This window comes from Tiliqua scincoides, chromosome 5, assembly GCF_035046505.1.
Source record: "Tiliqua scincoides isolate rTilSci1 chromosome 5, rTilSci1.hap2, whole genome shotgun sequence".
NCBI lineage: Eukaryota > Metazoa > Chordata > Lepidosauria > Squamata > Scincidae > Tiliqua > Tiliqua scincoides.
The window spans coordinates 11,416,431-11,534,730 of record NC_089825.1 but is presented as its reverse complement, the minus strand read 5'-3'; the positions used below and the strand labels follow the sequence as shown (position 1 = coordinate 11,534,730).

The window sequence follows — 118,300 nt, the reverse complement described above, 5'->3', positions numbered from 1 at the left end:
ACACACATTAGCATGCATACATGAGGGAGGAACCATCTTGTGTGCTGGGTCCCCACATAGTGGCCAGTGGCGCAGTGCAATGGTGCAGTGGGGAACGAACAGGGAGACAAGGGTGGAAGGTGCGACAATCTTACTTCTATTGTGGGGGGCTGGAGTAACAAAAGTAGAGAAGGGGATTCAAAATAAAGCAATTCAGTGTTCCTTATCCATTTGTTCACAGCTAGGTACCCTGCACATGCCCGATCTCATCTGATCTCGGAAGCTAAGCAGGGTCAGGCCTGGTTAGTACTTGGATGGGAGACCACCTGGGAATACCGGGTGCTGTAGGCTTATACCATAGTCTTTCGAGACTGAAGGTTGCCAACCAGGTACTAAACGTAAGCAGTTGCTGCAGAGAGCAGAAGAGGGGAGGAGAAAGGAAATCCTTGAAGGGGAAAGGGGAGTGCAATGGTGCAAGCACGGAGGCAGAGACAAAAGCAGGAGACACAAGACCTAAATGGGCACATTGTTTGTTCTTGCTCCTGGCTGAGGGGGCAGGTAGCCAGCTCAGGGTGCCAGCTGTGCCACTACCAGGCCTCCTTGATTGAGTCTAGTGATGGAGTTGGTGGGAACATCTGAGAATGGGAATCTTTATTTTGGTTTTGCTAACAACAGGCTTTTCCCAAGTTGGGATGCTCCTGGGAGGTGGCTGTTGCCACAAGGTCAAACTTTCTGTGCCAGCAAGGTGTATTTGCCCATGGAATTTTCTTTGGAGCAGCCAAGGCTCCATCCAAGCCAGACTGACTGGTCAAGGAGTTTTTACCCTGGTCAAAAATAGGACCTTCCTCTTAACCTGTGGAATGGAGGCCACTTGCCATCAGTCCTAAATCTTGTTACTGCCCTGGGCTTCAGGTACCCAGCTCTAGAGGCATATCTAATGGCCCAAGCGCTCAGGGCAATGACATCATGTGATGTCATGACATCACTTCTGCGTTCACCCAGAGGACATGGTGGCATTGGCAGCAGTTGCTTCATGATCAAACTGCCGCCCCCATGCCTTCTCCTGTGGGGGCTCTCCCATGAAAGTGCACCTCCTTCAAATGGGAACCTCCACAGGAGAAGGAACAGGGGTGGAGATCAGTTTGCGAAGCAGCTGCCATCAGCACCTCTTCCTTCTCTGTAGAACCCAGAAGTTATAGAGGAGGTACCAATGGTGGAAAAGGTACCAAAGGAAAAAATTGCACCCCGTGACCTTGCGCCCAGGGCTGGTGTCCCTCAGGCTCTGCCTTTGCTACACCTCTGCCCAGCACCATGTACATATGCATGTACCTGTACAACCTATGCATGTTTACTTGGAAGTAAGCCCCACTGTCTTCAACTGGGTTGACTCCCAGCTAAGTGTGCACAGGATTGCAGCCTGAGTGAACTAGAGTATTGGCAAGCATAACTTACCATAGATACTCGCCTCTAAGTCGATCTCACAGATAAGACGAGGGCAGGTTTTGAGCCCAAAATCATGGAATTTGCTATGACCCTCTGATAAGACAGGGGTTTAACTTAGGGAGGTGTCCGACTATAATTTTGTCTGATTTTACCAGAGGCCAGATTCTGAAAAATAACCTCCCAGTAATTGTTACCTAAGTACTGTACAGTCACTAATTTATTAAAAACACAGTATATATAAATAGTATGTATACATTTATACATACATGTATACATACATAGTATGTATACATACATACATACACTATTTTTAATACTGTTTTTGTTATACTATGTATACATAGTATAGCAAAAACAGTATTTAAAATAGTCTCTAATTTATTAAAAACTATGATCTATCTCATAGATCATAAGATACATTTTTATTCACTAATTTTTTAAATTGTTCTCTCAACAACCATTTGTAAACACTATCAGAGTAAGGCCACAATCCCATCCACACTTTCCTGGGAGTAAGCCTCATTGACTTTAATGGGACTTACTTCTGAGTAGACAAGCCTAGGATTGGGCTCTAAGTACACTGGAAACAGCATACCAGTAGAACCATTAATGAAATCCTCCTTTAAAATGCCTAGTGCCTTAAGCCAAAAGCTCTACATAGAACACACAACAGGGAGTGTGCAATTCAGTTCCCAGTAGAGAGACAAGCAACAAGGAGTGACTGAGCAAGTGCAGCTGCACATAGTTGCACCTGATTTACTTGGAAGTAGACCCTCTGTGGAGGAAGGGCAGCGCACTGGTGTGGAGGTCCTGGCAGGGGGATACTGCAGAAGCAAGCATGCTCTCCTAAAAGCTTACTACATAAGCAGCTGTTGCAAGTGCTTCCTAGCTCTTGCCAGCATGCAGCTAAGATCTCTGGCTAAAATACCTGTTGCTGCAGAATAATTCTACTTTAAATTCTACTCTCTGCTTTTCCTGTGTTTTACATCTTTGCAAGGTCTCCAGGACTCTTCCAGTGAAAAGGACACACACACAGGAAGATTGCTTCTCTCTCACACACACACAGATGCTTCCCACACACACACACACACACACACAAATGCAGGGACTTTTCCCCTCCAGTCCAACTTCATTGGTGAGGATAGGGGGAAATGAGGTTAGCAAGGAGGTTTGCAAAAAGTTTTGCAAAGGAGAGACTGAAGTGTGACTGTATACAGTAGGGGGAGAGGAAAGCAAGAGGAGCGAATAGACTAGGAGCCCAATCCTAGGCATGCCTACTCAGAAGCAAGTCCCTTAATAGTCAGTGGGGCTTACTTCCATGAAAGTGAGGCTAGGATTGTAGCCTTAACTGTTTTAAGTGCTCTCTCTCACACACACTCACACAAACCTTTCCTTTTATAAAAGTTAACTCTTCCTCTCCCCCCCCCAGTACAACTTCATCAGTGGTGAATGATTATGGGGAGAGGGGCTAGCAAGCCTCAGCTTAGCAACAGAGAGTTTAAAGTTTGGATTCAATAAGGGGGAGGGGGCAAAAACAAGAAGGAAAGAGGAGATGGACTTAACCCTTTCAATGGCTTGAGAAACAAAGGTACAGCCTTCTGCAGGCTGCCTCTCTCTCTCTCTCTCTCTCTCTCTTTAAAAAGATCACTCTCCCCCCTTCCCCACCCTGTCCAGCTTCATCTGTGGGGAGATGGGAAGGGGGTTAGCAAGTTGAGCTTTCCAATGGAGTGCTTGAAGTTTAAATGCAGTAGGAAGGGGGAACAAGAAGGAAAGAGGAGATGGACTCAGCTGTTTCAAATGACTGCTTCTCCCTTGCTCAGATGTCCCCTCCGACACACAGCTCATTGTCTCCTGCTCTGTCTTGGGTGCTGCTCCAAAGATGCCTCCGTGGGTGCTGGTGCTGAGCGAGGGGGGCTGCTGATGGCTGCGGTGGCAATTGCCCTGCCCTGCGCTTGGAGCTTCTGCAGCTGGGCAACAGCCTGAAGGAGCACATGGAACACACCTGCACCACAGGCAGCTGCGAACGCTCAGCAGCACCCCAGCCTGCACAGCCTCCTCTCAGCAGATCACTTGCTCCCTCCCTTCCACAATAGTGCTTGGCTGGCTCACTCACCTCCCCCCCCCCCACCCTCGCTGCTTGCCTGCCCCAGAGATAAGGTGGGGCAATGATTCAGGCTGCTTTTCTGGGAAGAAATTTTTTGCCTTATAGGTGAGTATCTACATCCCATCCATGAACTGTGCAACATGGCCAGAGAAGGCTTGAGAAGTGGGTGGTTTCCACAGAATGGAGCTGGATTAGAATCAAAAGGCACTAAAATTAAGACTCAAGATCAAGTTAGTTTGGCATCAAGGAATTGTAAGGTGCCATTCCAATATTTTAGGATAAATTAATAAACATGCTCTGTTTGAAAAGTGAGTCAGTAGGCTTCCTAGCCTCCAATCTGTGAGCAATGATCTTTGAAACAGGATGCTTAGGAAGGCCATCCTTTTATTCATTGACATAACTGATAAAGGAATTATGGGGTGACCCATTTGATCATGAATGGCTCATAAGGCTTGGAGGGTTTTCCATTTTAATTTCATTTTGGGTCACTATATTAAGACATGAATATCAGAGGGCAGTGAAGCAACTGTGAATAGCACCTTTAAGTGAATATTATTATACTTCATCCTAATTTTGTGCAAATGCCCATCTCAAACAGAACAATGCATGCAAGTGTTTTCCACCTACTGAACCAAGACAAGGCCAGAGGACTTGTGAGTCAAACCTGCTGCTTCACAACACAGCCTTTCATTTTTGTGGCAACCAGCCTGGGTTGAGGCAAGAGTTCAAGCTTTTAGAGTGCATTGCAAAATACAATATCTTTGCTGAAACTAAAAATATCCCTGCTGGAACAGATGAAGGTTCAACTCATACTGCTTTTGCGTTCCAACAATGGCCCGGCAGATGGTTCTCAAGGAATGAAAACAATAAACAAAGCCCCTCTGTTGATGCAAGAGTGGCATCCACAGGTATACAGTGTCAGAACACCGAAAACAAATTCTAGAGAGATGCTCCCCTTTCCTTTTGGAGTGTGAGAAAGTCCAAGAATTTAACTTGGGACCTATTACACCCAAAGGGAGTTACAGAGAAACCTGAAGGGCGCAAATCTACCACTGAGCCAGGCACAAACATAGATCCAGCACATGCCTCCAAAGTTTTATGGAAGTGCCCAGATTCATGAGTCATGCTTACAGCGGAGTACCTACTCCTCTACTTATGGATGTTTGAGTTATGGGCATTCAAGTGATTAACATTGGTCAGGGTGTCCAAAATTGTTCCCAGTCTGGGAGCAGAATCCCAGCCTCATAAGTTTTGACAAGGTCAGCAAAACGTATTTGTTCTCTACAGTATTTTTCTTCAATAGCCTGCGGTGGGGGCAGTCACAGCAAAGTAACCAAAGCTAAGCTGCTCAAAGCAATGGACCTGTTACTGTGCCAACGGCGATGCTGAACTCAGGGATTGCTGTCGGTGGAAGAGAAGGGGAGTCTGAAGGAAGTTGTTGGCAGGAAAAAGCTGAGATATCAAGAGGGCCAGCAGATTTCAAGGTAAGACCACAGAATATAGAGCACTTCACCTGCAGGTGTACTGTAAATATATATTTTTTTATATTTCACAAGAAGTTCACTACAAATAATTATGTTGGACTTATGTAAATACAAAACAAGTTCAGACCATCAGAATATCACATGTTCTTAAGTAAGGGTTCAGTTGACCCTTCTACTTGGACACATTTATCACCTAGGAGTGTCATAAGAACATAAGAAGAGCCCCACTGGATCAGGCCAAAGGCCCATCTAGCCCAGCTTCCTGTATCTCACAGTGGCCCATCAGATGCCTCAGGGGGCACACAGAAGACCACAAACCCGTTTCATACAGCAGGCTGAATAGCATTCATGTTGCCTGCTGAGGGCTGAACAATCAAATGGGCTACCCTTTCAGCAGAGCCGCTTCACAGCTCAGCAGCCGAGAGAAGCTGATAGTGGTGCTGGGAGAGCCCAAATATTCACAAGGGCTGAACAAAGAGCTTCCATAGGCCAGATCCAGCCTGTGGGCCTCACGTTTGGCAACATAATCTAGAATTTGTTAGCTTTATTAACAGTATTTATTATTAACAGTATTTATATACCGCTTTTCAACTAAAAGTTCACAAAGCGGTTTGCAGAGAAAAATCAAATAACTAAATGGCTCCCTGTCCCAAAAGGGCTCACAATCTAAAAAGATGCAAATGAATACCAGCAGACAGCCACTAGAACAGACAGTGCTGGGGTGAGGTGGGCCAGTTACTCTCCCCCTGCTAAAAAAAGGAGCACCCACTTGAAAAAGTGCCTCTTACCCAATTAGCAGGGGTCTTTACTTGTGCCTGCCATTCTTTTTGCAGATTCTCTCTCTCCTTCCTCTTGTTGTCTGACAAAATGAAGTATGGCAACCCAACAGCAGTTTATCACAGAATAAAAGAATTATTGAGTACTTTTCTGTAATGGCATTTCTAAGTAAGCAAAAACAACTGTCCAGATCTTTGGCTCATGTCTTTGGCTCATGTCCAGATCTTTGGCTCAAGCAGCATGACTGTTCCTCCTGGAGACCTTGATCCTAGGAACTTATTGCCACCATTAGCTTGGTACATACTGCATTTCTCTACTTGCAAAACAGAGCCCCTTAATATAGCAGCACTGTGAGGCTAACCATAGAAGAGGCCTGACTGTATAGGAAGAGACAGGAAAAAGTTGCATCACATTAGCCCAGTTTCATGACCTCCTGGGTTACACAGTACAAGTCTCACATTTATTTTCCTTGCAGGATTAACAGTGGGGCTGTATTGTACTTCTAAGCCTTCATCTGAGATTGGGTCCATTAAAAATCCTTTGTTTTCTGTGGATTGTGATAAGCCATGCTGCGAAGATGCAGATAACAGTTTGACAAAGTGAGATAAATTAAAATCAGATTAAAGCTTATTCTGTTTAATTCCATTTAACCTTATTTCACTTTTAAATAGTGAATGCACCTTCTCTGGCAATGTTACCTTCGCCTGCAAGAAATCCAAACTTTACACAATCTAGTTCATATTAAGATCGCTCCTGAGTGACGCCTGCCATCTCAAAGCAGCTCCTTGGTTTAACTTGGTAAAGCCTTGGTTTACCAAGGAGCTGCAAATGATGAAGCAGGAGGGTAAACTTAAGGGAGGGCATCAGGATGCAGGTCTCTTGTTATCTGCTGTGCTCCCTGGGGCATTTGGTGGGCCGCTGTGAGATACAGGAAGCTGGACTAGATGGGCCTATGGCCTGATCCAGTAGGGCTGTTCTTATGTTCTTAAACTTCTTGAGCGATTGCAGCGGAAGACTCATGATGGGTCTGACCGAACATAGGCCGTAGCTCACTTTCAGACCTATTCTGTGATGGTGATGGCAACAAAGCGTACTTTCTTTTTTGCCACCATCAGGTCTGTGAAGCGGAATTAATTGATGTTAATTAATTCCAGCGGAATTGATGTTGTGCGAGGTCTACTCCACCAGGCCCCTCTAGAAGATTGGGAGGAACACACAAGGGCCTGCCGTGACATGTTTGCAAGGTACTCTGTCGATAAAATAGTTCAAATCTGCCATGACTTGGATGCCATACTGGCAATGTCTGGTGATGTTCCCATAGTATCTGTCAGTCCAGATACTTTTCGGTTATTCTTTTCAGTTTGTGGAGCCTGACAATGTGGATAGGATCCTTTGGAGTGCAAGGCCGTCTGCTTGCTCACTGGATCCCTGCCCAGCATGGCTTAGATCTGCCTGGAAGGGCCAGCTGAGTGGACAGAGGATAGTAAATTTGTCTTTGAGGGAAGAGGTACTGCTGTTGGCACTAAAATGGGTGGTGATTTGCTCCCTCCTGAAAAAGCCCTCTTTGGATTCCACTGTGTTGAATAACACAGGCCAACACACATTTTGCTTCCTTAAACGTTACACCAATTCCTGGGTATATTTGGGGTGCCGATTCCAAAAATGGCATCCGTTTTGCCCTATCACGTCTAGTTTTGGAGATATAGTATAGCCTCTTTAGTGAATGGTTCAAGCAGCTTCCTCATGAGGAAGCCATGGTGTAGGCTTCCTCATGAGGAAGCTGCTTGAACCATTCACTAAAGAGGCTATACTATATCTCCAAAACTAGACATGATAGGGCAAAACGGATGCCATTTTTGGAATCAGCACCCCAAATTCATATTAAACCCACCATAAAGTTTGGGAAAAACTTTTCTGACCCTCAATTTTGTAGGCATGTGTAATTACTGGCCAGACTTGAACCTCCCATTTCTGGGCAAGGTGGTAGAGTGGGTGGTGCTGTCTCAGCTCCAGAGGATTCTGGATAAAGCAGATTATCAGTATCCCTTTCAGTTTGACTGCAGGCCGGGCTTTGAGACAGACACACTCTTTTTAGGGCATGGCTGCTGGCTATACATTGGTGCTTGGTTAACTATCACATATTTTAAGACCAATGGTTTGTTTTTTTAAGTTGCTGCTTGCTGCGTGTTGGCTTTTAACATTGTGTTCTGTATGTATTTTATTTCCTATATTTTAATCGGTTTCATACCTTATACATGTGTTTTTAATATTTTTTGTAAGTCACCTTGGGTGCCCTTAGGGGAGGAAGTCAGGATATAAATTGAATAAATAATTCACTTCCCCACCTACTGGAATTTCTTTTGTTTGCAAAAGCTCACCGAATTGCACAAAGTGGAATCTGAATATCAGTGACCTCTTGGCGATATAATCTCATTCAGTAATACGGATCACAGTCACAAACCCTGTGTAAAATTAGGGCCGAGTATATTTTTGACATATTTTGTTCAAATAAAAGCAGTATTCTGCAGCTTGTATAAACTAGGCAAATAAAGCAAATTTGAAGTTTTTTTTAAATCTTGTTCTGCATCATCACTGCATTATCATCAGGGAAGAGCAACAATCTATTTTGCTGGACATGTTTTGGTATCCCAGACTTCAGCATGCGTTCTCCACACACACTTCCAAGCTTATCTTCAGTCACTAAACCTAGGAATTTGCTGTTTAAAAGTGAGAGCACAGATTCTGCTCTGACCATACACGCAGAGCCTCGATTGCACTAGAGCTGGGATACTTGATGTTCATTGCTTAACCTGTAAAGCACTTCTTAGCTAGCCCCTTTCAGCACTAAAGGAATGCAGACACCCTTCAAAGGATTATTTTCTACGCTCAGGTTTGAGACTTTGCAACATGAGTTAGCTGACCATTTTCCCCATTGTGAGCTACCACTGAAATGCTACATGCAGTCTCTCCACAATATTTTCTGAAAATATCTATCAGCTGATGACATAACTGGAACTTTTTTACTGTGCACTTTTTACTTTTGCTTGTTGGTAGAACGCAGCCTGGCATTTGTAATGCATTCATGATCATATCTGCTTAATACATAGCATTTGTCTAACACTATTCAGTGCTCAAGTTTTTCACAGATCCATTTCGTTACATCCACTATCCACCTCTGGGTAGGTACGGTCACAGATATGTACCTTCAAATCAGTCCTAACGTGTAGGCATTGATGTGGTACAACCTTCGCACACCACATGCCGTACAGCCCTCACAAATCACAGAAATCATGTGGTATGTTCACCTGTATGAAAGCTCCCCATATGCAATGCTAGACTTGTGCCACGTGAGGAACTTCTATATCTGAAGGAGCACCAACTAACATACAAATCAACCTAAAGGCTACGTTCATCAATAAAGACCCTCCTCTGAGTTTTCCCACCATCTGAGGTTAGAGCAAGTGGTCACCAGAGGACTTTTTTTTAAATCATGGTACCCCCCCAAAAGGTCACCTGGTGCCAACACTGATCTCTTTTCAACTTCAGGAAAGACCTTATTTGTGTCGGCTTTCCCCTATTGATTTCAATGGGGCTTAGACATAACTAAACCAAAACAAAGGAGCAACATGGTGTCATTTGCTAAAATTCCCAGCTTGATACTCTTATATTGGATTCTTTGGAGAGAAACATTTAACTCCAGTAACTAAACGTGCTTGGCCTTTGTTGCGTGACAAACCCAAATCATAAGGCCTGCAAGATACCTTTGATGTAAATTCTGCAAGAATGTTTTAGGATGGAGTTAAACTATGCAAGATGTTTCTATAGCAATCACAACCCTTCATTTTTATATGCATGCGACAATCTTTGGATCACTTGTCGGTCTTGACTTGAGGTTATTGTAAGCTTTATCCGTTATTTCTGTTCAGTTTGTAAAGTGCTTCATGATACTCCAAGGGCTGTTGTATCAAAATAAATGGCACTGAATTTATGTTTTGACTTGTTTCTTTAAGCAAGAAAATCAATTTAGTGTAACACTGGGGAAACAAGCCACATGGAGGATGTTCATAACCTGTGTAGCAAGATGCAATTAAAGATTTGCTTGCACAGAATATGGGGGGAAATGAAAACATACAAAAATGCTGTCACAGCCACTTTTATATTATAGATTTCACAATGTCAGGTACATTTTGTTATGCAGACAAGTTGTATTCTCAAGAGCTAGCTTGGTCATCTACCTGCCAGCCTTGACTTAGGATGGAATTAGATATTACAAATGACATGGGGCAGTTACTAAAAAAGGCAATCCTGTGTCTTTCTTCCACTCTGCTCTGTAATAGCTAGGGAAGCAATTTTCAATTTTTTTTTCCTCTCATGGCACACTAAGATGCTAAATTATCAAGGCACACCTTCAGTTTTTGGACAACTGACAAGGCACACCACACTGCCAGCTCACATCCCCTAATAAATCACCCTCCCCCAAACTATCATGACACACCAATGTGCTGTGGCATAGTGCTTCAAAATTGCTGATCTAGAGAATATTCTGCACATGATTTGACCTCAAGCTGCAAGCTTAGCTACTGTTCAATAGTTGCTGCCTGGTGGAGGGACAGGGAAGTGTGTGATATGTGTGATATGTCATGCCAGCAGGAGATGTCATGACACCTTGTTCCACCCATATAAAACAAGGTAAGAACAGGAAAAAAATTGGTAGAAGGTTTCATAGACTGGGAAAACTCCACTTTTTTGCATTCGTTGAGATAGAATGTGGGGAGAGTGGAAAGAAACCTGAAAGTAATTCATTTAAAGTTGATTAAACACACACATCAATTACTCAGGTATTCTTTTAAAATGATATATTGTATATCTTGATTAATTAAAAGACACAACCTCTGAAAACTTCGGTATGCTGAATGATTTAATGGCATTTTCAAATTGCAATAGAGACAAACACTGAACAGCAAAAAAAAAACACAATCATAACCACCAGTAAATAAAAAACAAGTGGTTTCACAATGACATACAAATACAGGATTTTCTTCCTGTGAGGAAGCTGGTTTGCAAAGACTTAGGCATGAAAGAATAATGTTCGATTCTGAGATAGTGACAGATTATTTTCATTTGCAAAAAAATGATGTGCATTGTTTGAGGAACATATATACACAGATAGACAGACAGACATCTTTGTGATTTGCCAGTGATAACAGCCATCTTTTGCAAAACTAAGCCTCAATACTGAAAATACGTAACAGTCAAATTCCTTCCTTCTATGTGAAATGCAGGACATAATTAGATCAATACTTACAGTAGTTGCTAAAACAAATCCATTTTAATGTGCAGACCAGAAAATGTGACATGTATAACCAGTGTAACTGTTTTCATTCTACCATTCATCTATCATTGGGATGGGCACCTCTTGCCTCAATATAACATGTTAAGATATTGCAGTAGTTAAGTAGGTTGCTCCTTTACAAAGAAGCCATAAAACATGGCTTATGAGAACGAGCAGGTAGAGATCTCCACTATGAGATGCACGTCTTTTGGTGGTATAAAGCTCACCAACAGTGGGCAGTGTCATTCTTATGGTATTGTATATGAATTCTGAAGACAGTTAAGACTCCTATGAAAGGTCCATGAATTGGGGTCCATTGTCTTACACTGAAGGAGATAAACCACAGACCACACTTAATGAGAGCCTCGAAGGGAACCTACCCAAGCTAGCTCTGCAAAGTATATGTAGCTTAAGGGTTTATTGCTCTCAACATGCACCTGAACTCAGCTGAAGTGCCTTCAACTGCTTTAGCCAAAGAGTGCATATAGGAGAACAAGATCTTTTATAGGGAAAGCTACACTGCAGAGTTCACCTTCGCTCTGGCTTCTCTTGCTGCCCAATAAAGTGGTCAAGGATTCAACTGGCTTAACTGCTTCTTTCCAACCTCCATGGTTTTCATCTCTCCTTCAGTCACTCTGTGGCAAGATCTACAGAAAGAAGGTTGTTGCAAAAGGATACAAAACATGCAATAAAGCCAACCACTACTCATTTGCACCTTGCCATGGAGTATTGGGGGTAGAGGGGAAGGCATACACTGTGAGAGCCTTTTTAAAAACCAGCAAAAAAGGGAAGGAGAAGAGAGATATCAGATGGAATCTTTGAAATCAAATGGAATAGTTTGAAATCAAGTAATCACCTTGGTATCCACACATATGGTAACCATTATCCACTTCAAGCATTTACTCTACCCCCTTAAAGGTTTTAATTCTACACACCCTACCTAAGTTCTTGGAACACACCCTCTATTGCTCTGAACAAACCAAAACACTATATGCTTCTTGCATAAACTTTCTTCTAGATTCTTCATTAATCTTAAATCCTATTTATCCTACCTATTGTTTCATGCTTCAACTTTCTTCTGGGTTTGTAACTCTCTGATAAATGGCACTTCGATTCCCAACTCATTCTCTCATCTATGTACAAAAAACAAATGAATGGCCCAACCTCTCAAATTCATCTGTAAAAGATGCTAGCCTTGGAATTGATCAAGGAATTATAATTGCAGTGTACTTTTATTATTTTGTCCCCAGCCCTGAGATTCAGATGGACACGTAGGAAAGCCATTTTTGACCTTCAACTGAAAATGTAACATCTATGAGGAAACCTTAAGCGAGCCTTAAGCCTCTTTACCTTTCTTCACAACTATCAAAGGAACATGCAAATATGCACCAAGCAAGCCAAACTCAATACATAGGATCAAGACATAGGATGATCAAAAGCCATCTAGAATCTCTTGAGGGAAAACAGAACACAGGGACATTTGCCTGTGTTTGAAGGTTGTTTCTCATTGTGGTAAAGTTCTAGCAAGCTCCATAAAGCTTGAAATTTGGTGCAATTGTCTTCTACTCTTTAAGAGAGCACACTGGAATGAAATCCAATGTTTGACCTTGATAAACAGCAAGATTCGAAGTAGCCACACATTCATTTTTGAGGTAGCACTCAGTTACAGTGGTCAGGATCCAAAGAACTGAGTTTGGCAGGCCCAAAGGCTTGGGCATGCCCAGGAGGATTTGCTTTAGTTTTTGTTTTGTCTTTGAACAGCACATCTGCCTCCAGACCCAAAGTATCACTAACTGCATTTGAAAGATCCCTCCATTTCAAAAGTGGCTTGTCTGGGGGAGGAGGAATACACGCCCAAAATCTCCTTGGGCATACAGAACTCAAGTGGTTGTCTGGATCTTGGTCTTTGTGTTTTGGCTCAAACAGAACAACAAGAGAGTTCCCATTTAAAAATACATCATTAAATACAGGTGTGTTTTTAAAAACCCAAACAAGATTTATTCTCTGGTTTTAAAATAATTCACAGAAATGCAGCTATGTAAATCCTTCTAAATGCAGCTCTCACATTCTCCAGGAAAGTCATCTTGACGTTTGCAGAAATGGTTTATAACAACTGCTATAAACTAAAGTGCTTAAAACTCTTGTTCAGATTGCCATGATGCTACTATTTTGTAGTTTACCGTTCTGAGACATTCCAAAACACAAAGTGGTGCTCAGATCAACGAGTTAAAAAGAACAGGTTAGTTCTTGAAATGCACAGGGACATTCTCAGTGTGACAATTCTATGCCCACTGTTTAAAAGTCAATTATTGTCTCCTTCGCTAACCTTTGTTTCTATTCCAGAAACTAAACTAAACTGGAGTTGAAATTAACACTACATCGGAGTGCTCAAGTCAGACTTCATATAGACACAAGAAAAACTCATCATCACACTTCTATGTGACATTTACCCTTCATCTTAAAAGTTTAGCCCTGTCCTCTCTTTATTCACAAGGCAGATATGTAAAATGTGGGGGAAGGGAGACTCTATATTCTTCACAATAAGTACACAGAATTCACATTTAGGTCAAACGTAATGCCCTACTATTCACCTAGGCTGAATAACTTAAACACTTATATGCTCCTTAGGAAAGCCAAACATCCTGCTACTCAGTGGATGCCAAGATATAAAAGTTCATATGCAAGAACTTAACTTCTTCAGAAAGGTCACATTTTTTCTGTACATTTCATGCAAACTGTGCACGATGTGATAACATTTGCAACACACCCCCTTTCAAGGCGCACCTTTTACAATGATAGCAGACTAGCGCACAGGAAAGTCTGCAAAAAAGGTGGAAGTCTATGGCAACCAAACTGAAGGAAAAAAACACACACAGACACACAACAAATTTTTCCAGCATCTCATTTCTCCTGTAGCAAAGCAGGGATGTTGATGTTCCATCCAATAGCCTGGCGATCAAATCCACAAGTGAACAGATTACATGTTGGGTGGTCTTCGCTCCATGCAGAACAACAGACCATTCTTCTGTGGCCCTATAACAGCAGAAAGGATCGCATTAGAATTCAAGGGTTTTTCCTCACTAGACTTCCATGCACTCCTGAAGGTTGTTGGTCTCAAAACATGGAGTACTGGGAAACTTTATCATTCACATCAGGTTTAACTTCCTCAAGCTCCAGGTTCTCATTATACCAATGCAAGCCATTCTCTGTTGAGAATAATCAAGTTGTACTATGCACATAGCCAGCAGCCAAAAATGATCCTCAAAGTCAAGAACACTTGACGTGCAAAATAAAAATCCAGGGAACAAAATCCAGGCAAAGTAGACACTTTCATGGCCCATTATTTTCAAAAGAAAAGCATAAGCTTGAACATCTCCCACCAAAATCAACAACACTATGGACGGTCTGTACAAATAAGGGAACCCTGATTTTTGTTAGTTCCAAAGAGATAGCCTTATGGTGCTCAATACCACCTAAGCAAGTGTAAAGACCAATGCAAAGAGTGGAATTTGATTGTTCAGCTCCACCACACTCAACTATCCAAAGGTCTCCTCTAAAATGATTCTTTCCTTATGCCTGGAACTGAACCCTATAATGGTAGGAAGATGTATTCTGCCAATTTGTATGCCAGGAGGCTCAGATGCAAAGGACAGCTCTTTAAGACAGCTTTGACTCAGTGTACAGAGATATTGCCAAATAATGGACTAGAACCTGCATTCAAAATCTGTAAACTCTTGAGCCAAGGCCTGTAGAATTATCATATGGTAAAATCTGAAGACATTCAACCTGCTGCTGCTAGACATCTAATTTTTCTTCCATCAGAATTTGTGAAGACTGGAATGTCATTCTGAGGCTATGACAAAATGCTAAGAATACTTATCTGTGTTCTAGCTATTTAAACATGGTTAAATTCTATGGGAATGGATGGGAGTTTATTTCCTGAAAAATGTGATTATGGCAAGGAGGCAGAAATCCAGATCCTGCCTTATTTCAATGAGGATTGCAATGAAGAGGCCTGATCTGTTTTTGAAATCAAGAACTTGAGAGATAACAATTCACTGACACAAAATAGTGGAACGAAGTTGAGACTGCACTGGCTGATTTAGGACTGGATGTTTATCTCCAAAATTCTGGACTAGATATGTTTTCTTTAGCAAGCCTTAACAACAAACTCTGAAAACAACATGGCCACCACTAGGATGCTGGGAGGGGGGAGGCAAGGCAAAGCCCTTCACTGGGCCCCCATGCCCATCTTTAAGACATTCTGGGTGCTGCCACCAGCTACTAATACTGAGGTTTCAGCTGGTGAGGTTTCTCCAATACTGAGGTTTCAGCTCAAATTGGTGGGCCATTGGTCCTAATATCCTAGCTGGGCGACCCTTGTTTTTAAGTAAACATCAAAAAGAGTCCATAATAGCAGTAGAGGTTGTAGTCTTTTTACATAACAATGAGGTGGATGGAAGGTAATTGTGAAAGTAGAAAGGCACTTTCATTCACTTTTGGGCGGTGAGAGCACTTTCCAACAACTCCCTCCTCCATCAGCAGCCTCTATTATCACATCACAAACTGTTCCCATAGGTCCCCTTATCCTTGAGATCAGCTTTCTGGGGGACCAAGAGGTCTGCAGCAGAGAGGAGGGAGCAAGGAAGTCCCATTACACAAGCAGTGTTCCACTCACAGTACTCTGCAACCAACCCCACACACCAAACATATACTGCAAAAAAGAGGTCCATATATGGTTCAACACATACATGCATCTGGCTGCTTCTGGATTTTGAAAAGGTCATCTATGGATCAGACACTCCCCCCCCCTCAAAAATTATTTGACCTCTTACTAACGACACTGAATCACAGGGGTGGGAGGAGGCATGCACATTCAATTAAAAATCCTGGTACCTGTCTGTTGCTGCGAGGGAGCCTTGCTAATCGCACTCCAGACATGTCAAACAATCTAACCTGCCGGTTGTCATGTGGAAGGGCAATGATTCTTTGGCCGACGCAGACATTAATCCTGCCCAGAAGAGATTTAAAAAAGTAGCTCAGGTTCACTGAAAATTAATTTAATTGAAAGTTTAGGTTGAACATTCAAGAATATATAAATTTTTTCTGTTAGAACGTATCTTCAATCAAATTCACATTGGTGAATGTGAACCATTCACCAGATGTGCCCATGTAGTCCTTTTACTCAGGTCAAAGAGCTGTCTGCACACAAGGATCTTCCCTGAGCCCCCACCTAGGGTTACAGGATTACCTGCAGAAAGAAATTTCAGCTGGAAGTCAATAAAGATGAGGACTTCCAAATCAGCAGGATTCAAATGAAATACGAAATTTCATATCATGTAGGACTCTGAACGCCAAGTTTCATTCTTGAGAATTTAACATACCCCTAATTTAACTACATGAACTGCTTTGCCTTACCTGTTTACTGCAGAATCTGTACGGATAGTTGCAATGGGTGATCTCATGTTTTTCAAGTCCCAAACTTTTACAGTACGGTCGTCGCTTCCTGAGACAACATTGTCCCCCACGGTGAAGACAGCTGAAGTCACAGTGCTTGGGGGGGGGGGGAAGGGAATAAAATCAGAGCTGTACTTAGCATTACTACTTAAAATATACTTGCTGATTCTTCATTATTGTTTTCAAGCAACAGTCTTTAAAAGGAAAAAAGCAACTTTAAACCAAACTACAGAAGACTTGAACAATGGGTTGCTTTGCAGTACCCATGGACACCCCAAGACTGTCAATGTGGATACAGTCTCCAGAAGATTTGGTTCTCTCTGAATGCCACATCTGAATTATAATGAAGAAGTCAAGGAGACTAGAAAATGAAGGTATTTAACCTGTGTAACCAAGAGCATGTTAACTGTTGCATCGGAAGATAGGAAGAGTTCTAAGCTATTCTTTTCATCTTGGTTTACAAAGCTTTAAGGCGGTTTTCACTTACAGAGCATGCTAACAAAGCTCTCCCCCCCCCCAGTTCATTATGGTGTGCATCTCAGCTCAATTTATATGGATTGCATTTAATGACCTAGCCCGTATAGCTCAGGGGTCACACATTCAATTGCTTGAAATTCAGCAATTTTAATTTAAGGTGTCAAGTTACTCCTGTCACTTCTATTGTACTTCGAGAATTTGATTTCATGTCCTATTCGGCCTACTGATTGATATTCGTATTACCTAAGACACAGTGGGCCAGTATGTGCAAGCCCTCTTAATTTAAATTGACATCAAATTAAACTCTAATTAGATCCAAACACCACTGTATCAGTGGCCCAAAGTTTTATAATGCCGTATCAGAGAGCCACTGAGCTGCCCAGGGTAATTACATGGCATGATCTAAAGGTCTTCACTGGAGCCTTCCAAGTTTCATGTTCCCAATGCTGAATCACGTATGCCTCTGCGCCTGAACTATTGTGGGGGCTCAAGCAATTAAGAACAGCCACTGAATTATGAAAGGGCTCCAAAACTGCCACACATTCATTGCCCTGAGAACAGGTAGCCTCCTAGAATATATGCATCGCAGAGCATTACGTACTGAAATATTCACGCAAACAGAATTTCACTGTTCCATAACACAGGACAACAGATTTGATTCTTTCATCATGCATTAAAATTATTCATTAGTTAAGATTTAAAAGCTTGTATTTTCAAACAACTGTTCAAAGCTCTCTGCTTTTCAACTTCTACTCATAAACGTGAACACTTTTTCACTTATCTATTTACATCCCAGGCTATATCCCAAAGGTACAGTACAAGGTGCATGTTTTATTCAGGAGGAGTGAAACAATAAACAGTTAACTCTTTACTGGCTGAAACTTCAGTGTTTAAATGCCACATTAAACTCAAAAAAAGGTCTAACACAACATATGTAAAATTGACACACTGGCCTAGGGAGATTTATGAACATACAAAGCTGCCTTCCGAGGAGCCAGACCACTGATCCATCTACAAAGTATCTCAAGAAAATGTATACACACTTCCTAGTGTCAAATTTATTATACTTTCAGTCACACATACACTGCATAAGGTGTACACAGAAGCAGTTGTAGACCCAATTAACTATTTAAAGAATTTTTAGACCAAGTGCTCCGAATGTTCCCCATTTGGGTGTCTACACACCGCTGACATTGTTGACCCAGGGATCTACAGAGATCCGCCAACGTGCATGCTGGGATGGTTCCATGTATCTTTTCAATCGCTTTCCTTAGATTTTTGAGTGTTGCAGGTTTTCAATAACGATGTATGCATGAATTGAAGCTCGTTAAAATGTGTGCACATTATTTGGAGACGCCCTGTAGTCTAGCACTGTGACTAGTCTACAGTCTAGTCCGACTGGCACAAGTGATTATCTCAGCTCTGATGTGCGAGGCCCATTCTAACTAGAGATATCGGGGACCAAAACTGGGGCCTTGCACATGCCAAGGCAGAGCTCTGCCAATGAGCTAAGGCCCCTCTTCTCTCAGCAGATCATACCCACTCTGGATTATTTCTTCTTCCCTATGGTTCTTCGTACCATACCACATCTATGCAAATCTCAGCTGAAATCAGTCTCATTATTGCCCTTTCTACTTTCTTCCATGTTAGTACAACTTATTTCTCACACATCAGTCAAAGTGCAACCTGCGCATCCTGCCTTCCTGTTTTGAGGGCAAGGAAGGCTACCTTACTCACTGCTACACCGCTGAATGCCACGTATGTAAACTATAGGTATGCACATTTCAATGGACAAGATAAGATCTGTAAGGATTGTTCACTTACTAATGAAATAAACATGTTTAAAGTCATCTTTTAAGGGCCGTGCTCCCTGAAAAGTCTGTGACGTCCTCCAGAAATGGCAGCTCTCAGTACAGCATTACATCACGGAAGTATACTAGGAAAGAAATTTTTTCCCAAGTCTAACGCATCTTTCCACTACTCTGATTTGTAGCTTCTTCCATCATCACACACTACCAGATAATTGCTGCTGTGATAGACATAGGAGCAAGAAAAAGTCAACTTTCTAACTAATGAACCAAAGAGTTGTGAACACAAAGTTAATGGAAAGTGGAGGGGTGGCCCTAAGTAGAACATTTGGTTAATGTGCTGGTCTCTTGTTTAGAAGCTTAATCACAACACATATACTGCCCATAGCTCAATCTGTGATGAATCTGGAAAGTTTAAATAAGTAACTGGGGAAGAGAGTAGATTAACATTTCCCTGACTTTTTTTCTCTCTGTGCTGGGTCTTCTGGCAGCCATATCCAAGTTAAAACTGTGGTTAATATCCCCTCGGCTAAATTAATGAAAAATGTCAACAAAAGATCATTAGGCTCCATGTTAATGGAACGCTAAAAAGCATTAGGCTTTTAATAACTCAGAGTGGATGACAGGTATCTTTGGGCACAGAAAAAAAAGTTGGCAAAGAGACAGTAGTCTTATGACACCCTTAAACTGTGGGTCCCCCATCGGGAGTTTGGTGTGCTACTACCATTCTCCAGGAAAAAAAAAACTTCAGACTCTGCCAAGCCCCAGCAAAACTCATTTATCTTGTCGTAGCGAGCAGCCGAGCATGTACTTCCAGCTGACAGAGTGGCACTTTCTCACCACACACCACTGCCTGATCTGGAACATTCTGCTCCCTCCGTGGGTCTCAATCAACAGAAATACTGTAATGCTAGCACTCCTCATTAGGACTAACAGCTGTCTCCCCAGTCACACAGAGACAAAACTGTTTTGCATAACAATCTGCTGAAATTTCACACTCACAGGGGAAAAAAAATATGATGCAGAAAATGCTGGACCATGAAATGCTGATGCGGTGTGCTGCTTAGAGCCACTTCAAAAAAATTAACACTATCATTTCCGTTTTGCTCACATGGTATGGTGAAAGCGTTGGGAGAAAAAACAAACAAAGCATTCCTTGCATTCTGTAATGTGGCAAGCTTGCTACCCAATACTAAAATGCAGAGGCAGAAATAGTGACCCATTTTTAAAGTGTTAGTTGGATGAACACACACAATTCTCCTTAAAATGAGATGGGTCTTTGCATGATGTTATCTTTATTCAATGGCATAAGGATTTAATCATGCACCATACAAATGGTACAGAAGAAAAAATACCTGTGCCAGTGTAAAAACAAACAAGGAAGCCTTATGAGAAGGTATGTAAGATCCTGAGCAGCCTGGCTTTCTAGCCAAAACACTCTCAAAAGGTAAAAATGGCTGGGCTTCCTTTGGGTGGGAAAAGGGGGAGCTCACAATAAGATAACTTGCACTGGAATCAGAACCAATGCGGGAGAGTCAGCTTGCCCCAGCAAGATATTCCCGCCTACAGTTGCCAATCAACAGAACAAGTCCCCCCCCCCCAAGAACACACTATCATGGGGAATGCGGATAATTTTCTGAATGAGAAACTCCTTTGTAATTGAAGACTTAGAGCAGCACTTCCCAATCTTCTGGGACCCGCATCGCACATACCCCAGTGCACTGCATATGCAACACACAGCTCCTGGAAGCGACTGGTGAGGACATCATCACCATTTACTTCCACGTTCCTAGACCTCGATGTGTCACTTCAAAAGCGGGCAAGAGGCTCAGGACAGGTGAGAGAACCATCCCCAGAGCAAAAACTGTGGGCAGGAGCTTGACCAGCCAAGCCATGCCTCTTACTGGCCTTTGAAGCCTTGTGGTTTTGCTGCCCGTTACACCTCGCAGAGTATCTCAGAAACCCCCAGAGTGTCACAAAACACAGCTTGGGAAACCCTGGTTTAAAGGTATCTGTTGGCATCCTTTAGTCTCGGAAGACTATGGTATCGCGCTCTGAATGGTGGCTCTGGAACAGTGTCCTCTCCAGTATGCGAAGCCTGGGTAAAGTAGGTATGGAGGAGAGGCTGTTACCCATGCAGCAAATCCCCCCCTCTCCACGTCACTGAAATGGTCCAATGGAAAGGCAGAAGCCAATACGGTTGGTTCCAGCGGCGTTGCACAAAGAAATCAGGGGATTTAAAGGTATCAAATTATTGAGAAGTGGCGGCAAATGCAAAGCACTATCCCTGCCACTGATGAAGTAGCCTAGATCGTTTGCCCCAGATGGGAACTCGAAGCTCTGCATCTGACAGTTTTTTCTTATTTTAGCAGTGACTGGAGCCAACAGCCCCTGGCCAGCACTGTGTCATGTATTCTGTGAAAGTAAAATCAAATTGAGAAAAGATGTGGGGCCATTGCCTAGCAACCATGCTAGCTTCTTCAGTATCACATTAGATCAAATACATACCAATTGCTTTACTTCTAATCCACAGCAGTTTTAACTACTGAACACAAAGAGGACTTACTTCGCAAGAATTGCTTTAAACCACAAAAATCTAGAAAATGCCAAGGTGCCCAAAGTCTCACTAGGACTCTACTAACAATACTACAACACTATCCGCTGGAAAGTATACAAACTATTCAGCAGAGGAACCCAAACATCAAAATCACCTGAAAAGGAAAAAAAATGATTTCCAAGATGTAACAGCTACAAAATTATAAAACGTTTTCCTTCTCCACAGTGCAAAGACTTAGTTGGTGGGGGGGAGGGGGTTGCAGCTCACTATTTCTCGGTCATAATTCCAATTCTGGAGACCAGATGCTTGTATACAGATAACAGTATGCAGGATAAGAGATGCTCACTGCCATTTCAGTGAGACGTTATATTCTATTTTAATTCTCCAGATAGTTTTTTGTCATCAGCAAAAATAATTATTTTTCAAAAGTAAGCAGATGTTGAGTCCTTTCACTTGCAAGGTAAGCCTCTTCTTCAAGTACTTTTTTGTGGGCAAACAGACAACAAATGGCTACTCCTTTACTTAAAAGTTCCATTTTTTCAACAGCACCTCTATTCCATGTTAACACAAGGCAATCAGTAGGTACATTTGTAATCTTAGGTATGCAAAATTTACAAGTCAGAGCATCATTTCAAGTTAACAGTACAAGATCAGAGTGTCAGTCTAACTTCTCTACAAATGTACAAACTTTGTAGACCAGCTACAGGCCTGCTCCTTATAAGTGAAATTCTCACATGCTCTTCAAATCTAAGCTTTCCTTGTTCTTGTGCAACTTTACAGTATGTAAGGTGCTCAGTGCAAGGGACAATTTTAATTCTGAAACACCACATATACTGACAGAACATGATGCCAAGATTCACTAAGCCACAGGTACAAATGTTTCACACTGGTGCTATCCCTCCATTCTCAGTTCTATAATTTTAAACTAAGATACTTGCAAATTCCTACCAACACACACCCATAAATTTTTCATTCTTAAAAAAAACAAAACCACCCACATTGGCTATGTATTATAGTATGGATGGCTAAGCTTAGAATCCTTTATGGAAAACATATATTTCTGAATTTTAGAGAGCAAATTTCTAGGAGTAACAAAGAATTAAAGCGCCATCTACTGGAAAACACCCAGGTTATGCTATGCCAAAACAGTTACCTAAAACTGATTATTTTCATCAGCTGTAAAAGTACAGCCTGCACCTGTAAAAATGGATTACTGTCCATTTGTAAGGTGCAAGTAACCTGCCAACCCTATCATTCAAAACAAAGAAAGTTTTATCAATTTGCAGAAGCAAGGGGAAAACTCAAAAGGCACAGCAGAGGACTGGCTCTTAAACATGTACTCAGTACAAAAATGGAAGAAATATTTACAGTATCACGGTATATAAATATATGAAATGTATATAAAATTGACTAAACTATCCATTTAATTTACATTTTAAAAATGTACCCCTGGATATTAAAGTGTGCACCTTAATTTGAAAAGGGTAGTTTTACAGCAACCAATTTATGCAGTTTAGTTAGGCTCCCCTTAGAGAGAAGACAGGATAAAAATGCTGTAAATAAAATAATAAAATTAATATATAGACATATTGATTTAGCATATATTGTATATATTTATCTTAATGCAGGTGCATGCATTTCTGTAAGAAAGCAACAAGTTCAAAATGCACTGGATAAACTGAAAAATAAGCCAACCTTCTACAGCAGGCCTTCTATTATTCTACTGTTCAGCTGCATGTAAGTACAGGACTACTCAATGGTTACATGATCCTGGATTCTACTGAAGATGCAAATAGGAGCGGTCCTCAAATTCAAGCACTCTCTTCGCTGTGGGGAAAGTTAACAACTGAACTATCATTATTCAAGCTCCCAACATCTCCCTGACCAGGGCTGTCGTGTACTGTTGTGCATCTAAGGAAGTGGCCATTCACATAGGAAGAATGCGAGTGGAAAGTTACTTACAAGATACAGGGATCTTGTTGTCTGTGCGCTCCCTGAGGCATCTGGTGGGCCACTGTGAGATACAGGAAGTTAGATCTTTGGCCTGATCCAGCAGGGCTCTTACATTCTTACTTCTAGCAAGTAGGAAGGGGTGCATTCTTCTACTGTGCACATAGGAGCCATATGAGCTTGGGGCAGCCCAGGACCAGGGCTGTCTTTGACTCTGTGAGGGCAATGGTGTCCATTCACACAATCAACCAGCAAGGGCAGACTGACACCCATTTGACTCACCTTTAATCTTTAAAGGAGTCACAGGATGGTTTCTGCAATATACTAATCTATTTCTCAAAGTTCATTCCCAATTACATTTTGCTTCCTTAATATATTTGGGGTGCTGATTAGAAAAATAGCATCTGTTTTGCCTTATCATATCTCATTCTGGAGACACAGCATAGCCTCTTTAGTGAATGGTTCAAGCAGCTTCCTCATGAGGAAGCCTACACCATGAATTCTTCATGAGGAAGCTGCTTGAACCATTCACTAAAGAGGCTATACTATATCTCCAAAACTAGACATGATAGGGCAAAACAACAACAACAACAACAACAGTATTTATATACCGCTTTTCAACAAAAAGTTCACAAAGTGGTTTACAGAGAAAATCAAAACGGATGTCATTTTTAGAATCAGCACCCCAAATTCATATCAAACCACCATAAAGTTTGGGAAGAACTTTTCTGACCCTCAATTTTGTAAGCCTGTGTTATTTTAGGTTTTATTTTTTTTTAATTTCATTTACTGTTTTTATATACTGTAAATTTTACTGTTGGGTCTTTGTAAAGCCACCTTGGGAATGTGCTCTGGCACAGCAAAGGCAAGATACACATTTTAAATAAATACATTCTTAAGCGCAGTGCTCCTCAGATAAAGAAGCAGACATCTATTAAAAATGGAAACTGAAAACAAAAACAAGAGTAATGGACACAAATAAGCAACTGACTGAAACTTAAGGGGAAATGATTCTCACAGAAATTTTCTTCAACCAACTCCTTCAAATTTTAAACTACGACATATATTGCCCTGTGCTTGCACTAAATACAAATAAAAAAATCTATCATATATGTGCAATAGATTGTTTTTATTTGTCAGTAGCACCCACTTCAACAGCAACACAATGAAGTGGTTGCCTGGCTGTTACTAGATGCATTTTTTCAGCCATATGTTTCAAGTGGGAATTTCATCTGATCAGAAAAGGAATGGGGGGGGGGGTTAAGGACACTACCAGTGTTGCAGCAACTCAAGCGGTCAAGAACAGTGCCACCTCTGCATACCTGACCTCTGTTTTAATTTGTCGGCTTGAGGACCTAGAGTATGTGAATGATTACCATTATAGTTCACAGAGAGGTCTGCATGTATTTGGATTTGGTATATCTATTAGTAACATGACATTTCTCCCAACGCCAAGCACACATCAATGACTCTTGGCAGGAGGTTTGCAGATGTCAAAATCACCGGCTTTTAAAGCGTTGTAGTAAGCTAGGTACATAATGATGAACTAAACAACACACATCTGCAAGAAAACCTGGCAGCTCCAGCAGCTTCAAAATTAAGCCAAGGACATTCTTTGGCACCATCACTCCACTTTTACTAACAGAAATCCTCCACGTCACTGTCACCCCTTGAGATGATAATCCTCTGCCACTTCTTTTTCTGGAATATCTCCAAAGTCTTGTTGCCAATAAGTCACAACAAATGAGACATCTCCAATCTCTTTGAGCTGAAGCAGGGTTTATAGTGCTTGCCAACTGAGGCTTCCACAGGATAAACTCTCTAACCATAATCTTTGGTGCTAAATTTTAGGCGAGTCTGCTATGACTTTAGAATAGACATGTTTCCTAAAATACTGCCAGAGGTATAAGACGGTCAGAAGAGGAAACACATACTTGAAGGTCAGGTATTGAGTTAAGGGCCATTTGCCAGTTCAAAGGTATTATCTATAACAGTGATTCTCAAGTTTTTTAGTACCAGGACCCAATTTTTAAAATGACTATCTGTCAGGACCCACCAGAAGTGATGTCATTAACCTGAAGTGATGTCATGGCCAGAAGTGGCATCATCAAGCAGGAACATTTTTAACACCGCCCCCCCCCCCCCCCACATAACAAAATCAAATCAACACAATTAAGTAAATTAAAAGTTTACAATAAGTTAAAAAAATTATTAAAAAAAGAAGAACCCTCCTAAATCCCCCCAAACACTTGCTGATCTGTTTTTAAAAAATTCCCCAAACATTCCAAAGACTGCAATCCTAGCCACACTTGCCTGGGAGTAAGCCCCATTGATTATCAGTGTTAAAAGCACATATATAATAGACTTTTAAAAGTACAGTTCTGTAACATTTCCCCAAATGCGGTTACATATCATGGTAACATCAATTCTAACATATTAAAAATAAAATACACATTGAAATGACCCACCTGAAATTGACTTGTGACCCACCTAGTGGGTCCCAACACACAGCTTGAAGAACACTGATCTATAAAATTTGGGGCTGCCTTGGGACCCTTCTGGGGGTTGAAGGGCAGAGTGTAAGTGCTTAGAGAAAGAGTCAGATAGACACAGGGGGACAACACAATTTGATATCCAAGTTGCCCACCCATGTCATAGCACAACAAAAGGACACTACGCTATTGCCAGGGAGTTTGTTTATCTCTGACATGTTGAAATAGTTGGATGCTGACCTCCCTGTGCAACAGTATGGGAGCATCCACTGCAGCAATACTGTTGAAGCAGGCTGAATCTGTTCAGTGCCCATGCAAGAGAGACCTTATGTATTCCACAAGTTTCTACTGTTTCAGTACAAAGATATAGTTGTCTCTATATGAGAGAGCCCGAGAGATCCATTCAAGTCTATCCTGGGAAGTCATCTTAGGGGGTCTTATGGAGGGCAGCATTACCTCCCGACATTCAGCTGATGACTACCAGCAACAGAGCCTTCTCTGTGGTAGCACCTGCCCTTGGGAATTCTTTTCCCCTGGAGGTCAGACCTGCTTCCTCCCCACTGACCTTCTTGCAAGATGCTTTTGGTTAGTGTGCCTTATCTGGCACTGTCTGTTTCTTACTGGGTACTGTTATTGGTTTTTATTTTATGTTGACTATTTTATTATTTTATTTAGCTCAGGCAAACGTGGAAGAGGAAGAGTTACTCTAATCCAGAATTCCTCCCTCCCACAAAATTCTGTATTTCCAAAATCAATACTGCAGAGGGACCCCTAGCTTCTAACCATCCATAAGACCCTCTTGCTGAAACAGGCTTAAGACCTTGGTGGTCAGGGATGCTCTAATGGCCACTGGGACGCAAAGGAGGTTGCTCCTGGGAAAAATTCTAATCCTTTCCATGTTAGAGCACAGGGGCAGGACTTTAAGAGCTGTCATTTAAAATGCAGTCAACCTCCCTATGTTCCAGTTTGACAGGAGACCTAACAGGAGTGCCACTATCTTCCTTTTTTAAGCATTTATCAGGTTTTTCATTGGGACGGGTGGAAGAAAAGGATTTCTGAGGAAAGTCACCAAATAAAGATGATTAGCGGCAAACACTGAAGAGGACAGAAAGCCTTCAGCACAACATAATTCCCCCTTAAGAACCCTGGGAAACAGCAGTCACTTACTCTGTATGGCCCTGAAAGACATTCACAGAATGGATAGAAGGGTCTCTGAAATCCCACAGACGGAAGGTTGTGTCGCGTGATGAGGTCACCACAAGACGCTGGGTGGGATGCGTGCAACAATGTGTAAGTTCTTGGTCATGTCCTACAACCACAGATGCAAACATTAAGGCACTGAGAATGCAAGACATATCATTTTCACAAATGTCAGAAACAAATAAACAAACACGTCAGACAATCATTGTGTCTGATGGCACATGTAGCGGGACTGAGCAAAAGTTTAAGTTGCCAACTGCAGCACCAGAGTACCCCTGGCTCCTTAGCCAATGGTTGTTTCTGCATGGTTAGCACATGCATAGTCACAACCACCTCCTCCAGCTTCATCCTCCCCATACACCACTTACTGGATCTGGAAAAAGAGTGAGGCAGCGGTGAGAAGGGTGGAAAGCTCACTGCCACCAAATTTGACCCAATCCAGGGTAAGCAACATGGGACTAAGAATGGGGCAGCAAGAGCAATCTGACTGGTTCTAGTGATCCAATGGGGGGGGGCAGACACTTCCTCTTCTCCCCCTGCCGCCAGAACCAGTCAAATTACATATTTTGAAACTAGAGTCGTGATTTGCATACAGAGTTATGAAAATCCAGATTCAAAACAACTCTAGATATTTGGACTTGGAGTCATTGGAGGTCCGCTGTTGGCCCCCAACCAGTCAATCTGGTCAATCCCCAATGCCACCTATGTTAATGTCCCTAAGGTGAATGCAAGTTTTTTGCCATCCCCTTTGTTTGCATCTTACTACATACACTCCAGGCACCATCACCAACAGATTGTACTTCCCATTTTACATATAAGCATTCATCTAAGAGTAGATAAATCAAAACTTATCATTCTTTAACCATTCCTCTGGACCTATGAATTCAACTTACTCTACCAGTTGAGCACCAAAAAGGAAAACAGTCCATTAAATAGTTAAGGATGGCGATGACTAGAGATGCCCTGAATACAGGCAATACCGCTTAGACAACAAGCTGCTGAACTACTTTTTTGCAACTCCTTCAAAGGCATAGCCTTTGGATGGATCTCCAAGGCAGCTGCACTGTGCATTTTAGCAGTCAAAGTAGCTGCTGCTTTCTCTCAACAATCCCACTCCACCTTCAATAATGCAAACCAAGGCCTCCAAAGCTCATGGCTCTACTATTCTAACTTTCAACATGGAGCTGCCTTTAGAGGTGGTTTGGAAACCTCCCCGGGTGCAGAACACAGTCCAAAGAACACTGGTAGGTATTAGGAGGCATGACCATGCAACAACAATTTTGCATCAGTTGCACTGGTTACTAATTCATTTCCAGGTCTAATTTAAAGTGCTGGTGTGAACCTTGAAAGTTCTACATCAGCAGTCTTCAACCTTTTTCTTAAATAAATAAGTGTGTGTGTGTGTGTGTGTGTGTGTGTGTGTGTGTGTGTGTGTGTGTGTGTGTGTGTGTGTTTATTTATTTATTTATTTATTTATTTATTAATAATAAAGAATGAGACTGGAGACCAACCATTGGTCCCGCCCTCTCCCAAGACCCTATCCACTCACTCCCTGCCTCCTGTTATGCCTTTGATTACTGTTCACTGTAACCAAATATTCTTCTTAAGTTGCCACAAAGGCTGGCACTAGTGAAAGCTGATTATGATGCTTCTCATGCTCTTAAAATTCTTTACATGTCTTGGGAAAACATTGTCTCAAAACTGCAAAGGGTGGGTGGTGGTGTTTTCAAAAAAACTGAACCAAGGTTTATAAAACAACTTTTACACAGAGTACTCGAAAGGGCACTGTTTAAAGGTGCCACAGGATATCAAGAGAAACCTAGCTAGGGGCAGTGTGAAAAAAATTACAATTGGCCTAGGGGCATCATGAAAAAAGGAAGTTTGGGAACCACTGCCTTAGGCTGACTGAAACCACAGGTCGACACATGGCAAACACTGGGAACATACATTCTTAATTGTGGGATTTACTATTCCTCACCTATCCCAGTAAAAAATGTGGATTTCTGAACTCCACATAACTGTGGTGCCTGGAAGCAGCCATCAGCATAAGAAACAAACCATCAAATATTAAACTTTCTTAAGAAGAGATACCTGTCAAAGAGTGGACAAGTTCAGAGGTTTCCACATCATATAGGTTTGCTGTTCTATCCCACGAAGCTGTCACAGCTTGCTTCCCTCCAACGAGCCAATCAGCTGCTATGACAACACCTTGATGGCTTTTTAGGGTGGTTAAGGGAGTTCGGATGGTTGGACAATCACTAGAACCATCCCCATCTCCATCAGGTTCATCTTTATCAGAAAACTCAACTTCATCTTCCCCAGACATTTGCTGTAAATTTTGAAAATATTTAACACGCATTAAGAAGCTGCCAAGCTGAGCATGATTTATAGCGCACTCAGTATTGATTCTTTACATGGAGATTATCTACTGCAAACTCACAAGCTGTTGGCTATGTGAATTCCTGCTGTGAATATAATGTCCAAGTTAAATAGCTTCAGAAACAGAGAAGAGCTGGAGCGGGGGGAATATCGTGAGCCATTGAGGGGTTCAGCTGTGTTTAGAATTTGCACTGATACAAAATAGGAGAGTACATAGGAAAGAGAAGTAGACTGGGGATGGAAGGTTAATACTGGCTAATTTCTGCAGGGGCTTTATTGGCTTATCTTTTAAGCATTAATATCTGCGTTCTCGGACTTTTATTTTCAAGATTATAAACTGCCCAGCGTGTTTGGTATAAAACAGACCAATGGTGGTTTAATTCCTTGCAAAAAGGACAGCCAACACATTTTCTTCAAAGAAAAGAAAGACAGTTGTCACGAATGCTAACGTAGCAAATTTCACAGCTTCTGCTTTTGATATTTGTTAGCGCCACAATGAGCAACAGTTGCACCCTTACTACCTTCCTCTGATGTTAGCATGAGAAGCCACGTTAGCAGGATCACAAATCCTGCCGATGCACTTTGTGGCACAGCTACATCTGAGTCATACTGTGCTAAACACATGGCAGTAGTAATGAAAAAAGTCTTGTCAATAAACAAGATAGTATATGTTAAAAATTAAATACAGGGGGACTGTGTTATCCACGGGCTCAGCATCCATGGATTTAATCATCCATGGGTGCCGAACAGGGACCCCAAAGCCCAAATCTGGAGGCTTTCCAAAGCCTGCAGAGACCATGCACATCTGCCTGTGGCCTCTTTGGACTTCAGAATGAAGCCCGGAGGCTTTTAAATGTAACTTCGGGTTTATCACGTTTCAATGGGTCCGGGCAGCTTCTTGAGGCCTGCAGAGGCCGTGGGTCTCTGTGGGCTTCAGAAAGCCTTCAGAGGTGACCAGAGCACTGCTCCTGTTACTTTTGGAGACTTGGGGTCGGTCAGATAACTGCACTTTCAAACATCCACGGTTTGCCTTATCCATGGGGGTTCCTGGAACGGAATTGTAATTAAAAATAAACATTTTCTCAAATGCATATACCTATTTCCACAAAGGTTTAAAAAAGCATAAGCTATCTTCAGCATTCAGAATCACACTCTGAAATTCATCACTTACATTGCAATCTGCAGTAGGCTGAGGTGCAGGCAACTGTACCAAATACCGCCAGATATGAGCTGTCTGGTCTCCAGATGCTGCAGAACAAATTAAGAGACAAATATTTATGAATAATGGCAGCCACTGCATTTTTTGTTTTACTACACTTCATAAGCTGACTAAACAATATTACTGACCAGAGTGTTAAAAGTTAATTAAAACTTCAATTAAATGGCTCATTATTGTTAAGGTTAAAGTTTTTTTGTATAAATTATGAGATGATTGTTGTAGGATCCCAGTCTTGTCCCAATGTAAGCAGGTTGCAAGAAAACACTTCAACTACAGCAGAGTACTTTCAGCAGTTGTATTGAGCAAGGGATATCACATTCAGAGTAGTCATTCAACAGTCCAAGAGTCAGCACGGAGAGCAGTCAGTTCCAGTATAACAAATCCAAATCAGTTCCAATAATACACAGTCAAAGGTTCAGTCCATAAGTCAGTAATATCATATGCATACAGTATCCAGCCTCCTCAGTCACTGGCAGCAGTTTCACAGTTACTCCATCAACTCCCCTACTGCTGCACTGGAGGCTCCAGCAAACTAACCTTACATAGTTAGCTCAGCCAATCAGTGCTGGCTTGGTCACACCCAGGGTGTGCCTGTCCCAGGTGCTTGCTGATTCTGCTGAATCATCTCTCCACACCTGCTCCCTGAACCAACATGTAAGCTGTGGTTCTGCATCACTCAGAACACAAGCTGACAATTATTTGGGGACTCTACAATGATTAATTAGCTGAAGTGAATAAAGCCACCCATTTCAATTATTCAACAGATATTAAAAGATGAATTTCTACGGCAAATCCAAGTACTACACACCCCTGAAGAAATATTTCCTACATATGATGTGCACGTGGTTGATGACCTCAACATTCAACAATAATCCTCCAGAAACACACAGGCCAGTGATGAGAAACAACAGAAAGAACTGCATCCTTTAACCAAAAAGGTTACTTATCCTTGAGTCAACTGATAAAGGTGTAACCTAACCACCTGCTTCCAGTCTCCCATGCCATCACATCTTGAACTAGAACATGGCCAAGACAGAGAGGAAAAAGGGTTCTGCCATCAGTTTGGTGATGCAAGACAGGAGGCAAACAACAAAATTATCAAATTACTAAGCAGGCACATACATGAAACATCTAAAAAAGAAACTGTAGAATTTGTTTCCAACTGTCTTGTGACTAACTTCAAGGAGCTCAAAATATTTACAAACCTGTAAGACCGACTTGTTCCGTTGGATGAAACTTTATGGAATTTACTGCATTGAAAAAAAAAACACAGAGCACAATTTTTAGGTTAATCAAACCACAGAAAGGCCTTATTGCAGTACACCTGCAACTAAAATGTGTGTGGGGTACACCTAGACTTGATACTTTAGGGCAGTACTTTAGTTCTTTTCAGCTCTATGAATTTAAATATGTATTTCTAGTCCAAATGGTCAAATTATCATTAAATATACCCTGATCTGAAAAAAAAGATTCATTAAAAATTACAGTTCCAAAACTGGATACATGTTTTCAAAGTTCTCCTTGGAAGAACCGCAGAAACAATACTGCAAAGTGGTTCAGTGTACCTGGCAGAAAGGTAAGTCAAGTGATTCTAGCATCAGCTCAGAAGCAGGGCTTTAAAAAGAAAAAGAAAACTGCTGTAGGATATCCCCAAATCTGAGCCTGATGGGAAATGCTTGTTTGATTCAACGAATGTCATTCTACAAATTATAGACTGACGTGGCACAATTCATACTGTACAACTTCAGACTGTAGGTGAGAGGGGGTGGAATTCTACCGACACACAAAAACCAACACACAAAATTCTTGAATAGTGGCACAACTGGAGCATAAGCTACTATAAGCAGCAGGCATTTTATACAGGAGAGCATTCAAAAACATGACACCTCCACCTGCAGTTTGAAGTGGTCCAGAATTCCATCATTTCAGATTGTCTGCCATGTACATCAGGCCTGATAACCAAGAGAACTGAAAGACAGTTGTTTCTTCTTAACACTACACTTTTCAATGTTGAAATCAGAAAGCCCATGTAGGAAGCAAACTGTTAATTCTGGGTTTTTTTTCTGCTCAGCAAATGCATCTTATGGAAATTCACACTTGACAGCTGTCATACGTAAGTCCAACAATATACTCTCCCTAGACCGAAACCCTTGTAGAAAAGCATGTTTGGCACACTTAAAGGAACGTTTTTTACAGTTTGCCCAAGGATTGAGCATACATAGTAAAGCTATCACAGAAAGACAAACATATGCTTCTGATACATTTAGCAACATAGATGTATTCTCACCTGATCCAGCATGCCCAGTGTATTTGACAAGGCACTTCCCAGTTTCTATGCTCCATAGCAAAGCAGTGTGATCTGTGAAGGTTAAACGGGTAGAGAAACAAAGAAAATTTCAAGAGATAAATGTTCACTCGCAAATCATAATTACACAATGAAAAATAGTACCTTCAGGTAGACCAAGGGTCTAACTCTGCCTCCACCCGTAGGCTTGCCACCACAACAGCCATATCCCACCTTTATAAAGATCACAGAAAATAGTTGTCACACAACTCTAGTTCTTGTGGCTCTCAACAGGAAACAAACTTCAACACAGTATGGGGTTCAATAATCAGGACTGCATATAAACAGGCATGCAGATCACTTGGTTTCTCATCACTCTTTTACTTGAACATGGACAAGTGAATTGAGTCTCTTCATTTAACTTGCATTTAATTTTCGGGGACCCAAATTTTCTATGCTGCTAAATCTGCAATGGCACATTCAGGCATGAAAGTCTCCACTTGATAGCAGACATCAAGCATAAAGTGCTTGTCTGAACCAGTATTAGTGGATTCTGACAATCAGTCTGAAGTGTTGGTGAGGAACATGGTTTATTTATTTCCTGCCATTCCCTCCAAATAGTTGGAGCATTGAAGGCAGCACACATCATAACCAAAAATCAGTAAAATGCAAAATAAGAACAAAATATAAAGTGCAATGATCAAAGAATAATGCAATAAAACGAAAATTAAAACGAAAACTAAAAATTAAAACATTAAAGTTAAAACAAAATACACACTACAACCACAAAATGCAAAACTAACTAAGAAGGGAAGGCCAAGCAGAATAGGGAAGTCTTCAGCCCTTGCCAGAAGGCTAACAGAAGGGGCAGTTCTTAATTCCAACGGGAGGCAGTTCCGTAATAAAGAAGACATTGCTCCATGATGCCATCAATACGGCATCCTCTAGAGGCAACATGAGCAGAAGGGACCCCTCCACTGACTCAGGGGACTAGTTGATTTGTATTGGAGAAGGTGGTTCCTCAGGTATCCTGGCCCCAAGTGGTACAGGGCTCTAAAGGTCAAAATCAGCACCTTGGACTGGGCGTGGAAACAGATCGGCAGCCAGTTTTGTTTCCTATTTCACTACAGGATTGTTTCCTATTTCACTACACCATGCCTGTTTGCTCTTCTTGACAACCAGAAGATGGCACTAATGTTCCTCAGACACCTACGTCCTTTCAGTCAGAAAGGAAATCTTCTCTTCCACAGATTATTACACATAAAAGTTTAGGGCCCCCTATTTTAAACAGTTGCCAACATATTTCAGGCTCTGTGGGACTACTGTCAGGTCAAATGCAAGAAGTGTCCTTAGAAGGTAAGCTTTTAGCAGTGGAAATAGCTGAATGTAAGACTTAGATCTGTTTGTAATATGGATTTGTGCATATTTCTAAATTTGATTTTTTTTTTTTTTAGGTCATTAGGCAGACCTAAGATTTTTTTTTTTTCAAAAGCAGACCAAAAAGGGGGGAGGGATAAACTTGAAACAATACATCAGGAAAAGAATGCAAGAGAAACTTAGGATTTGAGTTAGGTCCGAACTACTACAATGCATCCGATACCACTTTCCCATTTAACTGCTAAGATACCAACTTTTTGAAAATGTATCTTAACTATTACAAGGGAAACTGGTATTTAAACCAGCAATAGAGAAAGCCGCTAACTTGAATAAAAGGAGCTATGAATATTTAAGGAGATAACAGACAACTCCAGTTAAATAAATATCTAGACTTTAAACAATAAGAGTTTGAGATTAAAGTATATTTAACCGACAGACAAAATGACAGGATGCTGCCAAGGTCTCTGGAGCATCCTTCTTGTTTTCTGGAAGCAAACTCTATCCTATCTGGTGTGGACAGGGCTAGGAATCAAAAAACTAGGACGGGTTCCAATGCCACCATATCTAGTCCAGTGAGATCACTAAAAACTAACATAATACATAGCAGTGGAGACAAGAAAGAATCATATTACCAGCAGATGCAGTTCCCAGCACCACCGGCTGAGTTTTTGTAACGCTAACATCCCAAATTCCATCCCGATGACCAATATACTCTTTCACCAACTGGCAGATTGCTCTGGATGTTGTAGTTTTGAAACTGGACACAATCTGAAGAGAGCAAGAGATAGCCTTGAGATACACATATATACACAATTGCTTACCACCGCCCCAAATATATAATATTAATATGTTTTAACTGTAGCACAGTCTATGGATGCATAAGCTCTAAGATGTTTTCTCCTAAAAACAATGGAACCAAATTTGTCCTGTGTCAAGTCAGGAAACTGTATTGTGTACCCCAGAGCAGAATTTGGCCCCACATATGCATTTTAGGAGGTCATAATGCAACAAACTCTCAGATTTTCCCTTCCCTTTTCCTGATAAACAGGTGGGCATAATCTGAGGAATGCTTTACATTTTTCTCTCCAAAATATATGTGCCATACAACTTTGTTTATTATACACAGCTAGCCAAAAATGGCTGGGATGGGGGAAGGGGAAGGAAAGAAGTGCATAAAACTCCAAAGCTTGAAGCCATTTGAAATGGCAAAAAAAAAAAAAAATTCAGCTAGCTCTAACAGGAAATGACAATTAACCTGGAAGCACAGGACAATTCCTTTTGCATGATAATGAAACATTCTTCCCAAGATATAGTTAAAAAAAAAAGAGGAAGAAAAAGTATAAGAAAAATTAAAGCCAATAATGAATGCTTATTATTATGGATTACTTTACTTCCTGCTCTTATTAAATGCCTTTTTTTAACTGAGGCACAATTTGAGTTCCAACTGCTATGTTTTTCTTTAAAAGTGCAATTGATGCTTCCTTTTTCCCATTAAAATTTTCAAAAACCTCTCTTATGGACAGCAGTTCTCAGTTCTAATAAGAACAACAAGCTCTAAAACAGTTACTCCCTCTTCCTAGCAGTAGACTGATTTGGGTAAATGTTGGGGCATCAGGTCAAAGAGAAGAATGGAGGGAAAGGAAGTCGGGTAAACAATTGCAGCTGTTGTACCTGCAGCATGACTATCAATTGCTGAGCCATCTTCATGCCTAGAAAGTAATACTCTTGGAGTGAAAAGGCTGCCTTGTAGGGCGGCTACTACAGCTTCTCCAGAATTTCACTGGCATTTCGAAGAGCAAGTGTCAAGGACTAAGGAAAGTGTGGCGTTTTCAATTTGCTAGCGTTTGTAGACAAAGGAGAGGGTGTGGAATGGACTGTTGTAGTTAGTGGGGGGAGAAACTTGGACAACAGGTATGTTTTGATACGAAGTGGCAATTGATCTGGCACAAGTAGAGTTTGGAGGTCACAGTAACAGATGAGAAAGAAGCTTAGGTGGAGGGGAAGTTGGGGAGCGAATACGGTGCTCAGGTCAGGGATGGGAGCCGGTAGTTGGGGGACAGTGGTTGTTCTAATGAAGACGTTTTGGGGCAGACCATTTATTGGCACATTCGAGTTTGATGGAGAGGGACATTTATAGTGGCTAATTACTACTGCCGGTCCCTCAACCATCAAAACTAGTAATTTTGTGAGAATCATGCATATGACCAGAGTTTGTGTTGGATATGGAGTATGACCAGCCCCAAAAGAAGGATAAAAAATGATGCGGACTGGAGCTAAAGGTGATAGAGAATGAACAAGTTGAGGAATGCTGGCTTAACAGCAGTATTCTACACATGTTTACTCTGAAGTAAGTTCCACTGTGTTTAATGGGGTTTGCTCCCAGGAAAGTGCTACAGGATTCCATCCTAATAATGCTCCTATATACCGTTCCCATTTCTTAATGGGAAATTTTTATATACATACATTAACTTCTAATTATGGCACAGGTATACTAAGTCACTTCCAGACTCTCTGTACAAACAGATCTTCAAAGCAGATGTTCACATTTCATGCCCGTTCCAGAGAGAGATTAAATTGCTCAGCTTTTTGTTTTAAGGCACTGCAGTAATTTGCAAGATCATTCTCATAATTAAAAAATCCTGATGCAAGAAGCAGTCCCAAGAGGCAGTCTAAAGACAGTGAGAAAAAGGCTAAGGATGCTCCACAAAATACTTGTTCAGGTGCATTTGTAAAATTCTTTTCTTTTTAGGTAAAGAGCAAAAGTGAAGAAACAAGTATTTTTTAAGCATCTTTTATTCAAGTGCACTCATCGGGTTTCTCCCTGCTTATATAACTCTGTGGTTAACCTAGGTTTGTTACTGCATGATAAATCAACTGACCCTGAGCCACAATGTTTGTGTATTTCCCCAACAGGAAATCTGGGCACTATTTTAACAATTGCAGTGTATATATATTTTATATTTATATTTTGTATATTGTGGATTTTATATAATGATGCTGCATTTTTTCATACGATTAAAAAAAGTGTAAAAAAGGAAGCGTTCAGTGTTGCCACAAAGAAATTAGACAGCATGAAGGGAGACTTGGGAATATACTCAACTTTTAATTTAAAAAAATTGGGAATTTTTGAAGCACGCTTAGAAGTAGAACCAGTTATATGAAGTGTTTGATAATTTGCGCACAGTTAAGACAAAATTCTGTATGCAACATGTACTGTGTTGTAAGCAAACATAAGAAAAGGTTTAAATTTTATTCAATTCTGTTACTGCAAATAAAGTCCAAGGAATGTTTGATGAGAGAGATAGAGCTGGTGTTCGAACAGTGAATTGTGTTAAATTTCAAGGGGGAAAAATTTAAAAACTGGAAGACTGTAATACAAAGTGAAAGTATTCCATTCTTTTTCCTCTTTGTTAATCTTTATAATGATGAAATGAGACCTAGATGGAATCATAATTAGGTGGTTAATGAGCAGAATTGTTTCAAAGCAAGTAGAAGCAGTAATTACTATGGATGCATTGAAAAGGAAACAGGTTAATTCTTGCAGAAATAGGTAGAGATTAGTACCTGAACCACAGTGTGGAGTTAATCAAAAAATTTCAACGCAATATTAAAATGCAGTTGTCAGATTTAATAAATGTCTTCAAACAAAATGGAGTTATGTATGAGAAGTGGAACAGTAGAATAAATTGCAGCAACAGGACTAGCATACCTCTCAACTGTTAATAAGAAGTGCAGGAAAGTCCAACTAGCCTCTCGGGCCCCACACATCACCTCAAGGAGGCTAATGAATTATGAGAAGATCTCCTCTGTTTCCTGAGAAATTTGAATTCTATGTTGTGTGAAAAAAAATTGATGCTCTAACTGTTTTAAATTTGATGAAGGAATGGTTCTCAAGCAGGGAATGTTATAAAATTTCTGTTCTTGGAAACAGCTATCATTCTTCCAGGTGTTTTGGTTACCATCTTTCAGTTGCAGAATCCCAATGTCTAGTCTACAGAGTTCTGCAATGCCGTTTTACTGAAGCAGAAATTACTATTTTGTCTTGCTACAGACAAAGCACTTTGAAATCTCATTCACTGCCAAAAAGAAGTTCAAAGAAAGTAATGAACATGAATTGCAACACAGCCTTGGTGTTACTGCACATTGTTGCTTAGAGAGCATGGCTCCCATCCTATAACTGCTTCTTTTCTGGTGAAAACCCTGGCTGTGCTTCTTGCTTCCCTGTCCTACACTGGACCTACACTGTCCCTCAACAGTAAGTCCAGTTAGTAGTTGTTCTAAAGCCTGTTGGCCTCTGTGCTCATTTTCATGCCTAGTCATTTGCTAAGCTGCTGTAACAGAGTGGCTAAAAGACTGTACATACTATGAATCAGAAACTCTCCAGCTTCAAAAGCGTTTCTACCACAAACCCACCAGGTGGCCTTAAGTAAACCACTTCTCAACCTTTCATCTGCATTATGGGAAACAATAATTTACAGGGATGTTACGTACTGTTCTTTGTTCTACAGATGTAGCCTCCAAACTGTGGCCTGCGGGCCAGATCCGGCACAAAGAAAAAGCTGTCTGGGTGTGGCACTTCCCATTCCATGACACAGCCTTCAGTTAATCTTCTCAGAAACTTGAACCAGGCAGCCACTTCCATTGCCCATCACCCCAGCAGGCTCTGTGTCCTTGACTTCCAGGCAGAGGAGGCTGCCCAGTGTGAGTTTCTGAGATTGGCTAGAAAGATAGGAGGCTGTGGCATGGAACAGAAAGTGCCATACTGTGCCCTGACAGTTTTTTCCTTATGCAGAGGGCTACAGTTTGGAGGCTGCTGCTCTACAGGAAAAAGGTAATATATATATAACCCCTGCTAATTGGGTAAGAGGCACTTTTTCAAGTGGGTGCTCCTCTTTTTAGCAGGGGGAGAGTAACTGGCCCACCTCACCCCAGCACTGTCTGTTCTAGTGGCTGTCTGCTGGTATTCATTTGCATCTTTTTAGATTGTGAACCCTTTTGGGACAGGGAGCCATTTAGTTATTTGATTTTTCTCTGTAAACCGCTTTGTGAACTTTTAGTTGAAAAGCGGTATATAAATACTGTTGATTGTTGATTGATTGATATGAAGTACTTTGAACATTTAGAAGAAGCAAACAAATGCTAAGCACTATTATAGTTGTTGTTCCCATGACCACTACGCATGGCAAGTGTTGTGCTGTGCTTAAAGCCTCTCCAATCATGGATGCGAGTTTCCGTTTCCTTCTCACAGTATGCTGATTAGCTGCCATTTGTTATCGGTACAGTATATTTTTAATGCTTTTGTGACGTCACCTCCAAACGTCAGTAAAGCAGAACTCTCACAGCCCATGCCTTAGACTAAGGCAAGAGCCAATCAGGTGCTGGGCAGCCTTTCAAACAGCAGCATGAGATGCATAGCAGCTGCTTGTCAGTTAGCATGGGGGTTTAAAATCATGCACATCAATTGAGAAAAAAGGAAGGGAAATGGTTTAAGGGTGCATATGTCATCAAGGCATTGAAGTCTACATATGCAGGCAAACTTGCTGCATTCTTCCTCTTTTGTAGGAATTCTGGGGAAGCATTTGGAAGAATTTCTCTTGGTGGAAGGTCGCACACTGACCAGTCTTAGCTGTTAACATCTCCCACCTGCAATTTCTGAAGACACTGCCTGCGACCCTAACCAATGAAGTATTTCCAAGGGCAAAACAACCAGACTTTGTGGACTATTATAGGAAATGGAATCTGTAAGTAAAGTTTCAAAAAATTCAATTCCTAGGCTTTAAGGGATCATACTCAAGTTTAAAGCTTTCTGTATTTTTTTAAGTGGAGTTGGCTTCAACATAAATATTTAGCTCATTGACCCATTTAGAAAAAACAACCAAGCACACCAGAAATGACATCCTTGACATAATGTCATAATGTCATCTGTGCGATGACAAGCTGTACCAACTGAAATTCCCTCCTCTATACAATTGTTAAAAGTCCAGGATCCCTAAAGTTGAAAGTTTGCCCACCCCTGGCTTGGATGAAAGGAATGCACACACCTAGCTAAATTTAGTGTCCAGATCATTTGGACACATTACCGAAAGTGAAAATTCAAGGAGGAATGTCTCAGCTGTCTTCTCTGGACTGAGAAAGGAGGATGGTTAAGACAGAGAAGCGGTGGCAGGCTACTGACCTGCACAAGAATCCATTCTATTGAAAGAAAGGGGATTTTGGACTTAAGCCTCCCAGAAGGTATAGCATGTTAAGCAGTGAAGCCGGGGGCTCACCAGAGCTTTGGCATATAACCCTAACCCTGAATACGCAAGCATGAGTATGCAGACAGCAGACCACACTGCTCTGCAGAAATGAAAGATCTGCACATATATTTCACATCCCCAACTAACGTGCTCCCTCAGAGCTTTCATTTCTTGACCAAGTGGTACAGGACTGAACAAAAATATGAGGCAGATGCACAGATTTTGTACTACCCCTAATAGCATGTCTGCATGCTGGAAGGAGGAAGAATATGACCTTTCCTCTACTGGGATTCCTTAATGCTGTTGTGCCTATGTGAAAAAAAAATTTGTGCCCCAAGTATCCCACCTGCCTGCAAGAGAAGAAAATGGAATATCTTCAATACTCTAACAAGCAATGAAGTCATGCAGTACTTAGAAGAAATCAGAAAAGCAGGGGGGTAAGACACTTCTCTAGCCATTTGCTCTCTTACATTCTAACTTTAGTCATTAGTATCTAAAGCAGAAACAGGTGGTGACTAACAAGGGACAGCACAAGGTCCTCCAAGAGGGCACAGTTGACAGATACGATATCCATAGAAAATAATTGGTTAAGATGAGATTCTGCATGTTCCACGCTCGCTACCATTTAGCTGTGCATGCATACTGGCACACTGGGAAGCAAAGCAGTTACCCAGGAGTCTCCACCCCATATTTCCCAGCTTCCCACGTTGAAGTTGCGAGGTCCACCTGATTTGCCTGGGAAAGAATTTGAGCGCTACATAGCAAGTAAGAAGAGATAAGTGTTCAGCACTTGCTTTTAAAGAACAGCAATTTTAAAACGCACATTTAAAAGTAAACTTCCTTATTTAACCACTATGTAGAAAGTGACCACTAGCTAAACATATTTAACGGATATCAGACATATTAATCAGACATATTAATATACAATGAGAGAGGATAAACCGCTATCCCACAAGAGGCATAGTGCACAATGGGACAGACAAAAGGGAAGGATTTCTAAAGCAACAACCATTATAAACACAGTCCATTATCAAATTAAAGCATCTCAGTTCATTAAAATCATCATGAAAATTGCACATACAGTACTAAGTATTTGTACTATACATCATTTATCTATCACTACTATATTATACCTAAGTGCATATTAGACTTTCATAATATAAATTGTAAGGTGAGGATCGCTAGATCAAAAATGGCAGGAAAAAGAAAATTGTCAAAAAAATGGGATTGATAATTGTACTCTTGCTGAAGTGGAGGCTGTTTCTAAATTCCAAATGGAGTATCTATACACAACTTCTGAGTGAGCCCTGCTACTATTCCAAGTACCACAGGAGGGCAGACAGCCTGAGCTTGAAAATCCCTTCTAAATTCTCACCGCTTGCCTAACCAGGTAGGAATGGCTTTGGCGGTATTCAGTCCAGTATAAGGGAGACGGATTTAGCACATGACCAGAATTTAAAGCCCTCCTGAGGAATGCTACCCACAACCTGTCCATACACTTTTAAAAGTAAAGTGGACAGCATCACTTTAAACACTTCACCCTGGATGAGCTAGGGAGATCATAACAGAGCCAGGGAGGAAGTAGGCTGGAGGGTATGAAGGCAGGTTCAAACTGTGAAGGCCAAAACCCATACAGTAAAAATACATTTACAGTGGTGTCTCGCAAGACGAATGCCTCGCACACCGAAAAACTCGCAAGACGAAAGCGTTTTTGCGATTTTTTCTGGTGACTCGCAAGACGAATTTTTCTATGCCGTGCTTCGCAAGATGAATTTTTAAAATTAAAAAGTTGAAGTTTTGTGCTTGAAATTTTTGAAATCCTCTGTACAGTATGTATGCCTTTAAAGAGCACTTAATAAACACTTTGTAAACCAAATTTGACTTTGTTCTAACTTTTTTTGCCCATAGGAACGCATTAATTAAATTTCAATGCATTCCTATGGGAAACCGCGCTTCGCAAGACGAAATTTTCGCAATACGAAACGACTTGCAGAACAAATTAATTTCGTCTTGCGAGGCACCACTGTATTTTTTTTAATGGGGGGAATATGCCAGCAGCTTTCAGACAGAAAGAAAAAAAATGGGATAGGCCCTTTTAAACTCCCATCAACTGGCAATGCTACCTTCATGTAATGATCAGGGCTAGAAAAACATCAGCTGCCCACTCCTAGAACTTTAATGCTAGCAATAAGTATGCCATTGAATTCGGCATACAGCAAACACCTAAATATGGACATTTGCATGTAAACATATGATTCTGAAAGCCCTGTGGAAGACATCACGAAAGTGACCTTCTCTGCTCATGAATGAGTGTTTGCTTGTGTCATGACTTCCTACAACTAGCATGTGACTGATACTTCAAAGCATCTATCAGGTTATTGGTAATTGCATTCAACGAGCAAAACCCAGTCCTACAGAAGTCCCAATAATCAAAATGTTACTAGTAAGCTAAAATTGACAGCATCTCAACAAAAGGAGTCCTTTTGTGGCTTCCTCTCATTGCACGCACTTTTTTTTTTAGTGCCACAATCCTACGCATGCTTACTCAGAAATAAGTCCCACTGTGTGCAATGGGGCTTATTCCCACGTAAGTTGTTTAGGATTTCAGTAAGTACTCATCAAGTCAAACCAAAACATTCCTTAACAGCTAGATAAACACCAACACCAATTGTTTTGCTCACCTTCACAAAGCATGCTTGCAAGTAGGCAGATCTCAACATAAAACTGCCAAATTAGACTGCTAAGTAAGATACTGAAGGTCAAGGAAAGATTCAATGTGTTTCATACCTTACTAGTAGATGCCTTGTAAGTAGTCTTTAATTTCTGAGAGAGCTGACTGGTACTATGACTGGCTGTTGAGACAAATAAATTTAAAGGAAGGTTTTGTTGTTTTTAAAGAGAAAGTTTCATTAACTTACTTGAACATTGGCATCAATATCCTTCCATTAGATCTCAAACTTAAGTTTGAAAAGCCATCTAAGAGAGGCTCCTTGGTCAACTCTCTTCTTACCTTTTGTTTTCAGCTGTCCCTTGCTCAGCTCAGCTCCGTCAACGGTTTGGCCTTCTGCAGTTAAGCGCTCATTAAGTGTATCAATCTCTCTACGTACTAGCAGTAGCATAAAAATTCATGTTAATGCAAACAATAAAGCAAGTAATATCACAATGTTTAAATCATCTATCATAATTTATATTCTCTTTTCTAAAGCCTTGACTCTGCAGGCTAACAATCTCCAGTTTGCCTCAAGTAGGAACTTTGGGGGGGTAGTCACCACACTCTGAAAAACATTTGGCACTGAACTTTCCCATCAGGTTCACTTTTGTTTAAAAATCGGGTTTCCTAAGAGGGATAGCGCTGATGCTGCAAAACAGATGTCAGGAGGATTTGCATCAGATAGTACTGATGCAAAGCAGATTCAGGAATGCAAGATAGCTATCTCTCTTCCATAAGTAGCTAGTCATGGCTTGCCAAAGAATTTGTTCCTGAACATAATTCCAACACTAAAAGACAATGAACCAAGCATCAGAGCTTGCCAGGTTATCGATATTCAAATCAGATATACTTGGGAACGACAAAACTTAGATAGGTACTGTTGAAGACTAACCAGTAACTGCCATTTCAAAATTCACCCCCTAAGCCAGTGATATTCAAACTGTGAGGCGTGGCTCTTTAGGGTGGCGCCAGGAACTCAAAAGAGAGGGGTGGGATGTCCTCTCGCAGCGATACCATCACACCCCTGGGCAGAATACGAGCCTGTCTTCTGCCCATCGTCTGCGCTTTTTTTTTTTAAAGCAGAAGAAATGGGAGTTGCTCAGCTGCGCAAGTGGCTGCTGCCGCCCCGCTCCGCCCCCTTCTCCTTCCACTCCGAGGCTGCCACCTTCTGTGTTCGCTGCATGTTGTTTCCAAAGCTCTTCGACTCCAACCCCCATCTGGCAAGCACTGAGCATGCTCAGCTTGCAGTCCTTAACCCTTGCTGATCCTTGTCTGGTTGGTTCCTAGTTCCCAGCCTGGGATAGCTTCTCATCAAAGTGAAATCTCTCTTTTCAACCCCCTCCCTCTTCCACTCCTCCCTTTCAATCTCCAAACCTTTCCACTTTCCTCCCCCTCCCCAAATAAAACGCTTCCTATTTTACCAGTTATCAGGACTCTTAAAGTTGCTTCCATGCAGTTGGCAAAGGAGGAGGGGAGAGACAAGCACACACTTTACTTGGCCAGGAGCAGAAAAAGGGTACTGTTTTTAAAGTGATTTATTAATCTTGTTGTTTGACTGAAGAGGAAAGGCTGTACTTTTAAAGTGATGAATCTTGCTATTTGAAGGGAATACTTATCAGCCATTGATGAAGTGATTGCCAGCCCAGTCCTATCCACACTTTCCTGGGAGTAAGCCCCATTGACTCTAATGGGACTTACTTCGGAGTAGACATACAAAGGCTTGAGCTCTGCATCTCCTAGTATAGGAGACAAATCAGCTTCCTAACCAAACCCTTATCAGCACTGATATCTTTTCATGGTCTATTTTTGTTTTCCCCACCAGCTGCTGGAAAAATTTAATTTCATTAAATTAACAAAGGGTTCAATCCTATCCAAGGAGAATGGGAGAAATGACTAGTTGGATTGGGGTCCGCAGGGGTGTGTGTGTGTAATGTTGGTCAGACTGGTTGTTCACAAAGTTCATTTGATAAAACAATTCTATTGGTATGCTTACAAAGTTTAAAAAAATGAGTCCTCCTGGACCAGACAAAATCTACCTGCTCCAGCATCCTGTCTCCAACAGTGATCAGCAGCTGATCATTTATAAAGCATGTATATTGCTGTGTATTGATAATATATTTTAAGATCTGCATTTAATTAATGATATGATTAATATGATTAATATTAATATAGTTAATATATATTTAATATTTATTATATTATAATAAATATAATATTGTTAATATTATATTTAATATATTTAATATTTCTGGCCACTTCCTGTTTAATGATGTCACTTCCAGCCCTCAGGAACATGATGGGGATTCATACCCAACAGCCATGGGGGTCAAGGGAGCCACTGGCCGGAAACGTTTGAGTACCACTGCCCTAAACTCTTAACTGGAGCCTGGGAAGCATCTCTCAACTGTCTCAGAGGCCATCTTCCCATGGCCCCTGGGTGGCAACAAGAGAAGGACCTTTTCAATGATGAAATCCTCTCCCAAGAGAGGTGCACCTGGTTTTGACTACATATTTTTGGCACCAAGTGTAACCTATTTTCTCCAACCTTTCAAGACTGATGCAAATCTGCTGAATTTTATTTTGCTGACTTAATTGGTTTTTTGGTTGTTTTTAATTTTTGTTTAAGATTAAAAATACAACCAATAAAACATAATTTGGTGTGTGCTAACTTCCCTGGGGAAAAATTATTTTGATGTTTATAAAGACATACATTTTTAAATTAAAGGTTGTTTGCAATTTATAAACATGTACTAAACAGCTTGACAAAAAGCACTGGATTAGAGTCCAATCCTATTCAGCCTTCCAGCACCGATGCGGCTGCAATGCTACCCCAAGGTAAGGGAATGTTCCCTGACCTTGAGGAGGCCTCAATGACCACTCCACCACAACAGGATGAAGTGCACATACCATTGGCATGGCTGCATCAGCGCTGGATAGGATTGGGCCCTTAGAAACATACAGTATTTTAATATTCTGACACTAATAATAAATAATAATAATAAAACTTTATTTTTATCCCGCCCTTCTCCCAAAAAGGGACCCAGGGCACTAGATCTTAAACACTTAGGGATTAGATAAAATTGGTGCAGGGACACATTATATGGCATGTGGACATTAATGTCTTGAAATTTAACTGTCCATTCTGAGTATATCTTGAGAAGATGACTCATCATGGTTTAAAGGGGCTGAGGTCTAGAATAACAAACTGAAACAGAATGCCCTTAAAAACCACTCCTCCCTTACTATATTTTCTCTGCACCTCCTTTCATCAGCATATTTTTTCCAATAAATTGTATAAAGAAACTCACATTCAAGATTTTCAATGTAGAGGTTCTCAAACTCTCTTTCTATTTGACCAAAAAGATCCAGAAGCGTATTTCTAACAGATGATGGCAGCTTGGAATCCTACAGAGAATGAAAAACATGACCCATATGAAAGTTATAGATTTGGGGGAGGCAAGTTGCTATAGCACTTTATGAAAAGTCTAAAGCTAATCTTCAAATTCTAGTCATAGTTCTTACACTTTTAAATCTTTTAATCTTTTGATCTAATCTATTAATCTATAAATCTATTAAATTCAATCTATTACCATAGCATATCAGAAATTTTACCTGCATTCAAAAAAAATCAGAAGCATAAAAATTTTCAACACACACATGACTGAAAAGATCAAAAAGAAATTCTGGAAGTTTGTGTCAGACAGACTGGATGCCATTCCAATTAACAGTGCTGATTAAGTAAGAAGAAAAAATGTCCTTCGAATTTCAAAGTTGGTATTTATCTCAATCACTAAAAGGAACCTACACTCCAGGGCACATAGTTCTAAATAACCCTACCTCCATATACAAGTTTTCTAGAAAATCATGAGACCAATAAAACACACTTGAAGTTTTAGAAGACAAAGTATAAAATAAAGTGCAAAGTCCATTTAGAGTAGCCATTTTCAACCACTGTGCCGTTGCACACTGGTGTGCTGCAAATGATCTGAAGGTGTGCCGCAGGACTTTGGGAAAGGGTCATTTATTAGCAGAGCCATTGGGGGATGTGAGCCCCCCACCAACAGTATCTTGTATCTTGTCAATTGTCAAAAAACTGATGGTGTGACTAGTACCTTGTCAGTGTGCAGAGAGATGAAAAAGGTTGAAAATCACTTTTTCTACTAGCTTCATGGTAAAGACAACCTTAGACACTAACATTTTCACAGCAGCCCCCCAAAAAATAATCGAAAAAGATGCTTAGATGCTGAGTCAGCTTCAGGAAGCAGCTTCTCAACTCTCTTCAGGTAAGCCCTAGTGCGCAAGATGTGCACATAATATTCTCCACTAAAGTGGATGAAAAAGCCTGAACATATGGATGCCCTAAACATGTGTGCTCCCTCCAATAAAAAAAATAGTCTGGGATCACTACTGAGGTATTTACTCTTTGGCTTGCCATACACAACAAGCAGAGATTTTTTTTTTTGTTAGAGCTTTTCATTACTTATTTATTAATATAGTGAAGGCTGATTGGAAAGAACAAAAGGGAGCAAGGCAAAAAGATTAGTAATGAGATCCACTAAAAAAGCAGCAGGACACACACAGGAACTCAAACCAGTAGTAATCTTAGGGGTAAGAGAGTCAAGGTTTAATATTCTCTGAAATGCTACCATTCTGAGGGCAGAAGAGAAATGGGAAACACATATTTAACAGAGCTCAGTCAAAACTTCCATTTTAGTCAGGAGATGTATACTTCACCCATGATGCTATATAACGGTAACTTAATAGTTAAAAAAACAAGGGCATAATGTTCCCTATACAAACACAAAACAGCAGTGATTTGATCTTTGCATGGCCTTCAGCACTATTTCCAAATCAGCATTGGAAAAGAACTGTACACAGCAAGATTAGTCAAAGGTCATCTGTCTCAAGCTTTTCAAGGAAGTATTTTCATGAAGACAAGCAAGACCGGTTAAGAGAATGCAATGAATACGATTACTTCATAAGTTAAAAACAAGCACTTTGTGAAATGGGTCACAATGCAAAACTGTTTTGAGACTTTGTGAAGATTTCAGATGCAGGCAAGATACCAACCCTAAATCCTGTGTCACCTTCTTGTAGTGGCTAATATGCATCAAAAATATTTTATTTCTGGGCACTGAGCAATTTCTATATTGAAACTAATGTTCCCTGCAGTAGGCTGGATGGAAATACCTGTAGAGACTCAAACAGCATTTTTTCTAAAAAGGTGAGAAAGATTTTGCCTGCCATTTAACTACAAGCAATCACTTTGAAATGTAGTTCAACAGAGAAGTAATTAGCAATTTTATTGCAAAATTGATTTCATCTATAATGATGAGATTAGAAGATCCCAGGAAGGTCCCAAAACAGAAACAGCTTGAACCCTAAGACCTCCTCAAATCTGTACATGCAGTTTGTGCAACCAGCCCAGTTAAATTGTTGATCCCCTCTCTTTGCACAGTCAACCCCAAACTCTTATAAGTTTCAAAAGCTGATTGCTGTTCAGCACTGGCAAGAAAGGGCTAATGTTGGAGAAAACTATTTAAAACTCTCTTCACTCTTCTCTGTTCCTGGCCAATATTTCAATAAATGTAAAGTAGACATGATTCACCACAGAGATACACTGAACACTTTTCTTTGTTTTCATGCTAAACTGAAGATGCTGCACTCAAAAGCAGAATCCTTGCTGCCTTTGCAACTGCAAAGGCAAAGGGGGCAGCAAGCTAAATTTAGATAAAACACAGTTTGACTCATTCATGAATTTCAAAGAGTGGTTTACTCAAAGTCAATCTTTCAAGTTGTAATGATGGTGATGAACCAGACAAGGGCTGTTTAAACACATTCCCTGTATAGACTTTGGGCCAGATTAAATTGAACAGATGCCCTCCACACTGTCTCAGCACATCCATAATCACTGTCGTTGTCCCGTCCTCCCCAGCTAGTGATATGGAGGTACTATAGCTGCAATGCTCAGTGGATTGTTAACAAACTATTATAACCTACCTTGATAGGATAGAAGAAATATACAAACAGTCCAGTCTCATTTACCTGGCCTTCCAGCATCTCTCTCTGCAATCCTGATCGCTCTTGCTCAGAACTGTTGGTTCTTCGTATAGAAAGACTGTGAGATTTGCGCTTTTGCTTTGCTTGACGAGCAGTGGCACAACTTCCACTTTCTGTGGGCATTACTTCAAAAAAGTAACTTCCCAGAAGCTCCTAAGATAAACTAAAAATCAAGCATCAAATTTCACAATTTGCCTTATATAACAAGCTGCTCTTAGAATTATTAACTGGAATGGAAACATTTAGGCTTGCAGAATTCTTGGAATGATTTTAGGTATGTTTCTTGTTAAATCTGCTGCTTTTAAAATTTAAATTAAAAGGTGATGTGATTTAAGATTACACAAATACATACCAGTTTTTATTTTTAAATTGCAAATACATTACTATTAGAAGAGTAAAATGGTCAAACCACATTTTTCACCATGAACTGCAAACTGGCAAGATTACTTCACAAAGCAAACAATTTAAGGCCTTTTAAAGTTACAATCCTATATACATTTACCTGGGAAGTAAGTTCCATTTAACTCAATAAGACAATGAGACTTACTACAGAGTAGACATACATACGATTGTGCTGTAAATGTTTTCCAAATGTAACCTAGTAAGTATAGCAAAATGCTTCCAGGAAAACAAGCAACCTGCTATTGCAGTTCAATTAAATACATGCGAAGTCATAAACCTAGCTGGAAATACAGAAAGATGATGTTTGAAGGACAGTGTCAGGTGAAAGGGACAAGCCACTAAGGGTTATGCAGTTGAATAATGCAGCAGTTTACTAAAACATGTCTGTTCTTAAAGAGTGAGTTTCTTCAGCTACTGACTATCAACACAGTGAAAACAGAGTGGCTAGTTTAAAATCACTATGAGGCATTTCAAAATTTATTTCCAAAAAAACTGAATTACAATATGTCTAATAAGACCTGACAGTGCCCTTCAACCAGAGCCATCATGCATATATAATTTTGCTCTCCAAATTAAGAAAAGCACGTTGCATTGCATTATTGTAAAGCATTCAAGAAACTGCCCAGCGACAAGTCTACCACCAATAAAAAGACCCCATTATGCAAGCAGCATTCCCAAATATTTTTTCCCAAACTCCATTTTAACAAGGGCAGCAACTTCTAGCCAATTAAAATGTTTTAATTGATTAAAAAGACAATTGCAAATCATTAGGCAGGTGAATTTTAAACAATTCATGTTTAAAATAAACATTTTAAAATTTTTATGTAAGTACTTGCAAATCCAAAGGTGGCAGGCACTCCCTTAGAAGAGGGATTCCTCCTCTCTCACATCAGAATGCCTCTTCTAAGAAATGGTGGGCCATAACATGCTTGCATCATCTAAAAAACAAGGAATGCTTTTTGATTCAGAATTTTATTTTTTGCAAATTTTTGCAGATTAAAGTGGCTAAAACTTCTACAACTAAGATTACTTTAATTGAGTGACAACTCTAGTTTAAGAATGCAAGTCTAGTTTCAATTTAGACAAATTACTGTTGCTTTGAAACCACAGTTAACAGGCTAGCAACTTAATCTGAGATAAGCAATAGTGTACTCATTTCCAGAAAGTTTCCAAAACAGTAAAGACAGTAAAAGAAGCAGATTCAGAACTCTGCAGAACAAAAAACCAAGAGAGGCTGAATAAGTACTATATTTTAATTCCTAATTCTCTGTCTTCATTTACCAGTTAGTCATAATTTTCATGAGCTTAGCAAGCACCACAAAACATATCAGCATTTTGGGAAAAGGCCCCTTACTTAATGTCATCTTACATAAAGTTAAGGCAGGGGTGTCCTGCCATAAAGTTTTTGGCAGGAGGGCCACATCAGCTCTCTGAAACTATGTTGGGGGTCGGGGGGGGGGGGGGAAGAATTAATTTACATTTAAAATTTGAATAAGTTTACATAAGTTTACATAAGTGGATATATTAAAGATAAACTTATATGAATGAATGAATGAATGGTCTTGCAATAGCTCAAGGCCTATACAAGGCCTTGCACAAAGCAAGGCTGGTCTTTTCTTTGCTGCCGCTACTGCATCACAGACATGAAAAAGCAAGCAGTGGAGGGAGCCCTCATCCCACAGCTCACGCGAGAGGTCAAACAGTCGCCCTCACTCTGAGAGTAGTTGCAGAGCTGGAGCAGGGCGGGCTCCAACAAATCTCCGGAGGGAGGGCCAGAGGCTCGTTGGAGACTGGGGGTTCCCTGAGGGCTGCATTGAGTAGCTTCGAGGGCCGCAAGTGGCCCCAGGGACGGGGTTTGGGCACCCCTGAGTTAAGGTATGAATAATGCTAGTTTCCAATAACCAAATTCAAACTAACATAGGGCTTCTTATCACCACCCCAACTATCAAACCTCTTCCACTTTACTCAGAACTGGTTTTTACTTTCCTTCTTGAACTATCAGAGAAATGCAGTTCTGTCATCTTGCAGTATCTTTGCGAGTGGCACAAACCTAAGCCTCTGCTGTGTTCACAAAATTGTTGAATACAGGCTGTATCTATTAAAGTAATAGTTCCCAAACCGTGCACCAGATTGTGAGTGATTCAAGACAGCAGCATCCGGGATTGCTGGGCAGTGGCTCCACAGTGACAGAGCACCATGACTGCAGGTCGCTGTAAGTTTGGGAACCACTGTATTAATCCAATTGTGCTATTTAAACTTTTCCCTTTAACACACAGGCAACGTGCTTTACCAAGGGAGCATTTTTCTTAATTTAGCAAATACACTCAATCTCACGTACTGTACTTAGTAAAACGTTCCCCAACTACACTGTGCTGACCATACAATAATCTACACTTGCATTGTTTAGTTATTTCATATTTCTCAGCATCAAGGGTGTAAAATAATCTAGTTATGGGTCTTCTTCCATACTTTCTAGAGAAAAACTACAGGCCACAGTGAAAGTCAGTACAAGCCAAATCTGAAAGGAAGGAATCACAGAGTTCTTTTTCAAAATCTCTCATCAAATCTTTCCATCTGCTAATAGTATATTTTAAAATAATATTTTTATTATTCTTTTATTTCTAAAAGAACTATGCACAGTAAAAAAAACACACATACATGTTTTCAAAGACAGGTCCTGCACAATGAGCTCATAACCTAGTTTAGACTAAAACAGGAAAGCTAAAAATATTAGAGATGGAAAAGGTAAAAAATTAAGCATTTCAATGAAAGATTGATACAATGAGAGCAAGATAAAAGTTATTCACCAGCAAAATACTATCAGGTTAGTTAGCTAAGCATCATCATTCTGTGTTTCATTGTACTAATGATCTGTTGCACATATTCATGCACAAAAGGGACTGAAAAAGTTCATGCAGTATTCAGTAGAAACCCATCACATGCAAGCCCTTCCTCAAATCTTGCCAGAAGATATGCCTAAAACTGAGGAGGCAGCAAGCATATGCAAAAGAGGGAGGGAGAAACTTAACAGGCAGAATCAATCTCCAAGGGCCAATTGACATGTGTTGTTTCTCCAACATTGAGAATTTCCATGTACCAAAAACCCACACACCACTGCATGTGAAGGCAGATGAAATGTATACAGAAGTTTGTCAGGCGTATTCACATCAGAAAGTCAGTGTTAAGAAAAACATCACATGAGAAGCAGCTCTGTGTGGTGTGGCTTTAAGTATGGCCATGTTATTCACTAGAAAGACAAAATAGCCTTTTTATTAATGGGGAAAAAAGCAAGAGGTACTACTTAAATTATAAAGCAAAGGAAAAAATACCACCATTCTTTTTTGCTTTAGTAACAAATCAGTTCTCCAAACTGCAAAAGTGATTTGCATCGGAATCTACATCTTGCCACAGGGAAAAAAATCTTCACAACTTTAAAGTAAGGTGTGGAATGAACTGAACAAGTCCTTGGCAAATATGATGCTGTAAGGATATACAGAGGTGCTCATTTCTGACAGTTACCTGGATTCACCCTCTTAGATTAGGTTTTCAAAACAATGGAAAATTACCTGTCCAGTATATCAGTGTCATGTTAAATATCCTATGAAAACCATATTAAATATTAATTAGTGAAACAGTACAAAAACCAGTCAAAAAAACTTCCACATTTTAACAGTGATTATATCTGAAGCATGCAAGACTCCCCATATTTTAATCCTTTTGTTATCATGCAAGATAAGGGCCACAATGAGTGAATAAGTGAGACATTAAGACAGTGCACATTTCATATTTTCTTGTGTTTCGAATTTAATACAGTCTGACTCGTTATACACATTCAGGGTTGTGCTATCTACAGACTCCCTTAGATAAGATGGGTACCCTTACAGCACCATCATAAGTCTCCTTAAGTATGCCCCATTTATTTCAATTGGTTTAATACTGAAACCATGTCATCAATACCAGCGGAATTATTCCACAGTAAAGTCAGAGGAAGAATGCTCATTTGCAAGTAAGAACAGTGAAGATGGCTTCTGTACAGGCTTTTAACACACCACTAGACCTTAATAAACCAAATGCATTGTCAAAAAATATAATTTAAGCGTTTAATCAAAACATGGTTAAATAAAATACAAAACCACACCACCTAGGATCTGCAGGAGCACCTCTAGCAAGGCAATACTCACAAACAAAACTACTCTGAACTACTTCCCTCCATCACACCCCTAAAGAGGCAGAAGCCATTCGGGGTTTGGAGTGCAACTGCAGCAGCTGTTGCCTGTCCCATGGCAACACAAAACACAAGCAAGTTGCATAACATAGGACGGGCTTCTGAAAATTTCACCAGCTGTTGTGGGTGGAGTTCCCACAATAATTTTTAATAGCACTTTTAAATATTGTCTACATACATTGCAATAACACCAAGCAAGGTTGAGGGGATTTCTGCCAAAGAAGTGGCAAATTACCAGGGGTGCCCAGGGCATCTTAACCAGTGGACATCTATTGTGACCTTGTGTATGGACATGCACACCACCTGACAGGGAATTTGTCCTAAGGGAGGGAGCAGGCAAGCGAAGATGCAACTTCCTTATTTTTATTGTGCTAGTGCACCTAGCTGGAGGTTGAGGTGACTTAGGGACTTGCACCGATTCTGTTGGTGTGTACCCACTAACCCCGCAACGTTTCTTCACCTCACTTCTCACCCACTTGCCTGCCATGCCAAAGACAGTGCAGGGAAACTGGGAACTCCGTCCACTTTCTCCTCCTCCCCCATGCCTTGACCCCTTCAATGAAGGTGATAGTGCCTTTCCAGCCAAGCCATTATCCCCACAGATGCTGGAGGTTAAATAGGCTTGCCTTGTCTTATCGAGACCACCACAGCGCACCTAGGCAGTCACCTCATTCACCTGAACTCAAGGGATGGGTCTGCAGGTTATGCATGCTGAGAAGGCACTACCCATCTAAGCAACAGTTCTAGCCACATAATACGATGAGTTGCATCACACACTGAAAAGCGGGTGGCTACATTTATGATGTCAGTCTTGCAGCCAGAGTTCATCTTTCTCCCCATTTTCCCTGCTCTCTATACCCCTTCTAATGTAAGCCATGGTTACTGCCAACTGACCCTCAGCACCTCTCTACCTGAACTATGGTCACAAAAAAAGATGTTCAAAGTTATTTGCTAGAAGATAGAACAATGGGTTACAACTGATAAACCAAAGTCAAAGCTGCGTTTTTAATTTGTACCCTGAAATTCTATTCGAGCCTGCTCTCCCTCCTCCCATTTTGAAAATGCAGACATCTTCCCCTGTGGAAGAAGATGCTGGTATGCAAGACTTCAGCTGCTGAGGATGATCACTGTTCTTTATCATATCTATGGCACCTTCTAATCTTGAATGTTCTTTAGAATTCTTGAGAAAAGATTCTGTTTTGAAGCAGAACAGCACAAACTAACAAGGCAACATTAAATGCCTCAGCACACACTGCCAAAAATATTACTGTGACAGCAATAACACACTTGTGTATCTAGTACTAATCTGCTAATAAGCAAATGATTCCCCCTCTGGACATGTACAAGACTAATGGGTGACCTTGGGCCAGTCAATATCTCTTAGCCTCACCTAGCTCACAGGGTTGTTGTGTGGACAAAAGGAAGGAACCATGTATGACAGCCTGAGCTCCTTGACAGAGGGGCGGTATAAAATGTGAAAAAATAAATGTGAAATAGTTCTCCTATAATGGACTGTCAGGTCTATGACAGAAGTATGACTTATCTCAAATTACCCACATACTCGTAAGTTTACATACAGAAGGTAAAAAAGAAATGACACATCCCACACAATTTTAAAGCAAAGAAATGCAATGATGGTATTCAAAAAGAATACCATTATTGTAATTATCCTTTTCTGCCAGGCATGCTTTATATTTTGTAAATAAAATACTGATGTTATAAAATCTTCCCAATCGTCACCTATTGTATGCACTCTTACCCTGTAGCTTCTTTGATGCTTAATAATCATGATGAATTGTGTAACACATGGAGAAAAAATCTTCAGGCATATGCGATTCTGAAAGCCAAGAGATTATTTCTGTGTTTCAAGAAGTGTCCAAATGTGTAAGGACTGACGAAAGGAGTGCGCTTCCTTGGTTGTTCATTTCAGGTGACTTAAAGATGGAGGGAGGGAGGAATAAGAGGGAGGACAGATGACTGAACACTCCAGAAAAGCCTCCACTTCTACCCATTTCACTGCTTAACACCCTGGTCACCTTTGGGTCCAAATTTCAAAACACAGTTAAGCACCATTATTATTATTCAATTTTACACTCCACCCTTACACCCACATAGGAGCCACCAGGCAGCTTACAACAAAACCCATATGACCCCATTAAAGAAAAAAATCAACCATGACAAGTAATGAGAGACAAAGGCTTCATTAACAGAAGGTTTGTTGGAAACAAATGAGTCTTGAGAACACAAAACCATTTAGTGACTGTACCATTCAGAAAAGGAAATTCCACAACCTCAGTGCCGCTCCTAAAAAAGTGCTATCCCTCATCCTGCCAACCATATCTCAACAGACAGCAGGACCCAAAGAAGAATCTACAAGTGCACTGCATTTGATTCACAAAAGAGAAGAAGTGTCCTTCAAGCATCCAAACCCCAAACCACACAGGGTTTTAAAGGTAATGACCAGCCCCTTGAATTGAGCCCAGATGCATACTGGCAACCAATGCAGATGGAAAAGCATGCTCTGCCCCAGGGACCCCAGAGGGAACCCACCGCGGCATTTTAAGTCAGCTAAAGCTTCCAGCCTATTTTCAAGAGAAGTCTGAAGTAGATTGCATTACAATAATCCAAGTGCAATGTGACTAAGGCACAAAGTGCTATCACCAGATCAGCTTTTGTCAAAAATGGTTGTGCCTGGCACGGCAGCCAAAACTGGGTAAACGAACTTCTTATCACAACCAGCATCTGGTTATCCAGCATCAATGATCCAGAAGCACTCCCAAGCTGAGAACCTCTTCCTTCAGAAGGGAACTGCAACCCCATCCAGAGCCACGGTGGTGTAGTGGTTTGGGAGGTGGACTTAAGACCTGGATGATCCAGGTTCAAATCCCCCCTCAGTCACAAACCTTCCTGGGTGACCTTAGGCCAGTCACTTTCTCTCAGCCTCACCTATCTCACAGGGTTGTTGTGAGGACAAGAAGGAAGGGAGGAGCAGCTGTGTAAAACCGCCCTGAGCTCTTTGGAGGAAGGGCGGTATAAAAATGTGAATAAATAAAATCAATAAATAAACATACTTTCACAAGATACTCAGAATGAAGGAATGTAATTTAAAGGCAAGTTCAGCAATTTAAACGGTGTTTGCCTTAAATAGTTTGCAGTTAAGGGTACCTATATAGAAAATGATTACGTTCCACAAAGCCCAGCAGTGGCTTTCCAATTGTGTTTCAGAGAAACCAAGGATTCTTGAGAAGCACACCAGAGGATTCTACAATCAGTAATGACCTTTCCTGAATGACAGCTTGCTTATCTTCTCATTGAGGCAGGAAAACTATAGCTAGATTGTATGACTTCAGATGGTATTCCATGACTTTCATCTCCTCAAATCAAATACATTCTAACACTTAGATAACAAAAATGTCAATAATAAGGATAGGTGAGAACATTTCTCCCCAATATCTAGTTTTCTAAATTCAGTGGGCCTTTTTTGTACAAAGAATGGTTTAACCACCTCTCAGTGGTACAGTTCAGACAGTTCTACCATTCATTGAAAACTAATCCTAAGTTTCTATTCAGCTCGTTTCTATTGAGCAGTCAAGTCTTTTTAGTTCCCAAGGTATTGCTACATATGAGAAGAAAGTTGATTAGATCTGCTGCAAAACAAAAACAACTGCAGGAACTAGTGGCCAAAAAAAAAATTGCTGAAACAAAAATTACAGATGTAAGTATGGGGTATATACCTGTCAAAATGTATACTAGTCAAATACTGTTAATACATTATGCTTCATAACAGTTTCTGGTAGTGGTAGCTCCTACCAACTTTCAAAACACACATGACATAATGCAACTGCATAACAAGACACAGTAAATAAAGTTACAGAGGATAAAAACATGATGCAGGATGAGCTTTACTTCAGTCACACAACATTCTGCAGACAAGGACAGGACCATGATGTTTTAGCATAAACTACAGTAATACTTCCAATAATGTCACTTCCTTTAGTGCTGTTCTGCTACAGTGCTCTTTGACCTGGGCTGACTGACAGCTACTGAAACCAATGAGACCAGTGTATTCTGACCAATCAGCCCCACTTTCCTGTCTAGTCTCCTAAATCATCTGGCTTTCAATGAATTGATTTCTGCATTGTTGGAAGTATTACTGTATATCAGGGGTGTCCAAAGTTTTTGGCAGGAGGGCCACATCATCTCTCTGACACAGTGTTAGGGGCCGGGGGAAAAGGAATTAATTTACATTTAAAATTTGAATACATTTACATAAGTTTACATATATTAATATATTAAAGATGAACTTATATGAATGAATGAAGGTCTTTCAATAGCTCAAGGCCTATAAAAGGCCTTGTACAAAGCAAGGCTGGCCTTTCCTTTGCTGCTGCTACTGAATCATAGATGTGAAACAGCAAGCAGTGGAGGAAGCCCTCATCCCACAGCTCACGGGAAAGGTCAAACAGTTGCCCTGACGCTGAGAGCAGTTGTGTAGGGCAAGTGCGGGCTCCAACAAATCTCTCGAGGGCCAGAGGCTCATTGGAAACTGGGGTCTCCCTGAGGGCCACACTGAGAGGCCTCGAGGGTTGCATGTGGCCCCAGGGCCGGGGTTTGGGCACCCCTGCTGTATGTTATTATTTCAACAATGTCATTAAGGTACATGGCACTTGGTTTCACATACAGCAAGAAGACAGGTTCCTGCCCGGAAGACTCCCAATCCAGACAGAGACTTCAGACTAACAACACAAAAAGGGCAGAAAAGTGCATGCAAAGAAAAACTATGTTATTATGGACACCTATTTACGCTTAGCTAACATACAATAGGAACTAGGCAGTTGGGTCAAGGACATTACAGAAAAGGTAGCACTTGAGGGAGAATTTATGAGCAATTACCTCTATTTCACCTTAACAACAGTTCAGATAGTTCAGCAGAGTTCAAAAAGCCTATTTTGCCGGCTCACATCAAGGAGTAGGAACTAATCAGACTGCCCACATACTAAACGTGATTACTAGTTGCAGATCAGCCTCTCTCAACTAGTGGTACTTGAGTGGTGTCCAGTAGAACCCATGGGACCTCCAAACCCATGCCTCCTGTAAGCATGGCCAGCAATGCATCACAACAAGCAACAGAAGTCTCAATTCAGCAGGCAGAGCTTCAGCATGTGCTTTTGGGACATTCAAAAAAGCCCTACCGTCCCCCCGAGCTTCTTACTGGTGTATGTCATGTTGCATCAGGCCTCTCAATCCAGAATTAACCATCATCAGTTACTTCCAGTGGTACTTCCAACAGGTAGACCATGCAAAGTGGTAGGCAGGGGACTAACACTGAGAAACACTGGTGTAGGTAAAGCATAACATATTCCAGAACGCTGTGCCTCAAGATTACAATAAAAATGAGGGGAGCTGGTGTTGTCTAACCAGAATATTACTAGAATATTACTACAATAATATGCAATGCCATAGCATATTAATATTAAGGCAAGGAGAATCAAAATCGTTCTGCTACTTCCATCAAAATTCAGTGTGGCTTGGGCCAGGGGTTCCCTTGGAGAGCCTGAGCCTGCCACTCATTCAGACTAATCTAAGTAACAGACTTCTTATGAAGATAAGATGGGAAAATCTCCTCCCGTTTACTGCCCCAAGTTCCTTGGATGGGGATGGGAAGGATGGGGAAACAAACCCAAAGCAAAACTTGCATTTGATTTTCTTCTTCAGAAAACATCTAATGGGTAAACAAAACCTACAACGTTTGATTGCAAGCTTAATTATTAACAACACTGACACAATCCAGAAAAGTGGATGGCTCTGTGCATGCGGTAACTCTCCTCCACTATCCTTACCGAGAGGCCCAAGTATAGTCTTTTCAGACCTTTCTTAAATTTGGCAAGTCAGATTGTGCTAAAAACAAGAGTGGAAGGTCAGCACCAGAGCATAAGGATGAAACAAGCTCATAACTAAGGAGATTAATCCAGGCTTTGAGCCAAGAAGTCAGCAGATTAAGTTAAAGGGCTAGGAGAAGCAGGCTGCATATAAAGGGAAGGAAAATGGCTTCAGGAAACCCAAGTCTGATATGCATAGCAGAGCAATTAGATGCTGAGCCAGGAAGGAAGAGGACTGAAAGCAAGTGCAATGTAGAAAGACCAGTGGATACATGTTATCCAACTTCAGGCAATGAGGTCTCAAATCTACAGCAGAAGGTACAGGAAGCCTCCACCCAACACTGTACAGATGGCGGCACCTACTTGTTCAGGCTATTAGGAAAGGGTGATGCAGAGTATCAGGCTTTTATCGCCTCAAAATCATGAGTTTAAGCCTCAGGGTGACACCTGGACAACCAAGTTCCTCTCATACTTCCTCCACAATGCAAATTTGCCATGACTTCTACAAGTAATCTGTAACACAAAATGGGTAGCTGCTGATCAGGGAGATCTGCTAGATGGACCAAGACTAACAGACATGAACAATATCTGAGATAACAGCTAGTTTGCCCAGAAAAAAAAATTGTAATGTAGTGCATTTTTCAGTCACTACTTTTCTGCACTGAATGTTCACTTCCTGCCAGAATTAACCTAGCCATCTAGTTCTTTCTCTGCTTCCAAAGCCATTGCAATTTTCATTAACAGAACTGGCTATTTCATTGTGTCATAGCATTGGTTTGACCCTTACCTTATCATTGCACACACATGGCCAAGGTGCATTAAAGCCACATTTAATCTTTATCTACTCAACATAAACCCAACTATTTATCTGCAGACTTGTTCCTATTATATTAACAACTTTATCTTGTTCCAATACAGGTTTCTTATTAACCTGAGTTTACCCAATGTTTTTAACAGCCACAACCCAAAATAGATTTATAAAATGCAATGTATCATTCACGTGATGCTGGTATGCAATCAGCTTTATAAAACAGCAGAGATGCATAGTTTTGGTTCCTCACAATGAAAATAAAGTACTTTTAACCTATTCGCAATACAATTATTTTGTGAAATCTTTAGTCCAACCTCCAATCTCTTGGTTCAAGTCTAAGAGTACATGACAAATGGTATTCACGTCCTCAGTCTTTTCCTGCGCCTAGTTCTCTCCCTTTTCTGTTGTCTTCCTTATATCTCTTTTAGATTGTGAGCCATTCAGATACAAATTTGGTTTTTTCACTCTATGTAAAGCATGGTGTAGATAGATGGCACTAAAATATAATAACTGGCACTAATAATAATGATAACAATTACCTACATGTTTTGGCACAGTTTAATTGTGATTAATACTAATTTAATTTTGACTGGCACATTGAATCTGCTTCAATAAAAGATAAGCCATCAAGTAATAAAAATCTTTTATCATTACTATGAACATAATGTGATTTGTACTAGAAGACTTTGAAAGTACTTTGTGGCTCACCTGATAACAGCTAGAGCCAAAAATGCACTTCAGTAACTGGTTGACAGCTACTGATATGGATACACATTTACATTTTCCTTCATCTCTACTGGAATTTGGTAGCTTGAATCCTAATGGGACTGCCTGTGCCACGATACAGCGGCGCTGAAATGGCCACTGCCAAATCCAGTACAGGCAAAGAGGCAGCTAGATGTCCAGCCCCAGCAGCTGCTATGGGTCTACTCAGATCCACGCCTGCGAATTCACTGGCACAGAACCAAGGAGCCCCATGTAGTGCTTTCAGGCCCAGCAAGGGAATAAAATCTGGTGGCAGCCTCTGCTGCTGTCTCCACCTCCTTCCTGAGCTCAATCCGCCTCCTCCCGCCTCCCACCCTGTTTCATCCAGCCTTTCCCCACCTTGGAATGCCTCCATACTACTCAGCAGGAGACTGTTAACAGCTCCCAGGGCCTCTCCAACTGGTATGGAGGCCCAGCAGCCGCCTGCACTGGCCCCCATGCCAGCACCTCTCTCTTTACAGCACTTTCATGACAGCTGCAGCATCTCTCCTGGCAGCATGAACAAGACCAGCACGGTGGAACAGTAGGATTGGGTCCCAAGACTGTGCCACAAACTGACCAATAAGAAATAAATAACTTTAAGCCAACTCAGTTACATTGTAATAGTTAATAAGTGAAATACTACACCCAATAAAGGTTCTTCCAGTATACCATAATATTAAACAGTAGATTTTATCAATTAAAGAATGGCAACAATCACCAAGTAACAGAGAATTCCAAGTTGTTGAACTACCGTATTTATCGGCGTATAACACGCACAGGCGTATAACACGCATCTTCATTTTAAGAGGGAAATTTCAGGAAAAAAATAAGGGTAGCTGCATTCTGTACAACGCCAATCATAAGTAGTGAGGCATTTCCCAAACGTCAGTATTTCTTTGCCCCCACCCCACCTCACCTCCATCTCTTCCCCCACCCCACCTCACCTCACCCCCTCCCCCTCCCCTCCCCAAAGAAAGGGTCTCCACTTACCATATTCATCAGCTGCCAGCGGCTGTGATAATATGCGGCGGGCGCAGCGCTGACATCACGTCACGACGCTGCGCCGCCGCTAGGCACTATTGGGAACGGGATCCCTTAAAGAGGATTCCGTTCCCTGGACATCGGCGTATAACACACATACATCATTTGCCCCCTATTTTCAGGGGGAAAAAGTGCGTGTTATACGCCGATAAATACGGTAGTTTGTCTAATTCAAGCACTATTTCAGGGATGTAGCAGAGTTTGCTACTTTAACCTAGTGGCACTTAAACAACCTGAATATTTTCACCACATTCTCAAGATTGAGAATATACGAGAAAGGACGTGAACACTTAGAAAGAGAGAAAACACTCTGAGAGTTAACAATAACAATATATGTTTATTATGAGAAATACAAAGATGCTGCAAAGGCAACACCACTTCATTTCACTATTGGATGAGAAAAACATCAGCAAAGACTATAAGACACAGCCCAAAATACTCCCAAGCTATGGGAAGAAAGATGTTATTTATGCAGCTGCTGGTGAGAAGGTCACAGAAACAATACAGGCTCTCTGAAACTACTTGGCAGTCCTCCCAAGCTAGTTTCCTCCCAAGCTCCTAGTCCTTCCAAGTCCTTCCAAGCTAATTAGCCTAGCTATTGTACTTGTCCACAAAACATACACCTGGCAGCAACCGTTCAGTTCACACCACTGTAGCTAGACACTAGTGTAGGCTACGGATATTTTAAAGGGAAAGAACAGACCCCATTCAACTCATCCCATATCATATCAAATCAGCTCATCTGATTTCATGGTTGCATGCAAGGATGGCCAAACTGCAGCTCCTGAGCTACATGTGGCTCTATGACATAATGTGTGGCACTCGGAAATATGTTGGTTGAGCTCCTTTTTGTATCACAATTAATATAAAAAGTCAATAAGAAATTTTGGAGCTTTATAGTTATTTACCGGGTGTAAACTGAGAGTCCACTGGATTAAAATGCAATTTTAATATTCAGAGTAATTATAATTTAAGAATTTAATATTTCTTAAAAACTGCAGCTCTTAAACATCTCAAGTTTATTGTATGTGGCTCTTACATTCAGCAAGTTTGGCCACCCCTGCAATATACAGTACCTGGAAACACTATAGGCTACAGACACTTTTCTTGTCATCTTTCTTATCCTCAAGGACCCACATAGTCTATCTCAATACAAGATAAACAGTGGGCATAAATGTAAAATTATTCCATTGATAAGGCTTATTTTTGCCCACACTCACTCAAGGCAATGTATATTATCACCGACACCTTGTTTTAGAAGTGATATAAAATCTTAGTATAAACACATACTGTCTTTTTAAAAAACTATATCAAGAAAAGCAAACCAGAAGTTACTAAACATAACCACTGTTATTACTATGTACCCCACATTGCACAATGTCTGCAGCCTCCCAAGCTAGTCCCCCTGGGGAAATCTCTCCTCTCTTCACCCCCCATGGCACCCTTCGCAACCCCACCTGGGTCCCCTTCCAGTACAGGCTCTAGAATATTTTAAAAGGAAAGAAGAAACCTTAAGCAGCAAACCTTAATCAGCTCAATCTTAAACAGCAATGGTTACATGCAATACACATTGAAACACTAGACCAGGGGTGCTTACACTTTTTTGGCTCAAGAGCTACTTTGAAACCCAGCAAGGCCCGGAGATCTACCAGGGGGGAAGGAAGCGTCTGACAGACACCCCCTTTAATGTATGGAGCCCCTGCTGGAGTCTAGTCAGTTTCGTCAGTTTTGTTGCTGCATGCCTGAAGAGCAGCTAAAGTGTCAGTTTCAGTTTTGTGTCAGCTAAATATGTCAGTTTCATCTAGTCACTAGACGAACCTGACATATTAACAGTTTGGAGAGACAGGGCTCCGCGATCTACTCATTTTGCCTCGCGATCTACCGGTAGATCGCGATCCACCTATTGAGCAACCCTGCACTAGACAGACAGACTTTTTTGTCACTTTTCTTCTCCTCAAAAATACAGCCTATCGCCATACAAGAAAAGAGTGGACATAAGTGTAAAATTATTCCACTTATGAGGTGTAGTTTTGCCCACACTCACTCAAGGGAGTGTATAATATCATCAACACCTCATTTTAAAAGTGATATAAGATCTGGAATATAGACACATACACACACAAAAGGTCAGGAAATCCTCAGTGCAGGTACTCAAACATCTACCCACTTTAAACGGGGCTACGCACCTCCTACAAGAACAGAAGCACAGCTTGGGAGTTCTCCTAGAGGACCTAGACTCTCAGCTCTCTCTGGAGAACCAGGTGGCAGCAGTACATTTACCCAGCTTTGGCTGGTGCGCCAATCGAGACATTTCGTCAACTTGAGCCATTCAGACCTGGTCATATTGATTCAGGCTTTAATAACTTCAACACTGGACTACAGTAATGCATTCTACATGGGGCTACCCTATAAGATGGTTCGAAAACTACAATAAGTACAGAATGCTGCAGCTCGGATGGTTTCGGGGGTTAGATGATATGACTCTGCTAGGCCACCACTTCAACAGCTACACTTGCTTTCCATCTGCTTTTGATCCCAATTCAAGGTGCTCCTTCTAACCTTTAAGGCCTTCCATGATTTGGGTTCAGGCTATATGAAAGAGCACCTCCTTCCATACATTACAGCCCAACCTCTTAGGTCATCTGAAGGGCAAGGTGACCAGATGGCCTCTTTTTCCAGGACATATCCTCTTTTCTCAAGTCCTGGAAAGAACTTAAATGCCCTCCTCTTCCTGTGAATGGGGCCCTGCAGACAACACAGAGCCTTCTTGTCATTAATTACATGTAATAAATTATATGTAATTTAGTTTTAAATTTAATAAGTAATATGGTGTTTAAATCAACCACATAAAATCAATATACGAGTGTTTTTAGCTTTTATTTTGTCACACCCTTCATTTTTCTTGGCTGTCCTACATTTTGGTGTGCCTGGTCCACTTTTCCAGTTATGACATCTGGTCACCCTGCTGAAGGGGCTCTCCTTCAAGTGCAGCCTCTGTCCCAAGTGAGACAGGCTGGCAAGCCTTGTCTGTAGATGTGCTAGAGCTATGAAATTCCCTTCCTCAGGAGAACTACTTAAAACACACACACACATACACACCCCACCCTAAAAACCATATCAAGGAACTCAAAACATAAGTTACTAAACATCAAGGACATGTGGTGGGTGGGGAGACAGGTGAGGCAGAGCTTCCCCATCCGAGTCCTTCAAAAAGCAGCACTGCCATGTGAGGTGAGACTGAGCCTCCCCACTGAAGTCCTCTGCAAAGTGCTGCCGCTGTGTGAGGTGAGACAGGGAAGGCAGAACCTTCGAAAAGCAATGCTGCTGTGTGATTTATGAGGTGGTGAGGCAGAGCTTCCCCACCAGAGTCCTTCGAAAAGCAGTGCTGCTGTGTGAGGCATGAGGTAGGGAAGCAGGTGAAGCAGAGCCTCTGCACCAGAGTCCTTTGAAAAGCAGTGCTGCTGTGTAAGGCGTGAGGTGGGTAGGCAGATGAGGCAGAGCCTTCCCACTGGAGTCCTTTGAAAAGCACCACTGCTGCTAGGTGAGGTGAGGCTGAGCATCTGCACTGAAGTCCTTTGAAAAATGCTGCTGCTGTGTGAATGAGGTAGGGGAGGCAGAGCCTCAGGAGTCCTTCAAAAAGCACCACCACCGTGGAAGGTGCTCAAGCACACACAGGCCTACGCGCTGTGTGTGGTGTGCACATGGACTGTGTGTGCCTGAGCACCTCCCACAGCAGCGGTGCTTTTCAAGGGGCTCCAGAGGGGAGGCTCTGCCCTCACCTGCCTCACCCGTCTCCCCACCTTCTGCAAGTGCCTGCTAAACAGGACCATCGCTCTCACAGGGCACAACGACAGCAGACGCCCCCAACACTCCCCCACAGGGGATCCTTCCCCATGACACTCCCCACAGCCCCCCAGGGCCCCTGCCATGCCTGCCCCCCTCCCAGCCCAAGGCAGGGGGTGGGGGCCCCAGTCTTGGCCCCAGGGAGTCCCTCCCAGCCCCCCGTCCCCTACCTGCTCCCCACGAGACTGCTGTGCGGGGGGCCGTCCCTGAGCCCCAGGCTCACCTCAGAGTCCAGCTGAGCGCGGGGGGGCGGCTGGGGGGGGCCGAGGAGGGCGGGGGGGCCGGTGCGGGACGGCGCTCGCTCCACGCCGCTGCTGCAGCTGCAGGTCTCGCGGTGAGACCCGGACCCGGAGTGCGCCCAAACGCTCGCCCCGAAGCGCCAGAGCCCACTTCCGGTTGCTGGCCGGAAGCAGCCATAGAGACAGGCCGCCATGACTGGGTGGGAAACAGAGCGGCCGGGAGGGGTGGGGGCAAGCGAGCGAGGGGGCAGTGCCTGTCACGTGGTCTGGAGCCGGCGTTCCAAGCTGCTGAGCTGCGGCTGGGAGGGTGTTGGGAGGCTGCAGTGCTCTCTTCGCTTTCCTGGGAGTAAGTCCCATTGACTGCAATGAACTTACTTCTGAGTAGACATGCAGAGGATTGGGCTGAGACTGCACTCCTGTGCACACTTTCCTGGGAGGAAGCCCCGTTGACTACAATGGGACTGACGTCCGAGTAGACATGCAGAGGGTTGGGTTTTGAGATTGCAGTCCACACTTTACCTGGGAGTAAGCCCAATTGACTGTAATGGAACTTACTTCTGAGTAGACATGCAGAGGATTGGGCTCTGAGGCTGCCATCCTATCTACACTTTCCTGGGAGGAAACCCCACTGGAGGCTGTAGAACTTCCAGAAGGCATCATGAGTCCTGCATAGAGACTTATGAGTCCTGCATTGAGATCCTGCATAGAGATCTTGCAACCCAGTCCTGCGCATGGTGGGTCCGGCCATTCAGTGTGCCATGGAATTCCACTGGTCTTCTGGTCCTGTCCCTGGGATGTGCACTGAGGGTTTTGGTGGGCCTCTTTAGAAGTGTGCAGCCCTTCACTTGAAAAATAGCAGAGCAGCGTGGAAATGGAAAAGATGCAAAAGAGAGCAACTAAGATGATTGCTGGGCTGGGGCACCTTCCTTATGAGGAAAGGATATGGCGTTTGGGCCTCTTCAGCCTAGAAAAGAGGCGCCTGAGGGGGGACATGACTGAGACATACAAAATTATGCAGGGTGGACAGAGTGGATAGAGAGATGCTCTTTAGACTCTCACATAATACCAGAACCAGGGGACATCCACTAAAATTGAGAGTTGGGAGGGTTAGGACAGACAAAAGAAAATATTTCTTTACTCAGCATGTGGTTGGTCTGTGGAACTCCTTGCCGCAGGACGTGGTGACAGCATCTGGCCTGGATGCCTTTAAAAGGGGATTGGACAAGTTTCTGGAGGAAAAATCCGTGTGTGTATGTGCAACCTCCTGATTTTAGAAATGGGCTATGTCAGAATGCCAATGCAAGGGAAGGCACCAGGATGCAGGTATCTTGTTATCTGGTGTGCTCCCTGGGGCATTTGGTGGGCCATGTGAGAAACAGGAAGCTGGACTAGATGGGCCTATGGCCTGATCCAGTGGGGCTGTTCTTATGTTCTTAAGACTGTGGTCTTCAAGCTTTTTCGTGTCAGGACCCCAATACATACATACATACATTATGAGACTGGGGACCCACTGTTGATTCACCCCCTTCCCAGCATCCTATCTGCCCACTCCTTGCCCCTGTAATGCCCTCCCACCACTGTTCACTGTAGCCAATTATTCTTATTAGAGAGCAGAAAAAGTTACCATGAAGCCTGGCATTAGTGGAAGCTATTTTGACACCATTGATGAGAACCTCAGCAGGACTGGGACACAGTCTTCTGGTACCTGAAGGGGTACTGCAGGTGCCTCTCCCTTTACTACTGATGCTCTGGTCCAGTGGTCCAGAGGCTTTGCAACCCCCCATTGGAGTCCTGACCCAAGGTTGAAGAACACTGGCATAGGATATGATGTAAGCTCTCAGGTGGCTTCTGGCTGCAGCCCTGCTAGCAGCAGTACCTGCTAGCTAGCAGTACCCTGCTAGTGGGAGCAGCCAAATGGGAGACATTGGGTGGGACCGCTAGATGCCATATCCTAAATCTCCAGCAGAGGACAGACTTGTCCTAAACATAGGCAGAACCCTAAGACAGGGTTGGGGTTGGTGTCCATTGAGAAGCACACAAGGACAGCACAAGTTAGGGTAAAGGACAGAAATATTTTATATAGATTTAATATAGATAGATGAGGAAGACAATAGTGGAAATAAGAGCAAATGTCAGAGAATAATTGAAGATATGGATAAGAAATATAAGTAATTTAGAACTTATGACTTCACTATTGCTGTAATTTAAGGATGCATTTTTATGTGTTTAACTGTTTTTGTTTTGTCTTGTTCTAAAAAAAATTTTTTTTTAAAAAGAGAAGCACACACGGTAGCAATCAAAGGAGTCCAATACCAGAGCAGAGTATCCCTATTCCTCATCCCCGTCTTGACAGAACATAGGATACAGTGCAATCCTATCCTTAAAAAGAAATCATTCTAAGAGCCTAGGATATGGAGTAACTTGTACATTGGTGGAACATAATTCTAACTACACAATATCATGATTTCAGCCCAATACTGGCAGATATTTTCATCTACTGCTATGTCCTATTTCCACATAATGTTGAAGGTATTGTTCCCACATTGTTCTCAGCCACCTCTGTTGATCCACCTTTATTTTATCAGTCACAGGGCGCAATTCTAACCAACTTTCCAATACTGGCATAGCTGTGCCAGTGGGGCATATGCTGCATCCTGCAGTTGGGGGGCGGTCATGGAGGTAAGGTAAGGTAAGACAAGGTTTGTTTCCTTACATCAGAGTTGCATTGCCCTTATGTCAGTGCTGGAAAGTTGGTTAGGATTGGGCCCATAGTCTGTTAATTATGATCTGTTTGTTTGTTCATAATATATTCTTGACATTTACTCATGATTAATTACATGATTTTACAATTACAATTTTACAGTTCCAGTTACTTGATTACAGGTTGAGCCTCATTATTCATGTGGGTTCCATTCCAAGCACTCATGTGGATGGCAAAAAAACCCACTATAGCAAATCAATTAAAAAAATTGCAAAGCAAAAAAAGCAAAGTTTCTTTGCTCCCATGAAAAATAGCCTTGCTGACCTTTGTGATGTAAGATAAGGGTCATTAAGAAGACAATCCATCAATCGGTCCTCCTCCAATCAGCCCCTTCACTCTCCTCCTTCACTCAGCCCCTCCCTTCCCCAATGCAAAGCAATCACCCTCTTTCACAGTGCTCAGGGGGAAGGGAGGGGTCACTTGGAGAGAGAAGGATTGATGGATTGTGAGCCAGCCTCTCTCTCTCTCTCTCTCTCTCCCTACCTACCTCTCCTTAATGAGAATTAAGGAGGCTATTGTTAAAGGACTGTTCAGTTTTTTAAACTGATTTTAAAGGAATGCATTTTTCCCCTTCTCCAGGTATCAGCACATTCCTTCTCATTTGCAGGGGCTATTTGTGTTGAGTCAAATCCGTGTAAAAAAAAATCCATGTATAAATATGCTGGACCTGTAATTACAGTTCCATTCAGATTTGTTACAGACTGATTCCATTATTATATTTCCCTTGCGTTTTATATCTCCTCTGATGCTGTCAGTGACTGAGGGTGAGAGCAGGGTTGTAGAAGTCTTGAAAATCTTTGGAACCAGCTATGTTTTTTGAAGTTAGAAGGGAAGCTGCCTAAAAGCCATTTGGGTTTTTCAGATGCTGAAAAATGCTTTTAAGGTTTTTGGGACATTCCAAGGGCACTTACAGCACAAGCCTAGTCGTGTTCATAAGAATATAAGAAGAGCCCTGCTGGATCAGGCCAAAGGCCCATCTAGTCCAGCTTCCTGTATCACACAGTGGCCCACCAAGTGTTTCGGGGAGCACACAAGACAACAAGACACAACCTGCATTCTGGTGCCCTCCTCTGCATGTGTCTACTCAGACATAAGCCCCCATTAAATTGAACAAATTGCACTAATGGGAGCAATTGGTACAATTGGCTTAAAGCTGGCACTGATCATCAGGTAAGGAGGACACCTGGCATGCCTCTTTAGGCATCAGGAAGTCTTGGGCCGGCCCTAGTTGGGGTTCCTAGATGGTCACTGTTCTTGACCTTTTCCTGGCTCTACCAGTTGCTCCTGCAGTGGGAGGCACAGTGGCATTCTTGTGTCAGGAATGATGTACAGAAATCATAATAACATTTGTCACCATGTGCTAATTGACTCCTTCTATACATTGTCCATGTGAGCGTGTTGTTGGCATGTTGCCCCATAATTGGTCTATGCTAAAGGTGTTGCCATAGGGGTTGGGACGGTTTGCTTCCTGCTACCTTTGTTCTTACCTCAGTTGGTCACAGGACTGCACCTTTACAAGGATTTTTAAACTATTGTTGCAAGAGAAAGGGATGATTAGATGACACAGTTTCAGGGCCAGCCCATCCATTAAGCCAACTGAACCAGCAGCTTCACACAGCAGACTGGTGGGGGTGGGGGGCTGTGATGTCCCTGGTCTCCTTGGGGTCTTCCCACAGGAGCAGGTCAGTGTTGACATGGTTGAGATATGACTTTGGGATTGACATATTTGTAGGTCCTACCCACAATAATACACTGGAGGCAAACCAGGCTCAAGCCTTGCTCATCCTTTCCTGGTCACATTGATCTTCACCAAACCCCTGGGACATGTGTGGTCTTACCTGCCTGGCAGACCTTGATTTCTTCTGGCCATCCACATCCAGAAGGCATGAGGTGAGCACTGTAGTCCTTGAAAGTCCTCTGTACTGTAGCGTAGCTAAGAGAGAGCTGGGGGGATACAGGGTCCCAGGATACCATACCTGACTGGGTGTCAGGGATGCCTCACCCCCTCAAAGGCCCAGCTGCAGGCCCTCAAGGGGGTGAGACTTTGTGAAGAGTGGTGCAGGAGAACATACTGTGGCAGTGAGGAGGCTTCCTCACCACCACAGTACTTTCTCCTGCACCCCCTCATGGCCACTCGGAGAGGTTGTGCGTGTCTCCAAGTGGCCAACTACTTCTTTCACTTCTTTTCCCAAGCAGAAAAATGTGAATGAAGTCGGCAGCTGCTCAGAGAAGCTGACAACTACTCTGAGTACCTGCAAAAGGGGGGGGGGAGTGCAGGAGAAAGTATTTGGCAGTGAGGAGGCCTTGCCAGTACCTTCTTCCACGCACTCCTTGCAGCCACTCAGATTGGTTGCACAATGCTCTGAGCAGCTGACCATGTTTTTCTAAGTGAAAAAGTGGTTGGATGTCCATGTCAGGATGAGAGGATCCCTCATTTGTCCCTCAAACACTATCTAGCTGCCTCACAGGGTTTAGACCCCCTTTCTTGTCTGGGTTGCCCCTTCTCTGGTGTTATATTTACCTGCCTCCATTCCCTGTTCTCACAAGGCTTCCCCCCATTTTTCCCCCTCTCTTCCTCTCCCTGGTACCGCTCTGCCTGTCTTCCAAGCTGCTATTTCTCTCTACACCTCTGCCTCACTACTGTGCAGGGCAGTGGCGTTCCTCAGCACTGTGCCACCCAGAGGCACACCTCCAAGGGTGCTGCCCCCCCTACCTGGAGGTGCCTCCCCACCTGCTTCCTCCTCCCAGGCATTCTAAGGGCCAAGGAGGCCACATGCAACCTCCTGGCCTTCAGAAGGCCTTCTAAGGCCTTATGGAGGCCGGAAAACTGGAAGTGACAACTGGGGGGGGTGCCCTCAGGGGTTGGCACCTCTGATCAGTGAGTCAATACTATCAGCAATCAACTGAGTGCCACAGGGTGGCACTGCAGGGAGACAGGATGGCAGCACAGCACCACCCCCCAAGCATGGTACCCAGGGCATTTGTCCCCCTTGCTCCCCCTCAGATATGCTACTGGCCCAGGTATGGCTTGCTTTCCTCTTCTCGCACCAACCACCAGAGCAGTCTCTCTTTCCTCCTTTCTCCTTTCCCCTCAAGTGTGGTTAGCTTCTCCAAGGCTCAGTCCCCTACCTCTTTCTCTTCTTGCCTCTGACACTTCCCCTCTCCCTGATCTGCTGTTTGATCCAATTGCTCTCCTTGCTCTCCATCTCTATCTCTCTCTTCCACTTGTGGTTTGCTCTCCCCTTGCTCAGCTTTTGTTTCCATTTTTCCCCCTCTCCCTTCCCCTACTCTGTCCCATGCTGCCTTATATTCTTCCCCCTGATTACCTTCCTCTGGTCCCAGTCACCTCAGCTGACCCTCTAGCCATCTGTCTCAGCATGCTGGTCATGAGTATTGACAACTTTGTCTTGTGGCTAGCCTTACAAAAGCAAGCTGCTCACTCCCCCTCCCCTGCTTCTAAGCCAACTCTGTACAGTTTATAGCAAAGACACAGATGACATTACTGTTGTTGTTGGGGGGGGGGGTAGAAACATATAAGATATATGCAGCATTCATACTTTGGGGTTTGGAGTTTTCCTCTTCCCTTACCTATGTGGGATACATTGTTCTTGCACATCCAGTTGGAGTGGAAGTTCCAGTTAGGTGTTTGTTGTGGAGTCCTTCTGGGGCAGGGTATCTGCAATGCGAATTTTGAGAAGATGTGTAGCAAATGACTCGTCCCACATACAGGTAGGCGTCCACTGTTCATCATCACACATATCCTGGGAGTGCCCAGGCTGCTCTTGCTGGTGCTATTGCGTTTGCAACAGCTGTAAATCTGTTTACACCACCAGAGCACTCGTCCTGGTGGCATAAACTGCCTGTAGGGTTGGGCTGTTAGTTTTGCGGTTATATTTTTATCTTGCTCTGCCTCCAAGGAACTCCACACCGCATACCTCACCACCTCACTGCTGTTTTCACTTTATTGGTTCCCTGCGAGAAGGATTCATATGAGACATAAGGACTCACCCAGTACATTTCTTGGCTGCACAAGGATCTGAACCTCAGTCTCTCTAGTTGGGCAGCCCAATCCTACCTAACTTCCCCCATTGCAATATTACTCTGCCAACACAGAGTCCACTGAAGCCTACAGGGCAGTTTCAGCCTCGGGAGGCCTCTTTGGGGTAAAGGAATATTTATTCCCTTGCCCAGGGTAAGCTCCTGCCGGCCTGGTGGGTCAACTCTGACATGTGCCAACAGTATTGCTGGAGCAAATCTACACTGACCCATGAAGGCATGTCAGGTCTCCCCCTTTCTGGGCCCAATTTGCCCTCTTCCCTGCCTCATCTCCTTCCCATTCCACCCACCCCTACTCATTCCAGCCCCTCCCCACCTCCTCAAACCCTTACACAATCTTACCTGCAGTACATAGGCTGACTGGAATGATTGATGAGTTAAGCCAACACTCAGAACCTGCCCAACCAGGTCCATTGTCCCATGCTGCCACTTACTTGCAGGTTGGAAAAGGATGGTGCAGAGTTAAGGAGAGACACAAAGTGCTTTATAAGTATCAGCAGCACTTTCAATTATGTTTAATGATGGACCATCAGCTAGAAAAGGGCAGAAAAAACATGGAAGTTGAAATCATATGAGCCCAGCTACTTCCTCATGTGGCCCACATGGAAGCAAGCAAAGGCAGGCTTGGCATGACAAGATGCACACTTGTATGTGCAGCTCAACACATGGTAAGGCAGAGAGCTAGCCAAGACAAGGAGTCTGTCATCTTTTGGTCTCAAGCAGTGAAGATGAAAGCTTGAGCCTACCCACATAAAGGACAAAGGAGCGGAAGCTCTGGTTTCCGCATATTGTTCCAAATGAGCAGATCTACTGTCTGTAATTTGATACAGTTATAATTATTGCTTAAAGAAACCTTTCATAATAGTGTGGGTTTTTATCTCACCAGTATCTGATGGTACTTCTATTACAAGCCAGCCTTCATCAGAGATTACAAATGATACAATAGTTTGGGAAAATAAGGAGAACATGGCAGGACTACATGTGTTCTTAGTATGTTTTAAGAAGGTAATGGACTGAAAATAAAGCACTTTTTTCTTTTTTCTATACATAAGAAAACAGAAATGTTTGATGATAATTCATACAATGGATTTGTTCTGGCTTCAATCCTGTATAGCAGTGTTTCTAAATGTATGCTGCTAGGAGCCCTAGGGCTCTCTGAGACCCTTTGGGGGCTCCACAAGCCCCCTGTCCAGTTTGCTTGTCCATTCCCCCATCTCCCTTATTTTGGCTCTCATTCCTCTTCTGTTCCAGCTCTTTGATGGTATTTGGCATTGGGCTCAGCTCTGTGCCACCCTGTGCATGTGCTGGCACTCTGGGGCTCCCCAAGTCTCTACGCATGTGCCAGCAGTGCTCCCTGAGACTCATTTTTAGGAGTTTAAAGGTCTTCAGAGACCAAAAAGTTTTAGAACCTCTGCTGTACAGGTTTACTGTTCTTCTTATCATATTTTTTCTTTATTCTCTTTTTTTTCCTGTTTTTTTTCCCCAGGAGATCTTGCCGACAGACAACATCAACCTCTACCAACACCAGAGATGTGCCAATCCACCATGGCAAGACTCAAGTCAAGTTCCGAGTCCCTGCCCTCTTTGACTTGACTCATGCATGAGTCTTAATGAGCAGGTTTCAGAACTTGGCCAGAGCCTTTTTGGGACTCTGATTGACTCGAGTCAGTCTTTTTGATAAACAAGTCAGGCACAGCTGAAAATAACAGAGTTATTGGTGGTGGTGGGTGTGTGTGTGTGTGTGTGTGAGAAAGAGAATTCTCATTTAACACCCCCCTGATGTCCCCATCCCATCTGTAAACAAAACTCTGCTGTTCTTCGACTGAGTGCAGCAGTGCAGCAGTGCAGAAAGCACCGAATGGTTCCTTACAAACCCCCACAACCACTTGTTCCTGAGAAATCTCCCAAGTCCCAAGTCACTTCTGGTTTCAAAACAGCATGTCTCAAGTTTGCAGAAGTCCAGGAAACATGTGTTTGGCGACTTGAGTCTGAGTCTTACGAGTCGAGTCACCCAGCCCTGACCAATACCAACTCATTTTGTGGTATAAAAGGTTTCACTGGGAGCCTCTAAATGGTAAATGGGCAATATGTCATGCTTCTCTTGAAGCAAAGATGAAGCCTCTGAAACTTAGGCCAAGCCTTAAATTCCCTTGAAAGTGCTTTCCTTTCAAGTCACATACCCCGGAAAGAAGAAGATGCAGTAATTTCATTAATGGAACCTTCTGTCCACTGACTGCAATTATGTAGCACTTCCAATGCAGCTCCTGTCATGTCTCCATTAAATGCAACCATAATCTCTGCCTGCCTGCATCTCTGTATCTTGATCTGCTTCAGATGCCTCAGTCTTTCAGTGCAATTACTGTATCTGGCTTGCACCTTTGTACCTATTCACCCCAGCAGTGTCTTTTCTAGTGGCTGTCTGCTGGTGTTCTTTTGCTTCCTTTTAGATTGTGAACCCTTTTGGGACAGGGAGCTGCTTGTTATTTGATTTTCTCTGTAAACTGCTTTGTGAACTTTCCGTTGAAAAGCTGTATATAAAAACTGTTCATCATCATCATATTGAGAAATGTGCTTTGTGCATCTACGTGTTTGAAAGCATGCCTGCATTTCACCCATTTTCAGGGTCAGACTTGCCCAGGAAGCAGCATGGTGGGCACTGGGACGGGTATAGGCTGAGAGAGGGCGGAGTGGACAAGGAGCAGCAAGGGATGGCATGTGGTTGCAGGAACCTCGCTGCCTTTCCAGGGGGAGGCTTAGTACCCAGAGGGTGACCAGGCCAGGCTGACCAGGCATCCTCTTTTTCCAGAATATGTCCTCTTTTTTTAGCCTCGTGTCCTGGAAAAGAACTTAAATGTCCTCCTCCTCCATGCTCTCTATGAGCAGGCAACTCATAGCTTGTAATTAATGTAAATTATTCTTGTAATTAATGTAAATTATATGTAATATAATTTTAAATTATTATTAAATTTAAAACTATATTACATAAATTTATTAATTACAAGAATTAATATTACTTATTATTAGTGTTTAAATTAACCACATGAAATCAATATACGAGTGTTTTTAGCTTTTATTTTATCAAGTCCTGCATTTTTCTTGCATGTCCTAAATCTTGGGATGCCTTGTCCTCTTTGGGGTTTCGATATCTGGTCACCCTGCCCCAGGCCAGGTGGGGGGAACAAGAAAGGAGGGACCAGCCAGAGGAATATAAGGAAAAGGCCAGGATTGAGATAGGGCTGGCTGAGGGTTGGAAGGAAGCCTCCAGAACCTTGGAAGATTGGAGTGTCTCCCAGTGTCTGTGGAACCAGTGACTGTGGAACACCTTGCCACAGGACATGCTCATGGAGAGAAGGAGGCTCTTTTCCCTCACACAACACCAGAGCCAGGGGGCAGCCGCCAAAGCTGAGCGTCTGTTGAACGCCCTGCCACAGGACGTGGTGGTGGAGGGAGGCTCTTCTCCCTCTCACACGTCCTGTGGCAGGGAGTTCAACAGACGCTCAGCTTTGGTGGCTGTCCCCTGGCTCTGGGGTTGTGTGAGGGCAAAGAGCCTCCCTCTCTCCACCTCCACGTCCTGTGGCAGGGAGTTCCGCAGACTAAGCGCGCTAGGTAAGGAAGTGCTTTCTGTGGGCTGTCCTCAGTGGCGTCCCCTCATGCTTGAGTGCCTGACTGACTGAGCGTGTTGCGAGGAGGCTGGAGGAGCGCAGACTGGGGCAGGACACCACAGAGCGGCTGTACCTGCACATAACGCTCTCAGCCGCCCTCCTCGCAGAGACTGTGCAGTTAGTGGCTCCGTGTCCTTTTTCCAGTCTCCGGACAACCGCACGACCGAGCGCCCATTGGTCAGCACTCCACCCGAGCCCTCCTCCCATTGGCTCGCTCTCTCTGTTAGCCCGCCCCCCGGTGTGTCGTTAGAACCGTTAGGACGGTTAGAATTTAATCTCGCGCCTCCCCCCACTCCCCTCGGGATCTTGTTGCCCCGCCCCCTTCCTTCCGCCTCTCCCCCGCCCCCTCCCTCCGGCTCCTCGTCGCCTTCCCTCAGGCTCGGTCCTGACAGCGCCCATTGGGCGAGAGGCCGGCCAATGGGCGCTCCCCGTGCGCGACAGGCCGCGGTCTGGTGGCGGTGGGGCGATCGGTCCACGCGTGACGCAGGGGCCGAGCGGCGCCGCCATTGGCTGGCCCGAGAGGGGCGGGGCGAGCGGCGATGTGGCGCGCGGCGCGCCGGCTGGCAGCTGGCGCCGTCTGGGGAGTCGGAGACAGGCGCTTGGCAGTGGCATTGGGCGGCGCGCCTTCGCCCTGTCGGGAGCTACCGTGTCTGTGCGCGCGGGCCGGGCCTCCATCGCTGCTCGGCTTGGTGAGGGGAAGGGCGTCGCGGCCTGGAAACGCAGTGGGGTAAGAGCCCCGGGTGGGCGCCTCGGAGACCCGGCGGGGCTGTCCTTTCCTCCCACCGTCGCCAGAGCCCCGTCTCTCAAACCGAGGAAAGGTCCGTCTACAGGCAATTGAGGCTGCCATCCAATCCACGCTTACCTGGGAGTAAGCCTCATTGACTGTAATGGGGCTGACTTCCGAGTAGGCATGCATAGGATTGGGCTCTCAGGCTGCCCTCCTACCCACACTTACCTGGGAGTAAGCTTCATTGACTACAGTGGGACTTACTTCTAAGTAGACATGTATAGGAGTGGGCTCTCAGAGACTGCAGTCCCATCCACTTTCCTGGGAGGAAGCCCCATTTACTGTAATGGGTCTTGCTTCTGAGTAGACATGCATAGGGTTGGGCTCTCAGGCTAAGACAGCTACTAGTATTCCACATGTCAAAAGAATTCTTAAAACCTCAAACTGATTGAAACAGTGAGCAGAGCAATCAAATGAACAGCAGTACTTGGTGAGCAGAATCAAGGCATTCAGCCCAGGCATTATTAAGGGGCAGTGTCTTCAGCTGGTATATGAAAGCAGTTGTGGGGGATTGGCAGATACTCTCAGAAAGACAGTTTCAGAATTATGGGCTGCCTCCAAGAAAGCCCTGTTGCTGGTACCTGCCACATGTTAAGGGCAGGCCTGACCTGCAGCATTTAGGAAGCAGTTCTTTCTGGTAGTTAGATATGGGTGAAGGCAGTCCTTAAGGTAACCTGATTCCAGGCCAGTAAGTCAACACCAGCACTTTGAATTGAGCCCAGATGCCAGTTGATGCCAGTGCAGCTGGTGCAGTATACGTAATGCATGCCATCCATGGGAAGCCACTAACATGCTTGCAGCTGCATTGTGGAGCAAGTGAAGTTTCTGAACTGTCTTCAGAGCAGTTAGTGGTTTTTTCAGTTGGCAAAAGGAACTTGAGAAGGACTCGTAGCAGCAATGGAGAGATGAAGAAAAAGGATGAGAGCCATTCGTACCTAGGGTTATATAGGGTATTGAAAGGAGCCCTCTGAAACAATCCATAAGCAAAGAAAGTGAATTGCACTTGATTGATAATATTCTCAACAAAGACCTATTCTTAAAACTGTAAAGTCTATCTTGTCTTAAAGAGTTGAAATAGTACAACCTAAAACTAGTAGTATTGCACCCAACAACTGTGAAACTGAAAAATTTAGGGAGGACCACAGTTGACCTTAGTCAGCCATCACAAGTAATACGCAAACTTTCAGTGAAAATTATCTTGAAGAATGAGAAACTTGCATAACTTTCTAGTGTAGAAGGTATTATACAATATTGCTGACTTACCCTGGCAAAACCCATGTTCAGTTTATTCTTGTGTTGGAAAGTTTATTTTGTAAATGCCACTGGTAAATCTTAAGCAAGGTACAGTTCATTAAACCTCTGAAGTAATTGTTTTTTGAATGACTGGTTCTGTTTTTGTTAGAAAGATCAGTACTGCAACCATGCCTGAAATAAACACACAAGATCTGGATGAGCAGCAGGTACAACTGCTGAAAGAGATGTGCATTGTCATTGATGAAAATGACAACCGAATTGGTGCGGATACAAAGAAGAACTGCCACCTGAATGAAAACATTGATAAAGGTATTCTTTTACAAAAATAGTTCAGATCTGTTGCATGCAAAGGAATTCTGCCCCCAAGGTCCATTTGGATTGAGAACTTCCACCTTGTGCTACCAAGTAAACTAGGAGTTGGATAAACAGGTTAGACTTGTGCAATCATGTACAAGATCAGTTTAAGTGAGCTGAGCTCAGATAAGAGTAAACATATCCAGGTGGGACAGGTGAAATGCAGTGTAGTCTTTTGCAGTTGCCAGTTGATTCAGCACACATTGTCCACAAAGCAACTTGCTAGACCTGTCACTCCATTTAACATTGGGTTTGTATACTTCTGTTTGCACTCAAACTGTGGGTAGTTTTTGGATGTTCACTTCAAGAAACAATACAGGAGACATGAGTGCAAGTTTGAATATCCCATAAAACAAGATGGGCACAATGTCTTGTTTGGTACAGGGAATGTATTAACTTCCCTTGCTTCAGACAAGACCTGAAGCAGTGTGAGTCACAGGCTTCTTTTTGCAGTGCTTCAGTCAACATCTGAAGTTCAACATACCAGCTCGTTGTGGCCAGAAAAAATATAGCATTAGGCCTGTGCAGACCCATAGCTTTAGTTGTTACCAGTATAGGGGCTTAGAGATGGTGATTTTATTGGCTATCTGGAGGAGGAGAGAATATGGTGAGACAACCTTCTGTTAAGTTTGGGTGTCCTAGGTCTAAGGAACAGCTTATTGAAGAAGGGGACAAGATTTCATCCAAAGATTAGAAAATGCTGTCTGTTCCTGGTATAACGAAAACATGAGTTTGCGACTTGCGTAAATAAAGATTCTGAGAAATTGGCCTCTGTGCTTAGAATTATGAGAAACTTTACACTGGAAACCAAGATAGTGCATATTTATACCAGGATGTTAGTTTGCCTTTCTGATTGTAGTCAAATCTCTTTTAAAAACTTGTTTTCTGTGTGCTGTCCTAGGATTGCTGCACCGTGCTTTTAGTGTTTTCTTGTTCAACATGGACAACAAGCTGCTGTTGCAGCAGAGGTCAGATGCGAAAATCACGTTCCCAGGTTTGTTCTTCTGCAATGAGCTTTGTCTTCATTGTGCAGCATAGATCCTGTGCCACTGGCCACTACAGTAGCCTACCATACTGCTGCTGTTTTGTTGTGGAATGGTTGCCATTTAATTTTGCTGTTCTGTAATGGTGTATTAATGATTCTGCCATTGTTTGTTAATTTGTGAACTGCTGTGACTTTTTTGAGGGGGGAAAGACTATAAATTTTGTTTGAACTACACACTGAAGGCCTGGGAAATATAAAGTATTTTAAAAAACAATTACTTTTCAACTTCAGAGAAATGCTATATGTTATTATCCACATATTTTAACAGTGTTAATTTCTCTGAAAGATCCTTGGTGTGGTATTATGGAGATGCCTGCCTCCTTTATTTGTTTGGTCTGCAGCTGGCAAACACTTTCTGATGGACCAGATCTGTGCAATAACACAGTGTAACTTGTAACTTGCAACATGGTCATATTGACGTTGCTCAAATGTGCACTTTTGATTAGTCAACAAGTGTACATTTGGGGTAGAAGATAAAGTATTACAATTCAAATGATTATTAGAATTACTTGCATCTGTGTGCCTGTTCCAAAGCCTCACAGTCTAAATCAGGGGTGTCCAAAGTTTTTGGCAGGAGGGCCACATCATCTCTCTGACACTGTGTCAGGGGCCGGGGGGAAAAGGAATTAATTTACATTTAAAATTTGAATACATTTACATAAGTTTACATAAATTAATATATTAAAGATGAACTTATATGAATGAATGAAGGTCTTGCAATAGCTCAAGGCCTATAAAAGGCCTTGTACAAAGCAAGGCTGGCCTTTCCTTTGCTGCTGTTACTGAATCATAGATGTGAAACAGCAAGCAGTGGAGGAAGCCCTCATCCCACAGCTCACACAAGAGGTCAAACAGTTGCCCTCACACTGAGAGCAGTTATGTCGGGCCAGTGCGGGCTCCAACAAATCTCTGGAGGGCCAGAGGCTCATTGGAAACTGGGGTCTCCCTGAGGGTCACACTGAGAGGCCTCGAGGGCCGCATGTGGCCCCAGGGCTGGGGTTTGGGCACCCCTGGTCTAAATGACACAAAGAGGAAAGAGAAATTGAAGAAAGAATGCGATAACTGAGGAAGAATATGCAGTTATTTCAAGCTAACCTCTCCTTGCATTAGTTTTAAAGGAATATACAAAAGATTTCTAGGAGCATAATTTCAGATATTTATATTGTGGAAACATTGTCCTGCTGGTGCTAAGCATTTGAGCAAGTTCTATTGCTTGGAATACCTTGAATAGTCCAATTATAGGTTTGTTGACCACAGAATGCGAAGCATTTTTAATTTCTAACTTCATGATTGGTTTAGTGAACAAAAATCCACTGCTGTGGGCCATTTCAAGTGTTCTATAATTTGAAACTGGAAAAAATAGTCATAAAACTTAACCCACACAACTTTTTTGTAGATTGTTTTACAAACACTTGTTGCAGTCATCCTCTAAGTACCCCATTAGAACTGGATGAAAACAATGCAATTGGCGTTCGAAGAGCAGCACAGAGACGACTGAAAGCAGAGTTGGGAATTCCTCTGGAACAGGTAAATAAAGTTCCTTCAGAATAATTACTTCCCTGGGGGGAAGTTAGTTGAATAGCATCTAGTTGTTGTATTTGCAGCTATAATTACTAATCAGAGGTACAGTACTTATTTGGCAATGTTGAACCTGCCTGATTCCCAAAAGCAGAGAACAAGAGACTAAACGTGACATTTTGTCATTATTTCAGTAAGTTATGCTTTTTCACTAGTCATAAGGACCATTTCTACTTGGTGTTTGACAAGGCAGACCAGGAATCCAGTACAGGCATGCCCCTGCTGGACAGGTTCCTGGTCCTCTTATGGATATGGGAAACTGGGCAGGAGGTCGCCAGTTTGAGGACACCAGCAGCTCCCTGAACGGCTGAGAATGGTGAAGCAGCTGACAAGCCAAGCTGAGTGATTCCACCTGCTCTTGGTGTGAGCAAGAAGCGTCTTGGCTGCCCTCCATGTGAGAGATGGAGCCCTGCTTGCCAGCCTGCGTGGGAGAACTGGAGGCCAGAAGTGAGACCAAACCAGGAAGATCCATTCTGAAATGCTGTTGGTTCTTGAAAGAGAGAGCCTCTATGACTGTAAAAAACCCCTTGAGGGATTTAGAAATGCCTGCCTAGGTAAACCGCCTGGAATAAAGTCAGAGGAGTACTCTGATGACCAGAAAGGCAGTATATAAATACCTAGTTGTTGTTGTTGTTATTGTTATTATTATTATTATTATTATTATTAAACAGTGGATAAGAGGGAACCCTATAGAAAGTATGTTCTCTGTGCTCCCTGATGCCTATTGCCTTTGTTCTTGCTTTACCAGATCACTAAAAAAAACTTGCTTTTTCAGCTGCTAAATGGAAATGCAGTGGGCAGGCAGGCAGAAGGCATGATAGAGGGAGAGACTTCTAGAACATCAACAGGAAGCACCTTACCTCTACCCCTGCTGCCTTCCCGATTCCCCTGCACACACTTACAGTGGTTCTTGAACTCCCTGGGAGTTTGAAAACTGCTGATTTAGACCCTTATGGTCTAAAGTTCTAATTAATTGGGGTGAGGCCTGGACTGAGTTGTTCTCAGAAGAAAAATGGAAGTTCTTGGAACTGCTATGACTACTTAGAGTTTATGGTTATTGGTAGTCTAACAAAAACTTTTGTTTTGTAGGTAACTCCAGAAGACATGTCTTATCTAACCCGAATTCACTACAAAGCCCAGTCCAATGGTATCTGGGGTGAACATGAAATAGACTACATTCTTTTTATGCAGAAGAATGTGATGCTCAACCCAGACCCCAATGAAATTAAAAGCTACTGTTATGTGACACAGGAAGAGTTGAGAGAACTCTTGGAAAAGGCATCCCGGAATGAAATTAAGATTACTCCGTGGTTCAGACTGATTGCAGAGACTTTTCTGTTTAAGTGGTGGGATAATCTGAATAATCTGAAGAGGTTTGTTGATCATGATAAAATACACAGAATGTAAAAGAGTATAGTAGCAGATGATGTGGTTGCTTTATATTTAATGCTGATGAAGTAGCATTTGTAGAGTTGATTGCAACAGAGGGTTGAAATATGAAGGAATTATCCTGAATATTCTTGTTCTTACATATGGCATGGCTTGGATGGTTGGTCTCTAAGTCAAACCTTAGTTTGACTCTCCTTACTTTCACTTCTTAGACACAGTGTTTGGATTTCTGACCAGCTATCTGTAGGTACACTTTAGTTAGAAGCAACCCCAGAGGCTGAACTTGGAATATTAACTTGGCCACCACTTAAGAGTATACTTCCACAAGTTACTGCTTTTGAAAGTACAGACTGTTTTATATGACTTAGGTTATTTTAAAGAGACTCAAATCTCACTCTGCCATCTAGCATCTGGAATAACAGTGTTTTGGCCCAAGATTACCATCTTCTATTTCTCTTGGGAATAAAAAAAAAGGCAGTTACTGTGCTATAATCTTCTCCCTGTCAACAAATCTGGTGCTTTTATTAGTTCATTTGTCAATCTTTTGACTAGCTACTCCTAGAAGCTACCCAAGTTAAACCCAAAATGTGGTGTTAAATATTCCTACAGCTTATCTTTGCAGAAGGGTATGGTAACTCCCCCAGGCACTTCACCTGCAAACAGGAAATACATGTATTTCAAAATTAGAAACATTAGAATTTGTAGTGTAAGCCTAAATGTGCCTTTCTTTTGTCAAAAAGAAACGCTGTAAAAGTACAGGTTGGTAAGAACTCCTCACAATACCTTTGAAAGTATCTCAAGCTGGAAATGGATTTCCAAAATCAGTGTGATTAACTATAGAATCAGATTTTACTGTTTCTTAAAGAAAAAAAATTGAGCTACATACTAATCTTTGTCTTATGTGCTCTGAAAGTAACTTAACAGAAGTGAAAGCATCTTATGTGAATGTATTACTTGACCAGAAAATAAATGTAGAAAGTTAATGTGCCCTTTTATTTTCTATAGTCTAATTTTGGTAGTGTGTAAAAAATACTACACATGGTAGAATACAAGAATACTTAACTCGCCCTCTCCCCCACTTTGTTTTATTTTTTTATATTGTAAATCTGCTGAAGCTGATAAAGCATGTATGCCACTTGAGCATCCAATAGCAGAAGTGGATCAAGCAGTATTCCCAAGGGTTAGGGAATAAAGCCATGTTGCCACCACTCACCATAGTCCCAATTAAGCTGTTGTTTACCATCAAAAACCGAAGCATATTTGATGGTAGGGACATATTTAACATTGCATGGAGTCTGGCCCTGGTTGGATCTCTCTCTTCATTAGTACTGATCCACCATAATATCTGGGACAAAGTGAACAAGGCCTGAACAATAGCATATAATTGCCAAATTCTTTTCAATACCATAAGTAGTATACCCACCACAGAGTCTAAAGCACTACCTGTTGATCTTATACAACCACATCTCCTTGCCAACACTTTTTCAAGAATATCTTAAGCAGGTTGAACCTCCCAGCCAGAAGTGAACTGAAAGCTGCCTTGCCTCATGTCATGCACTTTTTATCTCAGTACCATCTACTCTGGCAGAGATCCAAGCTCAAACCCCAGCCCTGTAAAATCAGCTTCTGGTTCAGAAATTGCATTAACAAAATTAATATACATGTTTGTGATATATTTCTATGTCCCTGCAAACAAGAAGTTTCCATACAAAGTTAGTCTTATTTTTTAATGTCTTAGTAGAAGACAGTCATTTCTTTGTAGTTCTCTTCACACCATTCATCGTCTTTGTGTTTTACCAGATTTCCTCTTTCCAGCAAACAGATGCTTAGGTTTAAGGTCAAACACATGTCTATCTGCCTCCCCTTGCTTGCCCAACCGATTCATTTTCCTCTGAGCTTTCTTCATCATGGTTTTAGTCTTCTTCACCATCTATACAAGAAACACCAATAGTTGGTTGTGAAGTCAAGAATTTAACAGCTTATTTCAGACCAGTTCAGCCTTCCATCACTACACTTCCTGGCCACCTGTCCCTCTCTGCACATTGTCTCTCTTCTTCCCTAGAGCTTTCTGCCTGCCCTACCTCTGCAACATTAGGACACCCTATCAGACACTTCACTAGTAGCATCACATCCCTTCCTGCATGACAGTATATTGTGGATATTTAACTGTACAAAAATGTATGTGGATTTTTCTTCTCCCAATTTTCTTTCCTCAAAATTAAAGAAATGCAGCATTCTAATCAGCTATCTCCAAACCAAGGGATGCTGTGCCCTGAGATTATCCTTCCAGTTGCAATGAAACCTTACCATTCAGTGCCACAGCATCCTATCTCTACAGCTGACCTTTGCAGAAACTTACACCAGCAGCCACTCCCCCCTCCCACCCCCACCGAAACCAGGGCACAGAGCCTTCTGGGATGATGTGTGATGGAAGTGGCTCCCTGGTGTGAGTTCCTGTAAAGACAGGAGGAGGCTGTCATGGTAAGGCTTTGTCACCGCAGCACTAGGAAGGAAAATCTTGAAGTACCAGATCCAGCCCATGGGAGTTTGGCGGCTCCTGTTGTAAACGAATTGGGATAAATTTTGTTTAAGAAGTTACATTTTATCATTAATTTTTCAGTCAAGATGGTTCAAACCAAAGCCATAATTTAGAACAAGAAACAGACACTGCTGACAGTTACCACTGCATAGATCCTAGATTCCACCTTTGCCACAAAAACAGTTACGATAGTCTATTTCAAAATGCTCTACAAGAAATTATAGCCTCCACTATTACAACATAGAATCTGTATTTTGTATTAAGACTTATTACTATAAAGTGTTAATAACATTAATAAACTGAGACAGACCTTCACATCTCGAAGACCAGATACATCGCGAGGGGTTCGGGAGGAACTGCGACTTCGTGCCACAGATACAGGTGGTTCAGATTCCTCTCGTTTGCGTTTTCGTGTAACACTCCGAGATCTTGTCTGGGCTATGTAATGTGCCTGAGAATTCACAGATCAAATAAATTTTAGAAATCTTCTTTAAAATGAGGCCCTCATTTGATAAGATGCTTTGGATTCAATTTTTACCAAATATCACCTCGTCATTCAACCAAGATCTTGAAAGAACAAGCTTCACTATTGCTAAAACAATAGAATTCTTAAGTAAAATCCAGGAAGCACAGATATCCCTCTTACCCCATTTCAGTTTATTCCCTTGACAAAGAGGCAGAACAATGAGCTTTAACAACAAAAGCAATGCTTGCAAAAATCAATACAAAAAACATTTAAAACCATCTTACTTCATCTTTGCCAGTCATGTCAAGCCCAAGGTCACTCATCTCCTTCTCTAATGTCTTCCGTTGAACCTAAAGCCATAAGGGATTGGTTATTTTCCCCATTATCAATACCATTTCATTTTTCAATGGCACTGAAGAACCCATGAAAGGATCAGTCTGTCCAAAAACGACAACAGAAAGCAGCAGTTTGATATAACCAGCTGAGAAAGCAGGAGTTTCAACTGTTCATTATTACCTACTTCCTCCAGATTGTTTTAGCATAGTGCAGAATGCCCTCAAATATACACTGACTTCAAATGAGTTCAACAGCACACTAGGTGCAGATGCACAATATGTCTCCTACATCAGCCATAAGCAATACTTCATGCTTATATAACATTATAGAGCAGGGGTGCCCAAATCCTGGCCTGGGGGCCACTTGCAGCCCTTGGGGACTCCCAATCCGGCCCACAGGGAGCCCCCAGTCTCCAATGAGCCTCTGGCCCTCCAGAAACTTGCTGGAACCCGGGCTGACCTGACACAACTGCTCTCAGTGTGAGGGCAACTGTTCGACCTCTCGCGTGAGCTGTGGGATGAGAGCTCCCTCCACTACTTGTTGTTTCACATCTGTGATGCAGTAGCAGCAGCAAAGGAAAGGCTGGTCTTGCTTTGTGCAAGGCCTTTTATAGGCCTTGAGCTACTGCAAGACCTTCATTCATTCATGTAAGTTCCATCTTTAATATATTCATTATGTAAATTTATTCAAATTTTAAATGTAAATTAATTTTTTTTTCCTGGCCCCCAACATAGTGTCTGAGAGATGATGTGGCCCTCCTGCCAAAATGTTTGGACATCCCTGTTATAGAGCATCAAAGTGCTTTGCAAACATTGTCTCAGTAACCTTGACAATGGAATCATATCAGCTAAGGCCTGATCTACACATGCAGCAAAAAGGGGTTGTAGAATGAAGTGTATCACTTCAAACAGTAGGTAGGGACCCACATTTTCAAATGCTCCGATATGGGAAATGTTTTCTGCAAGCAAAAAAATAGCACAACACGGAACAAGTCAAGGCATTGTCTCTCCAATGTGCTAGTTCTGTTTTCAGACTGCGGGGCCTTTTTTATGCTGGGGAAAGTTGAAAAATGGCATCCCCTCAGTTTTAGCCTGAAGCAGCCTGGTTTACTCTACCACCTCATGCATGTGTAGACAAGGCCTCAAGACTGTATCTATATGTTCAAGATGATCTCTAAACAGACCACACCTTGATCCTACTCTTTTCATCTGACTACTGGTATTTCTGACCATAACCATGTTAATGATGCTGCTGTGTTTGTGAAGAAAAGGGCGTAGCAAATGAATGGAAGAACAAGAGCAGGCAACACTTAATCCCTTAACTGCAGTCATGTCCCAACACTTTCTTGTGAAACTATTTTCCACTTGCCTTTCTGGCTGTCCTGGGCATCTTGGGCCCCTGGGTATCTTTCTCCTTGGATTCCAAGAATTTCAATTTCTTTTTTTCCCGAATCTGCTGCGCCAATTGTCTGATTTCCATCATTTCCTCATCTTCGCTTTCTGAATCACTGTCATATTCTCCAGCTGCTTGCCTTAGTTGTTCCTCCTCTTCCAGTTGTTCCAATTTCTTCAGCAAGATGAAACAAAATGCATGATAAACATTTTTTTTTGTAAATGAAAATTGCATAAAGAGACATCACCATGGTCTTTCAGATTGTTCTAGCCCATTATTTAGCAACTGGGTTCCACATAATATTTTCACTTTCTGAATTAAGCTAATTGGCAGAATTGTGAACTTTTAGTTGAAAAGCGGTATAGAAATACTGATAATAATAATAATGATAACAATTAGGATCAGTGGCATAGCTAAGGGAGTGCAGGGGGTAGCAACCGCACTGGGCAACAAGCTTTGGGGGGGGGGCAACAAGCTGAGCTTGACACTAGTGGCCAAAATTGTGAAAACCTTGTTATATACGAATAATAACATCATGTTATATCATCAGAAAGATATTTAATGCAGAATGCAATGGAACAAACCACATTGGAATATCTGTATTCTATCAAAAGTTATGGCCAATTAACCAGATGAGGAGGCTAGTTTTCCCCCAATTTTCACTTTTTTACATAAGAACATAAGAACAGCCCCACTGGATCAGGCCATAGGCCCATCTAGTCCAGCTTCCTGTATCTCACAGCGGCCCACCAAATGCCCCAGGGAGCACACCTGATATAACAAGAGACCTCATCCTGGTGCCCTCCCCTACATCTGGCATTCTGACTTAACCCATTCCTAAAATCAGGAGGTTGCACATACTCATCATGGCTTGTACCCCATAATGGATTTTTCCTCCAGAAACTCGTCCAATCCCCTTTTAAAGGCGTCTAGGCTAGATGCCAGCACCACATCCTGTGGCAAGGAGTTCCACAGACCGACCACACGCTGAGTAAAGAAATATTTTCTTTTGTCTGTCCTAACCCGCCCAACACTCAATTTTAGTGGATGTCCCCTGGTTCTGGTATTATGTGAGAGTGTAAAGAGCATCTCCCTATCCACTCTGTCCATTCCCTGCATAATTTTGTATGTCTCAATCATGTCCCCCCTCAAGCGTCTCTTTTCTAGGCTGAAGAGGCCCAAACGCCGTAGCCTTTCCTCATAAGGAAGGTGCCCCAGCCCCGTAATCATCTTAGTCGCTCTCTTTTGCACCTTTTCCATTTCCATTATGTCTTTTTTGAGATGCGGCGACCAGAACTGGACACAATACTCCAGGTGTGGCCTTACCATCGATTTGTACAACGGCATTATAATACTAGCCGTTTTGTTCTCAATACCCTTCCTAATGATCCCAAGCATAGAATTGGCCTTCTTCACTGCCGCCGCACATTGGGTTGACACTTTCATCGACCTGTCCACCACCACCCCAAGATCTCTCTCCTGATCTGTCACAGACAGCTCAGAACCCATCAGCCTATATCTAAAGTTTTGATTTTTTGCCCCAATGTGCATGACTTTACACTTACTGACATTGAAGCGCATCTGCCATTTTGCTGCCCATTCTGCCAGTCTGGAGAGATCCTTCTGGAGCTCCTCACAATCACTTCTGGTCTTTACCACTCGGAAAAGTTTGGTGTCGTCTGCAAACTTAGCCACTTCACTGCTCAACCCTGTCTCCAGGTCATTTATGAAGAGGTTGAAAAGCACCGGTCCCAGGACAGATCCTTGGGGCACACCGCTTTTCACCTCTCTCCATTGTGAAAATTGCCCATTGACACCCACTCTCTGCTTCCTGGCCTCCAACCAGTTCTCAATCCACGAGAGGACCTGTCCTCTAATTCCCTGACTGTGGAGTTTTTTCAGTAGCCTTTGGTGAGGGACCGTGTCAAACGCCTTCTGAAAGTCCAGATAGATAATGTCCACGGGTTCTCCCGCATCCACATGCCTGTTGACCTTTTCAAAGAATTCTATAAGGTTCGTGAGGCAAGACTTACCCTTACAGAAGCCATGGTGACTCTCCCTCAGCAAGGCCTGTTCGTCTATGTGTTTTGAGATCCTATCTTTGATGAGGCATTCCACCATCTTACCCGGTATGGATGTTAGGCTGACCGGCCTATAGTTTCCCGGGTCCCCCCTCTTTCCCTTTTTAAAAATAGGCGTGACATTTGCTATCCTCCAATCTTCTGGCACTGTGGCCGTTTTGAGGGACAAGTTGCATACCTTAGTCAAGAGATCTGCAACTTCATTCTTCAATTCCTTAATAACCCTTGGGTGGATGCCATCAGGGCCCGGTGACTTATTGATCTTTAATTTATCAATGAGGTCTGAAACATCTTCTCTTTTAACCTCTATCTGACTTAACTCCTCGGTCAGGAGGGGCCGTTCGGGCAGCGGTATCTGCCCGAGGTCTTCTGCCGTGAAGACAGATGCAAAGAACTCATTTAATTTCTCTGCCATCTCTAAGTCTCCTTTTATCTCCCCTTTCCCTCCCTCACCATCCAGAGGGCCAACCGCTTCTCTGGCGGGTTTCCTGCTTCTAACATATTTGAAGAAGCTTTTATTGTTCCCCTTAATGTTGCTGGCCATACGTTCCTCATAGTCTCGCTTGGCCTCCCATATCACCTTCTTACATTTCTTTTGCCACAGTTTATGTTCCTTTTTATTCTCCTCATTAGGGCAAGACTTCCATTTACGGAAGGAAGCTTCCTTGCCCTTCACAGCCTCTCTAACTTGGCTGGTTAGCCACGCGGGCACCCTCCTGGATTTAGTGGAACCCTTCTTTCTTTGCGGTATACACCTCTGCTGGGCCTCTATTACTGTTGTTTTAAGCAGCCTCCATGCACTCTGGAGAGATTGGACTCTTTTTACCCTCCCTTTCAACCTCCTTCTAACCAGCCTCCTCATTTGAGGGAAGTCCGCCCGTCGGAAGTCAAGGGTTTTTGTTAAAGAGATTTGCCTGGTATTCTTCCCCCAACGTGCACGTCAAAACGGATCGCAGCATGATCACTGTTCCCCAATGGCTCAGTAACGTTTACATCTCTAACCAGGTCCTGCGTACCGCACAATATTAAATCCAGAGTCACCTGTCCTCTGGTGGGCTCCGTGACTAGCTGCTCTAAGCCACAGTCATTTAGCACGTCAAGAAATCCGGTTTCCTTATCGTGACCAGAACACAAATTGACCTAGTCAATATGAGGATAATTGAAGTCCCCCATGATTACAACCCTGTCCCTCCTTGTCACCTCCCTGATCTGTTTCCTCATTTCAAGGTCCCCATCCAATTTCTGGTCTGGAGGACGATAGCACACCCCCAGTATTACATCGCTGCACAAGCCTGGTAATTTAACCCACAGAGATTCTACGGTGGAGTCGGACCCACCTTCAATCTCTACTTTGCTGGATTCTATCCCTTCCTTAACATAAAGGGTCACCCCACCTCCAACACGCCCCTGCCTGTCCCTCCTGTAGAGTTTATAGCCCGGGATTGCGTATCCCACTGATTCTCCGCATTCCACCAAGTTTCCGTTATGCCCACTATGTCAATATTTTCCCTTGTCACCAGACATTCCAGTTCTCCCACCTTTGCTCGTAGACTTCGGGCATTCGCATAAAAGCATTTATACACGGAATGCCCCAGGATGGGCTGCTTATTCGCTCCTTTGTCCCCGCATCCTCTCATTGTGCCAAACCGTCTATCACATCCCATCACCCTACCTTTCCCAATTTCTTCTCCTACCCTGCCTTTGTCTTGTTGTTCTCTAACCTCCCCATCCTCATCCCATAGGGATGAGGAGTCCCGAACCGGATGCCCCTCGGCTCCTGTCGGCCTTCCCCCAGGGATCACTTTAAAAGCTGCTCTGCCACCTTTTTAATGTTATGCGCCAGCAGTCTGGTTCCATTCTGGTTCAAATGGAGCCCGTCCCTCTTGTACAGGCCCCGCTTGTCCCAAAACGTTTCCCAGTGCCTAACGAATCTAAACCCCTCCTCCCTACACCACCGTCTCATCCACGCATTGAGACCCCTGATCTCCGCCTGCCTAGCTGGCCCTGCGCGTGGAACAGGTAGCACTTCAGAGAACGCTACCTTTGAGGTCCTGGCTTTCAGCTTCCTGCCTAAAAGTCTAAATTTGGCCTCCAGGACCTCCCAGCTACACTTGCCCACGTCGTTGGTGCTGACATGCACCACAGCCGCTACCTCTCCCCCAGCACTGTCTACTTGCCTGTCTAGATGTCTAGACTTTTTTAAAAGCCTGGATGTGACATCACTTCCAGGGTATCATTCTGAGCTTGTCAACGGGCTACATGATCATTAGCTACACCACTGAGCAGGATGTTGCATGACAACAGCTTTAAGGTGTGAACCAAACAGCTCTCTGTTTTCTTTATTATTCATTAAAAATATTTATATCTTGCCTTTCAGCTTATAAGCTAAAACAATAATGTAGCAATAATAAAACAACAGTACAGCAGTAATATGAGGCATAACAGTTTAAAAAAGGCTGCTGCACAACAGCTACAATAAAATAGCCTTGAGGGATAGGAATATTGCAACTGCACATCTCAGAACAGAGAGAGTAGAGATTTAAGAAGTTTCTCTCAAGTTTCAGGGCCAACAGACAAATCCCTGTCCCTGTGTTCCTGCCTACCAGACTGGGCAGAGACCAGGGTTTGCAAAGCCGATCGAAGTTCAAGTAAGTTCATATGAGTGAAAGTGGTCCTTAAGCATTCAGCAGTATAGTTATAAATATTTTATTCTTGCCAGAGAGCAAACAAAAATGTGTGATGTATATTAAGTTTTGCAAAGGCCAGATATAAATTCATGAAATAAATAAATGTATAGTATTTTTTATATTACAGATGATAAACAAACACTTACTTTCATGATGTCTGGGTCAATATAGTCAGCTATGTTATGGCCTTCCCAAAGCTCAGGTATTCTATCATATTTTTCAGATGATTGCATTAGATCCCAGTATTCTAGAGCAAGGAGAAACAAAGAGGCAGAAATTCTATGAATTTGTTGAACTTAAAAGTTTTCTTAAGGAGGTGGTAGTCAGTGTGCTAGGAGAAAATATTTGCATCCTACCACAATATGTTACATGCTCTGCATGAGTGTGTGTGTACACACATGAACAAGAAACAAAGTTTGCTCTTTAGGTTTTAGCACCTACCAACACAGTTCCCAATCACAAATCATACAACTCGGGTTTTTAAATTAGAAAAATAAACTAATGTTATTCAATACAACTGGCAGGAAGCACAAGGTTTACCATGAGTTACAGATACCATGAATTGTGGTTTCACAAGCAGAACACACAAGCAGTTACATGTCTGTACACCACTGTGAGTAGCATTAACACTTACTCTTCAAATCCAAAACATAGTCATCTCCCATTTCCATTTCAATTTCTTTTTCCTGCAAATAGGAACACATCATTAATATGGACCCTTTTCCATATGCAAAAATTTTGTTATTATTCTCCAATCCAACACAACCAAAGGCATTCAAAACAAGCTTACCAGTTTCTTTTTAGGCATGTCGACTTCCATACGCTTTTTGCGCAGTAGGACACCCTCAGGAATAAATGGTGGCCTTTCCTACAATTAATAAATAAAACCAAGATGAATTCAAGTTGTATACTTCTTTTTGGTTGCCATAATTAAACACTTTTTCTTACCAAGCAACAAGGGCCACGGCCCAGCAAATCAGTTTTCCACTTCAATTCCAAGTGCTTTTTAATATCTATTTATACTTCTGAAACAGAATAATTTCTTAGAGTGGCCACCCAAACCAACCTTGTTATCTCTTTTGCTTGGAACAGCTACATGTAGCCTGTTGAGTACATCATTGACTTTGTTTCCCTTCATTTTGGTATGAACACGATGGGCCAGCAATCTGTCACAGGCCTGAAAAATATGAAGTGTTAATTGTAAAACATGCTGCTGAAACAAGATGACTGAAGGCTCCATGCAGCCATAATGTTGGTTAATCATGGCTTCAGGCAATCCCCATGGAGTCACACACACCTTTCCCATCCTGCAAAGCCTCTCTTCCCTTTTCAGCACTGACCAGTACTGACTATTATGTTAATGCTAATGCTCTGGTTTCAGACTATGAATGGTTAGCATTAGCACTGTCAATCATGTAATGCTACATCTGCATAGAAGAAAGGAAGATGCAACATTAGAGCCTGGGGAATTCCTAATCTCCTAACCATGCTTAAGGAATCAAGAAACATTACATTTGAACCTGATCAGTTCTGACTTTAGACATATTGTTTGAACAAGATGGAATACTCCACAAGTACTGGAATTCTGTAAGCCTCAGAGCAGCCTAATGACAGTCAGAATCCAGTCACACACAGAGCAAGAATTCATTTTCTCATATTGAAAATAACTCTTGCAACACAGGAAATTGCTACATCAACATGAAAAATAAACACCACAATATACAGACAGTGCCCTTCTATCTATTGCGCAGGTGTGGGTAGAAGTTTTGATGAGAAAGAAATCTGAATGATGCAAGCTACTTTATTTTCCTAAAGAACAAGGAAAGTTAACACACCAACATTAGCCAAGCTTCTATTTCTTTTTCCATATGAATGTAAATATTTTATATTGCATGATTCAAATAATAATAATTATTTTTATTATTATTTTATTAATTTATACACCGCCTTTTTGCCCAACGGGCAAAATAATGTGAGATAACAATATGAAATTATTTTTAGTGTCTTTCCAAGACAATTTCAGTTTAGGAAGAGGCATTTCAACTGAAGGTAGTGCATTTAGTAGCCAGCTAGAAGAGCTATTAAAATAGGGAGTAAAAAGAGAAGATGGCAACATCATGCAGGCTTAAATAGACATTTCTCTACTGCAAGCTAAGAATGGACTCCAGGACAAGCAGAAAAGGAAAACAGGTTCTGTTTTTCTAGGCTGTAGATGTGTCAGAGGACATTTTACACTTGGATACTAGTCAGGCTGGCTAGTCAACAATTTTGCAGTTAGTTAACTAGTTGTGACATTTGCAAGGCTGTAGTAATTTCTACCTAATAGCTGATACTTTCAGTTATATTTGCTTTATTGGCAGCATCCACAAATGTACCACCTCTCTTTCATTGAGAGCCCCACACGTGGACTTGGTAAGTGACATAAAAATGGAAGAGACATTAAATGGATGCGCAAGAATGCAAAGGCTGAACCTATATTTAAGAAAGCATTGTAGCAAATACAATGAGGACAACCTCTAATTAATATTCCTTTCCCTGATGACGGTTTAAGCAACAGGAACTATACAAAGAGACTCACAAATAAAAGTACAATTGGTTGGAGTCAAATAACCACAAGCAGAAAAAAAGCTTTCAGTGCAATGCAGTAAATGCAAATGCAAAAGTTATCAACAGTATTTATATATCACTTTTCAATGAAAAGTTCACAAAGTGGTTTACAGAGAAAATCAATGTGCAGTGCTATAATAAGGAAGTTCTGTCTTACACAAAAAGAGGGTCATTGGATTTTGTTTCCATTTCTCACCCAATGTCTAGCCCTTCTGTGAGCACATGACACCTGCTACATACAGGTCACTCCATGTATATGGTATACAATCAAGAAAACACATACTTCTGTTTTTACTTGTATCACTCCTTCTTCAGTTAAAGTGCTTGTCTCGATTACAGGAAGTCCATCTGCTTCTAAATCGGCAAACATTTTCTAAAAGGTAATAAATGTGAATTAAATACATAAATCTTTAGATACAAGAAAATGATTATAAGCTACTGATTTATAAGGCTTCAAAGCTTTGACATCCATTTTTACTTTCATCCATGCTTTAGTCCCTAACCAAAGTGAAGGATATTGCTACAATCTTAATAACTATTATTATATTTCTGCAAAATGCAAGCTATAATCACTACCATATATATGCACAAGGTAATTATTTAAGAGTCTTACCTGGTTTTCCTCAGAAAGCTCAGAAATCCTCTTCACATCACACTTGTTTGCTACAATTATTAATGGCTACAGATGGAGAAAAACACACACACACACTGAGCTAAGATTCTGCTTAGATTTTATAATGTAGAAGATGAGGACTGCCAAAATAAAAAATTTTCTACCTTGTTAGCAAACAATGGCTTAATATTCCTGAATAGTTCAAGCTGCTCTTCCAGGCTGTGCCCACACTGTTCAGATATATCCATGACAAACAGCACAGCAGCACGAAGATGGGCAAGAGCTGTAATTGCCTGCATCTCAATGGTGTTTCTTTCTTCCAAAGGATGATCCAAAATACCAGGGGTGTCCACCACCTAGAATAAGTAAGTATCAACAGAGTTCACTCAGCTCACCTTCGGCTCACATGCACTGACAGGAGAAGGGGGAAAAGAAATTTATTTATTTAAGAGATTTATACCCGCCTTTCCACCCTGCTTAAGGGCCCTCAAGGCAGCTTGAGAAATGATCTTGAGAGTATTCAAAAGTGGATAGCTTTTCAGTGTGGTTGGGGGTAGAACTGGATAAAGAATGAGATGGGCAATTCCTGTCTGAAAGCTATCTTGAGACAGGTGTTCCAGCTCTGGTTGCTACATTCAGAGGACTCAAGGCTAGAAGAAAGAGCTCAGTATTGTAACTGGGCTTCTGAAGCTCTTTATTGCATAACTGCCTGCAAAGGAGGTTAAATCTTGCAAAGGAATATCTAGGTCAAATTACATATCTCCAGCTGACATAGCACACAAAAAAGAAACCCAGTAACCAAACTAGTATATACAAACATAAGAAGAGCCCTGCTGGGTCATGTCAAGGGCCCATCTAGTCCAGGTGCCTGCATCTCATAGCAGTCCACCAGATGCATCTGGGATCACCCGAGAAAACATGATTCCTGTATCCTGATGTTACTCCCTTGCATCTGGCATTTAGAGATAGGGTAACTTTAAAACATGGAGGGTGTGTATAGTGATGACCATGGGCAACCTGTGATGGACTTTTCCTCCACAAAACTGTCCAATCCCCTTTTAAAGGCATTGAGGCCAGGTGCCATTCACAACATCAGTTCCACAGATTAATTACATGCTGGGTAAAAAAGTATTTTATTAAAGCTATGATCCTCAACAAACTTACTTAGGAATAAGGCTCACTGAGTACAGTGGGACTTATTTCTCAGGAAAGACACACCCACACATGATTGCTCTACAGGCAGACTTTAAGGAACACTATACAACAGAACGCCTTACCTGCCAACGCAAGTACTTATAATCCATGTGACCCACAAAAAGGGATTTTGTGGTGAAGGCATATGGCTGCACTTCAACATCTGCTCTGGTCACCTTGAAAACAGACCAAAAAAAAGGATTCCTTTCTCAAACAAGCATTAGAATCATATTTAAAGTTCCTTCTTACATGAGAAACATTTTTAAGGCAGGCTGGCATAGGCTAGAGCACATTTCTTTCATGTGGAAAGATCAACTTCCTTTTACAATGCTCATAACAGAATACACAATGCTAAGTATCTGTTTTATTATTATCATTATTACATCATCCCACCCTCCTCTCAGCATAAAAATCCTCTAAAGGTGGCTCAGGTTGAGATCAGGAGATCAGGATGGGATTCATGGATAAGAACCCAGACCTCCCTGGTCCGAGTCTAATCACTATACCACAGCACACTATATATCTTCACAAAGAATGTTTGAATGATCCATTAGACACTCCAGAATTTGATATCTGCTCACACATTATAAGGCTAGACATCACACAAACCTTATTTATAAAGCTGGACTTTCCCACATTTGGATATCCACACAATAAGAGTGTACGTGTATTGGGATCAATAGTTGGCAATCGAGATAAATGCTGGCGCACTGACAAATTAAAAAAAACACCAGTTATTGATTTTCATTCGTGAAGAAGTTTAAGCATAGACAGACGTAGCATCAACAAGATCTTAGCTTAAGGATATTAGGAAGGGAACTTGCAGGCCAATCCTGACTAAAGGGCCCAATCCTATCCAACTTTCCATCACTGGTACAACCACAATGCAGCCCCGGGATAATGAAACAAATATTCCCTTTCCTTGAGAAGCCCTCTGTGACTGCCTCCCCACCACAGGAAACAGTCCACACCCCATTGGCATGGCTGCTCAGGCACTGGAAAATTGGATAGGAATTGGCCCTAACTTTCCAGCAGTGATGAAGCTAAGAGGGCATGAGTGGCATCCGGGGCAAGGAGAGACAGAGCCCTCAAGGTAAGGGAATGTTTGCTCCTGTACCTTGGGGCTCTCTTGCAGCTGCATCTGTACTGGAAAGTTGGTTAGGACTGGGCTTTTGAAATAGTGCAAAATTTCATGACAGGCACCAATTCTGTCAAAGAGACAAGATGTTTTCACTTACTTGTTTCCAAAAAAGAAAATACGGAATAAAAGAAACATCAAAGCTACAAAGATAGCTTGAATATCCTACATAAATTTTTTTTCCTTCTTTACATCCCACAGCTATCAAGTACTTGTGTGAAATTCTGCATCCTGAAACTCATGCCCTTAATTCCGTTAAAAGCTTGTTTCTGACCTTAATGGTTGAAATTGATATGATAAATGGAAACCCTGTTTGTTGATGCCAACTGGCAGGTTTTCGGAAGCCTGCACAGCTCTTTGTCTTAAATTCCATTTCTTTTCCCTTCAGCTCCTAATAGCCACCTAATCTCCCCCTAGTGGTTGCTCAGTTTTAGACACCAGACCTCTCATTCAGATAGCAAGCAGTTGGTTGGTGAGAACAGCATGCAGTTTATACTCCATTTTATGGGCAGTTTCATCCTCTCTTTAAAATGTGTGTTTTACTGCTGTGCAAACTGCTCTTTTTATTACCTTAAAGTGTTTCAAGAACTTGCAACTACTATTTAATTATTTGTTGCGGTTTTTGATGTATGCTTATTTTTTTTTTTAAAGCAAACAATATAAATAAATGTTTGGAAACTTCAGTTTAAAAGCAAAATATAAACTTCAGAAATAAGTAAAACTCCATTCTCCACTGCCACCATGTGAAAAAAATTAATTCCTCTAAAGATTTAAGTTTCAGAAGCAGAAACAATGCACACATTCTGCCTAGCTTTCCCCAGTCAACCTCAAGAACACCAACTTAGCAGAAAGGGATAAAAACAGGGCTATTCACCCACCATTTCTGCCACAGAGGTGCATTCCCCTTGATCAATGTGGGGAAGTGGCTTGGTTCAAGAGGTGAAGAACAGAGAGATTCAGAAAGGACATGGACACACTAGAACAGTGGTAAGCAAACTTTTCCATCCCTTGACCCCCGTGGCTGCTGGCCATGACTCCCCATCATGTTCCTGAGGGCTAAAAGTGACATTGTTAAACAGGAAGTGGCCAGAAATATTAACTATATTATTAAATATAATATATTTAATATATGTTAATATATATGTTAATATATATGTTATATATTAATATATATGTTAACCCTAACCCTAACTATATTAATATTAATTATATTAATCATATCATTAATTAAATGCAGATCTTAAAAATATATTATTAATACACAGCAATATACATGCTTTATAAATGATCAGCTGCTGATCACTGTTGGAGACAGGATGCTGGAGTAGGTAGATTTTGTCTGGTCCAGGAGGACTCATTTCTTAAAATTTTGTAAGCATACAATAGAATTGTTTTATCAAATGAACTCTGTGAACAACCAGTCTGACCAAATTACACACACACACCCCTGTGGACCCCAATCCAACTAGTCATTTCCCCCATTCTCCTTGGATAGGATTGAACCCTTCATTAATTTAATGAAATTAAATTTTTCTAGCAGCTGGTGGGGAAAACAAAAATAGACCATGAAAAGATATCAGAGCTGATAAGGGTTTGGTTAGGAAGCTGATTTATCTCCTATACTAGGAGATGCAGAGCTCAAGCCTATGCCTGTCTACTCAGAAGTAAGTCCCATTAGCGTCAATGGGGCTTACTCCCAGGAAAGTGTGGATAGGATTGGGCTGGCAATGGCTGATAAGTATTCCCTTCAAACAGCAAGATACACTTTAAAAATACAGCCTTTCCTCTTCAGTCAAACAACAAGATTAATAAATCACTTTAAGAACAGTACCCTTTTTCTGCTCCTGGCCAATTAAAGTGTGTGCTTCTCTCTCCCCCCCCCCCCTTTGCCAACTGCATGGAAGCAACTTTAAGACCTCTGGTGCCTGGTAAAATAGGAAGCGTTTTATTTGGGGAGGGGGAGGAAAGCGGGAAGGTTTGGAGATCGAAAGGGGGGAGTGGAAGTGGGAGGGGTTGAAAAGAGAGATTTCACTTTGATGAGAAGTGGTCCCAGGCTGGGAACTATAAACCAACCAGAAAAGGATCAGCAAGCGTTAAGGACTGCAAGCTGAGCATGCTCGGTACTTGCCAGATGGGAGTTGGAGTCGAAGAGCTTTGGAAACAATATGCAGCGAACACAGAAGGCGGTAGCCTCGGAGTGGAGGGAGAAGAGGGCGGGGTGGCAGCAGCCACTCTCGCAGCTGAGCAACTCCCATTTCTTCTGCTTAGAAAAAGGCGCAGACGACGGGCAGAAGAATTCTGCACAGGGGTGCGACTGTATCGCTGCTAGAGGACATCCCGCGCCTCCCTTTTGAGTTCCTAGCGCCTCCCTAAAGAGTCACGCCGCACAGTTTGGATAACACTGCACTAGAAGTTCGGTATGACCAAAATGTTAAATACAGTGGATCCCCTTTATCCACGGGTTTGGAACCTGTGGATTTGACCCACTGCAGGTTCTAAAACCATGGCTGGAGGATCTACAGAGGACCTCCTGGACAGGAACAGAAATGCCTTCCAGTCACGTGCAGGAGAATTTCTGAGGTTCGGAGGTGTCAGAAAGGCACTTCCGGTTTTCGAAAAAACACGACGTGCCTTTCTGACACCTCTGGGGGGCATTCTGAGGCCCAGAGAAGTAATGCACAGCCTCTACAAGCATCAGAACGCTTCTGGGTGCAACCAGAAGGCATTTCTGGCTGCAACTGGAGGTTGAATGAATTCAGTTATCTGCGGGTCTTGGCATCCACGGGAGTTCCAGGAACGAAACTCCTGCGGACGTCAAGGGCCAACATCACTTTTTATATATGACAGTATCACTCCAAACACATTAACTTTATTTCTCCTTTAAGAAGCCTGCAGTGCTATTCATCCAACATACACCACCTTGTTCTAAGTATTCCAGGCTCTGCTTTTGTCTTTTTATTATGGTACACATCCGTCCCAGTGCTGCACGCTTCAACTGCTTGCATCGGTAAAGGGAATCTCCATATTTCATCAGCCGCACATAATCTTTGGCAACGCTATATTGTAAAACAAAAGTCAGACTTGTAATGAAATTGCTAAAGAGAACATCAAGCTCATGACTCATTTCCTCCATTCCAACATCTGATAAAAAGACTGGAATAGTAGTGGTTCAAAGAACAGGACTACTCCTGAGGAAGTTTCAGACATTCCTCCATATTACTAAAGAGATCAAGGCACAATTATTAAAAGGAACTACTAGAAGAAAATGTAAAGTTTTTTCAAAGATGTGTAGTATTACAGTGATTCAAATACTCACTAACTTTTTTTTAAAATATTACCAAAACTTTAAGCTCTCTTACTTGTCAATCAGATTTTTGGCAATATTAATTTGCCCCAAAGCCAACTTGTAATGATCTTTGTCATAAAGAATGTTCATTAAATCTGCATAAAATGGATGGACGTCCTGAAAAAGAACAAAAGAAAAATATCAGATCTTTGTTATAAATCATTCTTCCCAAAAATATTGAAGCTTCTTGATAGTTTAACTTTTTTTTACTACCTATACAGCCAAGATCCAAAGAGTCATGAAATGAGTTCTGTGAGCACAATCCAGGGATTGTATACTTAGAGCCATCAACGGGGCTTAGAGCCCAATCCTATGAGCTCTCAGTGACAAGTATAACAAATGTGTCTTAAGATATGTCCGCAGCACCCAGAAAGGAGGGGCCGCTGGCACTGGGCCAGAATCAGTTGCTGCTGAGCCTCAGCACTGTGTGGTGAGCCGGCCAGCACTCCTGCAGCACCAGCCAGTGGTATTGGGGGGGGGCAGAATTAGCCCAGGAGGTGAGGTGGGACTGATGGAGCTCTGCTCTGTAGTATCCTGTGTGTCAGGCTGCAAAGCCCAACATGGAGGCTCTCAAGCCTGTATAGATTTGAGAAGGCCCATTGAGGGGCCCATGGCTTTCCCCTGAGGAGACCTTCAGCAGGCTTGGTAGTGCCACTGGATGCAGTGGTAGCCATTTTGGCACCACTGCACCTGGCGGAACCGCTGGGGATAGGATTGGGCTGTTACTTTCAAGAAAGTGTGCATAAGATTGTAGTCCTAGACTCCTTTCTCCTCCACAGCTTCTTATGCCAGCTGGTAAGCTTGTTTTAAAACTAGGGGAAACTTAAAGCAGTTTATGATGTTGCACAGGAATCCAGTGTTCAGAAGAAGAAAGTCAAAAATACCGTTATTTATTTAAAGACATATTTGCAACCCATCCTTTAGCACCACAAAACGGGCTCATAAATCAGCCAGCAGACAAATTAAAGCAATATGTTTATATTCAAATAAGAATAAAGAATAAAACAGTATCAGCTACAAAAACAAAGCCAACTCAAATGCATCCACCAACAAGAACACTTACGTCTAGCTTTGGGAAATCTGTTATGATCTGAGTGAGTCTGTCATGGTAATTTTGTTGTGTGTATTTTACTTTCCTCATATAGAAGTGACGAATGCGATGGATTTGGTAATGTTTATGAATGACTGTAGGAGTCTTTCGCTGTGTCTTAGACAGAGTCAGATCTATGAAGTCCTACAGCAGGACAAAGAACAGTGATTAGCACAGACTCAAGCTACTGCAGAGCAGTATACATATTTTCAGATAAGGAAGACAGCACTTGATATTTTAAAAAAGTAATAGATATTTTTTAAAATAATAGAACAAGAAAACGCCAGGAAATTGAAATCAGAAATGCTAGGAATTGAAGCCTTCATCATGCAGGTATACTTAAAATCCACCTGGATGGAAAGAGCAATGCCTGGAACAAAGAAAATAGTTGGTGCTCTCTTCTGCCATTGCAAAGGAAACAGAATGGGGAACAGAGAAGAGCTTGTGCTTAAGGCTCTCAACAGTGAACAAAGCAGTTTAGGACTGCACCACAACACACTACCCATTGAGTGGGATGGGCCAGCACACCAGGACCCCTCTTTTTAGAGAGATTCAGGAAGAGCTTGCACCTTCTTAGCAGGACCTCCATTTTACTTTGAGAAGAGATATGCTGGTACAGACACTAATAGCCCCATCCTATGTATGCCTACTCATAAGTAAGGCAACTTATAATCAGTGCAGCTTACTCCCAGGTAAAACTGGATAGGATTACAGCCTAAGCCAGTGTGCAGGTTAACCCATCTCCCAGTGTTGCAACAATACATCTGGTGGCGTCACATGAAAGAGCTGTCTCTGGGGTGGCACCCAGGCTTATGTTGCCCCCTCGAAGGAGACAAGGTTGGCACCCACTCTAATTCCAATTCTGTGCCAGCTGAAAACCTTCTTACATCAGCTGGCCTTCCCCCTCTTGATCACAGCACTAGTTTGGTGTCTCACTCTGCGGCTTCACAGCTGCCTCAGGTATTATTGATTTATTGGTTTTTGGTGGCGTTTTCAATTATGATAATGTTGTTTTTAATTATGCACAGTTAATTGAGTTCTGTGACTCCATAACAGGAAGAGCAGCACATTTATTAGTAGGGCCAACGGAGGGTGCATCACCACGCCCTGCAGCAGGGAGTTCCGCAGGCACTCAGCTTTGGCGGCTGTCCCCTGGCTCTGATGTCGTGTGAGCGGGAAGAGCCTCCCTCTCTCCACAGCACGCCCTGCGGCAGGGAGTTCCGCAGACACTCAAGCAGGGGAGGGGTGAAGAGTCCCAGCAGGCACATGCGTGTCACGTGTCTCCGGCCCAACAGGAGCCGGCCTCAGAACCGTTGCCACGGCGACGGGGCTGCGAGACCCGGCGGGGCGGGCGCGACGTACCTTGGCGGAAGGCACCACGGTGATCTTCTTGAAGTTGTAGAGCGCCATGGCGGCGGCGTGCTCGCCCGGCTCACTGCCGAAAGCGGAAAGGAACGAGCGGCTGCGGGGACGGACTTCCGGTGGCTCCACTCTCGCGAGAAGAGAGGCTGCTCTCGCGAGACGAAGGACGCGCCTAACGAGACTGGGCTGCGGAGACCCAAGAGACGGCGCGGGGTCGGTACTGGAAGGCGCATCTCTCGGGGTGGCTGTCGCTCCGAATCCGTTCCCTTCCCCTCTGCGCCCAGGGAAGGCCGCTGCCTGCAGGGGGCTGGGTGTGACGTCACTGAGCACAGCACGACGTCATTGAGCAGGGAGTGGCGTCATCTAGCCAGGGAGTGACTTCATAAAGTGACGTCATTGAGCAGGGACTGGCATCACCAAGCAGAAAGTGATGTCACCAAGCAGGGAGTGACCTCATCAAACATAAAGCGCCTCCCTCTCTCCACACCAAGTCCTGTGGCAGGGAGTTCCACAGATGCTCAGCGTTGGCAGCTGTCTCCTGGCTCTGGTGTTGTGAGAGTGGGATGAGCCTCCCTCTCTCCACACCACGTCCTGTGGCAGGGAGTTCCACAGACACTCCGCTTTGGCGGCTGCCCCCTGGTTCTGGTTTTGTGAGAGGGGCAGGAGCCATCATCAAGCAGGGAGTGCCGTCATCAGGCAGAAAGTGACGTCACTGAACAGGAAGTGACATCATTGAGCAGAAAGCGATGTCATTACGCAGGGAGTTACATCAGCAAGCAGGGAGTGGCGTCTTTAAGCAGCCGACTGCCAGAAATGAGCACTTTGTTCTCAAATAGAAACTCATCAGCTGCAAATGATGGAAGAGAAAATGTGCAAATCTTGTTCATATTTCCAGGACATGAGAGAGCCCAACTATCAAGCTGGGAGAGCCCAAGTATAGGGGGCTGGAGAAATTGCTTCTGGGGGCCACATTCAGCCTGTGGGCCTTGCATTTGACATCCCTGCTCTAAGCACTAAATCACATGGATTCCTTCTGCATTTCAGAGGAGCAATGTAAGGAAGTTGTAAGAGGCCATCACACTGGTCTATCTCATGACCAGGCTGGTTTTTAGCTTGCAGCAACTTTAACCCTTCTTGCTGCTCCGATCTGTCATTTAAAACAAACTCCAAACTGCAGATGTGAACTTGTTTTGTGTCTGTTGAACTCTCCTACTTCCATAGACAGATGGAAGCTGGTCAGTTATAGCATAGCGCAGTGGTTCTCACACATTTAGCACCGGGGCCCACTTTTTAGAATGAGAATCTGTCAGGACCCACCAGAAATGATGTCATAACCAGAAGTGACATCATCAAGCAGGAAAATTTTTGACAGTCCTAGGCTGCAATCCTACTCACACTTACCCAGGAGTAAGACCCATTTACTATCATTGTTAAAAGAATATACGTAGCTTGTTCAAAGTACAGTTCTGTAACATTTCCCCAAATGCAGTCACATACCATGGTAGCATCAAGTCCAATATATTAAAAATAAAATATTTAAATGAATGGGGAGCCACCTGAAATTGGCTTGCGACCCACCTAGTGGGTCCTGACCCACAGTTTGAGAAACACTGGTATAGCAAATACGGTGCCCTTGTGATTGGATTCAGACACAGTGCAAAACCACAGTTTGTTAAGTCAAACCATAATTTTGTGTTATGGCTTAATCCGGCCCTGCTCACGAACTGTGCTTTGTCTGGAACCATGTTTGTGCTAATGGTGGCTTTACATGATTATGTCTGCTTTCACAGATAATTGACAAGCCCTTCTTAGAGCCACTTTAAGATGCTGCACTATGAAGTCTGCAGTGAACTCATGAAGTCCTGAAAAGATCAAAAACAAAAACAAGCACCTTAAAACCATGGTTTGCCTCTTGTAAGTCTGGCAGTCCACCCATGGGGTAAGTTCTTAATGACAGCATAAAACATAGCTTTTCTTTATGTCTGAATGCCCAGCCTATTTGTATTGTACATGTAGTGGCCTGGGGAAAAGCACATTAGCATGTGCAGAGTGTCCTTTTAGGCCTGCAACATCACAGCCAGCTATCAAACTCCTAATAGTCAAAGGCAGAGGCTTTCACCCAAGGCCCTCTTTTCATTTGCTAGTCATTATTGATGTCACAAGGCATACAGGAAGGAAAAAAAAAACCCTTTAAAAATACAGTATATGCTTCCTCACTTTCCCTGGCTCCTTTCTTCTAGGCTACTCAGAGCAAATTATAATATTGGCAACTGTCAGCATATCTGAATAGCATTTTATTCCAATCAGTCAAGCAATCAACCAATTCTTTTTCACTGTTTAATTTTCGTAATGAATAAAAGAACAAGATGTATCACAAACAGACTGATAAAGCCACAAGCTCTATTGTCCTTGAGAGTCTATTTACAGTGGCCTTATCTTTGAGGATGAATGGCTTTATAAGGACTTTAATTCATCCATGTCTGCTTTGTTAAAGATGGACAAAGATTCAAACATCCAATGAGATGCAGTTGAGGATGTGTGTGCATGAAGAGACTGTGTGCAAGATAACAGTGTTATGTTATGAAAACAAAGGGAGCTTGATGGTATGTGACAGATCAATAAAAAATGGTTCTCATGTGAGGGAACCCCTAGAATTTCGAGTGTTTGAACCCATTCAGAGCCCTGTTTGGGCCTTGCTGTGAGCATAAGCGGGGTGCTTGGCCAAAGTAGACCCTATATTCAGCTGCTTGGGTCAGCAAGATGCCCCTTGAATGCCTTTTGTGTCCACAGGAGAAAGGGTGTTGCTGACCAAGCTTTGACCGAAAGAAGTTGTTTTGCAGAACTTCTGCAGTTAAAAAGAAAACAGGAAACTGCTAGCTTAACTGCAACAGACAGGTGGTTAGGAGAGAAAAGAGACTTTTGCAAGCCTGCTATTAGCCAATGCAGGGAGGGGGAGATGGAACCTTTTGCAACTAGAAAGATTTCACATATTTAAAGTGCCATATTTAGCCAAACATGCTGAGCAGAAATTGAGTAGTGGAATATGTGGGCAGAGACAAGCTTCATGTGATATGCTGTTTGCCAATCAAGAATGTATCCAATGCTTTGCAATTTGCATTTTGCTAATCAGAAGTCTAGCCAATGCTTTACAATGAAGATTTGTTCTGTATATCAACCCAAAAGCCCCGAGAAACCAGGTGTCACAGACTTTGGAAGCTATTCCTCTGTGACCAGCAGCTGGCTGAGAATAAAACTTGTTTTCCTTGAAATCTCCTTGGTGTCCGCCTGCATCCTTGCCTGAACCCTCAACACTCAAACCCTCAAAGCACTAGTGTTGCTGATTGAGACATGGATGTGTCCAGGGTTTCATATGCTTTAACCTAAACCAACTCCAGCAAGTCACTTCCCACTGAATAAATTTATGGGGAGGAATGTCATCCACTCCTGGCAAGTTGGCTAGGAGAGAGGTGTTTGTTGGTGGCACAAGAATTGGCCAAAGAAGACTCTTTCAGTGCAATCCTAACCTGTGCTGGCACAGCAATGCTGCATAATGTCCGGTTAGAAGCAGACTGGACATCACCAAGGGGATATTTTTCCCCCTTACCACATGTAACACCCCAGCCTGCCCTATGGAACTACTTGGAACTAGCTATTAGCTGGTACACATCCAAGAAGCCCATGTAGGGCTGCCAGGCCCAGGAGCGGGGGTTAGGATACACTACCGCCACTGATCCCACCCCCCCCAGGGCAGATCTGACTCCTTTTTCACCCAGAAATGCCCCCTCCCTGCCTCATAAACTCCCGCCACTGTCTACCACCACCACCACACCACCCATGTCGCTGTATTGGAATCATGGAACATCTGGTGAGGAGCCAGAATGTAGTGTCAGCAGTGGCCCCTTTAAGGGCAAGGCCTGGGCAGCCAGCAGATGTGTGCTGCACAGCTGCAGCCACTTGAAGGCAATGGGGCCCTCAGGCATAAAAACACCTGATGAAGGGAGAGTTTGGTGTGAGTAGCAGAAGGAGGGAAGCTTGAGGAACTGGACTGATTGGTGAATGGACTTTGGAGACACTGAGATTGGTGTTTGGCTGCCTTGCCCAAGACCTGCTGAGGACCAAGGGGCTGCAGTTGTGGCAGGAGAGAGGACCTCTGCAGGTGGAACAGGCTAGCTACCCTGGTTGTGGGGTCCAGCAGTGCTGCAGGGCAGAACTACAGTCATTCTTGGAGAAAGAAGAGGAGCTAATTAGCTGAAAGTGGGCATAATTCTCCAGGTGGAGCTTGGACTGGGAATCTGGCAAAACAGCTGCCTAGTGCCCACTTACCTGTGCTGGCTGGCACAGGGACTGGATCTGTTGCTGACAGGCTGGTGCACATCTTTGTGATGGGAAAAAATGATTATATAACATCACCAGAGATTAGTACAGCCAAGAAGCTTTAGGGTTGTTGTTTTTTTTTAATGTTTGTTATATTTTGTGCCTTTGTGAGAGTAAAACCAGAGTGTTAAATGAAAAACTCTTGGGTTTGTTGGAATGGCATTGAATAAAAGTAAAGAACCAGTATAGAGTATCATAGTGAGACTGGAGAAGATAATTTAAATACACAGTTGGCCATGATGCCTTGGGGCAGCTATTATCTCTCTCTTTCATCTGACCCACATCACAGGTTTGATGTGAGTATAAAATGTAAGGAGGAGAGAGCAATACATGCTGAGCTCTGCAGAGACATGGCAGTGCAAAAATCTTTTTGAAAAAGAAGAAGAAGAAAGCAACATACTGCTGTGAAAGGAACAAACACATAGTCATTATTGTTTCTACCAGCTCAAACTGATCACCATGACATGAAAAGGAGTAGACAGAAACTATGTGGCCCTAATGCCAAAAAAGCAGCAGGACAGAAACCCAGCCTGGCTCCCTGCCTGCCAACCTTCCTTAATGCTTTAATGATCTCCCCACCCTAGCCCTGTTATCAGTACAGACCTCACTGAAAGGTGAAGGACTGGCTTTGACCAGAGAAGCAGGATTTTGACCCACATACATTATTGACCAGCACTCTCAATGAAGGCTGAATTCTGCATGAAAACTGGAGTTAAGGGGTTGCACCACCTCACAGCAATAACTCCAGTCTACCTATCAGTCTCATGCATTGCTTATTTCCAAGGAACCATGTTACACCCACTGGTCCTCATAGTAGCATCATTTCAACCTTGCAGGGTTACTGTGAGTATAAAAGGGGTAAATCTACCTCAGCCCTGAGCTCCTTGGAAAATGTGTTGACTAGGCACACCGTAAATACATTTCCTATACCTACACAGAAGACTCCCCTAATGAGGACAGCATCTGTACCAGATGATCTATCAGTACTCTTCTTAATGTAAGGGTCATGTACTCTGTCTATGCAAACTAGCCATTAGTAAAGCTTGCTTCCTGGTCTAATGACCCATCAGGGTACTACATCTTGGTTGGATTGCCACCTTTTGCTGCCTTGCTTCTGTTTCTTTAACTGCAGGATGTCATAAAGACATTATGTTTGGCATTAATAGCCCATTTTTGCCCAGCCTACAGGTGTACACATTTGGTCCTTGTTGTGTATATGCAACATTGGGCAGAAATGGCTTAAGTAGGTGAAACTTCACATCACTTTATAACCAAGGCAGGAAAAACACCACTTGCCTAATTTGAATATGTTAGGCTGATACCTAAGTTCCTCTGTCTGTTTTTTCCTGGGGGGAACCATCATCCATCCCTCTTTTTAAGGGTTCTGTGATCCTCCAAGTATAGCCTCTGCCTTTTATGCTGATTGAGGTCAACTGGCTTCCATGACCTCAATCAGTTTCCTCTTAACTTGGGCAATTGCTTTCTACAAAAAGAAGGAGCTGCTGGGGAGCCATTGTCCTCCACTTGTCTGAGTCTCTTTTTAAATCCTTCACAAGGTTTTTTTTGGCTTGCCTTCTGGTTAACCTCTTATGTGGCATGCTTGAAGTTTCTCAAGTGAAAGACATTCTCAAAATAACACTGCCAGAGACTAAAAATTTACGCTGGTACTGGACAATAGGACTGCATAGAATTGGGATGTTCCAAGATATAGACACATAAGTAACTCACAAAAAAAAGGCATGCTTACAGTTGGAGCTGCAAAGTATAAGTAATTAGTCAGTTAAAATACTTATGTTCTATCAAAAAGGTGCCCCCTATGAACTGGTCAGCGAATGCATTTGCACAGACACACAGAAGTAACTAGGAAGCTGCGTCTTAAAAGAGGCATTCCTGTTTGTCTCAGACAAGGCATAATCTAAAAACAAATGTGCTTCTTGTTTCAGAATTCTTGTTTCACTTATGTGCATGTGTCATTGACTGATGAATTTGATGAGCACATCAAAAATTTGAAGAGCTGGGACAGTAAGAACTTCCTGAGAGAGGAATTCCAAAGCACATGAACTAGATGTATATAATAGCAGTGGGTGGGGCTATAAATGTTGACCTCCAGGAGGAGTTTTGGCCCAATCCTATGCTGGCTAGGTGCCAGCGTGTCCCAGCGGCGGAGACTGCTTTACACCAACACGTGCTTCTGGGCCACCAGCTGGCAATAGTGGCCTCCCATGTGCTGGAGGATAGCCCAAAACATGCCAGAATAGGTAAGGCCACTCAGTGGGTAAAAAGGGCAGGGAAGAGGGTGGAACAGGGAGGGGTGGGTGGAATGGGTGGGGACAGGGAGGAGGGCAGATCAGGCCCAGGATGGGGCAGGTTCAGTGGCAGCAGCGCATGCTGGATCCTGATCTTCCTTCCTGGCCCTGATCTGCCTTCATGGATAAACTCGGACTTTCACCAGTGATCAAGATGGTGCAGGCTTGAGTTGACCAATAGCAGCTGCTAAGGCTTACCCTGCTGGTGACCTCCACCAGCCAAAACTCTCCTGCGAGATACAGCGGAGACCACACCACTGCCACTGCATCGCCACCCAAGGCTTTAGTTAGGATTGGGCTGTTTGTTGCTTACTCCTATGCACTGTAAACTCAGAAGTAAGTTTCATTGTGTTCAGTGTGGCTCCTTCCCAGGAAAGTGCATGTTGGTTTGCAGCCTTAGTTAACCCATTTCTACCCAGCCCACTGGTGTACACATTTGATCCCTGTTGCATATATGCAATGTTGAGCAGAAATGGCTTAAAGGCTTGTGGAGCATTCCTATAATTACTAAACCTCCTTCTTGTTTCAACCTTAGTAGCAATGGCTGCTGTTCTTTCTTTCTCCTAATAAAGTTATTTTTTTAAAAGTCAGTTTTGCTTAATCCCTGAGCTCTGTTAACAGGAGCTACCACAACAAAGGCCCTATGTGCTTGCCAACCAAATCTCAAAACAAGCATAGGACAAACATACAAGGCTGCCTTACACTGAATCAGATCTTTGGTCCATCAGGATCAATGTTGTTTGTCTGCATTGACTGTAGAATTGTAGCTAATGACAGCTTACATGAAAATCCCTGCTAGAGCAGGCCAAATGTCCATCTAGTCCAGCATTCTGTTTCCCACTCTCAGGAAACAAGTCTTTCCCAGAGCTACCTGGAGATGTCAGATATTGAGCCTGGGATATTTTGCATGTAAAGTATAGTTTTTTCTGCACATCACGCAAAGGAGGTTTTGCTATCTATGGTAAATAGAGGTGCTCTTTGAATATATGCTCTCTCTCTGTAGGGCAATCATTTTAAAATCATCAACTGTGTGCCTGCATCAGTATATATGGGATTACGGTTCCTAAGTTATTAATAATGAGGTTCTTTCATTTGCAATTATCACTACAAAAGGCATTTATCTTAATGAGTCAAAGAGCCTTAGAGTGAAACTCAATGGATGGCAATGCATTAGAATTTCACTTATGGCAGCCTGACCACTCTCAGTAATGCAGGCATAATGCATGTCACTAATGGTTTTGCTGCAGTTACTTCCTTCACTCCTCCAAAAACAGCTTAGCACTTTGTCAAATATAAAGACAGATTGTACTAGAAACCTGCTGATTTCAGAGATGCCCTTACCACAAGGCAAGCCTAGGCAGCTATCTAGAGCAGTACTTTTGATAGAGAAGTCATAGAGTTGGAGGCCATATCATCCAATCCTGTGCTAATAGCAGGAAAATCTCTCTAGAGCAGTGGTCTCCAAACTGGAGACAGTTACGCACCATGAAAGGCTTCCCCGGCATGAATGGCACTTACTGTTCCACTGGGAAGCCAATGTTCCATGCTGCTAATCTCCCTGAAACTGCACCCCAGCCAGGCACATCTGCCCAGAAATCTGGGCACGACAGCTACTGAGGCAAAGGAACTTGGAAGCGACTGGCCGGGATGCAGTTTTGGGGAGATCACCCATGCGGAACAGTGGCTCCATGGCAGAACAGTAAGCGCTGTTCATCCAGGGTATGGATCCAGCAGTGTGCCAGATCTGACCCCCTGGCTGGGATATGGAGAGCCCTGAGCAGGGCAATCCAACTTTGTGCAGCTGGGGGGGGGGTGTTGTGTTGCATTACCCTTGCATGACTCCTGGCTGTTCCAACCTGGAAGTAATTGGCCATGATGTGATGATGGGCAGCAGGCGGGCCGGTACCAGACTGGGGATACACACAGACCAGCCTCCAGTACTTAGGTTGGATCCTAACTCCACTTATGAGCAGCCCAGCATTACACTGGGCTGCTTAGATCTGCACCAGTGATTTCGCTGGCGCAGATCTAAGTAGCCCCATTATGGTGGCTGGGGCATTACTCTGAGTTGTGTTCCTTAGTTCCTAACCTACACTGATATGGTGCAGGCCATTTGGCCTGCCTATTCCAGCACAAGTTAGGCTTGGGCTGTTAGGGCGCAATCCAAAGCACCCCTTTGACCAGCACAAGTCCCTTGCACCAGTCAAAGAGTGTCACAAAAGTGCTGTAAAGCACTTTCATGCCACTCTTGGGATAAATAGGCCAGTGCACACAGACATGTGCCAGCCTCCCTGCTCAGATGCAAGCCCTGGAGCCCAGTAAGGTAGCTATTGTTTGCATATGCACGCACACCCCAACAGGCACACACATGAGGGACCTTAGAGCCCAATCCTATGCATGCCTACTCAGAAGTAAGTCCCATTATAGTCAATGGGACTTACTCCCAGGAAAGTGGATAAGATTGTAGCCTTACAATCCAGTTACAAAATGAGTATATCATAAAAGTTTCAGTTTCATCCTGTTCACCAAATGCTTACCCAGACGCAGCCTCAGTCTGAGGCAAAGGAGGAAGGCTCATAGCCAGGGAGACAGACCAGGGACAGACTGCACTTGCTCCCAGTGTGGAAGGGATTGTCACTCCCGAATCGGCCTTTTCAGCCACACTAGACGCTGTGCCAGAACCACCATTCAGAGCGCGATACCATAGTCTTTCAAGACTGAAGGTTGCCAACAACATAACCCAGACACAAAGGTCTCAGGATTGCTTCAAAATCCACACACAACTGAAAGATCTGCTTGGTTCAGTGAGTGCCTCCAGAATGAGCTCCATAATTCACAGAACAAATATGCCTCTGATAAAACACAAACAGCTGGGAGAAGATTACATTTCTAAATGGAGAATTATACATTTGGAGGAGTTTTAAAATTATTATTACCATTATTTTTATCATCATCATCAATGGTCTGGACAAGGCAGAATTATAATATCTTTCAAAAAGAAACAGAAAAATGCTGTGATTAACCAGATCAATACACAAAGACGTACACTCTCCAGAACCTTCTAGTAGCAACCATCTTTCTAAGAATTGCAGCTGGCGTGGGTTGTTATGGAGATTTGTTATGTTGTCAAGAATCTGCAGGTGGTGCTTTTGAGTCATGGGTTGTTTCCTGTTGCAAAATATGATTCCTGCATTAAACGTAATAGCACTGTACAAGGCACTTTATTCAATGCTGTCTGAGTCATGTTCAAAGGTCCACATTTCCAAGTGAAGGGTTAGTTTGCACATCAAACAGTGATGCTTTTCCTGGACTGTCTTCTTTTAAACTGCAAGTGATATTGGGAAATTGCATAATAATAATAATAACAATAATAATAATAACAACTTTATTTTTACCCCACCTTTCTCCCCGAAGGGACTCAAGGCAGCTTACAACAGGTTAAAACAGATTAAAAACAATTTAAAAACATATAAAAGCATATTAACACATATCATAAAAACAGTAGTCAGATATAAAGTAGTAAAAAGGTAAAAAGAGCAGCAAGTCATAAAAGAATCAGGCCTTTAAAAAATTAAAAGATGTTGAAAAGATGTTAAAAAGGCCAAGAACTCAGAAGGGTTGTTTAAACAGAAGGGTCTTCAGGCCTCACGAAAAGCTTCAAGAGAGGGAGCCATTCTTAAGTCAAGGGGAAGGGAATTCCATAGGTTACAAAATACATACATACAAATGCATACAAAATACAATCCTCACAAAAAATAAAAATTGAATGCATATAGAGAACTAACATGTCAAAGGGGTCAGCCAGGCCAGCTTTCTCCAGTATCAGACAGGGGCCTATCCCAACCATACTTGCATAGGGGATGCCCCCTCCCCATTGCTGGATCCCTATGGTAACTTGAAGAAAAGGTACTTCTGACATACTCTGAGTGCTTTATTATCACTCCTCTCTCTCACTCTCTCTCTCTATAGAGAGGATGTGCATATGCGTATACACAGACACCTACCAGTATATACGGAGCAGTTCATTTATGTTTAGAAGCATAAGTACTAAATGCACCATTATTATTATTTCTTGTTCATGTGACAAAGTCCTCCCCCTAAAATGTACTTTGCTCCTTCTGTGCCCCTCCTCATACTTACTACACATTTGTTTTCCCATTGAGCTGTAGCCCTTCTGTCTATAGCCCTGATCTTGTCTGATCTTGGAAGCTAAGCAGGGTCAGGCCTGGTTAGTACCTCGATGGGAGACCACCTGGGAATACTGGGTGCTGTAGGCTTATACCATAGTCTTTCGAGACTGAAGGTGGCCAACCATTCTATAGCCCCTTCCTTACCAGGCAGCAGGATAGGAGGACTGCACTGTCACCGAGAAAAGGAAAAGCACATTTTTGGTGTGCAGCTCTGCCACCCTTCCAAAACAAGGTAGTACCTAGCCTAGATTACGATTGTGTGTTGAAGTCTGCTCAGAAAACTTTGCCCTGACTTAGAAGAACCTGTCATTTCAGGAAGCAAGGTACTGTCCTTCTGCTATATTCATTTTCTTCTGCAGCAGTCTTTTCAAATGAAGAGTCAGTTTTTACCAAAGTCGCTATGACTCTACCATCTGCAGCCTGAAGTACTACAGTCTATTCTTACCATCTCATTCCCACCCCAGCTTTCATTTTGTGTAGACCAGGCTTTGATCTCAGTCTTGCTTTGCTATAAGACAAGGTGCTCTCACACCCATCATTGAAGACAGGGACTTCACACAATGAAAACACAACACAGCCTTAGACTCCTGCAGAACTCTTACCAAACCAATGTTGTTTTATGGGCAATGAGCTGTATAATCAGCTGTACTCTCAGCCCTCCTAAGTCTTGCAAATGTGCATAAATTCAGCTACTTAAGTCCTTGACATTTTGGTGAGATGCAAGTATAAATCCTAGAAACACAGGAGTGGATCAATGAAGGACCATGGCATGGTTGACAGGTACAGATTAATGCATCAATATGTATCCCTGTCGGATTTTAAAAATGCAAGTAAATGATAAATAGCAAGCACTGTTCTCCATTATATACCCACTATAAACCTATTATATCAACAACAGGTCTTGCTGGATGGGTGTAATAGAAGACTGCCGTTTGTTTGTTTGGAGTGTTTCTGTTGTTCAGATTGTGATTGTGCCAAGGATTTTCATAAGATTACAAGAGGCTGTGTGACATCTTTAGCAGCAGGTGAATTACTCATTTCCTTGTTTCCTGCTACAATTTTCACGTAAATGGAAAAAGTTGGTCAAGGTTTAGTATAGCATTAAATCTTCTCTCACATCCAAATGTAGCTATTTAAAGCAAGCAAAACAGCAGAATTAACCATCTTTCCCTTGACATGTACGTGGAGTGATACAAGCTGACCAGTCAACCAAACATCTCCCTCATGGACTCACAGCCCAATCCAATTGAGGACGGGTCTGTTGCGCGGAGCCCATTACAGCAGCAGAAGTGACTTGTGCTTTCCTAACATGGCTGCCAACACCTGCCATTTTGCATGTGCTGCTGCAAGATGCAGCAGTGCCACAACTGTGCCGCTGAACTCCACTGCCGGACTCTGCTGTGCCCACCAGATCAGGCGAGGCAGCAGCAGTAGGGGCAGGAGAGGGCAGGGAGTTGGCTAAACCAGGCAGAGAGCGGGGAGGAATGGGGCAGGGAGGCACCAGGAGGGAGTGAATCCAGTGGCAATGGTGCACATCAGATCCTATCCCCTCCATTCAGAGGCTTCCTGTCCTTTTCTTCTCCTTGGACTTGCACCAGCTAAAGAGTTGGCACAGGTCAGAGAAGAGCCATCAGCAAGCAGGAGGTTTATGGAGGGGTAAGGGGAAATAATTCTGCTTTCCTTGCCCAAGCCCCCCTCCCACACCTCAATACAGCACAAACCTTTAGAGGAGGAGGAGCCAACAGTGGATGAACAGACATGTCTCTAGGGGCTCCTGAGAGACAGTCTGTTCCCCCCCCCCCAAAAAAAAACTGCAGGTCTGAAGAGGATCTGAAGATCTTTATCAGGAGAGATAAGATCTTTCCACGGTGCAAGTACCAGAGACTTTGAAAGCCCAACTGGGGGGGGGGGTTCTTCTCAGAAAACTAATTGTCAGGGACAGTACTGGGGGAGGTGCAGTGTCTACAATCAAGCTGCTGGCTCTGTGCTAAGATACCATATGGAAGAAAAAGTATGAAGCGTAACGTTTAAGTTGGAAATTTAAGATAAGTATGTATTAATATTGTCCCCAGCTTTGATTGACTGATTTGGCTAAAAGCCCTGGATACACTGAAGGTGTTAATGAGAAACTTTTTAAGGATGTTGAAAGTGCTCTTTATAGTGGAATAAATCAGTTGTGGATTATAACTATAAATATAATTTGGTGTGTGGACTAAAATCCAGAATTACTTGTGGACATAATTTTTATTAGACTTGAAAGAGTTTTGTCTTCTTGAGACTGTTTCTTTCATTTTGTTTTTCTCCATTAACCACACTGTTATCTGTAAGAAAAATTCAAAGAATGCCTGACTGAAAAAACATGTGGTGGAAGTAAGGAGAATAATACGCTGTAGACATCTTGTGGATTAGAGAGAAATTGCAAGATAGAGCCTGTTTCAGATATTTGGACTCAAATGATCCTTAAAAATTTGGAAAAATTGCTCATAGTGAGAAAACAGCAGTTGAGTTGATCCTTGCAGATTCAGGCCAGTTTAAAGACTCTCTCTCAACAGATAGATGTATGCAAGGAGCAATTGGAAGATGTGAAGAAACAAGTAGAAGATACACAGAAGGAGAAAGTGGAAAAGATGATGGTGAGGGATGAAATCATCATCAGAAGAGTGGATACAGAAATGAGAAGAGTGAAAAATCAGGATCTAGAGGGGACGCTGATGGAGATTGAAATAGAGAAGATGGACAGAGTAACATGGGTGCACAAAATACAAAATTTGTTGGAACAAGAAGAAGAAAACATATCCCAGTTAATTGGAAGAATGAACATACCTTACACAAGAAAGTGTGGGTTTATTGGATTCTGTTATGGAGATAAATTATTAAAGATATTACAGGAGAAAAAATGGAAAGAAAGAAAAAGAAACCTGAAGGTTAACCTGAGGGTTAAAGAAAATTGGAGGACTTTATTTAGTTAATAACTGTTTAAAATTGACTTAAAAAACAAATATATACAAAATTGATATATATGAATTAGAATGAATTAGAAAAAATAGCTGGAAATGTTAGTGCCTGGATGAATTGTTTTATAGGTGGTTATTATGTTAAAGAAAAAAATGTAATCAGATTGGAGAATTAGATTGGAGAATAGTAAAGAACATATTAGGGATTGTTGGTTTTATTATAA

The 118,300-nt window shown here is 42.5% G+C and overlaps 3 protein-coding genes, 1 long non-coding RNA gene and 1 pseudogene across 8 annotated transcripts; 3 read left to right on the top strand and 2 right to left on the bottom strand.

Moving 5' to 3' along the window:
* Positions 1-212: 212 nt before the first annotated feature.
* On the top strand, positions 213-330 carry LOC136654766 (5S ribosomal RNA; annotated as a pseudogene).
* Positions 331-10,687: 10,357 nt separating this feature from the next.
* Positions 10,688-66,644, bottom strand: WDR37 (WD repeat domain 37). 3 transcript variants are annotated; one of them, XM_066630942.1, is made up of 15 exons: positions 66,500-66,644; positions 49,314-49,491; positions 46,577-46,673; positions 43,569-43,664; positions 43,346-43,410; positions 41,229-41,312; positions 34,952-35,087; positions 32,946-33,017; positions 31,864-31,908; positions 30,611-30,687; positions 29,152-29,389; positions 27,028-27,169; positions 16,538-16,672; positions 16,016-16,130; positions 10,688-14,152 (listed from the first exon to the last, which is right to left on the bottom strand). In XM_066630942.1, exons 2-15 carry the CDS (start codon positions 49,449-49,451, stop codon positions 14,021-14,023), a joined length of 1,572 nt encoding a protein of 523 aa, XP_066487039.1. In that variant the 5' UTR covers positions 49,452-49,491; positions 66,500-66,644; the 3' UTR covers positions 10,688-14,020. The 3 variants fall into 3 exon arrangements, with proteins under 3 accessions (XP_066487039.1, XP_066487038.1, XP_066487040.1); XM_066630941.1 differs by lacking the exon at positions 66,500-66,644 and adding an exon at positions 50,563-50,648; XM_066630943.1 differs by lacking the exons at positions 41,229-41,312; positions 66,500-66,644 and adding an exon at positions 50,563-50,647.
* A 134-nt stretch (positions 66,645-66,778) lies between these two features.
* LOC136654241 (uncharacterized) lies at positions 66,779-75,869 on the top strand. Its single transcript, XR_010794591.1, has 3 exons — positions 66,779-66,861; positions 71,009-71,166; positions 74,819-75,869. It is a non-coding gene; the product is annotated as an uncharacterized lncRNA (long non-coding RNA).
* A 1,588-nt stretch (positions 75,870-77,457) lies between these two features.
* On the top strand, positions 77,458-85,002 carry IDI1 (isopentenyl-diphosphate delta isomerase 1). Of its 3 annotated transcripts, none has more exons than XM_066627070.1 (5): positions 77,458-77,683; positions 79,188-79,344; positions 80,291-80,383; positions 81,831-81,961; positions 83,102-85,002. In XM_066627070.1, the coding sequence occupies exons 1-5, from the start codon at positions 77,534-77,536 to the stop codon at positions 83,417-83,419; spliced, it is 849 nt and encodes a 282-aa protein (XP_066483167.1). In that variant the 5' UTR covers positions 77,458-77,533; the 3' UTR covers positions 83,420-85,002. The 3 variants fall into 3 exon arrangements, with proteins under 3 accessions (XP_066483167.1, XP_066483166.1, XP_066483168.1); XM_066627069.1 differs by having other exon boundaries at positions 77,459-77,721; positions 79,184-79,344; positions 83,102-85,001; XM_066627071.1 differs by having other exon boundaries at positions 77,606-77,683; positions 79,184-79,344.
* A 51-nt stretch (positions 85,003-85,053) lies between these two features.
* Positions 85,054-104,335, bottom strand: GTPBP4 (GTP binding protein 4). Its single transcript, XM_066627068.1, has 17 exons — positions 104,253-104,335; positions 102,864-103,034; positions 101,814-101,917; positions 101,374-101,510; positions 97,926-98,026; positions 97,400-97,492; positions 96,287-96,478; positions 96,123-96,188; positions 95,793-95,882; positions 93,969-94,079; positions 93,693-93,770; positions 93,537-93,588; positions 93,049-93,149; positions 88,111-88,308; positions 86,691-86,756; positions 86,251-86,391; positions 85,054-85,331 (listed from the first exon to the last, which is right to left on the bottom strand). Exons 1-17 carry the CDS (start codon positions 104,298-104,300, stop codon positions 85,179-85,181), a joined length of 1,902 nt encoding a protein of 633 aa, XP_066483165.1. The 5' UTR covers positions 104,301-104,335; the 3' UTR covers positions 85,054-85,178.
* Between the last annotated feature and the right edge of the window lie 13,965 nt (positions 104,336-118,300).

Bases quoted from the DNA above. Each gene is read 5' to 3' on its own strand.
- WDR37 (XM_066630942.1), bottom strand. From the start codon at position 49,451: ATGCCCACAGAAAGTGGAAGTTGTGCCACTGCTCGTCAAGCAAAGCAA. The intron at 46,674-49,313 runs GTAAATGAGACT...CATTCTCTGTAG, and splicing joins GAGAGATGCTGGAAGGCCAG to GATTCCAAGCTGCCATCATC. The intron at 41,313-43,345 runs GTATGAAACACA...CTTGCTATGTAG, and splicing joins ACAAGGCATCTACTAGTAAG to CGCTCAAATTCTTTCCCAGG.
- GTPBP4 (XM_066627068.1), bottom strand. From the start codon at position 104,300: ATGGCGCTCTACAACTTCAAGAAGATCACCGTGGTGCCTTCCGCCAAG. The intron at 94,080-95,792 runs GTATGTGTTTTC...CATATTTTTCAG, and splicing joins TGATACAAGTAAAAACAGAA to GCCTGTGACAGATTGCTGGC. The intron at 93,150-93,536 runs GTAAGTGTTAAT...TCCTTGCTCTAG, and splicing joins CTATGTTTTGGATTTGAAGA to AATACTGGGATCTAATGCAA.
- IDI1 (XM_066627069.1), top strand. From the start codon at position 77,534: ATGTGGCGCGCGGCGCGCCGGCTGGCAGCTGGCGCCGTCTGGGGAGTC. The intron at 79,345-80,290 runs GTATTCTTTTAC...GTGCTGTCCTAG, and splicing joins GAATGAAAACATTGATAAAG to GATTGCTGCACCGTGCTTTT. The intron at 81,962-83,101 runs GTAAATAAAGTT...TTTGTTTTGTAG, and splicing joins TGGGAATTCCTCTGGAACAG to GTAACTCCAGAAGACATGTC.